The 123,550-nt window shown below is 35.5% G+C and overlaps 1 protein-coding gene across 2 annotated transcripts; it reads left to right on the top strand.

Moving 5' to 3' along the window:
- The first annotated feature begins 36,567 nt into the window (after positions 1-36,567).
- Positions 36,568-116,256, top strand: RNASEH2B (ribonuclease H2 subunit B). 2 transcript variants are annotated; one of them, XM_051987369.1, is made up of 11 exons: positions 36,576-36,810; positions 61,204-61,275; positions 63,640-63,747; positions 67,045-67,121; positions 72,085-72,202; positions 83,394-83,458; positions 86,456-86,561; positions 93,428-93,509; positions 96,130-96,172; positions 102,089-102,169; positions 104,332-104,565. In XM_051987369.1, exons 1-11 carry the CDS (start codon positions 36,747-36,749, stop codon positions 104,437-104,439), a joined length of 924 nt encoding a protein of 307 aa, XP_051843329.1. In that variant the 5' UTR covers positions 36,576-36,746; the 3' UTR covers positions 104,440-104,565. The 2 variants fall into 2 exon arrangements, with proteins under 2 accessions (XP_051843330.1, XP_051843329.1); XM_051987370.1 differs by lacking the exons at positions 102,089-102,169; positions 104,332-104,565 and adding an exon at positions 115,885-116,256 and having other exon boundaries at positions 36,568-36,810.
- Positions 116,257-123,550: the final 7,294 nt, after the last annotated feature.

The raw sequence follows: 123,550 nt of genomic DNA on the forward strand, positions 1-123,550 counted from the left end.
TTCTCTCCTTTCTCCCTCCCACAATGAGAAGGCCTATGTGAAGTTATGCAACACATTTCCATAAAATTCATGTTGCAAAAGAAAATATAGGTCTTCTCCTTCCACCCCACCCTCCAAAAAAAACTTCAAGAAAAAAATTAGAAAGTATGTTTCCGTCTTAATTCAGACACAATCAGTTCTTTGAGTATGAATAGTTTTTTTTTTATCATTAAGTTCTTCAAAGTAATCTCAGATCATTGTATTGCTCAGAATAGCATTCATTCATAGCCAATTATTCCATAAATTTGCTTTTACTATGTACACAATACATTTCACTTTGCTTGAGCTCGTGGAGTATTTTCCAGATTTTTCCAATAGCATCCTGCTCATCATTTCTTATAGAACAATAATATCTCTTCATAATCCCATACCACAATTTATATCCCTATTCCCCAATTGATAGACATCACCTCAATTTCCATTTCTTTGAATTGAGAAAGGGAATTGCTATAAATATTTTATACATGTAAGCTCTTCTTTAAAAAGAAATCTCTTTTCAGATTCATGTTTAGTTATGACATTATTAGGTCAAAGGATATGGATTATTTTATAACCTTTTGTATATAGATCATATATTTGGATCATTTATTGAGTGGGAAATGGTTTCTTTTTTAAAAAAATAAATTTGACTCAGTTAAGAAATGAAACCTTCATTTCTTCAAAAAAATTTTCATAATTACTAGTTCTAACTATATTTCCCTCCTGTTTATTCTATTCTCTCTTTCTTTTCACCCTGTCCCTTCTCAAAAATTTTTTGCTTCTGACAAGCCCCTTTGCCAATGTGCCCTCTCTTCCATTAAACTCCTTCCTTTTTCTTATACCCTTCCCCTCCTATTTCCATGCAGGGTAAAATATATATATATTATTATTATTATACAGATACTCATATTGAGTGTGTATGTCATTCTCTCTTTTTTGTGATAGTATTTTATTTTATTTTTTAATAACTTTTTAGTGACAGAACCCATGCCAGGGTAATTTTTTACAACATTATCCCTTGCACTCACTTCTGTTCTGATTTTTCCCCTCCCTCCCTCCACCCACTCCCCTAGATGGCAAGCAGTCCTATACATGTTAAATAGGTTACAGTATACCCTAGACACAATATATATGTGCAGAACCTAACAGTTCTCTTTTTGCACAGAGAGAATTGGATTCAGAAGGTATAAACAATCTGGGAAGAAAAACAAAAATGCAAACAGTTTACATTCATTTCCCAGTGTTCTTTCTTTGGGTGTAGCTGCTTCTGTCCATCCTTGATCAATTAAAACTGAGTTAGATCTTCTCTTTGTTGAAATCTGCTTCCATCAGAATACATCCTCATACAGTATCGTTGTTGAGGTATATAATGATCTCCTGGTGCTGCTCATTTCACTTAGCATCAGTTCATGTAAGTCTTGCCAATCCTCTCTGTATTTATCCAGTTTCTTTCAGAACAACAATATTCCATAACATTCATATGCCAAAATTTACCCAACCATTCTCCAATTGATGGGCATCCATTCATTTTCCAGCTTCTAGCCACTACAAACAGGGCTGCCACAAACATTTTGGCACATACAGGTCCCTTTCCCTTCTTTAGTATCTCTTTGGAGTATAAGCCCAGTAGAAACACTGCTGGATCAAAGGGTATGCACAGTTTGATAACTTTTTGGGCATAGTTCCAAATTGCTCTCCAGAATGGCTGGATGTGTTCACAATTCCACCAACAATGTATCAGTGTCCCTGTTTTCCCACATCCCCTCCAACATTCCGCATTATCTTTCCCTGTCATTCTAATCAATCTGACAGATTTCTAGTGGTATCTCAGAGTTGTCTTAATTTGCATTTCTCTGATTAATAATGATTTGGAGCATATTTTCATATGGCTAAAAATAGTTTTAATTTCTTCATCTGAGAATTGTCTGTTCATATCCTTTGGATGTCATTCTCTCTTTAAGCCAATTCTGATAAGAGTAAGGTTTACTCACTCCCTTTCCTCCCATTATAGTTTTTTTTCTTACCTCTTTTATGGCAGACAATTTACATCATTCCACTTCTTCCTTTCCCTTTCTCTCATTACAATCCTTTCTCACCCCTTAATTTCATCATTTTAAAAAGATATTATCCTTCATATTCAATTGACACCTGTGCCCTCTGTCAATGTATATTCTTTCTAACTGCCATAATAAAGAGAAAGTTCTTATGAGTTACAAGTATCATCCTCCCATGTAGGAATGTAAACTGATAGACACTTTTAAAGTCCGTTATGATTTCTCCTTTCTGATTACTTCTTTATGCTTCTCCTGAGTCTTGTATTTGAAAATCAGTTTTTTATTCATCACTGGTCTTTCCATCATGAATGCTTGAAAATCCTCTACTTTGCTGAATATTCACCTTTTCCCCTGAAGGATTTTATTCAGTTTTGTTGGATAGGTGATTCTTGGTTGTAACCCTAGCTCCATACCTCTCCAGAATAATATATTTCACATCCTCTGGGCCTTTAATATAGAAACTGCTCTTGTGTTATCCTGAGACTCCACTATACTTGAATTGTTTTTTTCCAGATGCTTGGAATATTTTCTTCTTGACCTGAAAGTTCCAAAATTTGGCTATAATATTCTGGGGAGTTTTCAATTTGGGATCTCCTTCATAAAATGATCATTGCATTCTTTCAAATTTTAATTTGTTCTATGATTCTAGAATATCAGGACAGTTTTCTGTGATAATTTCTTGAAAGATGATGTCTAGGTTCTTTTTTTGATCATGGTTTTCAGATAGACCAATAATTTAAAAATTCTCTCTCTTGTATCTATTTTTCATGTAAGTTGTTTTTCCAGTGAGATTTTTTTTCTATTTTTTTTCCTTTTTAAAATTTTATTATATCTTGATTTCTCATGAAGTTATTATCTTCCATTTGCTCAATTCTAATTTTTAAGAAATTAACTTTCCTCAGTGAGCTTTCTCATTTGACCAGTTTTGCTTTTTAAGTCATTTTTCTTCTCATTAGCTTTTTATATTTCCTTTTGCATCACTCTGATTTCTCTTCCCATTTCTTTCTCTACCTCTCTTACTTGATTTTTTCAAAATTCCCTTTTGAGCTCTTCCATTCCCTAAGACAAATTCTTATTTTTCTTGGAGACTTTAGATATAGGAGCTTTGACTTTGTTATCATTTTCTGAGTGTGTATTTTGATCTTCCTTTACACCATGGTCAGAATCTCTTTCTCTTCTTTATTCATTTTCCCAACCTATTACTTGTCTTTTAACTCTTTGTTAAAGTAGGGCTTTATTTCTAGAGTGAAGGTGTAATATCCCAAGCTTCAGAGGTCTTGTACAGATGTTTCCAGAGATCCTGCTAGGGATCTGTACTGTGAGCCAGCACTCCTGCTATATTTGAATATGGTAAGAGTCCTGCCACAGTGCCAACAAAGAGGCCCCAGCAGTCTCCTCGGACCAGCTGTCTGCTCCTCCCCTCCCAACCACTGCTGCCACTGCTGTGATCCTGAACTGAGGCTGCCCTCCCATCTTCCTGCTGAGTTGTCCTTGGCCTCTGTAGGCTGAATGGTGTGGAGATCGCTGCCATGTCCTACTTTCCTAGGCCCTAGGCTGTGCTGGCTCAGCCTGCACTGAGATTGTGCTCCAGACCCACCGCACGTAACAGACCCAGTTTGCCAATCTTACAATCTGACTTGGCTGGAAAATTATTCCACTCAGTCTTTTTGTGTGTTTGGATGCTCTAAAATTTGTTTAGAGTCATTATTTGGAGGGGTCTAGGGAAGAACTCAAGCAAGTCCTTACCTTCATCTGCCATATTAGCTTTGCCTTCAATTCCTTAATTTGGAAGAAAGGAAGGAAAGAAGGAAGGAAGGAAGAGAGGGAGGGAGGGAGAGAGGGAGGAAGGAAAGGAGGAAGGGAGGAAGGAAAGGAGGGAGGAAAACTTGACAAAATCAAGGATGGTTTTATGAACTAAAGAAATACAATTTAAAGTACATTAGTGATTATAGACCCATATACATATCTAATCACCTCCTCAAAATATTTGTGCATATAATCTTCAAATACTTGGAAATATACCCTTGATCGAAAATATGAAAATAAAACAAACTTTAGCAAATAATATTTTACAGCTTTAATCACACAACTTAACTGAAAGGTTCAGAGAATACTATCTTCTAATGTAATTATTTGTTGATTACAAAATTTATTAGAACTAATAGAGAAAAATATAAACTAGGGTCTTCTCCATCAAAGACTTTCCTATACATATGTAACATTGTACAAGATTTTTTGATAATAATAAAGAGGTGATATAATAGGTAGAGCACTGGACCTAGAGTCAAGAAGAATTGAGTTTAAATCCAGCCCCAGATACTTACTAATTGCATGACCCTGAGCAAATCATTAACCTCTGTTTGTCTCGATTTCTTCAATACTAAAGTGGAGATAATAGCCTTTATTTTCCAGGGTTGTTGTGAAGATCAAATGAGATCATATTTGTAAAGTTCTTGGTACATAGTATTATATAAATTTTAGCTGTTATTATTTTTTTTGTTATTATTGACAGATGCATCAATAGCAGTGTCTTTGATAGCCATCTTATGATTTCATAAAATAAGGATATATATTCATTAATATATGTTCAAACACCATTAGATATTTGCCACTGTTAGGGAAGATATTCAGTAAATGGTCCAAACTGAAGATAGAATTCCTATAGATAAAGAGACTCTCAATGGATAGAGCATCAGCCCTGAAGTCAAGAGGACTTGAGTTCAAATGTGATCTCAGACACTTAACAATTCCTAACTGTGTGACCCTGGGCAAGTCACTTAACCCCAATCGCCTCAGTCAAAAAAGAAGAAGAAGAAGAAGAAGAAGAAGAAGAAGAAGAAGAAGGAGGAGGAGGAGGAGGAAGAAGAAGGAAGAAGAAGAAGGAGGAGGAGGAGGAAGAAGAAGGAAGAAGAAGGAAGAAGAAGAAGAAGAAGAAGGAAGAAGAAGAAGCAGAAGAAGCAGAAGAAGAAGAAGAAGAAGAAGAAGAAGAAGAAGAAGAAGAAGAAGAAGAAGAAGAAGAAGAAGAAGAAGAATCTTTCCAAGGCTACTTTTCCAAAGCGCACAAAAATTTTCGACTGAGACCTTAGAGTCTAGTTAATTACTAATTTCAACTGTGTTGGTAAATGTTTAACAACTGATTGTTCAGAGAGTGGGAGTACACATAACACTAATATTTGCTCCTTCATTTTCTTGTCTAGATAATCAACAAAATAATAAATCAAGCTCTGATTATATAGTTTGTCCATTTCCAAAGTACAAATGCTTATACCAAAATCTTAACAATTGGTTTTCTGAACCAGTCTGAGCTGACTCCAGCACTTTCTTGAATTCTGAGGAGGGTTCTTAGGTAATTCTGTGGGGATTTTCTAACATATAGTTTGTGAGCTCCCACTAGTAGGTACATCAATTAACTCTGACTTATGCTTTTGAAAATTTCAGAGTTTAGGGAAGGGTTATTTTGGGTTTTGTTGGTTTTTTGCTTTTTTTGTATAAAATATTATAGAATCATGAGATAAAGCAAACTTCAAACATTAGAAGGCCTGGGTTCCTCAGAGATGATGGACTTAAGGTACAGAATGAAATATATAAAACATACATTTTGGGACTTATTTACTGTTTGCTTTTCTGGACTGTGTTTATTTTTTATGTATTTTGTTCTGATTTTTTCAATGGAAGGAAAGAAATGGGAAAAGAAAATGGGTAGCCATAGTGTTAAAAAAAAAAAAAAGAAAGAAAGAAGCAGCAGCAAAGAGATCATTAAAGTGTTTAAAGCAGAGAAAGGAACAGAAAACTATGTTACTAAGAAACATTAAAAAAAAAAAAGAAAGAAAGAAACAGATTAGCAGGAGAGCTTTGAAAATAATAGAATTTATTCTATATATAATACATGTTTAAAACTAAGCATCTGAATGAATATAATAAAAATCTTTCATTTTGTATGCAACCATCTTTTTCTATCATAGAAAGAGAGAGAGAGAGAGAGAGAGAGAGAGAGAGAGAGAGAGAGAGAGAGATGTTCCTATTTTAGAGTTTATCAATTGCATAATAATTCTTTAAGCTTTTGTGAACATTATATGGAATTGACTCTGAAGAGAAAATATGGGGAAATGATTTTATCAGAGCATAAAAGAGGAGACCAGAATAGAATAGTTCGATTTGTCTTTTGTTTATTCTTTTTTTTACTTGATGTGAATTCTCCTGTTTATAATGAGCGTTTCATTATTTGTGTTTTTATATCTCAGTAAATAGCATAGTGCGTAGCACTCTGTAGGTACTTGGATTATTAATTTTTAAGCCCTAGTTTCCTAATTTCACAGCTTAGTTGAAATGTATTTACATAAAGCTTTCCTGATCACTGCTCCAGTCTCTCATGTGTCTGCTAAAAACTATTTTAAATTTATTCTTATAACATTCTTATGCTACATATAAGTTATATTGTATTATTTGTTTATTTATATTTAGTTTGGATATAATTGTGTGTATCCATATTGTTTCTGTTGTGAGAACCTAAACCTTTTAAAGTCAGAAACCTTTTCATTTTTGTATTTATATTCCAAACACCTAGAACAGTGTTTGGAACATGTAGGCAAATAAATGTTTATTTATTGATTGATAATCATATATAGTTCACTAAGTATTTCAAATGACTCTAACCTGTGTTCTAAAGTTTACATGGATCAGTTTGAGCCTGGGATCTCTCAAATCTTTTTTATAGTTAATGCTTCCACTTATATGTTTCCCTTGGGACTATCAGAATATATTATAATCTATGTCTCAGTCTGCAAAACTGTTAATAAAAAGAGTCCCAATTCCTAGTCAAGTATTCATCTTAACAATATATATTTGGGATATGAAACATTCTTGATTTTACCCCAAAGAAAATACAAACACATAGAACTCACAGGAGCTTTCAACAGTCAAGACAAAGTTCCTTTTTCTGTAATGAGCCCCACTGGTCCCAGTTCCATCCTGTGATTAAAATACCCTTGAAAGAGAGATAGAAGACTTCAGGTTGCCAATAGGTTACCAATTCTTTTCCCATTAATCCTGTATCATCTCCAGGATGGGGAGAAAAGGTCCAAATTTGCTTCTCAACATTTTCATTCTGACATTTGCAGCTCCTTTTGCTCCACAGGCATCCTTTCCTCTCCAGGAAGAATTCTCCAGGATTTCCTCTTCTCCCTAAAAGAATTAGTCCAAGAATTTTCTCATTACTAAGTCAAGAAGCTGGGTCAGCAACTGAAAGCATTCTGTAACAACAGAAGTCATTCATTCTAACTCTTTTATCTATAAAATCATATGAGGAAACTGAGGCACAAAGAAATTAAGTGATTGGCTCTATGTTATGCTAGTAGTGAAGTATAGAATGGCATTTCAAACCCAGGTCCTCTGTTCCAAATCTACAGCTCTTCCCATTACAACATGACTTTTTAGAAATGTATTTTGGTTGGTGGATGGAGTGTTGTTTTTAAAGACAATTGCACTGCAGACTTGGAGTATAGAAATAACTTTTACTTCATAAGATGGAGGTTGTAGCTATTGCTTTTTGGTGGAGTGTGGATAGGATCTCATAAAGGGAGCCTAAATTTAAATTAGATCTTCCCAGTCTAAGTAAATATGAAAAGGCTGCCAAATCTTCCTGCATTAATCCCAGTGATCTCATATGTTTTCATCAAGAGTATTGAAAAATGTGAGAGACGTAGGGGGAGGGAGGTGTTTGCTTGTTGTTTTTTTTCTTTGCCATTTACAGATAAGGCATACGTGTAAAAGTTAGGGCTTTTTAAAAAAATCTTTCAGGGGCTCTAGAATTTGAAGGAGGAAAAATTTAACACCCTGAAATAGAATGAAGGTCCTTGTAGACGGGCCTGGGTGAATGTGATTCCATATAGTGTATATTTGAATCTCAACAGCTGTAAAAATGAATGTGTTTTAAGCTTTGGGATGAAAGGGATTTGGTTTTGAATGAATCAGGCAAAGGAACAGAGAGAAAAGATGGATTTGCACATACAAAGTGCAAATGAAACCATCACTAACCATGGAAATATGGTAATGAATAAGGTAGTGTTTATCTAGGGAAAACTGTGGGAAGAAAAACCTTGCCATGAGTTAAAAAATAATCTTTCTGAGCTGTTACCTCAGTTAGCCATCAATTTAGGAATTATAAAATGACAGTGTTTTTGATTAAAGGATTATATTAATCTCGTTGCCAGCCATTTTTCTTATTTCATTTGATTAAAGAAATTACAATATTGGTAAAGCGCTTAATAATTTTTTCAATAAGGAACATTTTAAAAAATCATTTTAAAATAAAGAACACTGGATTTTTGAAGTCTCAGATAAAAGTCATTTTATATAATGCTAATCAAATATAACATTGCAAAATAGCAATATCATGAATATCATAATTTAAAATCATTCTATCATGATATCACAGTTAAAATGAAAATCAAGATAAAATAACTTCTAGCACTTTAGCCAACACAAATACATACACACTTTCTACTCCACTAGTGACTTAACTAGTTTCAAAATATTTGTCTAAATTGTTTTGCCATCTAACACTGCCCTGTCCACCCTGACCAAGCCCACATGAAATCAATTGGGCTTTCTATATAGAAAGACTCAGTTCTTCTGTGAAGGGGATGATGATTTGTCTGGTTGATTTTGGCTTTGGTCATTGTATGCTTAGCTGTACTTCACAGTACACTTAACATTCTCTCTGAGAAGCCTTTCTGAAAAGGAAATGAGAGGAAAGGAAGGAAAATGTAAGAGAGGCCAGGAAAAAGGGGGTGGAAGATATCTAATGAGATGTGTTATCTTCTTATTCAAGGAAACATCAAACACAACCTGAGTGCACAAAAGGAAAGTGATCTTGTCCTCTTCTTATATCTGCCCTCCTTAGGGTTACTTTAGATCTGGAAATTAGGGCTATTGTTAATAAAAGCAAATCTGTGACTTTTTACTCAGCTCAGGTAATTTCTAGATGCTTGAAAATAATTTCATATGTACAGCCCAAAGAGCAGAGTCCAATTTCATTCTGACCCCCATCAAAGAGCTACAGTCAGTTCATTAAGGTCTCTGAAAAATATTGTTTGCACTGGCCATTTGACTTTCCGTATTCTGTGAGACTATTAGAATTCCAGTCATGATTCAGATTTTCTCACTTTGCAGTATAAGGGATCCAAATCTCTTGCAAGTGCTGTTTGTGTGAAAAAGAAATGATGTTAGAGAAACAGTGGCTCATAAGAAAAATATGAAAGCGGCAACAAAGAGAGAAAGAAAAAAGGAGAAAAGGAGGAAGAAAAGAAGGGAAGGAAGGAGGGAAAGAAGGAGGAAGGAAGGGGGAGAGACAAAGAAAGGAAGAGGGGAAGGAAGGAAGGAAGGAAGGAAGGAAGGAAGGAAGGAAGGAAGGAAGAAAGAAAGAAAGAAAAAAAGAAAAAAAGAAAGAAAGAGAGAAAGAAAGAAAGAGAGAAAAAAAGAAAGAAAGAAAGAGAGAAAAAAAGAAAGAAAGAAAGAAAGAAAGAAGAAAGAAAGAAAGAAAGAAGAAAGAAAGAAAGAAAGAAAGAAAGAAAGAAAGAAAGAAAGAAAGAAAGAAAGAAAGAAAGAGAGGAAGGAAGGAAGGAAGGAAGAAAGAGAGAGAGAGAGAGAGAAAGGAAGGAAGAAAGAAAAAGAAAGAAAGAAAGGATACAAAAAACAAAAACAATTGATATAAATATAATGCCTTTAAATGTTTGCTTTTATGTGACAGATGTTTTTAACCAAAATTCAATGCTGGCAATCTGAGTATACTTATGATTTTAATTTGTGTTATATTCCCTTTTAGTATTGATGTCTATTTACAACATCTGTGAAGGCTCTATAACCTGAATTTGACAGGGGAAAGTTAACAGACTGCTATTGGAGTCTTTCCATTAAGGCCATGTAACAGACTGTTAACAAAAATCTTAAATAGCTATTCTAATCATCAACAGCAATCTTACACAAATTAAATTAGACCCAAAGGGCCCGATTAACTTTAAAATGCCTTGCAGACGTGTAACATAAATTTAACTTTTTTCCTGTGGAGTAGAAATTGGCTTGTTTGGTGCATGCCAGATTTGCAGTTTGAAAAAAAAAAATCAGCATGCAAGTCAGACTTATAATGACATGTAGGCAAGGTTCCATTTTCCTTATCAGGAAATTCAGGAAACCATACTTATGTGCCTAGAAGTTCAGTTAAGCCACAGACACCCACTTTTATGTGCAAGGTAAATGCAAAAAAAAATAGGTAAAAATTTTCAAAAGATTTTTCATGGAAACACCTGTTCTTGCAATTAGCTCAGAAGTACATATTTATGGGGAAAGGAGATATACATCTATTGGCATTCATGCTGAAATTACACTATCAATCAGAAGTAGGGTCACAACCAAAACTTCAACTATTCAGCCCCATCAATAAAGAAAACAGTTGAGCTCATGGCTTAAAATGAAAATTTCTACTTTAAATCATGGAAGAAAACTCTCATTTCTCTATTTGTACCACAGCCTCAAGGGCATGTCCAGATGGAGTACTTGAATTTCCATTCACTCTAATCATCCTGTGGACCTTCTATTTGGCCCCTCACCTCTTGTTTGAGGTGGGTTTTCATGGATACTGGCTTGTGGCTGTACAAGAAATAAGTTTTTATATGAAACAGTAATAGTAGCTCACATTTGTGGTGTATATTAAGGTTTTTCAAACTTTCTTTAGAATAATAGAAGTTAATAGGTCATTGATTAGTACTAAATTAAAGAGACTATTTCTTTTCTTAATTTTTTTTGTTATACATTTTTTATTAAATTTTTAATACAAATCAGAAAAAAAGGAAAAATCATGAGAGAGGGAAAAAAAGAAAAAAAGAAGTGAACATAGCATGTATTGATTTACATTCAGCATAATTCTCTTTCAGGATGCAGATGGTGTTTTCTATCCAAAGTTTATTAAGATGGCTTTTATTATTAATTATTATTAATAAGATGAAACACTAAAAAGAACCAAGTCTTTCATAGTTGATCATCACATTCTTGCTATTATTGTATATAATGTATTTCTGATTCCGCTTGTTTCGTTCACCATCAGTTCATATAAATCTTTCTAGGCCTTTCTATAATCAGCTTGTTCATCATTTTTTATAAAACAATAATATTACATTATTTTCATATGCCACAACTTATTTAGCCATTCCCCAATTGTTGGACATTTACTCATTTTCCAATTCTTTGCTACCACAAAAAAAAAAAGCAACTACAAATATTTTTCCACATGTGATTCCTTTTCCCTCATTTATGATTTCCTTGGGATACAGACCTAGTAACGGCACTGCTGGGTCAAAGGGTGTGCACAGTTTTATAGCTCTTGAGCATAGTTCCAAATTGTTCTCCAGAATGGCTGGATTATTTTGCAACTCCACCAACAATGCATTAGTGTCCCAGTTTTCCTACATCCTCTCCAACATTTGATATTATCTTTTCCTGTCAATTTTGCCAATCTGAGAAATGTAAGGTTGGTAAAGAACAGATTATTTCTAAAGACATACATAAATTTTCACCCAGAGGATACTTCCCAAGGCCCATATCCTTACAGTTAAAAAGATAATAGTTCTCTTCAATTTTCTTTTAACCCTAAAGCTTTCAAGTCAAGAATTTGTTTTAAAAAAAAAGCCCTAGAGAGGGAAACATACCATGATAAATGATACTGAATTATTTGGTTATTTGTTCTTTTCATTTTTGGTACATCTTAATAATCAGATAGTGACTAACCTAATTTCAAAGATTTTCTTCCCAGCACTTACCATATAGATTTTTTAAATATTATTTTATTTTTTATTTTTATTAAAACTGATGATATGGTATACTTAGAGAACCCCAAAGATTCTACTAATAAGTTACTAGAAATAATCCACAACTTTAGCAAAGTTGCAGGATACAAAATAAATTCACATAAGTCATCAGCATTCTTATATATCACTAACAAAATCCAACAGTCAGAGTTACAAAGAGAAATTCCATTTAAAGTAACTACTGATAGTATAAAATACTTAGGAATCTATCTGCCAAGGGAAAATCAGAAACTTTATGATCAAAACTACAAAACACTTTCCACACAAATTAAGTCTGATCTAAGCAACTGGAAAAATATTAAATGCTCTTGGATTGGGTAAGCAAATATAATAAAGACGACAATACTACCTAAACTAATCTATTTATTTAGCACTATACCAATCAGACTCCCAAAAAACTATTTTAATGACCGAGAAAAAATAACAAAGAAGTTCATATGGAAAAACAAAAAGTCAAGAATTTCAAGGAAATTAATGAAAAAAAAATCAAATGAAAGTGGCCTAGCTGTACCAGATCTAAAATTATATTATAAAGCAGCAGTCACCAAAACCATTTGGTATTGGCTAAGAAACAGATAAGTTGATCAGTGGAATAGCTTAGGTTCAAAGGACAAAACAATCAATAACCTGAATACTCTAGTGTTTGACAAACCCAAAGACCCCAGCTTTTGCTGGGAAAATTGGAAACTAGTCTGGAAGAAACTAGGCATTGACCCACACTTAATACCATACACCAAGATAAGGTCAAAATGGGTTCATGACCTAGGCATAAAGAATGAGATTATAAATAAATTAGAGGAACACAGGATAGTTTATCTCTCAGACTTGTGGAAGAGGAAGGAATTTATGACCAAAGAAGAACTAGAGATCATTATTGATCACAAAATAGAAAATTTTGATTACATCAAATTGAAAAGTTTTTGTACAAACAAAACTAATGCAGACAAAATTAGAAGGGAAGCAATAAACTGGGAAAACATTTTTACAGTCAAAGGTTCTGATTAAGGCTCATTTCCAAAATATATAGAGAATTGATTCTAATTTACAAGAAATCAAGCCATTCTCCAATTGATAAATGGTCAAAGGATATGAACAGATAATTCTCAGATGAAGAAATTGAAACTATTTGTAGCCATATGAAAAAATGCTCCAAGTTGTTATTAATCAGAGAAATGCAAATTAAGACAACTCTGAGATACCACTATACACCTGTCAGGCTGGCTAGAATGACAGGGAAAGATAATGGGGAATGTTGGAGGGGATGTGGGAAAACAGGGACACTGATACATTGTTGGTGGAATTGTGAATAACATCCAACCATTCTGGAGAGCAATTTGGAACTATGCTCAAAAAGTTATCAAACTTACCCTTTGATCCAGCAGTGTTACTACTGGGCTTATACCCCAAAGAGATTTTAAAGAAGGAAAAGGGACCTGTATGTGCCAAAATGTTTGTGGCAGCCCTGTTTGTAGTGGCCAGAAACTGGAAACTGAGTGGATGCCCATCAATTGGAGAATGGCTGAATAAATTGTGGTATATGAACATTATGGAATATTATTGTTCAGTAAGAAATGACCAACAGGATGATTTCAGAAAGGCCTGGAGAGACTTATATGAACTGATGCTGAGTGAAATGAGCAGGATTCTGATGGACCTGGCCATCTTCAGCAATGAGATGAACCAAAACAGTTCCAATGAAGCAGTAATGAACTGAACCAGCTACACCCAGCGAAAGAACTCAGGGAGATGACTAAGAACTATTACATTGAATTCCCAATCCCTATATTTTTGCTTGCCTCCATTTTTGATTTCCTTCACAGGCTAATTGTACAATATTTCAGAGTCCAATTCTTTTTGTACAGCAAAATAATGGTTTGGACATTATTTATTTTGTATTTGATTTATACCTTAACATATTTAACATATATTGGTCATCCTGCCATCTGGGGAGGGGGTAGGGGGAAGGAAGGGAAAAATTGGAATGAAAGGTTTGGTAATTGTCAATGCTGTAAAATTACCCATGCATATAACTTGTAAATAAAAAGCTATTAAAAATTAAAAAAAATTTTAAGCCCTAGAGAGGGAAACATACCATGATAATTCATACTGAATTATTTGTTTATTTGTTCTTTTCATTTTTGGTACACTTTAATAATCAGATAGTGACTAACCTAATTTCAAAGATTTTCTTCCCAGAACTTATCATATGGATTTTTAAAATATTATTTTATTTATTTATTTTTATTAAAGCTTTTCATTTTCAAAACATGGATGCATGGATAATTTATTTTTGACATTCACCCTTGCAAAAACCTTGAGTTCATATGGATTTTTTTTCACATACATAGTGATATATTAGTGTGAAAAACTGGAGGGTAATGGCAAGATCACTGGAATCAGAGGCTGAAGACCTACATTCAAGATTTGACTTTTTATCACTTGCTATTTATATAACCATGGGTAAGTCAATTCACCTCTTGAGTTTTGGCTACCACTCTAAGACTTAGATACTAAGTTTTAAATGGGTTGTTCTGTTCTTGGGAGTAAGAAATTTATACTAACAAAATCTCATTAATCATTTATTTATTTATTAGTTTATTTATCTAAGGCTTTAATGGGAAGGGGGGTGATCAGGCTTATGATTTCATTGGTATAAAGCAGAGTTTTTTAAACCTTTTCGATTAATTTCTTTTGCCAAGAAATTTTTACATAACTCCGGTACATAAGTATATAAAATAGGTGTGCAAATCAAACATTTACTGATAATAAATCATAATTTCACAATCCCACATTCAATTATAAAATCCCATATGGGGTTATGACCCACAGTTTAAGAAGTTTTATCACAACCTACTCATTCCCACCATAATCCATTAACTTGTCATATTCATTACTTCTTTCAATAAAATTCAATTCAACAATCATTTATTAAAACACCAGCTATGTACAAAGTTTCAGGTTAAGTAGCAGGAGAAATGGAGTTTAGACTTTTTAAAAATTTAAATTTTTGCCTTCTTGGATCTTATATATTCCATTAGGATATGACATATATATACTAATAACCATAATGTATATTATGTTTTTAAAAGAAATCTAAATAAAGTACTATGTGAGGTTCAGTAGGAAAAAGCTCAATTCTGACTATAGGACATAGAGACAGTTTCCAGATGGGGTAATATTTGAATTGAGTTTTTAATGATGTTTAGAAATTCAATAGAAGATGGAGGCATTGTTTACATATGAAACATCATGATCAAAAAGATGGAGGTGAGAAAGTATGTGCATATATAAAGAAAATAAAGAGTAATGAAGTTTTGTTGGGAAATAACAGAATAACTGAAGAGAAGGTCCTTAAACAGCAGACCAGTTGTTGTAACTAAGAAGTTTGAACTTTATTTAGTATATAACAGAGATGCATTGAAGAGTTTTAAACAGAAAACTTAAATGACTATATAGATTAGAAAGGAGGAAAACTTGTTAGGAAGATATTGTTATAGTCTAAACTCTATTTGGAATGATATTGCTTTTATTAGTTTGGTGGCAATGGAATCAAAAGACAGATGTGAAAAAAATTGCAAAGTTGAATCACAAAGATTTGGTAACTGAGTACTCTGTCTTGTTTTTTTTACCTTTAATATACTATAAGTCAATATACCATTCCCTATGGTGGCAGGGAGCAGAATGATGTCTTGGAAAGCACAGTAGATTTAGAACCAGAGGATCTGGCTTTGCCATCTGCTGGCTGTACAACCTTGAGAATATTACTTTAATACTCTGGCCCTCAGTTTCTTCATCTGTAAAAGAAAAGGATTGGTCAAAATCATCCTAAACTCCATTCTAAATCCTATGGTTTACATTTGGCTAGATAAAAGCATCAAACTGCACTCATGTAATTATTTCTTGCTCTGAAATTTTTTTATTCTACTAGTTAATTTTTTACAGTAACTGCTCTAATAGTTTTATTTTAATAATGAGATAAAATGAAAAACACATGCCAATCTCTTATTTTAGTTAAAATACTTATAACTGAATCATTGCTATATATACTACCCATGGGTAAATTGCTTTTATTAAATCAAACTAAATGGTCATGGCATACTCCCTCCACCTGGTGGCAGTATATAAAAATTTCAGATTTCATAAATGGAAATAGAATGGAATGGCATTTTCATCATTTTCATTTTAGCCCTTTGGAAAAACTCTCCCAATGCAAGCAATTATAACATTCATAAAAAGTCATTTAGATATTCATTTTTCATTCATATATTCAATACTCTAACATTGTGTCTACTATGTATATCTGTATATATGTCTGCTACTATATCTACTGTGCTAGGTGTTGGGAGAGATAATAAAGTTTAGATAGACTCATTTCCTGCCCTCAAAGACTTTACAATCTAGTTAAAAGATTAATTATGTTTAGAGATTCAGTAGAAGATGGAGGCATTGATGGCATGGGAAACATCATGAGCAAAAGAATGTAGGTGAAAAAGTTTGGGGAATACACAATATTTCCTAAGCACATTAGGTAAATGAAAAACAATGTACTAAGTGATATTTATGGGGGAATGTCATTCATTACTAATAGGAGGAAAAAGAAAGCTTCATGAAAAAAAGCTAACATTTTATTGGGCTTTAAAGGATGACTAAAAAGTCCATTGGCAAAAAAGAAGGGGGGAGGGCATTCCAGATATTAGGAACAATATGAGCAAGTTCATGGAGGAAGGAGAATACAATACACATTTAATGGGACAGACACTAGTCTACTTTAGAAGGAATATAAAGGACATGCCAGATATGATATGAAAAAAAGCCAGACAAGTAGCCTGGTGATTTTACATGCCTTACTAAGGAGTTTCAACTTTTCTGGGTAGGCAGTAGGAAGAATCTTTTCCTAATAGCTAATAGCTAATGACTGTATTGTAGATGTATATATGGATGGAAGACTAATAACTGTCACAACTAGAATAAGACTATTTGAGCACAAAGATAAAGCTAAGGAAAATTCTTTACAGAGAGAGAAACTATTTGATGTATAGAAAGAAAGATCAAAGGAACTCTTTCTGGACAGACTGGAAGGATCAACTTATCTCAAGAAGAAACATTTTAATGAAAATTCTCTATAAGAGACTTTAACTGCCAATCCAAGAGAGATGAATGATACAGCTATGTTTCCAGAACTCAGAAAAAGTTAAATTTAAAGTTACCATGTCACTATTGTTATGGGCCAGAACTCTGGATTTCTTACAAGGTACTAACTAAGTGGATTTGATGAGATAATGGTTATCTAGTTTAGCATGGTTCAGAATGATTGATTTAATCTTACAACAAATAATGGTTTCCTGGTGATATAATGATTGGTTTAAACTCATTGAAGAGCATATAAGGTAGGAGCCTCAGCTAGGTTGATTCAGAGGCAGAGAAGACAAGAGAACTGGAGGTAGGAGCTTAAGTTCTCAGAGGCAGAGAGAGAGAGAGAGAGAGAGAGAGAGAGAGAGAGAGAGAGAGAGAGAGAGAGAGAGAGAGAGCTAGAAAAGACAAGCAGACTCCTTGAGGCTGAAGCACAAATCCTTGGACTTAAAATTCATTCATTCCATCTCACACCACCATTTTCTCCACTGAAACCAAGACTCAGGAAGGCATCTAAGAAAGCTGCCCAGCCCCAGGCAAGGAGACAATAAAGGATTTGGATTTTAACCCCTGGCTACTCTTGTGGTGATTACTGAATAAAAAAGGCTACTCCCAGAGACTCCAAGAAAACCGAACCAGAGAACATTACAACTATGATCTTTCTTACCATTCTAAGTTGCTAATGTATTTCAATGTTTTTGACATATTCAAATATGTTCCTACACTGCTAATAAACTATGGAGCTAATAATATTGATTCCATTTAAGCCTTTAAGATTAGATGAGAGAAAGAAGAAAAAAGAAAAAGAAGAAAGGAGGATAGGGAGGAAGAAGAAGTAGAAGTAGAAGAAGGAGAGAAGGGAAGGGAAAGGGAAGGGAAAGGGAAGGGAAACGGAAAGGAAAAGGAAGGGAAAGGGAAGGGAAACGAAAGGGAAAGGGAAGGGAAAGGGAAGGGAAAGGGAAGGGAAAGGGAAGGGAAAGGGAAGGGAAAGGGAAGGGAAAGGGAAGGGAAAGGGAAGGGAAAGGGAAGGGAAAGGGAAGGGAAAGGGAAGGGAAAGGGAAGGGAAAGGGAAGGGAAAGGGAAAGGAAAGGAAAGGGAAAGGGGAAGGGAAAGGGAAGGGAAAGGGAAGGGAAAGGGAAGGGAAAGGGAAGGGAAAGGGAAAGGGAAAGGGAAGGAAAGGAAGGGAAAGGGAAGGGAAAGGGAAGGAAAGGAAGGAAAGGAAGGGAAAGGGAAGGGAAAGGGAAAGAGAAGGGAAAGGGAAGGGAAAGGGAAGGGAAGGGAAAGGGAAGGGAAGGGAAGGGAAGGGAAGGGAAAGGGAAGGGAAAGGGAAAGGGAAGGGAAAGGGAAAGGGAAGGGAAAGGGAAAGGGAAGGGAAAGGGAAGGGAAAGGGAAAGGAAAGGGAAGGGAAAGGGAAAGGGAAAGGGAAGGGAAAGGGAAGGAAAAGGGAAAGGGAAGGAAAAGGGAAAGGGAAGGAGAAGGAAAAGGGAAAGGGAAGGGAAAGGGAAGGAAAAGGGAAAGGGAAGGAAGGGAAGGGAAAGGGAAAGGGAAGGGAAGGAAGGAAGGAAGAAAGAAAGCAAGAAAGAAAGAAAGAAAAAAGAGAGTATTCCTTTATTTAATAAAGTAGTCTGGGGGCTCAGAGCTAATTGGCTAATAAATGATAAACATATTGTGTTTGTATTAATTTACAAGAAAATATTCAAATATGTCACAATTGCTTACACTCTTAGATGGATGATAAGGAAATTAGCAAGTGCAGTTAAAAGAGAGACCATCCCACTTACACTTACACATGTACATGTCTGGTCATCATCTTTAAACACAGTGGTCATTGTCCTTAAACGCTCTACACAAAAATATACAGTATATCTAAATACCTATTTGAATTTAATGCCCACTATCATTATGAACTCCCTATCAAAAAGTTCCATGATTCACAGCCCCACCCATACTCAGAATTTCTGATCTCTCAATATTATTTAGGACTGTGGACCACTCCACCTTCTTAATCTCTCTTCTCTTGACTCTATTACATTATACTTTCATGGTACTAATCCTACCTTACATTCCATTCCATTCTTTAACTGACATTACAGTCATTCTTTCTGGTCTCCTTTTTCTTTAAACTCTCTTCTTTGTTGATCTAATTCACTTTTATAGCTTAAATTATCAACTCTAGTAAGAAGGTCTCCCAAATACATACATATATATATATATATATATATATATATATATGTGTGTGTGTGTGTGTGTGGTGTGTGTGTGTGTGTGTATAGTTGAAGTATAATACATGTATATATATATATAGACTTACAACAACTTTTTAGAGCTTTACGCATGTTTCCTGCTATCTGCTAAATAGTTCACTTAGATGTTCCTCAAAGACCTTAAACCCATTATGTCTAAAATTGAACTCACCATCTTTGTCTAAACACATCACTACTGTCCCTTCATATGCTCTACTTGTAGCTAGAATCACAAATGCTGGGGTTTTTCAGAGTTAGAAGAGACATCAATAGCCATTTAGTCCAGCCCATGCCCTGCCCGAATTCCCACCATAACTATAGTTGACAAATAATCTTCCAAATTTTATTTAAATTATATATATATATATATATATATATCCTCTTAACTTTTGTTCAAAGTCTTTTTTTTGTGCATTTCCCCATGCCTGGAAATTACTTTCCCCCACACTCCATCTATTGATGTTCATCCTTCCCTTCAAGGAACAAATGATGGTTGCCTTCTCAATGAAGTTTTTCTTGAAATCACTCAAGCATCTTCTTCTCAAACGGAAGTGATCTGTATTTTAAATGTGTCAAAGCACTTTGCCTATATTATTCCTTGGCCCTGATTTCAATTCTCCTTCTATCATAGTTCTTTACATACATTTCTCTCCTGCTTCCTCCCTTGCTAATTAAATATTTTTTTAAGACTTTGTATTTTATTTATCTTTGTATTCCCTTCATAGTAGAGAGAATACCTGCCATGTATTCTAAATACACACTGACCTATATAACCTAGTAGAGAGCTATATCTAAGGGGTAAATTTATGAGGAGTCTGTGGAGCAAGAAAAAACTTCCTGGACCAAGAAGTTTTTTTACATTCTTCCATTGACATCTGAATTCCCTCCATAAATGACTCGCTACTTTTCTTACTTCAATTTTGAGCTCATTTTTTCCCAGGGTTCTTGTGTATACAGAAATAAAGTGCACAACTGATTTTGAGGGGAAATGTTTTGCATGTACTGCTCTTACTATGTCTGCTTAAATACCTTATGGGAAAATTAAGGTTGCTTGGCATTATTATTAATTGTGAATGTTTCAATGTAGTCTTATAAACTACAGTACTAGAAACTCCAGCCTCTCATTAGGTTATCCCTCAAACCTTGTAAGGTGATGTTTAGCCACTGTCTTGGAACACAAAACCAGATTATAGAATGGGAAAATGGCTCTGAGGAAAGGGTACTACACAAGTATTAAATATACAAACAAGAAAGAAACAAGGAAAAAACCAGAAATGAATAAATTAAATAAAACCAAAGTGAAAGGTAATTAAAGCTACATATTTCTTGTTTTATACATGTGAATCCTTAAGATTTTCACAAAATTCCTCTCTTTATCCTTCTTGTTAGACTGAAAATAAGAATCTAAGTTTTTGAAGTAGAAAAGCATAGTGAATTAAACTTCAATTGATAGTGATCTATCCAAATCAATAATGAGTTGACTCAAAGTTGTAGCTCATTTCTGATGAATGTCTGTTTTATATCAAATTCTTCTGATTGCTTTTGAATCAGCTCATTGACTTTTTTTCTTCTTCTAGGGCACATTTCATATGTTGCTTTAAGCTCTAGTTAGAGCTAAGATGTAGAACTCCCTTTGAATTTAGCACTGAAAAGCACTGTGTTCCCATGCGGCTGATTCACACACAGCAATTCCACTAACATCTAAAGATCACTGCAAAGGGGACTCACAGAACATGGGAAGAAAGAGTCCCTGATAAATAAAGCCCTAGTATAGAAACTAAGTAAATGGTCAAAGCACATTCTCTTTGCTCAGCTTGTTCATTTATCTAAAATTAAAAATAAAATATAAAGCAGAGCAGGAAATACTACCAATTGTCAGAAACAGGTACGGCCAAGTACATGGAAATTAAGAGAAAAGTCATAAAAGTACTCAAAAATGATGGGTACTGCTATATTCTTTCCTGGAACAGTGTTGCTTAGCAGATAAAATCCTGGGGATTGAATGAAAGCCAGAACTTGAAATCCTTCCAAGCTCCACCACTGTGGCAAGGGGACACTTTATTTCTCTATTCATTTCTTCAGCTATTTAAAAGAAACATTGCTATTTTCACCTGAAAAAGTTCTTCATGGTTTCTGAGATCCATGGGGAAAATGTACCATGATCCCTTGGAAGCCCTTAGAACATGAAAGGATTATATATTAAGTAGCTCTTATTCATGAAGATTTTGATTATTATTCAGTAGCATTAGGGAAAAAAAAATCCTTCCTGGCAGGGGTGGTAGCAGATTCACAAAAGTGCTTTTTCAATATGTTTTGTTAAGCTCCAGTTTCAGCATGGGTGTCAGAGGGGCTTCATGAGCAAAGCTGGATGAGTATAATTTGACTCATCATCTCTTTGCAACTTCAACACTGGATCAGGTCTCTATGACATTAGAAATAACATCAGAAAAATGCTTTCAGATAAATAATACTTCTCAGGATGTGGGGAGGGAAGGATAAAAAGGGAAAATCAAGCAACCATGAAAACGAAAGTCATTAATAAAAATCTGTTACAAAAACAAATATCATAAGAATATTCCACCTTTCTAGCTTGAAAGACTAGTCTTTAAAAAAACAACAGCAAGGATGCCTTTGTCGTGGTTTATCATATTTCCATATTTCTTTAGCCCCATCCAAGCCTATACATATTATTTGTAACATATTACAAATAGATTTAAGTTCAGAATAAGTGAAAAAGAAATTTTTTCACTTTTTCTTTTGCTTCAAACAAGTGCATCCTTATCCCCAGATAGTAAATATATTCTAAATAAATCGGAACGTAAATTTGACCATGAGTTCCTACTTCAACTTCAGTGTTTTACTACAGGCAGAACTGCTGAACCAATTCCCACTCATATTTTTTAATCTTTCCTTGAACCTAAGCCAGGTTTTAAATAAATAGAAACAGGCTTTGACTATTCCCATCCAAAAGGCAGATGATAAAGAATCTGTTTCAGACTTTAAGTTGGTCACTTTTTAGTCAATTATTGCCAAAGCTGTAGAATAAGTGCTGCTGTCTTTAAGCTTAATGCTACTCTTTCACATTCTAAATCAATTTAAAATCTTTCTCTTAAGCTGTTTGGTTTTTTCCCAACTCTACTAAGAGAGATGCTTCATTGCCAATTCTTCATCTTTGGTATGATGTTCTTGATAAAGTTTAAAAAGAGGGCTCATTCTTGATTTGCCTGGTGGGTTTGATACTTTTTTTTTAGAATGTGCCTCTTGTTTGAACTGAAAATAAAGAAATTGAAGGCATTTTTTATAAAGACATTCTCTTATTATCTATGTTTGAGCTCTTGCAGTTTTTAGCATAGATATTGGTCCTTTGATAAACTGGTCCCTAAAGTCTTAGGGCACGTCACTCTTGGATAATGATGATTTTCCAATTGCATATGAAAACAATGTTAACATAATTTTTTTTTATTTTGAGCTCCAAATACTTTCTCCCTCCCTTCTTCCATACTCTCATTAAAAAGGCAAACAATTTTATATACGTTATACTTTATGGTCATTCAAAACATATTTCCATATTAATCATAATGTAAGAAAAAAAAAGAAAAAGAAAATTTAAACAATGTTTGCTTAGATCTGCATTCCAACTCCATCAGTTCTTTCTCTGGAGGTAGATAGCATTTTTCAGATGACAATGATTTCAAATCTATACTTTAACAACATAATCCTCCTATGATGCTGATCACATATTTAACTAACTCTTTCTACAGAAGACAATAAATCAGCCTCTAATTCAGGAGTTCTTTACTATTTTCCTGTCATGGATACTTTTAAAAATCTGATAATTTCTATAGACTCTTTTTCTAAATGATGTTTTTAAATGTATAAAATAAAATATATTGTACTACAATATAAACCAAAAAAATATTTTTTGAAAAATAATTGATTGAGATGATTAAAAAGTGAACAAAAAAAAGGAAAAATTTATCTGGCCAATTTATCATTTACTACATGGAGATGGGAAAGCAATTGTTTGAGGTTTGGGCTAGGTCACTGAGACATATTCTTATCTGGATATTGCCAAAGGGAAGAGCAGGAAATAATAACAACAAAAAGATGGCATTAAAATGTTTGTGGTAGCCCTGTTTGTAGTGGCTAGAAACTGGAAATTGAATGGATGCCCATCAATTGGAGAATGACTGAATAAATTGTGGTATATGAATGTTATGGAATAGTATTGTTCTGTAAGAAATGACCAGCAGGATGAATACAGAGAGGCTTGGAGAGACTTACATGAACTGATGCTAAGTGAAATGAGCAGAACCAGGAGATCATTATATACTTCAACAATGATATTGTATGAGGATGTATTCTGATGGAAGTGGATTTCTTTGACAAAGAGAGCTAATTCAGTTTCAGTTGATAAATGATGGACAGAAGCAGTTACATCCAAAGAAAGAACACTGGGAAATGAATGTGAACTATTTGCATTTTTGTTTTTCTTCCTGGGTTATTTTTACTTTCTGAATCCAGTTCTCCCTGTGCAACAAGAGAACTGTTCGGTTCTGCAAACATATATTGTGTCTAGGATATACCGCAACATATTTAACATATATAGGACTGCTTGCCATCTAGGGGAGGGGGTGGACGGAGGGAGGGGAAAAATCGGAACAGACGTGATTTCCACTTTAATGTTGTAAAAAAAATTACCCTGGCATGGATTCTGTCAATAAAAAGTTATTATAAAATAAAATTTAAAAAAAAGATGGCATTAAAGCTGTTTCCTAAATAGAAAGTCTGAATTCTCTCAAACCACTTTTTCAGACTTACAAGCACAGGCAGGAGTGGTTAAGTAAGTTAACATCACTTTTGTTTAGTATTTCATACATTGGGATGATTAATATCTGTGTGTGATATGAGTCAGCACTCAAATATAGGTTCTAAAAAAGGGTACCAAGTCACAGAAGTAGCAGAAGCATAACATTTTAGAATCTCCCTCACCTAAATCATTGGAGTAGATTCATTTGATTTTTTTTTTAATTCAGTGATTCAAAATACCCAGGTTGAATGATTTTTTTACCCCAAGACAATTCAGTGAAGAATTATACTTGTTCTCTCTGACCAAAAGAAAAAGCAGAGTTTAGCACCAAATTAGCAAGGAGAATTAAAGTAGAGATAAAGTGTTTGGCAATCAATTGGATAACAGCCAAACAAAAGGTGGCATATGTATTTGTAATGGGCTGAGGCTCAAATTGATGCACTGAGGTCCCAAACACATGAGGCTAAATAGTAATTGGACCATACTCTATTAATATATATGCTTGGAGAAAGAATGGCCCCCGCCCACTCTTTGTGCAAGTCCTGATGTGTTGTATAGGAAATGACGATTTTGGTGGGTGGAGGCAGGGGAGTAGAAAGGGAAGCGGAAAGAGAGACTGTTGGCTGGTGTCTTGACACAGCTGCTCGCATTGCTATCACGACCGTCCTTCACCTCCAATCCCCCTCTGCTAGCTGGCTTCCTGTCTGCCCATATTGCTATTGCAATCTTTCTTCACCTCTTCACTTCAATAAAGATTGAAGATTTTTCCCTTAACCTGAATTCCTGACTCTGGCTGATTTTAAATACAAGGTCATCACATGTATTAATGAAGTATTATCACACAGTAAAAAATAATAATAAATTTTAAGGAGAGAAATACATGAAGAGTTACATAAACTGGTACTGAATGAAATAAACAAAATGGAGAGAACAATAGATATCATGATCATAATAATGTAAATAAAACTAACTAAAGCCATAAAAAATTCAAATTAAATGCAATGACTAACCTTGGTCCCCAAGAATAGACAAGAAACACACTAGATCTAAAGTATGCTATCTAATTCTACTTGAAAGTAAAATTATTTAATTATTGTATAACTTGGAGAAGTTGGGGGGCCTTGATATCAGAAGGACTTGGGTTTATGTTCTAAGTCTATATAAAAGCTGTGGGGCCATGGTTAAGTAATTTAAGACCCCTATTTCCCTATTTCTGTTGAGGTTACTACCATTCTTTCAGACCGCAGGTTTGTAATATCAATCATGCTCTTGATCCTCCCCTTCACCTTTCTCCATCCCAAACTATTATCATATTGTCAAGTGTTGTTGATTCTACCAATCCATCTTCTCTTCACTTACAGGCTCCTACCCTAACTTAGGTCCCCATCATCTCTTCCTTAGACAATTAAAATAGTTTCTTAATTGGTCTTTCTATCTTAAGGAAGGTCCCTCCTTCACTATGAACAAGAGGCCCACCCTTTTTGACACCACTAACCGCCATTGTTGACAGTTATCAGACAATTAGATCCCAAAGATCAGGGAGTAACAACCACCGGCAAACTTTGATTTTGCCTCTAGCACAGGCTTCCCCCTACTTAGCCCCTAGTCATGAACCTGGGAAGCAATCCCCCTGGAAAAAGGGACTGATATTTCCATCAATTGCTGACCAATTGCTCCATATGGGGAGGGAACTCTACTACCAATAGCTCTGTATTAGAAACAGGTGTGAAACTTCCTCTATCAATGCAGATCTGTAACATATTCTGAACTCGGGGTCATTGAAAGTTATCTGGGAGACTGAGAGATTGACCCAGTATCTTCTATGACAAAAGTGGTTCTTGAACGCTCTCTTCCAGACCCCAAGGATTCCCTTCTATTATGCTGTGTCCTTAAAGATTATTAAAAATAGATATTATTGGTGAAAAGCTATCAGGAAAGAATAAATGAAAATCAATGCCTAAGTATGTTTGAAGAAGAATAGCATCAACAGCAAGAAATAAGAATAGAAATTTATATATAAAAGAATCCATGCCTGTTGGGAAATGACCTGTTTAAAATTAGTGGAAAATAAACACACTCATAAGTGCTGCATAGTTGCCAAAGACCACAAAAAGACAAGTGGAAGAGAGTAGGCTTTAAATTACTAAAATCCTGAGAAGTCTGTGCTTTTTACTTAGTCTGGGTCTGTTGTGTCAGCTATGAGTAAATGGGCAAGGTTTTTCACATGACAGTTCTCTTACTGTGGCAAAATTATTTTGGGCAAAACCCATGTATTAAAACCTCTACCTTCTGATGTAAATCTTGGAACTTAAGAGGAACAAAACACTAAAGTGAATACAGAGGAATAAAAACATTAACACCACACCAGTCTGCCCCCATCCCCAGCAACCTTGAGTTTGTCTATTCAGCATAAAGTGGAACAAAATATCTGGCTTATTTGACTAAGGAAACAGCCAATCCAAATAATTTAGGGTAAAGGGAAAATAGAATCATGGCACTTGAGAGCTGAAAGAGTTCTTAGAGATCATTTTGATGTAGTCAAAAGAAAACTGGCTTAGAAAGAACTCAATCCAAATCCAGATTCAGACATTTAGTAGCTAAGTAACTTAAGGGAAGTCACTTGACCTCAGTTTCCTCAAATATAAAATGGGGATAATAATAACTCTGGGGTTTTTATGAGAATCAAATGATTTAATAATTGTCACGGGCCTGGCACAAAGTAGGAGCTATGTAAGGCTATCAGTTATTATTTTTAAAGTACCTTAGCAACATGAATAATTATGATCTAATTCTCATCTTTTCTGTAACATCTGAGCCTTGTTCCTCATTCTGGAATATGTTTTGGCTATTATTCCTCAATAACCTTTTTTCCTTCAATATCCAGTAGAAATGGAATATGGTGACATAATCTCTCATTAGCTGCTATTATAATTTACTGATGTTTAGATTGTTATATCAACTTGTTCAACAAATTCAGGAATTGATAATCTCACTGTGGACTGACCAGGGCAGAGTAATATCCTTTAGAAAGAGCATCCATAATTTGGAGCATATTTATATTAGACTGTAGGTGAAAAGAGAAGTAGTATTAATGATAGACTCCCCTACAGGGTCCTGTTCTTTCCTTCAGGCATGTATAATCTACTCTGCCTGGTTCCAACCCACATGTATGCCTGGGAAGCTTGCCTCTAGAAATTTATAATAACACAACAGAATTCTATTGTCAGAATTTCTAGCCCTATCCAATTATTCTGTGACCATTTTCTGTCCCCCTATCATATGGAAAATAAAGCTTTTTAATTGGCTGCTGAGCAGGAACTGAAAGTACCCCAAAATACTCCCCTGGAGTAACGACCTCTGAATTTTTTATGGAATAATTGAGGTAAGTATTATTATAAGCCTCTGGTTGACAGCAGACAACACCAGTATAGAAGCAGCTGCTATAAGCTATCCTTCCCTCTCTGCCTGAGGCCCATGTGCATCATTGAACAAATACCACAGCTTTTTCTTCAATCACAAGTTGTGTTTCTTCTTTCTGGCTTTTAGGGCTAGAGGTAAGATTCCATCTTATGATTGCAGATGAAATAGATCACAAATTTCTGGAATTCAGAAGGTTAGAACCACCACCAGAGGTCCAGTAGTCAACCCTATAAAGGAAAAAGCCTGGAATACTGACCAACTGAACCCTGAACAACAGTACATCAAGCCAGCAGCAGCTAAATCACCATGTATTACAAGCAAAGGAACAACTTGCTCATCACATGCTGTACTGGAAGTAATGGGGAGGAATGCTTGTAGCAGTCACTTTAAGTTTGAGCCCATTCTCCCAAGGGACCAAAGTGAAAGAGAGAAGAGTCTATGTTCCTTTTTAAAAGAGGAGGGACCCATATGTACAAAAATGTTTGTGGCAGTCTTTTTTGTAGTGATAAAGAACTGGAAACTGAATGGATGCCCATCAGCTGGAGAATGGCTGAATAAATTATTACATATGAATGCATTGAAATATTATTGTTCTATAAGAAATGATCAGGAGGATGACTTCAGAAACTTATGTGAACTGATGCTAAATGATATGAGCAAAACTAGGAGATCATTGCACACAGTAACATCAATATTATACGATGATCAATTCTGGTGAACGTGGCTCTTTCCAACAATGATATGATTCAGAGCAGTTCTAATGATCTTGTGATGGAGAGAGCCATCTACACCCAGAGAGAGGACTGTGAGAACTATTTTATTTTCTTTCTTTTTTGATCTTATCTTTCTTGTGAAACAAGATAATTGTGCAAATATGTTTATATAGATATTGGATTTAACATATATTTTAAGATGTATAACATATATTAGATTACTTGCCATCTAGGGGAGAGGGTTGGGGGAAGAAGGGGAAAATTTGGAACACAAGGCTATGCAAGGATCAATGCTGAAAAATTATCCATGTATATGTTTTGAAAATAAAAAGCTTTAATAAAAAAAGAAGAGGATTATCTGGAGTAGCTGAACAGTCCTGAGCTATCAAGGATAAAATCAAAAGGGAAACTCTGGGATATCTGAAATAAATTTTGCCTTCTCACAATTTTGCTTGACCCCAAAAATAAACATAAAAAATAAATAACAGAGCAGGGATATATTTGAATTTTTGTTTTTGCTGTCTTCTCAGCAAATATTACTTTATAAAAGCTAATTGACGACAATTGCATATTAGTGAAATATCACTTGGTCAAGTGATATTGGATTGTACTGATTGGTATTATACTAATCACTAATCATTGGCATTGAATTTGGGGGAATACACTGAAATGGACGTTCAAAGAGAACCTCACAGAACTTTAGAGTTATTCCTAGAACTGTGAGGGGAAAAGAAGCCTTGCTTGGGGGACTCATCCTGCCTGTGGAGTTGAGGCTAGGAGAATAAATCCCAGAGCATTTAAATGTTCTTTAGATTAAAACAAGCACCCTCTTTATGACCTTTTCCCACTTAGACTCCATTTAATGTGTTTATGCCATTCATACATTTTAAGGTATTATTTTATATTTCCTGTTCTTATATGTGTCATATACCCTTAAAAGACGGAAAGATCTAAGAGGGCAGAGATCTTGCCTTATATAAACTTCATTTTATGAATGTGCAGTGCCCTGCATAATATGCATTTAATAAACATTTGTTGAAAGTAATTAAACACTATTTGTGTCTGACCTATGGCAGAGCATTCCAAGCTTGTACTAGTCCGATCATTACCACTAACATAGTAATGCTATTTTGGTTCTCTTTGAAAACAAGGGCAACAACCAACCAAGTAACCCATCAATTGAGTTCAATTAAAATGACAAATGAACCTTTTCCTATTCTCCTACTCTCCACTTTGTAGATTTTGTTACCTAAGATGCCCCTGAATCTCTAATATTTGTTTGTCTCTCCTGTGAATGTAAAAACAGGTTCTCTTTCTTATTCTGAAAGAAGTACTCACATATGTTTTTAATGACTCGTAAAAGAGAAAAAAAACATTTTCCTAATCTTAGTTCATGTACTTTCTCCTTTGATCACCATTAAGGACAAGGAAAGGTTATTTGATTCTGGCCTGCTTTTATCTCTAGTTCCTGGGTTAGTTCCCTCCCCCCAACTCCCATGCCTGCAGAAAGTGAACATCTACTACTTCATCTACTACACTTAAAAAATTCTCCTAGAAAATTTCTGATTAGGAATACAAAAGTTGCTAGTATTTCCTCACTCCTCAAAAACAAATTGGAGATTCACTTACATGCTTCTTCTTAAACTATTTGTGTGCTTTTTATTCAATTCATTAAACTAGTTAAGAAAAATATATTAACAACATATTCTTTGTTTTAGGCACAAGGGTCAGAAACACTTTTTAAAAATTAATGTATAGTACTATTGTTCTAAATCTGTGCATACTGGGGTTTCAATATATGTACAAATTTAAGATAGAGGCACCTATGTGAAAGATACAATTGAAAGTTATATTGACTCAGTGACCCCATTGTTCCCAGTTCTACTTGTCAGTCCATGAAGGGTTTGGTATTGTTCAGCGTGTAGCTTTGTATAACCTGTACCAAGTCACTCCCTACCAATTTGTACCTAGTAATTGTCACATACCTGCTACCTTGAGAAGGAGCAGAGATGCAATGGCCTATCCCTTTTTGCTGATGTGGACCTATCTGAATTGTCTTTATCTTGTTTCAGAAGTTACCAATAAAAGCTGGTTCAGTCTTGAAACCCTTGAAATCTCTAGACATCCGTCTATCAATGTGATCAATGTGTTGCTATCCATGTACTTTTAATAATTTGTCCTGAGTTTTGTCTCTTTAATCAGAGTGAAAGCCTGAACAAAGAACTTTCTTTTTAACAATGCCAGAGGTCTGGGTCTCTGCCTCCACCACATGGATGGAAGTAGCCTTTTCCATTGGCCATATTGCCAAAATCAGCTGCATTACTGAAACTATTACAATGGGAAAGTCTCACCCTCTTACAAAATGGGAACCATGAACTAATCTAGTTGGAGGGTAATGGGGTTTACCCCCCTCTTAGACTCCATGGCGCTAAGAAACAAGTTTGGGGTTTAATATTATTGTGTTTGTCCTTTTTGGTTCTAGACACAGTAAATAGAGTTCTCAGACCTATAAGATTGAGCCATGAGAATTCTTCCTGGAGGCTATTGCCAGGGTGCTAGAACTTGAGTTCATTAAAGCTTACAATTGGAATTTAGTGAGACTATGCTATATGTAGTTATGGAGTTAAACTGTGAATTGAATCCCTCTCCTCTTCCAGATACTGAAGTGTTTTATTCATATATGAGACAGGAAGCAAATTATTTCCCTATATATTTGTGGGTAGGGATTGCATACTTGTTCTTATTATACTTCTGAAGTATTAATCTGGCCAAATGATTAAATGGAATTGGGTGCAAAGGATTCCTAAGAGATTCACAATTAATGGGAGCTTGAGCTAATGACAGATTTTAGATTCCCCCCACACCCACCCCACCCCACCTCTTTAAGTGGTCACAGAATCCTGAAGAGTTGAAATGAAACATACCTTGATCTTTAGGCAGCAGGGGCCAGGACAGTCTTTGTTACACAAACATTTTGAATTTAGAAAGAAAAATATCCAAACTGACATAGCCATCCCACACTACTGGGCAGCTTTCTCCCATAAGATAATTTGAGATAGCATTTATTGGTTTCCTAAACAAAGAAATGGCATAGAATGTTAATGTATAATTTGGGACTAACATCCTACTCCAGCTAATAGACCAATTATCACTCAAGACTCTACTGAAACTAATCTATTCTTTCTTTGACCCTTGTTCCCCTCTCCCCACTTTGATTGAAAGGGCTTCCACTCTAATCCCTTCTTATTAGAAAATAGAACACCCACTGCTCTAAGGTGGGTTTTAGCACCAGTCAATGGAAACTTCTTAACTAGTACAAAAGATATTTTCTGTTCTAAGTTTGGTTAGCATCCTTATTCCTTTGTCTTCAGGCCTTAATTTTTTTTCTGACCTTCTGCATATTTTCCTAAAGAGAAATGTCTGGAAAATATTTTAGGCTGAAGAAATATCTATTTCTTAATATGTTTAGTTGGATTATAAAGAAAGTACGTAATATGCACCCATAAGCTATTGCTTTTAGCTCTAACTTTTGGGGCCAAGAAGAACAAGTCTAATCCTTCCCCTACTTGACAGCCCTTCAAACTCTTGAGGACAGCTACTATGTCCCCTCCAGGTCTTCTCCTTTCCAGGCTAAACATCCCTACTGCCTTAAATTAATCCTCTGGTGGCATTACCTCAAGGCACTCCACCATCCTGTTTGCCTAAATCTGTCTGTATGCTTTCCAATTCATACAAAGTCCTTCCTAAAGATAGGGAATGGAAGGATCTACTTTTTATTGGGGGGGAAATTAAATCCAACTTTCTTGATTAGTGATTATAATCATTTCTTTGATTAAAATCAGCTCCAGCTGCTTTTTTTTAAACTGATGAATTTTTTTGTGATGATACAGAAATGCACTGGAATGAGGTTTGTTTAAAAAAACAAAACAAACAAACAAACAAACAAAAAAACCCCACCTACATCCAGAGACTTAGCAGAGATCCCTGCTGTTATGACTACTGGCTAGGGTTGCAAAAAAAGCCTACCCTTCAAGACAACAAGAAAATGAAATTTTACAAAGCTTTTTATTACAATAAAGGCAACTGACAGGCAGAGCATCAACTGAAGTCAATTGCTCTCTACTGGACAGGTCTCTTGGGATTCACAATCTTACATTTCTCATGCTCCTTCTGGGTGTTTCCCAGGCTCTCAAAGGACTTGCTTTCAAAGGATCCAGCTCATCTCACTTCTGCTTTTAGTGACAGAAAAGGGGGAAAGTATAAAAACAAATGAATATATGAAACTTGGATTCCCCAGAAATAGTAGATGGAAAAGGATGATGGTAAAAGATTCTAATTTTGATCAAAGATACCTTTTTAACTATTGGATATTGATCTCATTTTCTTTTAAAAAAAAAGTATTTTTAGAGTACTCTTCTGTTACATCATAGTGAGCTCTGGGAATAAGGTATGAGATATAGATACATATATATTTTTTTTTCTATGTCTTTTCCAGACTAAATCCTCCCTTGTGACAAAGAAAAACAATGAAGTCAAACATCCAATTGATTGACCAAATCTGACAATATATACAACATTCTGCTTTAGATCCCCACCTTCTTACTATGAGGAAAGACGTATATTCCTTCATTGGCTTTTTAGGACATTTATTAGTCATACTGTTACTGAGAGTTTGGCTTTCCATCAGTGATCTTTTTATTCACATTGTACTTGAATATATTTTTCTTTTGGTCTTACTTCATTTATAATCCATCAAGCAACTCTCTATTGCCCTTCTGAAAACCCACAACTTGGACTGCTCAGAGACTGGTGTTCCAAGATTTTTATCCATACATCATTGTTCAGAGAACATTTACATAGTGGTTCTGTGCAAGGGGCATTTTGGAATTACTAAATGTACTTTACAACTTCCCAATTACAATTTACTCAAATATCTTCCTCCTGTTTAATTTGGGGTCCAAATTACTTCCCATTGACAGCATATTTGCCTACCCCCAAATATATGTACTGATATTTTACTTCAATGGACTGGCCACCCAACACATTGCATCATTAGGTAACAGACATATTCCATTCAATTAGTTTTTGGTATATAGATGGTTAGTTAGTTGGATCTCTTTTGAATAATCACAGTTTTTATTGGGCATTTCCTATAATGTTCTAGGGCTTAAGTAAGGAGGAGGGCCTCACCATCTAAAGGAATCTCTTTTCAATTTGAATCCTGCATAGGAAACTCTACATGACATACATATACATATAAATATATTATATACATATATATAATATGTATATATCTCTTTGTTATAGGCATCCTTAATATTAGTAATCAGAGGATCATTAGGCAAAATGATAATTGTGATCACATTTATTAAAAAATCTTATAGGCATTCAACATTTGGTTATTTGATTTTTAGGCTCAGTTTTTTGGTTTTTTTTAGTGCTCTGTTAATCTATATTCTCTGCCAATGTGTTCTATTAAGAAATATCTCTCTTCTAAACCTGGAGCATACAATCCCATAAATACACATAGCATCAACAAAAAAGTAGATATACGTAGACAGCACAAATTCCAAAGCACTCACAGAGAAGACAGTCATGGAGGACAACTCTTCTCTAAATCTTCCAAGTCTGGTACCAAGCAAATAGAACAAGAACAAGGACCTTATAGAGCAAGCCTTTGCTGTCAGAATTAGCCTCTCTTCCCCAACCTTTCACCTGGTAAAAGGTCAAATGTTCTTTGTCATTTATCTCCTAGCTTATTGTGACTAACCAATAAATTTCTTAAATTTCCAACTTTGTAGGCCAGGGAATAATTCATGCAATGATCATTTCCCCAATAATTACAAAATAGCTTCAGTGTTCAAGGCTTACTTCTGAATATTTTCTATTTGTCCATATACATGAGGGGGCTGGGAAAAGAGTAAAAACAGTTCTTTGTCCAGGAGTCAAGGTCATATCTCTTTGCATTCTGATGAATTCCTGGTTTTTCTACAGGCAAGTACAGCCATTTAAGGTTTGGATAAGGCTAATGAGATTTCTGCCCGCACTCTTACAAAGGCATGAAGATTCTGAGTAATATCTAAGATATTGGCCTCTTTTACTTCTCAAACTTGAGATATATATATATATAAACCATTTTCCCCTGGGCTACCTTTCCAGTGATAACAGTGTATATAAAGATTATAAATTGAGTTTGGAGGCTCTTGTCCTGTTTTCCAGAGCTCTTCTATCTTTTCATCTTCTGAAACAGATGTTGGCATGAAAATCACAATTATTTTCAGTGGTCTTTTTACTTATGCTCATCATGAGTACTGCACAATGGAATGACTAGGTGCCCAGAGCAACGATAATTCTTTTTGCTTTTGAGTACATGATAAAACCAACTTTACTGATTCTTTTATTTTCCCTTCCAGAGAGGACCAATGTGCCAGTCTTTCATTTAGCAGTTATTTCAAACTGCTTGTTTCACAGTACTGTGAGTTAGGACACTGAGGCTCACAAGTTTAACCGACTTTCCCAAAGTTAAAAAGTTGCCAGCTGGAAAGTGGAGCCTTCTATACAACATACATTCCAATTTCTACATTTCTAGTAGGGTATTTCCTTATCCTTGTCAATTGAAACTTCCCCTTCTATACCCTTCAGGCCTTGAGAAATTATTTTATATTTACCATTTGTGCACATGACTCAGAAACTGTTTTTGTTTTTATCTTTTATTTCTAGCAATGTGTTCTGTACTTAGTAGGTGCTTAATAAATACCTTTTGAACTGAATTAAATTGATTCTAGGAACTTCAGAACTTTTTTTCTGAAGCTAGTGAAAAGTCTTGTAATCTCTGCTCTTAAGGGAAACCTAAGGTCAATTGAGTTCAGGAGTTCTGAGCTTTCAGTAGGGCTAAAAACCCATTACTAAATCCAGTATCAATATAATATGGCCTCCTGACAGAAGGCCATGTGGGTGCCCAAGAAAGAACAAACAACCCTAGGTCAAAAAAACCCAAAGCAGGTGAAAGTTTTCTTTTTTTGGAGTTCAAGTCTCAGAAAAACAAAGCAAAATATTAGTAAGTCTGGTGAAGCCTATGAACCCCTTCTCAGAATATTTGTTAATGGTTAAAATTAAATGTATAGGACTACAAAGAAAATCAGTTATAATAGAAGTCAATATACAGAAATATGATTGCATATATAAGTACACAAATGTATTATATATATGCATACACATATACACAAATATGTAACTTTATATATATATACACATTTTAAAAGTTCACAGGACTCAAGAACTTTTGCTTAAAAAACGTAATGTGTATATATGTAGCATATATGTATATGTGTATACATATACATGTATCTATCTATACATCATATATACACACAAAGTTCATGGATCCCAGGTTAAGAACTCTTGCTTAAGGGTTATAAAACCATTTACATACATACATGTACATGTACATAGATACATGTGTATGTATGCATGCAAGTATAGTTTGTCATTCAGTTGATCAGACTCTTCCTGATCCATTTGGGGGTTTTCTTGGCAAAGACTGAAGTGATTTGCCATTTCCTTTCCCAGTTCCTTTCCCAGAGAAAGGCAATGGGAGATGGAGGGCTTTTTAAATTCAGATCCTTATTCAGTCTCAGTTTGTGAATACTCATTCAGTGATTCAGGCTAGATAAGAATAAATAGTTACGTATATGAGGTCACATTTGAATTCGGATCTTCCTAATTCCAGGCCAGATCCTCTATCTACTGGGTCAGCTAAATGCCCCATATACGTGTATTGTTGATGGTGATGACCACAAACACTTAGGCTCCCAAACAAGAGGTTCGGAAAACCACACTCAGAAACGGAGGACCCCGAAGTTTGCCCGCTTTCTCCAAGTGACCCCGTAACTTGACTTAGCTCCTGGCGGGCGCCAGCTGCTGGGCCCCGGTCTGACTTGCTCGTTCATTGCCACCTTGCTCCCCTCATTAGCAGCTAGGGAGCCTGGAGCTCAGCTAGCGGACCGCAGGCTACAGCGCGGCTTCCGGGCCTGGCGGAGCGCGCTCCCTCCCGGCCCAGAGCTCCAGCTTGGCCTCTACCACCTTTGCCAAAGGGAAGGGGTGTAGCAGCGACTCCTTCCGGCCTTATTGTTTTCCATAGAGCTGCAGCTTTACAACTCTTGTCTTAGCTTGGCGCTCAAAAGAGCTACCATAGTTACAAAATCATGAAAATCACATTCTCCGCCCGATTCGCGCCTAAAACTAGAAGTAACTAAGCCGCCCTCCTCCTCCCGCCCCGCTCCGCCTCCAACTGTGGCCCCGCCCCGAGGGGGGGAACACCGGAATAGCTCCTTTCTCCCGCCATTTTTCGATTGTATTAGGTTTTTTTCCAGGGATCCGCTAACCTAGTCCTGTATCCTGGCCCGGCGGATCAAACCGAAGGCTAATAAGTGCCTGTAGTGTGGGGGAGAGAGCGCTGGGCTGTAAATGAGCTTGAGTCTCTCGGGGAGAAGGTGACTAACATGCTCTCTCACAAGAAGAGGCCGGCAGAAGTTCACTGCGATCAGTGGGTGCTCGTAGCACCAGGTAAAAGACCCGAAAGCAGTTGCTGGCCTCCACCCACTTGGCCGGGTTGGGGAGGAGAGGGAAGGGCGGGCGGGGAAGCGGGAGCACGAGTGCAAGGGTTTGGATTTGGTTGTAACCTTCTCCCTTCCCCCTACCCCCCAAGCCCGGCCCCGGCCCCCGTGCGACTGCGCGAGCTTCTCTGGGCGCGCGCACTGCTGCCGGGCATTCCCTTCCCTGGGATTTGTTTGGAAGTTTCCCGGGAAAAGAGGCGGAGCTTCAGCCCCTGCTGTCTGCACCTTGGGCCCTCGGGAATTCCTTCTCTGCGCATTTCCAAAAGCTCCCCAGTACTGAGGATCCCAAGGTGGAGAGTGAGGCTGGGAAGGAGGGAAATACTTCCCTCAGCACGGGTCAGGTCGCCTCGTCGTCCTGAAAAGATGCAAATTTAATGCCCCTCTGCTGACAATCGTTGCTTTCCTAGGCTTCCCTCTAGAAATGGTTCTGTGCCCGTCAATCAAAAAGCATTTTTGTACTAAAGGCTGTGTTCAGAGCAGTGCTAAGGAGGAGAGATTCCATCTGGTGAGACGAAGTGCCTACCCTCAGACTGCTTTAATTCTGGTAGTTTATTATAATTCAACCCATTTAATAGATGGGCACCATTGCCTTAACACTTTTGCACGAAATCCCACTTTGAAATAGCCATCGCTTTCATTGCCATTTTTGTGCCATGTTTCCCTGTCATTGGTGCAGAAACAAGAAGGCGAATTGCAGTTGGATCCTTCTTGGTTTATATGGGCTATTAGATTGTTATTATTATTAGATTACTAAAACCAGAACTATAACCAAATGGGAGCAAATTCACATTTTGATCCAGTTCGAGCAACGTTTATTGTCTCCTATGTGATCTATGATGATGGCAATAATAGTTGGCATTTGTACATATGTATCCCAAGAGTATTCAAGACATAGCTTACAGGCAAACTAATTCTTAAGACACCCTGTATACTACCTTGAAGCTTATAGTTTCATTTAATTTTTAAATTTAATTTAATCCTATTTAATTTATTCCTATTTCATTTAATCCTAGACACAAGTCCCAGGAGTAAGGACGCATTTTACAGATGCTGAAACTTGAAGCTTAGAGAAGTTAAGCTTCAAGTGATGAAGTAGGCCCCTTTCTTTAAGTAGTACAAAAATGTTTCCTTTGCATTGAATCCCATCTGCACAATCAGACAGATGACAATCAGAGCTGGAAATCACTAGCACCACTTCTCGATTTGCCGATGAGGAAACTGATCCCTAGAAAGGTTTTATTATATTTGTGTGTGTATGTGTATGTATACATATACCTACATACACACATATATCAAAATATTTGTTGGGTGCTGTAGAGATATATTTAGTACTTTTAAAAAACAAAAAGGAAGTGAAAAACTGGACTTCTTGATTTTGATTCCCTTTTTTTTTTATTGGGAGAGGGAGGAGAGAAAAGGGTCTGTTTCCTTTATTAGGCTATAGAAAGGTTTCTAAATAATGGGGGTAAAGTTAGAAACTTTATCTTGTTGCTTTTGTGTTTTAAAATTTTATGTGATAGATTTCATTTGTCTCAGGTTGCACTTCAGGCTTTTTAGAAGTATAGTTGTTGGCTTCAAAATCTCTCTTTTTTTTTCCCTCCCTCCGGTGAACCCCTCTTATTCTGGACTGTTATGAGCTGGCCTGTTAACTTGAATTGGCTTGTTTTGGAGATAAGGAACAAATCCACACTTTAGCTTTGACATAAAGTTCTGTGTTTCTGATGAGGCTAGGATTTGAGTTGTTTAAAATACCTAGTTTTGCAATGTCCTTAGAAATACACTGAGGTGGGCATTCCTTTCAATGTCTGGTCCTTCCAAGGATTGAAGTTGGAAGTTGGAATTCTGCTCCTTGGAGAGAATGAGCAAGTGAAATTGTGATGGGAAGTTTGAAAGTATTGGTTGGAAATCAAAAGTTCTGTTGCTCTTTTATGCGATGGTAATTTTAATGATATAACATTTTATGAGAGTGAAGCACGTTGCTCACTATACGTAGTTTAGAGATTGAGCCTCAGTAAGTACATCCATTTTAGTAGTAAATTTAAGTTGGTGATGAAGTGGTTGGCAAAACCCCAGGAAACTGAAACATTTTATATGGTAGATGGCAAAAAAAGTTTGCACAAAAAGGAACAATCTAACAGTGTTTGTAAGATTATATAGATTAGAGCACTGAGGTGCAAAGGAGACATAATAGAAATTTGTGGATAGTCAAGTATTTCATATAAAATTTAAGAATTTTATTTAGGTCAAGGCCTTGAAGAACTTAAGACTTGAAGATTTCCATCTTTCCTTTTGCTGCAGTCACACCAGTTTTAAAAATTTTAGTATGGGAACTCTAATCTGTGGAGCTGAAAGTACATTTGTTAATTCTCAAATGTGTAACATTTAGGTGAAGACTCAGTTTCAGTTTTTAGTCAAAATATTCCTTTTCTTGAATAGTGAGTAGAGTGAAAAGCCAGAAAAGTCTAGGTTCATGTATCCTCTCTCACAACATCCTGTCCCTGTGAGTGTTCCTGGGTATTAACTTCTAATACTCTAAATCAGCATTATCAAAGGATCCCCGTTGGCCACACTGACTTAGAAAACCACATATTAACATGTATATTCTGTTGTATTTTTATTTTGTTAAAATTTCCCAATTACATTTTGATCTGGCTATGGCCTTACTTGGAGGTGGGAGCTACCTGTTGGATATCATTGACATAAACAATTCTCTAAGTCTCTAAATTGTGGAAAGGATGTCCACCTGCCCTGCTATAGAGATTTTCCCCACCAGGAAGTTCCTAGTAGCAAATCCGGTCCCTATACTGTCATGCTTTCTTTGGGTCCAGGCATCTGATAAAGTAAACAGACAGATACAGATCTAGCACCACCAGAGCTTAATATACTCCTTATAGACAAGGCTTTATCATAGCCCTTTAAAGAGAAAAGAAAAGAAAACAAAATTTCTCTGAAGTCACAATTTGATTTATGTTTTAAAGAGTGTTTCAGTTTGATTTGTATTAACTCTTTTGGAAAACTGTTAAAGGAGCAGATGAGGAAATTTTGTTGCCAGATCAGAGTTCTGTCAATATTTAAGTAAAATTATTTTATTCTGTCTCCCAGCCCAGCTTTTACTGCCATCTACAGGCTTTTGAGACCAGTTTTCAGTTAAAGAGCTAGTGCTTGGGCTAGGACTGAGGTTGAGGATCTGCTAATCAAAATTGGAATTTTACATATCCCCTATGTTTATCCCTTGCTAATGATTGGCCAAAATAGAGCATTATTAATAATAAGTAAATAATAATGCGGCATCTTCTAAGACAAATCCTGGGAAAAGTATGTTAGAGTTTTTCTGTGGATGGATTATGTGATAAATTAGCTGAGGAAAGAAAAAGACACTTTTAGCTAACTAGCTCCAATGAGATTTGTTTTTAAATTGCTGTAAAACTTAATAGAATTACTTTGTTGAATGTAGCAGATTGTACTAATTAATGAAAAATTATATACAAAACATTTATCCTCCAATGAACTAATCAGCCCAGTCCAGTTACTGGGAAATATGGAGACTGAAACTGAAATGTAAATAGAATTAGGAAGAAGCTTATTAGCAGTGCAAATATTTAAATTACTAAAACACAACAAATAGTCATCCATCTCCATCTTTACTTATAATTTCAAAACAAATCAAAGACTGCCACATAATGTTACTCATTTTTTAAAACTTTAAATTTTATAAAGACTCCTTATCTAGAACTCCCTGAAATAAGTAGTGGTCTTATCTCCACCTGACAATGGAAATTAAGGCTAAGTGTCTTACTGTTTGAAAATGTATGCTCCTGGACTTAGATTCTCAGTTTTGTGTCCTTCCACTGTCAGGATGAATTACATTGACAAATACATTTTTTTTAAATTGCATCTCTAGAATTTCTGAATCTGGAGAATCTGAAGATTCTCCAAGGGAATACAAGAGTCTTTTCCTTTCATTCTATTCCCTGATATGCCCACATAAGACCCAGGCAAAGATACATGATACTCAGGCTTTCAGAAATTTGACTTTAAATAATCTATATGGAGAAGGATAGCAGATGAGTTTCCCATTTGAGTATGATCCTGTTTATAGAAAGAAGTAGTAATACTTTTTGCTCTGAATGGCTCTAAATATTTCCTCCAATTGTCCAGGTCCCGCTGGACAATTTCCAGCTACATATGCCTACTAGCAAATGGATCCGTTTCCATAATGGATTGTCATATCTCTGCTAGTAGGAATGTAGCTGTAGTTTTCCATCCTTCTTTGCTATTCTTGCTCCTCTGGAGATAACAGATGTTTGGGTCATGTTTATTATAGCTTCCCCTGGGACCTATCTTCAACTGCTAACAGCTGTAGTTTGTTGGTACAGACCTGAGTATGGAGAGTGAAGCATGAAGCCTCCCTGGGTCATAGGATCATAGACTCATCGTGGTTAAGCTGAGAATTTCTCTCATCTTTAGTAAAGATGTCCCTTTTAGAATCCGTTGAATATTAGGGATGAAAAATCTAGTTCAATCTGCCTTTTAAAAAAACATACCAACCTGTGAAAATCCATCTCAGAAGAGTGGGCTATTTAGAGCAGTACTTAAATTTTGGGAGGCATTGGTGGGTGTAACTATTACAGATGTTGGGTGCACCGCCATAGAAATTCACTCAGGTCAAATGAGCTAAGTAAATCTGTTGGAGTGAATGGATATGTAGTGCATAGCCTTAAAGAAGAATTTTGAAATGAAGTAATTTGACTTTAAGGTTGTGTGTGTGTGTGTTTTACATAAGGTTGTTCTCTTGAGGAGTACTAAAAATTTAAATATATTTTTTCAAAGTGAGATAGTTAACTCTTAAGGGAGGAATATACTCTAGTAAGAATAGCAATGACCTGAGGATACAGATTTTTGTTATTGGTTAGGCCAATAACCAAAAGTACTTGAACAAATGCTTGCTTAATATCTTTATGCCTCAGTTTTTCCATTTGAAAATTGAAATAATAAAAGAACTTCCTGTTTCTCTGGTGTTATGCAAATGACTAGAATAGTAAGTATGAAAGCAATTTGAAACGATTAAAAAAATTCTGTATGTACTTACATATAACTTTATTGTCTCCCCTGTTTGAATGTTAAATTTTTGGCTATAGGATTGTTTCACTCAGTATATTTGTATTCCCATAACCTAGCACAATGACAGGCACGCAGTAGAAATTTAATAAATAATTGTGGCATAGGGGATGGAATGCCAGATGTGGAGATAGGAAGACTTATTTTTCTTGAGTTCAAATTTGGCCTCAGACTTTTTGCAAGCTATTTAATGTGGTTTTCTCAGTTTTCTAATCTGTAAAATGAGGTAAAGAAGGAAATGGCAAATCATATCAATATTTTTGCTGAAAACCCCCCAGAGGGGTCATAAGAGTTGAAATACATTCTAGTTGATAGTCAGTATGGAAGTTAGAAAAAGGTCCAAGGACCTGATTACAGATTTTGAGTTCTGATGCTGACTCTACTATTGAAACTTTATTACTTTAATACTCTGAGCCTGTTTATTCAATTCTAAAAGGTGACCTAGATGATCTCAAAACTCTCTCATCTCTAATGCTATGAATCCATCGATCAAATTTTAGAGAAGCTTATTTTCCTTCTTGACTTTTTTGTGAAAACAGTAATTTTTGTTATTTATGATTATAATGTATATATGCAGCCTTTTGATTAAAAAAAATCTAAAATACCTCCTTTAAAAATTTAATAATAACTTTAGTTTGTTGGATAAGAAGCAATACTATAAATCTACTTAACTTCTCACTGATCCTAAAAAGGACAATAATCTTGCAGTCAAACATTTTGAATCATAAAGTAGATATGAATAGTATTCTTATTCTTTGTAAAAATGTAAACTTTGTATAAAATATGTCTAAGTGATGAAGGCATTCTTTTGCCTTCAAAGAAGAAACAAGATTATTATAATAGGTTTAGGGTTGCAGTATTGTCTGTGGTCATCAAGAGAAAATTCAGTTATTCTTTTCCAGGATTGTTTTTAGATAAATTTTGAATAATTGTGCTAAATTTCTTGGATTTCAGTTTCAGTTAAATTCTATCTAGTATGGTATAAGCAACAATGTGGAAGTCTGATTCTTTAAGTATGGAGCTCACTCAGATTTTCCACATGCAGCTTGATTCTGGCTTTGTTTCTTTATTAGATTTTTAGAGGATTGACCTTCCTCTGATGGCCACTATATCTGGCTGTCTCTATGCTTGACTGTGCTCTGTGGTTGATTGACTAATCATCTGCCAATTGGTGTAATCAGACAGTTTCTGGAACCTGATCTTCTGTCCTGCTAGTCATTATTCAAAAGATACTGGGACATTTATGAGTTAGAACTAATAATTCTCACATTGTTTTTGTTGTTGTTGTTTTCCCCGAGGAAGAAAAGATTATAGGAAAGAAAGATGAACAGTTATTATAAAAGCCTTGATTTTGAGGGGGAGAAAGCTGGAGCTGTATGTGCAATATTTCATCTTTACTCTCTTACCCTAATAAAATTTCACATTTCAGTTTAAAAATTAAATTAAAAACACATTTTAAAAAACTTATTCATTGCTTTCCAGTGCTGAGGCATAAAAAAAACATGATCTCTAGAATTTAATTTTTTTTCTTCATCTTTGGAGAGTCTCTTTACATTTCTTAGAAGTGTCTTTTCTATTTACCTTATCTTCATTCTCTTTGTCACTATATATATATAAGTATTCAGCATATGGATTGCTCCAGTAGCCTGCTAACTAGTCTCTTTGTGTCCATTCTCTGTTACATACAATTTTAGAAATACCACCTTCATTGTGATGCTTTTCTGTTCAAAAATCTCCTTGTTTCCTCTTGGATTCAGTAGAAAGTCCAGTCTCCAAGTCCAGTTTCATTTAAGGTCCTTCATAGTTTGCCCTCACCTTACTTACCTAAGCTAACATATTTTCCAAAAAGAAAATTCTTGATGAAAAACCTTAGATTATGCAGTTTAGTCTTATTGTTCTCAGAACCCACTATGTATAGCTATACATCATTTGTATCCATGTTTATATCTATTTTGTTGTTGTTGAATCATCCAGCTGTGTTGAGCTTTTTATGAATCCATGAACCATAGCATACCAGGCCCTCCTCCACTATCTCATTAAGTCTGTTCAAACTTATTTTCATTGTTTTCATGACACAGTCTATCCATCTCATTCTCTGACATTCCCTTTTCCTTTTGCCTTCATTCTTTATGAGAGTCTTTTCTAATGAGTCCTACCTTCTCATTATATATCCAGAGTATTCAGTATTTGATCTTCCAATGAGTAGTCTGAATTAATTCCTTTAAGTATTGACTGATTTGAAAACCTTACTGTTTAAGAGACTCTCAAAAGTCTTCTCCAGCACCACAATTTGAAAGTGTTGATTCTGTGGCACTCAGCTTTTCTTATAGTCCAACTCTTACTATCATACATTGCTACTGGAAAAACCCATAGCTATGATCATACGAGCCTTTGTGGCCAAGGTACTGTCTCTGCTTTTTAGTATATTGTCTGGCTTTGTCTTACCTTTCCTTTTAGAGAATGTATCTTTTAATTTCATAACTGCTGTCTCCATCTGCAGTGATCTTAGCAGTGAATATAAAAATCTGACACTGCTTTCATTTCTCCTCCCTCTGTCAGGAAGTGATAGGACCAGTTGCCATGGGTTTAGTTTTTGTTTATTTAATGTTAAGCTTCAGGCCAGCTATTAGACTCTTCTCTTTTGTCCTTATCATAGCTTTTAAATTCCTTTTCACTTTTTGCCATCAGAGTGGTATCATTTGCATGTCTGAGATTGTTGCTATTTCTCTAGTCAGTCTTAATTTTAGCTTTTGATTCATCCAGCTTGGCATTTTGCATGATATAGTGTGCATATAAGTTAGGTAAGGTGACAGTGTATAGCCTTTTTGTATTTCTTTTCCAGTCTTAAACCAGTCATTTATTCCATGTTCTTTCTTAATTGTTTCTTCTTGACTTAAATAGTTTCCTCAGGAGATAAATAAGATGATCATCTAGTACTCCTTTCTATTTGAGAACTTGCCGTATTTTGTTGTGATCCACATGGTCAAAGGCTTTAGTGTAGTCAATGAAGCAGTAGTAGATGTTTTTCTGGAACTCTCTAGCATTCTCCATAATCCAGTGAAAGTTGGCAGTTTGGTCTCTAGTTCCTCTACCTCTCTGAAAACCAGCCTAATTCCTTTTTTGTCTCTGTATCCTACCCATTGTTCAAGTTTCAGGTTAGGTCCTATTTATTACCTGCAGTTTCTCCTGACCATACTAGTCCTTATAGCTTTCCTCTGAATTTCTGTCTTACCATACCTTTTGTCACTTAAACATCCATACTGGTGCATACGCAGTGCATATAAAGGGCATATTATGCTTCAAAAATCTGAGATTGCTTTGGTTCTAGTTACTGATGCAAACCATAATCCTTTATGATTTAATACATAATTTTCATGAGTAGTTGTGGTAAGAACAAAACCAGAAAATATTCATCACCTGGAGCTTCAGTTCATCACCTGAACTTGGAGTCAGGAAGACCCAAGTTCAAATCTAGCCATCGACACTAGCTGAGTGAGCTTAGGCAAATTACCTCTTCTGTGGCTGCCTTAGTTTCCCTATCTGGAAAGTGGAGTTAAGAATAGAATCTCCCTCCTGAGATTGTTATAGGAATAAAATAGATAGTATTTACAAAGCCCTTTGAAAACTCTATGAATTCTATTATTATTGGTATTATAATTGCATGAATGTCTTAAATCTTAAGCTAGTTATAATGTAAACAGAGTCTATTACTGGGCTATAGAAATATAGAGTGAGAAAAGGACAGTAAAGTATAAATTGACAAGGAAAAGTAGGAAGGAACCAGTTTGGAAAAATCTAAAAATATTAAACAAGTCAAGCCAGAAAGAATTTATTAAGCACCTACTATGTGCTGTATGTAAGAAAAAAAGCAAAAAATAGATCCTGCTGTCAAGAAGCTCAGTGTGCTGAAGGAGATAACATTCAAACAACTGCATAAAAACAAAAAATTGTCCTTAAAAATATTTCTTAGGGGAGGTGAGATTATAGTTGGGACTTGAAGGGAGGCAGGGAGGAGGAGAAAAAGAATTCCAGGCCTAGGGAATAGCTTGGTGGGGTGTTGCACTAGGAGATAGCTCCTAGCAAGGAGCCCATGGTTACTGAGTCACAGAGAATGTGGAGAGAATTAAGATAAGATTGGAAGAGTAGAAAGGATTTATGGAGAGCCTGAAATGCCCAGGAGAGTTTTATAGTTGGCGGAGGCCATAAGGAGCCATTGGAGTTTACCAAATAGGTGGGCACTGTGAGCAGGGCTGTACTTTGGGGGGGATCCGTATGGGATCTGGGTGGATGGCAAGTTGGAATTAAAAAGTGCTTGAGTCAGGTAGGCTGGTGAAAAGTCTGTGGCAGTAATCCAGACAAGATGATAAGGGCCTCAACTGAGAGTAGCTGAGAACAAGGGACACAGAAAAGACACTGTTGAGTCAGAAATAAAAGGATTCGGTGGCTGACTGGACATTGGTTATAAGTGGGGGAGAGTTTAAGTGACCACAGAGTTGTGAACCTGAGTGAGTAGGATAAAGGTTCTCTTGACAGTAAAAAGGGAGACTAGAAGAAGAGTAGGTTTGGAGGGGAAAGGGAATGGAATTTTTTTTTTTTTTCTGTCTTTGATTTTCTTGAGGTACAAGATTATATTTTCCTTGAAGCTAGGCTCTCCTGACATACTTTTGAGTTTCTTCATCATCCTAGTGGTTTGTTCTCTGTAATCTCTGATGTATAAGTAATCTCTGATGTATAAGTGATTAATTAAATTTGGAACTCATAAAAGGAAAGCAATAGTCCAGATGTGAGCGAACCTATGATTTAAAATCATAGACTTTTAAAAGGAAGAAGAATTTAAAAAGCTTCTTTGGATATTGCCATACTTAGTCATTCATTAGAAATAGATAGAATCATACCTTATTCTTAAAAAGTCTCTTTTTTTAGGTCACTTTTTCTTTTTATTCACTTGATTTCTTTATGTTGCAATTTGTCAGTTCCTTCCTAGAATGTTTGATTTCCTTTTCAAAGGAAAGTGGCAAATAACTTCCTTCAGATTATAATTGTAACTTCTGATGTAATAGTGGTTTTTTAATGTTACTTGGAGATTGTATTCATATGCTACTTTGTTGTTATACATGATTAAAAATCAGAATTTTAAAATTTCTTAAGATTTTAAAAAATTATTATGAGTACTTATTTTTTCATTTGTCTAAATTTATAGTGTATGCCTAATGAACTTTACCTTAGGAGTCTTAAATGATTTTATGAACAAAAGGCATGTGATTTCAGCTGGGGCAAAGGGATCGAAATTTAAAAACATGTTTTTAAATGTATGGCTTGCACAAAACAGTTGCTGATAAATAAGCTGTGCTATGGACTGGCAGATAAAGATTTCCATTTTTTCTTAATAGAGTAGAAAACTTTTGCTTGTTTGATTGAAAAATATTTAGGTTTGCACAGCTCTTTGCAAATCACTATAAAAATATTGATTGATTTATCTTTAAGACATTTTGGCAAAGTTGGACTTTTTTCAACAGACTGGGAAAAAAACAATTAAATTACTTTTGTTGTTTGAAAGTTTTGCAAGGAAATATGTATTATATCTAGGATATACTGCAATATATTTAACATACATAGGACTGCTTGCCATCTGGGGGGGGGGGGTGGAGGGAAGGAGGGGAAAAAAACGAAACATAAGCGAGTGCAAGGGATAATGTTGTAAAAAATTACCCTGGCATGGATTCTGTCAATACAAAGTTATTATTAAATAAAATAAAATTAAAAAAAAAAAGAAAGTTTTGCAAGGGCAGATTTATTTTTATTTTTATTTATTATGCCAAATATGCAGGTCTTTCTCCATTAGCATGCATATATAAGAATGTGTTAGTAGGTATTTATTCTGAAGCTTTGATGACTTGGGATTTCTGGCTTCTATATTCAGATGTTCCATTAAATTTGCTTATTTAACTTGCTTTCTTATTGAGTTTTGGTTCCTGCCCAGGGACTACTTATTGGGTAAAATAATATGGAATGCCTGGGTGAAAGGTGATATATGTGGCAAGAATCCAGTTTTCTGCCCAAACAGGATCTGATGCCTATTTTCTTTCTGGCCATTGTGGCTGACCAAGGTACTGAGAAAATCTAACAGTATCAGGCAAACCAGATTGCAGGATGGCTAAGATTCTAGCCAGCAAAATTTTTTTTCACATGGGGAAACTTTTAAATCATGTTTTATATCTTATACTGAATTGTTCTGGCATTTTTCAGGATGTCTTTAATCTCAGCGTTTTTGAATTTTTTAGTATTTTATTTGTTTATTTGTTTTTAATCTCTTAATTATTTGGTCTACTTGACTATCTCAGTGTTCTTGCAGTCTTTACTGTTCATTATTCTGCCTTTATTTCAGTGTTTATTAGTATTTTACTCTAGCAGTTACAATAATTCAGAGAAAAAGTAAGACATTAAAAAAAAAAAAAGTAAGACATTAGGGTTAGAAAAACCTACAGCAAAAATTAGAATCTTGGGCATTCTATTTCAAAGAAGACATCATTGACCATAGAGAAGGTTCATGGATGAGAAACTAAAATTATTGCAAACACAAGTAAATGCCCATATAAGTATTTTTTAAAACATAAAAATATAGGATTCAATGCTCATATAATGTGAAGATGGAATCATAGTCTTTAAAACCATTAAATAGATGAGATAGGGCATCCCTTGACAAGTGGTAGCTTTAGGAAAATCAGAGATTTTTCTTTTCAGGGACTGATCAGGCTAGAATAAAGGAATAGATACAAAGTAAATTTAGGTAAATTTATACATGATAGCTCCATTACCCATTAACAAAGGGTTATTTGAGGATGATATGAGGGTCTTCCATCTCACAAAGTATCAGGTGATACCAATTGAGAGTATGGGGACTGAATGAACTGTGGGTCTGTCTCAGTATGACACTATGACAATTTAAGCTCTGGAGAGGGGAATATGAATTGACTGTGACTTTGCCTGGTTAAACCTAGAATGAAAATTTTCTCATCAGCCATGATCATATCAGACAGATTGTGAATAGGAGACCAAAGTGCATTTGTATAGATAATTGGTCCTTAGCCTTAATATATTTATTGATTAATTTTGTATAGTTCTTGAAATGAGCCCCAGAGATGTAGATTTCCCCTAAAAGTAATGGCTGTCATCAAATCTTACAAGTATTTATTCAATGCATGCTATATGCCAAGTACTTAATAGTCCTAGATATTTGACTTTTCCAAAGCACTTTTATATAAATTTTTTCATTTGGTCATTTTCACAGTCTTGTGAGGTTAGCTAGCTGAGCATTATATTATTATTCTTATTTTCCAAATGGGTAATTTGAGGCTTAGGGGGATCAAATGACTGACCATAATCACACATTAAAGAATAAGCAGATCACTAACTCAAAGTTCTTGACCTTTAACCTTTTGCTTTTTCTACTACGTCTTTCTCTGCTTTCAAAGATCACAATAGAATATAAGCTTCTTGAGGTTAGCTACTATTTCATTTTTGTTTTTGTATCTTATACCACATTTTCTAGAATGATTAAAGTTCCAAGAAATGGAAAATGCAGGAAAGTGGTTTAACTTCACTGGGCTTTAATTTCCTCATCAATTAAATGAAATTAATAGGTTGCACACTTGGTAATATCTAGGAATCTCCTGTCCAAACTTATACTTCCCAAATGAGTTTAACAGAATCTTCCAGAAGACCAGGTACATCATTTCTGCAGCCATTTAAGTTGTTCTTTATTTCTTTAAGGATCATTTTGTAATTGAATCTATACAAGTCTCTTGGGTGCTTTGATAAATCAGTCTCCAGTCTTTATTCATTTTGTAGCTATTTGGAATAGGATTTCTCTCATTGTTTCTTGTGTTTTGTTATCATTATAAAGAGATGGTGTTTTTTGAGGATTTACTTTGTAGCCTGCACCTTTGCTGATAGTATTGCCTTCATTTGTATCTTTGTTAGTTCCCCAAAATTTTCCAATTAAACCATGATATATTATCAGTAAATAGAGTTACTTACATCTAGGGTTTTTTTTATTTCTTTGTTCCTTTAACTTCTTTCTTTTATCTTATTGTTGTTGTTACCATTTCCAGAATTATATCAAATAATAGTGGGGAGAGTGAGCATCCTTGCTTCAAGCCCATATTTATTGGAAAAGGTTCTAGTGTATCCCCATGGCATATGATGCTTGCTTTAGTTTTTAGATAGATGCTTTTTGTAAATTAAAAAAGTCCCTTTATGTTATCCTATTTAGGCAATAGAACTCAGTAACCCTTTTTGAAAAAATAGAAAAGCATAAATTGCTTAGGAAAAAAAACTTATTTACAAAAATTGCTGGGAAAAACTAGAAAGCCATCTGGCAGAATTTTTTTTTTTAATGCTAAAAAGCATGGAAGACTTGTACTTTGTCAAAGACTTTCTAAATCTATTGAATATCATGTTTTAATTTTTAATATAATTATTGATTGTTTTTCTAATGCTGAAAACCCTTTTGCATCTTAGTACAAATTCTTCATGGTCATAATGAATTATTTTTTGGACCAGTGTCTAGAGTGTGTTTGATAGGATTTCACTTAAAATTTTTGAGTTAATATTCATTAATGGTACTGGACTGTAATTTTCTTTCTGTGTTTTTTCTTTCCCTGGTTTAGGTATTAAAACTATATTTGTCTCAAGGATTTTGGTATGATGCTTGGTTTCTTAATTTTTGAAAATAATTTATGAAGCATATGTACTAATTGTTCTTTTGAAATTTTCTTGTAAATTCCATCAAGACCAGAAATTGTTTTCTTTGGTAATTTTCATGTAAAAAAGCGCTATTTCCTTTTCTAAGATTGGGTTTGGCTATTTCATATTTTTAAAGCTGTTCTTTTTTTTTTTTTTTTTTTTTGAGTTCTCAGTTGTGTTAGCATAAAACAGCATAGCATGTATATTCTTATTATTCTTTTTATTTCTTCAGGTATTGTGATTTTGCCTTGATCACTTGTTATGCTATTCATTTTATTTTTCTACTCTTTTCTCCTTAAATCAGATTAGCTAAGAGTTTGTCAATTTTATTAATCTTTTCAAAGAACCAGCTTTTAGTTTTAAATTTTTTCTATGGGATTTTTTTGTTACCAGTTTATTTCCCCTCAAATTGTTAATATTTCCTTTTTGTGCTCATTTTAGGTTCATTTGTTGCATTTCCAATTTTTTAAAAAGCATTTTCAGGTCATTAATCTTCACTTTTCTATTTTATTAATGTATATTTGTAAAGATGTAATTGTTCAACTGAAGACTGCTTTAATTGTATCCCAGAACTTTTATTGTGTTGTTTCATTGTTATTGTTTTCTTTTATATGCTATTAATCATTTCCATGATTTGTTTTTAGACTCATTATTTAGGATTTTGTTGTTAACTTTCTATTAGGGTTGCAGCTTTTATTTGTGAACAAGTAATTTTTATTGCATTATGGTCTGAAAAGGATGCATTTCTTATCCCTGTCTTTTTACATTTATTTGCAATATCTCTATCTTAATATGTAGTCAATTTTTGTAAAAGTTCTACTAGAACCCTATTCAGACGATGTCCCATTTAAAATCTGTTAATTTTAGTTTTTCCAGCAACTCGTTTAATCCCATATTTTCCTTTTGTTTATATTTCTGTTAAGTTTTTCCAAGACTTGAGAGAAGGATATTAAAGTGTCTTGTCGTTGTTGTGTTATTGGCTATGTCTTCTTCTTTTTTTTTTTTTTAATAACTTTTTATTGACAGAACCCATGCCAGGGTGATTTTTTACAACATTATCCCTTGCATTCACTTCTGTTCCGATTTTTCCCCTCCCTCCCTCCACCCCCTCCCCCAGATGGCAAGCAGTCCTTTACACGTTAAATAGGTTACAGTATCTCCTAGATACAATATATGTGTGCAGAACAGAACAGTTCTCTTGTTGCACAGGGAGAATTGGATTCAGAAGGTACAAATAACCGGAGAAGAAAAACAAAAATGCAAACAGTTTATATTCATTTCCCAGTGTCCTTTCTTTGGGTGTAGCTGCTTCTGTCCATCCTTGATCAATTGAAACTGAGTTAGATCTCTTTGTTGAAGAGATCCACTTGCATCAGAATACATCCTCAAACAGTATCGTTGTTGAGGTATATAATGATCTCCTGGTTCTGCTCATTTCACTTAGCATCAATTCATGTAAGTCTCTCCAGTCCTCTCTGTATTCATCCTGCTAGTCATTTCTTATAGAATAATAATATTCCATAACGTTCATATACCACAATTTACTCAACTATTCTCCAATTGATGGACATCCTTTCATTTTCCAGCTTCTAGCCACTACAAACAGGGCTGCCACAAACATTTTGGCACATACAGGTCCCTTTCCCTTCTTTAGTATCTCTTTGGGGTATAATTGGCTATGTCTTCTTGAAGCTCAAATGTTTCCTTTATGAATTTCAGATACTAAGGCATTTGGATAATATAAGCTTATTACTTACTGGTATTCATTTCTTGTCTGATTCCTTTCAACATAATATAATTTCCTTGTTTATCTCTTTTCATTTTATGAATGTTTGTTTTTACCTTATCATATAGTAGGATTGCAACTCCTTTTTTGATGCATAGTAAATTTTTTTCTATCTTTTCTGTTTTATTTTGTTTATGTCTTTATTTTTTAAACATGTTTCAAACTATGATTTCTCCCCCCTTCCCCACTATAAATACAGTACTATGTTCCTTCAGTTATTTTATCTTTGGCATTTTTAAGGTGTTATTGTTCCCCTGATTCTCTTTCCCTCATCCTTTATCCTTTTTTCTTATTTGTTACCTCTTACCCCTTGAAGTTTGGCTTGTGAGTTCCTTTTTTCTTCCTGTTTTTTAGTATAATTCTTTTCTGTGTTTCTTCTCTTTCTGTGAAGTAGATTTCCCCTTTCTCCTTCTTTTCAGTTAGTCCTATTCATCATTTTAAAAGTTTTTGTTTTTGTACCACTTTCCAAAAAATATTTCTCTCACGCTCTGCCTGAAGTGATGTTAGAGTAATCAGAACTGGCTTCAGTTAGATATTGTTGGGCTTCTTTCCTCAGGTGTAGTGATGTGGAATGCAGCCTCCCCTTCCCAGCACCTTCACCACATCACCTAGCCTCATCATTTCAGAACTCTGTAGCACCTGTGCTATGGGGTTGCAGCCCTCAGCGTGCATTTGCTCTTGCAGGGCTGCAGCTGTTCACTGCATTGCATACTAGGGATGTCTGAAGTGGCCCAGGAAAGAAGGAAAGGGAATGGGGATGTGAAGGTGGGTTTTGTTGTAAGCCTGTCAGATCCTTGAGCCTGCCCTTACAGCTTCTGCCTTAGTATGGTAAGTGGGTAAAGATTGTTAAGAGCTTAAGGTCAGTGAGCATCAGTTTACAGGGTTTTTCTTTTCTTTTTAAACTTCCCTTTGAATTCTGGATTTCCCACAGAGACAGCTCAAGAGCTCAAGCTCTTGCTTTTATTTTGGGCATATAATTTCTCTTTTGAAAGGATCTGGAAAGTCATGAGAATCACAGAAAATGTCTAGTCCTCCATCTTACTGCTCCTGGAACTCAGAAATCTATGGGTAATTTTAATGCATGCCTACATTTTTCCAATATTTGAGTTTCCAAAATACTTTGAGAACTTTTTTCTAGAAGGTTCATTGAAGTGGGAAATGGGGGAGAAGAAATAAACCAGTTATGGAAATAAGTGCCTACTATTTCCTATTGGGAAATAAGTGGTTACTATGTGTTATGCACTTTGCTAAGTGCTTTATATAAATTTCATTTGCTCTTTAGAGCTTCAAAGAGTGGATCAGCTACATTCATGCTCCATGATTTTAAAAATATAATTTATCTTCTGCTGTATTAAATATTATCCATCTCCATTTATTTGTCAGTGCAGCACATCCCTATTGTTGTGGGTGAGATTGGGATACGTTTGATGTCCTCCACATTTGCTAGTGTAGAATATCAATTTTGTTTTCAGTCAAGTGAGTAAGATTTTTGCCTGTCCTTCACCACACACACACACACTCTCTCTCTCTCTCTCTCTCTCTCTCTCTCTCTCTCTCTCTCTCTCTCTCTCTCTCTCTCTCTTGACTTTTACTCTGAACAGCAAAACTTCTAAACTTTGGAGAAGAATTTTTTTTGTTTGTTTCTTTTCTTTTTTTGGTTGTCTTTTGCTGTATGTATTTACCAGTTATATGAGGATGAGTTCTTTCTTTGGAAATTTTTTTTTCTCTCTGAAAATGCTGTGCCTCATATAATCTTTGAAGAATTCAACTCCTTCAAATCCCCAAAGCAAGAAAAGTGACCCAGATGTATTTGATGGCAGCACTGATACTTTGGGAAAGGGGAAAGCATCTAGTCATTACTTAAATTAACATTCCTGCATGTAATATGAGGATTAGGCTGATTTCTCTTGCATGCATTATCTGAGTGTGCCCTCCTGTTTCCATCACGTATCTCAATGATAGGACTGGAGAGAAGCACAGGTCTGAATCTATTTTAATACTAAAGAAGTCTTGAATCAGAATGTAACCCCGATCTGCTTCGATGTGAGTGACTGCAGTAAACATAGTAATGATAATCTTAAAAATAAAGAGGTCACACTTCTTATTTTCATTGGAACTTTCTTAAGGAATCTGAAAATCCTTTGTGTGTTGTTTGAAAAGAAAATGAACTGTTCCAGGGGAGACTGCTTTTTCTTCTCTGGAGTAGTTGGCATGTTTTCTGAGCTAAACTTATATGTGCCAAAAATCAGACAGGGTCATGAGCAATGGCCAAGGCTGCCAAGCCATAAGGATCCTTGGCAGAGGTGGCAGCCAGCATTGGAGAACTCCAGTGACTCTTAACTTTTACATGATATGGAGAAACTTTTGTGTTCCTCAGGAGAGGGCTGAAAGGACCTGCCAAACTGAAGAATCTGAGTTTTCATTAATTGATAAATACGTTCTTATCAAAGTGAACTGAAAAACACCCCCAAACTGCATTTCTTTAAAGAAGAGTTATACTTTAACAAAAAAAAAAAAAAAAAAAAACACCACTTTTGAGAAGAGACCCGAGTTGAGAATTAAACCTATGCTTTCTTTTCTGTACTTCAGTATAAATTATATTTTCCCCTTTTTAAGTTTCAGGACAATGAAGTTTCTTGTCATAGACAATTGGGGGAGAGGGAGCCATAGTGGATGGCTTATTAAGTTAGTCCTCAGGGATAACTGGGTTAAGATCTTACCTCTGATACTTTCTAATTATGACTGTGGACAATCACTTAGCCTCTTCTGTGAAAAGATGGAGATAAACTTATTTAATAAACTCCCTTTGATAGTCTGAGGTCTGTGCCCCCTTTCCCAGAGTATTTTAAAATGCATAATATAAAATAATCAAAAAACATGCATTAAGTGCCTGCTATATGCCAGGAACTTTGCTAAATACTGGATAGCATTACAAAGGAAACAATTATATTGAAATACAGTGATTTATCTAGCTATATGATATTGTATAACATGTGTGTATGCTTGTGTATATATATATGTGTGTATGTATACACACTTCTAATATTTACTATATATACTCTTGTCTGTATACACTTATACACACACACACACAGACATTTGAAAGGTTAACATTTCTGGAAGCTACATGTTAAAAACCCTTGCCATATAGAGATTGTTGCAAGGCTCAAGTGGATTTTATATATGAGTGTGTGTGTATACATATATTTCTTCCCATGCATTTATCTATGTATGTATGTATTTATCTATCCATCTAACTCTTCCTCTGTATACTTTGTAGTCCCTGAAGGCCAGGTCTGGGGTGGGTAGCAGTCCTGAGCCTGGGATATTGACGTTAGGGGAAAGTAGCCAGTAGCCATGTCAGAACAGGTTTTACACTGCAGAGCTTTTGAGCTGTGGTTTTTGGAGTGAAGTGAATGCAGGAAATGAGATTCAGGCTGTATGAAATGGAATTTAACATTTGTTTCTCACTTGACACAGTTGTTATCCTTATTACACACAAATACACATTTTCGTTATAGTTCTCGTGTCAAGAAAAATAGTCATCCGTTTGTCTAGGGTTTTTTGGTTTTGTTTTGTTTTTTGGTTCCAATGTCTTGGTGTTTTGGAAAGGGAGCAGATTGAAGATTGGGCACTGCTGGCAGATGGCTGCTGGAGGCTCATGAGCAGTGAAAGATAAGGGACGTTTACAAGGAGAGCTTTACAGAGAGCTCAGTCAGAGAGGAAGCAGTCCCTTTGCATCTTAGGAAATGGTTATAGTATGAATTAGATGTAGACATCCAGATCCATGGAAGATAGAACTTTGTTGAGAATGTTGGGTCATTAGCTGCTGGTGAGAGATCAGTTTCTCCACTATTAACAAAAAATCTTGAATCTAGCTTCTTGCCCTTTGTAAGAAAAAAACATTTAAAATGGGTTCGTAAACTTTTTGTGTGTGTTCATGGACTCCTTTGGCAGCCTGGTGAAATCTCTGAACTTCTTGGAATAAGGTTTTTAAAGGCACAAAATAAAATACATAGGATTACTAAGGAAACCAATTATCAAAGACTACAATTATTGAAGGATTATTAAATCAAAGGAAATGATTACATAATTGTAACATAAAAATTACAATTATAAAGACTTTTTTTGGAAAGTTTACAAACCTTAGGAACTCTTAAGAAAAGTTAGGATAAAGTTAACCTCTTTCATAATCGCGCAATTATACACCATTTTCCCAGATTTTTTTTTTTTGTTGTTGTTGTTGTTGTTTTGAATTTTTCAGACTACTGGAATTAGGCTTGTTAGCCTTGACTTTTCATTGTTCCAACCATTCTGAAGGACATTTTTCTGGAGTGTGCTTTACAAAATTTTTTGCCTTCTGACAAATGAATTGTCTTCTAAAAGTTCACTCATATTTTTTTTTTTAATTGATGGAATTGTGGGACCATTTCCCTCCTAGAAACAATAATTATTACATTACATTCCTTAAGAACTCACAAAAGTCTTTTTAACTATCAATGTACCCAGAAGATGCCAAGTTCAGTATACTTTCCCCTAAACTATCTCTCAGCCTCTAGATATAATAGTATTATAGGAAAATACATTAACACTTCTAATTCAGGTTAAGAAGAAGTCACTATTCGGGTCTTGCCCCAGCTATGAGTCCCTGGTGTAGAATCTACATTGGAAAGAAAGTTACAACAAGGGTAGGAACTGGATTAAAAAAGGATAAGATCCCGAGGTGTCGGAGGTGTTGGAGGTATTGGAGGTGTTGGAGGTATTGGGGATGTATACGGAGGAAGAAGAAATGTTTCAATTCTTTCTACCACAGTGGGGAGCTGTGGCCGGGGAGCTGTGGCCAGAACGCTGTCTCTTGACAGTTCTAGGCTTAGTGATAGAGTACTCTGGGCACTCCTTGACAAGACCAGGGGGCTCTGTCACAGCTTCCAACCTTATACAAAGGATTTTGGGGTAGGGAAAAAAACTTACATCCATTGATTGTTAAAATTTTTCCTGATTTTTGATAGCCCAAGGGCTATCAAAGTGGACATACCCTTTGATCCAGTAATCTCACTCCTGGGTTTATTATATCCCAAAGAGATCTTAAAGGAGGGAAAAATGTTTGTGGCATCCCTTTGTGTAGTGGCAAAAAACTGAAAACTGAAAGGATGCCCATCAGCTGGAGAATAGCGGAATAAATTATGGTGTATGAATGTTATGGAATATTATTGATCTGTAAGAAATGATCAGCAACATGATTTCAAAGAGGCCTGGAGAGACTTACATGAACTGATGCTGAGTAATATGAGCAGAACCAGGAAATCATTGTACACAGCATTGTACACCAGATCATTGTACACATTTGTGATGATCAGTTATGATGGATTTGGCTCTTCTCAACAGTGAAGTGCTTCAAAGCAATTCTAATAGATTTGGGATAGAAAATTCCAGTCACATTCCAGAGAAAGAACTATGGAGACTGAGTGTGGAGGAAATATAGTATTTTCGGATTTTTGTTTTGTTTTCTTCTTGTAGGCTTTTCCCCACTTTGGTCTGATTTTTCTTGCACAAGATGACAAGTATAGATATGTGTTTAAAAGAATTGCCCATATTTAACCTATATCAGATTGCTTGCTCTCTTGGGGAGGGAAAAGGTAAGATAAGAAGGGAGAAAAATTTAGAACATAAAGTTTTACAAAAATGTATTTAGAAAACTAATTGGAAAAATAAAATACTATTGATTTAAAAAAAAAAAAAAAAACTTTTCCTGCAAAAAAGTAATGATGAGGCTTACTGCAATCATATTTTTTATAGTAGGACTGGTCATGTCAAAATGCAAATCCTGTACTTCTTGGGGGTATTGAGTTCCTTGGTGGGTTTTTTTTTTTTTTTGGATATAGTTTCATCAAGTAATACACTTAGGGATGGATGGATTAATGAATGTATCTGTCTTTTAGCAGGAAATATTGCCAGGATTCTTTTGACAGCTGGTTCATTTTTGCTTTGTTCTCTTTATCTTTTATTATGACATTTGTCTAACCTCCAAGCCCTGTGAAAGAGTTTTTCTCCCTTCCCCCAGCATATTCTGAAAAGATGAGTGGGATCAGGAGTCTTATCAAGTAGTTAAGCACATATTCCAAGTTTAAAAGAGGAATTTAAGATTTTAAAATTTTATGTAGTTTAACTTGTTTTCTCTTATCTTATTTCTGACTTGGACAAAGTTCACATACAGGATGCTGTGGTGATAGTGGAAAAATTAAAGTTATAATAACCACCCTTTTTAGAAGCACAATTGTGTATAGTTTTTTCTAAATGTTTAAAAGTATTTCTATATAGGAAAAGGTGTTTTTCTCAGATATAAAATTAAGTTGCCAAATGGCTATTTTTATTGAAGCTCTTTGTCATATAATACTGTTAAGACACTAATTTCTACTTTAGTGTGACAGTGAGTAAAATTTGTTTATTTCTTAACATTAAAAAGAAAACTCTTTGCCCGGTGTATTTTGTGCTGATTGCAAAATGATCTTTTATTTTTATTTTTATCAAGATCTCTTTTGTGTTGTAATTTTTTTCTTAATTAAATTCAGCAAACATTAAGTGCCCACTGTGTTTAAGGCACTAGATAAGATGATGACTGTACTGAACCACCACCACTACCCTTCCAAAAAAAATGAAACTATTTCATTCCTCAAGGAGCTCATTAACAGTTAAATACTAGGTAATTTGAGGAAGGTTAGAGAACTTTTGTGGCAATAGACTTAGTTTATATCAGTGAAGCTCACAGCACTTTATTCACTGGACACCTGGCAAAGTTAAAACCTCAGTAAATGGGGAGATTTAGGGAACTTTTCCCACAGTTGGTTCTTTGTCCTCATCTGCCTGGCTGAGAGCTTTGGTTTTTACCATCGCTTTGGTTTTATGTCTCTTCTTGTTTTACTTCCCTAATATTCCTGTCTCCAATCTTTTAAATGGATGAACTTTTGTCTAAGCAATAAATTCATTTTTTTGGAAGTAGAAAATTGCTGATAATAAGTTTAAAAATCCTAATTTTGCACACTGCATTCAGGACACCAGCTTTCCTTTTTCTGACTCAAGCCTTATATCAAAAGTTAGATTTAGAGGCAGAAGTGGGGGAGGCCTATGATTTTTAATATGATGATTCTCCTACATAAATTGTGCTTGTAATCATTCCATACTAAAGAGAGGGGAAGGAGGAAAGGAGTGAGAGACAGAGAGAAACAGAGACAAAAAGAGAAAGAGAGGGAGAGGAAGGGGGGGAGAGAGAGAGAGACAGAAACAGAGAGAGGAGAGAGACAGGAGAGAAAAGAGAGACAGGAGAGAAGAGAGAGAGCGCTAGAGCTAGTTTTCTCTTTCCCTGCTTCTATAGCATTCCTGGGGTCAGCTCTGCTTTGAAAAAATTCAAAGATCTTACCTTTAGTTTATAGGGACTTTAACCCTAGAGTTACCAATAAAGATATACCAATTCCATATTTAGGATGATGATTATCAACTGACATTTAAATTACATTTGCAGAGTGCTTTACAGATATCATACCATTTGATCTTAAGAGTAGCTTTGCAAAGGAGGCTCTATCCCTTTTCCCCATTTTATAGATGAAGAAATTGAAACTGAGAGAAGAGATTTGTCCCCAGACAAGTGTAAGGATTCAGATAGTTCTAGGACTCATTCAGTCAAGCAAAAAATTGTTTCTTTATTTGGGGTATCAGAGCCTTGTGCAGATAGCTTTACCATGAGGCACTGAGGCTGGGATTCTGAAGCAGCTTAGTGCATTCTCCATGAATGGAGAATCATAAAGATATTTTAGAGCTGGGAAGGAGGGACCCTAGAGGTCAGTTCCGTGGAAGGCAATCTTCCAAGCTGAATAGTTTTGAAGATCCTAATTGTTGGACCAAGTTGGTGGGTCTTGTTAGTTAGGAAGGTCAATCTGGTTGGGGATTTTGTTTAGAAAATTTCTAAAAGTCACATAATTTTCATAATTACTTTTGCCTAATTTCTGTTGTTTTATGACCAACCAAAAATTAGGCATGAGAATTTAAAATTTTCCAGAAGTAATCATATTGAAGTAGTACCAAAAAAAAGTATTTAGGAGTAGCTTTTTAGAAGGAAGAGATCTGGGTCTTTGTCCTTTGCTACTTTAGCAAAGGATATTTTCTAGGCCATTAGTTCATGTAGAGCAGGGGCCATATCTGATCCATCCAGTAAGATGTAATCCTCTTAAAGATAGCGATTGTTTCATGTTCATTTTTTGTTTACTTATCACCTTGTACATGGTCTGTGCTAAGTAAATGCTTCTTGAATTGAATGGAATCCTTTTAATACCCTTAGTAGCTGGGTATAGCATCAAGGCTTGGAGTCAGGAAGACCTGAGTTCAGATTCAGCCTCAGACATTTATTAGCTATATCAGCCTTGGCAAGTCACTTAACTGTGCTTCAGTTTGTAAAAGTTGTAAAATGAGCTGGAGAAGAAAATCCACCATTTCAGTATCTTTGCTAAGAAAATCCCAAAAGGTGTAGCAAAGAATTGGACACAGCTGAACATGACTAAACAATGACAGCATTACTCCTAACACTAGTGAAATACTTTATACATAGTAATTTGTTGATAGTTGTTACGGAAATTAGGTAAGGTGTATCACATGAGTAGTATAAAATAGTTCTCTTAAGTTTATAAATACATTATTCCTTTTCAGAATCTGTTACTGATCTTCCAGGAAAGACTGAAAATGGACCTGTGTTTACAAGACTGCATAACCCATGTACAGGCAAGTCATCTTGTATGTTGGTATTGGGCTTATTTTCCATGATGTAAATGATTATTTGACTTGTTTTTACTTTCTCCCCCCCCCCCCAAAAAAAAAGATGTAGGTGTTTGTGTACATGTACAACTTCATTTTTTTTTTCATTTCTGAGAGTAACCTTTAAAATTAAGATGGTAACACCAGTGTGAAAGAAACATGCCAGAGATTTTCCTGGTCACGCCAGCTAGTTCACTCAGTGTAAACAATTCTGATTTCTTCTTATAATTTTAATCAGTGAAACTGTTCTTTCATCAGAAATATTGGCAGCACAAAAAAGTAACAAGTTTGACTTCTTTTAAATGCATTAATTTTCTTTGGAATCCTTAGGCCAACTTTTCTTAGGGTAGTATCCAAAGTTAGTCTTCATTCATATTCATCTTGTGCTACAAAAGTAAAATAAACAATCAGAGGGAAAAGAGTTTCACTTGACATGCCAGGTTTTTTAGTATTTTCATTTTTAGTTCTCGTTTTCCTATTTTATTCAGTCCAAAGAATAGTATCTTTTTTCTTGTCAGTAGATGATGATCTACCTTGAATTAAAAACATATTGTAGGGGTAAAGAGAGAAATGTACTCTATTGGAGAAAATTTCATTATAATTGCAAATCCAGTGCACCTCTTATATTATTAGTTTCCTAAATATTCTTACATTTTTACAGACATATTATAATATGTATAGTAAAATTACACCAATTTAATCTTAAGTGATTTATTGGAAAATATGAATAAGAATGGTGTTTTATGAAATTCATTTTCTCTGTTATTTTTCTGTTAAGTTATATAAATTCCTAATAATAACTTTATGGTAAGTTAAAAGCAAAAGATGCTTTCTTCATTTCTTGAAATAGCATTTAGTTGGAAAGGTAGCCAGTAATTCCGTGAAGCAACAAGAAAGGGAAAAATGGTGTCCTTTCCAGGTAAGGGCATGCGCCCTTCACAATTTGGAATCCATAGGTCCTGTTTTTAGAATTGAGTAGGTGATGTGACAGACAAATTTGCCTCTTTTCCTATGGGAGAAATTTTATCATGGGCAATTAAAGTTTGCCCCAAATTCATCAAAGACACAAATCATTGTGTCTGTGAAAATCCAGAGCCTGTATACATACAAAATAGTCTTACCAGTATTGTCACTATATCATTAAAATTTTGGTTTGGTTTGAGATTTACAAGGGTAACAAAAGACAACTTTTCTTGCCCTTATATAGATCTGAAGCAACTCTTTTTTTTCTTTTATTATTATAGCTTTTTATTTACAAGTTATATGCATGAATAATTTTACAGCATTGACAATTGCCAAACCTTTTGTTCCAATTTTTCCCCTCCTTCCTCCTACCCGCCTCCCATAGATGGCAGGTTGATCATACATGTTAAATATGTTAAAGTATAAATTAAATACAATATGAGTATACATGTCCTAACAGTTATTTTGCTGTTAAAAAAACAATCAGACTTTGAAATAGTGTACAATTAGCCTGTGAAAGAAATCAAAAATGCAAGTGGGCAAAAATAGAGGGATTGGGAATTCTATATAGAGTTTCATAGTCATCTCCCAGAGTTCTTTCACTGGGTGTAGTTGGTTCAGTTCATTACTGTTCTATTGGAACTGATTTGGTTCATCTCATTGCTGGAGATGGCCAGGTCCATCAGAATTGATCATCTTATAGTATTGTTGTTGAAATATATAATGATCTCCTGGCCCTGCTCGTTTCACTCAGCATGAAGCAACTCTTAATTAAAGAAAGTTTGTGAATTCACATGTGAAATGTACAGCTTGCTACATAGTGTGTCCATTTTTTCTCCTGTCTTCTTTTACCCTTCTTCTCTTTTTATTAGAAGCTCCCAGTACTAAAATTGGCTGAAATGAAGACTAAACCTGAGTGGTGCCTCAGGAAAAAGATCCCAAGGCATTTGCCTTTTAATGCATAGGTTGGACTCAGAGGGTCTGCACACTTTGTCTATGTTCCAGCCTAGCAGCAAGCTGCATCTGAAACCTGTGACCTGTGCTTCAGCTGTACCTCATCAGTCCCTCCCATTACACTCGTTTAGATTAGAAATGGAATTTCCCTCTTGATCCAATGTAGGTTTGAATCAAAGGCCTTGTGGCAGTTAAGATAAATTAATCACACTTTTCATTTATTGGTTGAAGTTCAGTGGGAATTATAGAGCTGGAAAAACAAGCATCTTCATGATATATAAGTTTTCTTTGTAGTTACAGTTTATACAGAAGATATCTATGTATGTTAATGTACATATTAGGAATTCCTCAGAATCACTGGACAGTCTGACTTTTGTGAAAACTTAAAAATAAAAAACAGATTTCTTTTAACAGGGGAAGCAGCCCTTTACTTGTTCGATACCAATGCGCAGCAGCTGTTTGAAGTAAAAGCTTTCCATGAAGAGTACCATTCTTGGTTTATAGGTCAGACTGTTCAGCATGGTGAGTTACCTGGTGCATGTTTTCCCTTCACTCTGACTAAGAATCTAAGGTTACATTACGTCTTCATTTGAATGTACAGCTGTGGAAGAGTCTGGCCAATGTATACCCTCACTTGTTCACAAATTAGTTTAATTTATTGGAAAAGGAGACAGAATATTGAACATGAACCCTGGGTGAGGGAAAGGGGGCAGATAGGGCATGTGAGGGGAGGAAGGGATAAAACTCACTCTTATTTAGTGTGACTAGTTGGTCTTTTTTAACTTAAACTTTTTTAAAATTTATTTTTAAGTTTTTTCTTTTTATATTTTGAGTTCCAAATTCTTTCCTTTTATTCAATCCACTGGGGAGATAAGCAAAATGATATTAATTATACATGTGAGATTATGCAAAACATTTTCATATTAGCTATATTGCAAAAAAAAAATTAAGAGTGTGAAAATTATACAATGTATATTCAAAGTTCATTAGTTCTCTTTGGAGGTGAATGTAATTTTTTTTTTTTTATCATGAGTCCTTGGAATTGTCATGGATCATTGCATTGATTGATCAGAGTAACTCTTTTACAGCTGGTCATTGTTATGATGTTGTTTACTGAGCTCAATGTTTTCCCAATGTTCACTTCACTTTGCATCTCTGTATATAGGCCTTGCCATGTTTTTTTCTGAAACCAACCCCAACATCATTTCTTATAGCCCAATGACACTCCATCACAATCATGTCATATCTCGTTTAACTATTTCGCCAATTGGTGAACATCCCCGCAATTTCCAATTCTTTGCCATTACAAAGAGTGGTTTATGCATATATAAAATATGTTAAATATTTTTGTACATATAGTTCTTTTCTTTTTTCTTTTTTTGGATCTCAATGGGTTACAAACCTAGTAATTTTGTTCAAAGAGTATGCACAATTTTATAGCCCCTTGGGCATTGTTCTGAGACTGTTCTCTAGAATGGTTGAACCAGTGGACTCTACTAGCAGTTTATCATCAATAGTTATTATTGTTTTCCTTCATCCTTTCCAACATTTGTCATTTCTGATAGATGTGAGGTAGTTCTTCAGAGTTGTTTTAATTTGCATTTCTCTAATCAGTAGTGAATTAAAGCATTTTTTATGCATATAGATAGCTTTGATTACTTCTAAAAATGCTTATTTATATTCTTTGACCAGCTCCCTACTAATTTTTCTCTGCTCACTTATAACCTTCTGTTCTCCTTGTCTACCTGTAGTACTCCTACTTTATTAGTAAAAAAGACTGGGTCTCAGGAGTCATCATCATGATTGGATTGAGAATTAGCAAAGCCTGGCTTCAAATCCCACTTCAGGAATTTACTAGTTTTTCTGGGATCTTGGGCAAATAAGTCATCTTCATCATCCATGAAATGAGTGTCACACTCTGTGGACTTTAAGTTGCTTTTCTGCTCTGTATCTATGATCCTAAGATCTTGACTTCTTTCCACAACAGGGGTTTCTAACTGTTTGTGTGTTTATCATAGACTCCTTTGGCAGAATAATATTATCCTAAAATAATAATATCCCTTTCTCAGGATAATATTTCAAATACATAAAATTGCATAGAATACATAGAATTGCAAAGAAAATCAATTATCTTGAAATAACGATTTTTGGATCCCTAAAATCTATTTATGGACTCCTGGACCCATTGGTTAAAAAGCCTTGTTCTGTAGCTTTTGTCTTTCTTTTCCTTTTTCCTTGTTTTCCTTCTTTTTTTTTCTTTCCCCTGAAGAAATAGCTGTTCTGAGGACTGGCCACCTGGATTTTGTTTTCAAGTTGGAAAACCTGTTCCTAATTTTTTAATATAGTGGATGCCATATGTAAAGTAAACTTAGTGCTTCTGATAAGGTTATTTTTATAAGCTGTTTTTCCAAATTTTTTTTGAATAATCAGACAATGCCAAAGTATGAAATTTTTTCCTTAAGTTTCTTACTTACTGTAAAATGGATACACACACACACACACACACACACACACACACACACACGGTATCTCAGAAGTCTCAGTGCAATTTAAAACTACATTGAGATTTTGGGGGCACCCAATGTATATATATGTATAGGTACATGCATATATGTATATGTTTAGATAAGTTATATAAGTACATGAACTACATATATATAAATGTATGTATATATACACACACATACATAGATACATGTGCATATAAACCTATGTGTACATCTTGGTACATCTATGTGTCTGTGGAGTGTCTACATATATTTTTCTTCTTTTTTTGATTAGAGAGGTTCAAAAACTTTTTTAAAAAAATTATAACTATAGCTTAATAAAATTAATTTCTTTTTTAATCCTATATATTTTATTTTGTGCATTTGAAAACAGTCTGAGGAGGTTTCCATAGGCTATATCTGCCTGCAAAAGGGTCCAGGACACAAGGATAGTTAAGAACTCAGGGTCTTCTGTCCTGACACATTCCCACTATTCTATTGGTACCCACACCTTCTGTTCCCAGAAGGGAACTCAAGGAGATGAGTTCAGTATAGTCATCCCCTTTGCTGTAGCATTTTCGTGAGTTTAGGGTGTTTGGGGGGAGATGCAGAAGTTAGAGGAGAAGTGGCCTTCAGGATTAGATTATTGGAATGGTTTCTACTTTGATTGCCCATCCCAGGAGGGTTCTATCACTAAAAGAGCCTTGACTTACAGAAAATTTCTTTTTGTGCTTGTGCTCTGTCTCATAAGCTACTGTGCTCTGGAAATTTCTCTATCATTTTCTTCCATTGTTTTTTTGCCTTGGCGGGCTTGAGTGAAGGCTGACTTTACTACTTTCTATATAGCACTTAGACAGCCACTAGCTCAGTGTGGACCTGTCAACGAACTTTTATGTTCACACTGTGTGATGCTGCTGTCCTGTAGAACTTTCCTCATCTTCAGAAGTCCAGTCAATCCAGGTTATGGCCTAATAATCTCCTTGCCTCATTCTTTTGATGTTTGTTTGTTTGGTAACAAGAGTTCTGCAATTCTGACCTTTTTTTTTTTGGCCTTACCTTTGTAGAAAGTGATTTTAAAGGCAGTAAATGGAAAATCAACAATAGATTTCAATAGGCTTGGCTTTCTTTCCATATACACAGAATATTTTTTTTGAGGGGGTTGTGCTACATATTTGTTCAGAGACACAGACAGTCATAGATTTATTTATGAACTGTTGCTTAAAATGGAAGCTTTTAAATATACACTTTAATGAACTTATTTTTACCTTGAAGATTAAGATAATAGAACCAGCAATTCAGTGTGTGTAATTTTTCCCCTCTTTTTAATCTGCAGATGGTCGTCTTTTACTTGTAACACCAATGGATCCTTTGTTTATGGTTCTATACTACCTTATAAAGGCTGAGAAAGAGGTATGTTTTTTGGTTTGGACATCAAATGGTTAAGAGAAAAAATATAGTGCTCTTTTATACCCTACCCCTTCTTCTTTGAATTATTCCAAAATGTCGTTTCCAAAAACTTTCATTTTACGACCATAAAAATGTGCAGCATGTGCTCTGGGACAGATTCTTAGCTCAGAGCCTCCAGGGCCTGAGTTTTAATCCAGCTTCAGCCACTAACTTGCTGTGTGACCTCCAACAAGCCACTCTGACCTTTTTGTGTACCCCCACTAGAGTCCTATAAGGACTAAGCAATAATTTTTTTTTTTTTTTTTTTTTTACAAAACACTTGTTAGATTTGAAGAAAAATGATTTAAATATCAAGAAAATAACAACATTCTTGGGGAGAATTCAGCAAGGAAAAGAGAAACTCACTTTCTCACCTGTGCCTTAAACACTCTGGAAGTCTATAAAAGGAATCTTGGAAATTCAGAAGGCATTTATAGAGGTGGGATACCTTAACTCATATTTGTATTCTAAAACCTTTTTGATTGGGGTCACACTGATTTGGCATTTGTAATCATTCAATCAAAGCTGAACTCACGATTTTCTCTTTCATTAAGGAAAGAGGCTTTCCAAAAACAACTAATTATATCATTGAAATTGTAACTTCTCAGGAGGATAAAATGTTTTGGGGTACTTTAGGTATAAGCAGTCTATATATTTGAAAGTGCAGTCTCTAGATACAAATTGAAGCATACTATTTTCACCTTTTTTTGGGGGGGGGGTTGTTTTTTCTTGTGGTTGTTCCCTTCTGATTTTTCCCCCCCTCCAACATACTAATATGGAAATATGTTCAAAATGATTGTATTTCTATATCATATATCAGATTGTTTGCTATCTTGGAGATGGGGGAAAGGAAGGAAGAAAAAAATACTGAAACTCAAAATCTTACAAAAATGAATGTTGAAAATATCTTTATGTGTAATTGGAAAAATAAAATACTATTGAAATTAAAAAAAAAAAAAAAAAAAAAAAGGAAAATAAGCCTTAGCTTGTATTAAAACAGGCTTTTCTCGCTGGAAACTGAGTGGATGCCCATCAATTGGAGAATGGCTGAATAAATTGTGGAATAATATTATGGAATATTATTGTCCGTAAGAAATGACCAGCAGGATGATTTCAGAAAGTCCTGGAGAGACTTACATGAACTGATGCTGAGTGAAATGAGCAGGACCAGGAGATCATTATATACTTCAACAACACTACTATATGATGATCAATTCTGATGGACATGGCCTTCTTCAGCAATGAGATGAACCAAATCAATTCCAATAGAGCAGTAATTAATTGAACCAGCTACACCCAGCGAAAGAACTCTGGGAGATGACTAAGAACCATTACATAGAATTCCCAATCCCTCTATTTTTGCCCACTTGCATTTTTGATTTCTTTCACAGGCTAATTGTACACTATTTCAAAGTCTGATTGTTTTTGTACAGCAAAATAATTGTTTGGACATGTGTACTCATATTGTATTTAACTTATACTTTAGCATATTTAACATGTATGGTCAACCTGCCATCTATGGGAGGCGGGTAGGAGGAAGGAGGGGAAAAATTGGAACAAAAGGTTTGGCAGTTGTCAATGCTGTAAAATTACCCATGCATATAAACTTGTAAATAAAAATAAAATGAGAGGAAAAAAAGAGTTTCTAATAGAAGACACAGTTTCAATAAACTTCTTGTTTTGAATTCCCATGGGGAAAAAAACCAGGCTTTTCTCCTTAGAGCTTCCATTACTTTCTAGGATTTAATTCAGATTTCTGGAGCCACTAATGAAATTTCCTGTCTTTAAAAAAGTGATTTTTATACTAATACAGACTGACTTTTCCCTTGTTTCACATTCTCTATTTAGTCTGAATTAGGAAGGTTTTATTATCTAATAGTCATCCTTTGTCCTGATCTGATAGGTAACAGTAGTTATTAGGATTAGGACAAGCAAGCATTGAGGGGAGGAAGCTGCCTTTCTGCTGTTCAGGAAGCCAGGGCCCTGCTTCTAGGCTGTGTTTAGATAAGAAATGGAAATTTCAGCTGACCATAAGAATATGAATTACGTCTGAAAAATACTAAAGAACTCTGACTTTCATGATCTTTAAAAAGAGGTAGCCAATGGACAATGTTTAGAATACTGAACTTGTAATCAGGAAGACCTAAATTCGAATTCTGCCTCAAACACTTACTAGCTGTGTGATCTTGGAGAAATTATTTATTTTCTCTTTGCTTTAATTTTCTCAACTGTAAAATGGAAATGATAAGAGCATCTACTTTGAAGGGTTATTGTGAAGATCAGTTGAGGTAATATTTGCAAAAAGCAGTTAGAACAATTAGTACCTGCCACATAGTAGGCATTATAGAAATGCTTATTCCTTTTCTCGGCTTTAAACTGTATTCTTCCTATTTTTGCTTGATGAAATGGAAAATACCAAAGGTATACTCATTTTAATCTAGAAACACCCTTGGAAGCCATCTTTATTTGGTAATCCTTTATCAAAAATGTTTGTAGTTAATAGTAAAAAACATTGGTTTCATTTTAAATATAAAAATGATTTTCAAACAATATCTTCAGTTTACAACTTTTTTCCATTTGGTAAGGACAAATGTGATAAGGATCTTTTCTAATGTTAATCTTTAGTCTCCTATTGCAGAAATTATTTTGACATAAGTGAAAATAACTCTTTTCTTCACAGCAGTCCCAAGTGTAGCTAATGTTATATTCAAAACATTAGCAAATTCTCATGTTACAATTTTTTTTTGGGGGGGGGGTGTGTGTAAAAGAAATAAGAGTGAACAAATTAGTTAATTATAGTATTGTATTCCAACCCTGACCTGTGGTAGGCCACATATGTATGCACTGAAGATAACCTTCTAATTGTCTGGTATTCAAAATTATGGCTCATTTTGATAATGGCTAATCATGGGATAGAAATCCAATCACTTTAAGATTTTGACCCTCTGAGAACCAGACTTTCCACTTGAGTGACAAGGACATTGAATCCAAGGTATTTTTAACCTCTGTTCTTCATAGCACAAAATCTGAGAAAATCCCTTATCCTAGTGAATAGTGGGATCAATGAATATTCCTGATTCAACTCCTTGAAGTCTTAATATTTCTGTCCAGCAGAAGAGAATGGAAAACATCATTTTGGAGTTCAAAAGAAATTCTCTAAAACAGACAAGGAGCACTAGAGGGAAAGGGGAATGTGGTAAATAGGAAACCACACTGCTACAAAGCCTGCTGGCTGCCCCAGATCCTCACAAATCCTGTATTGATTTTGGAAAACTTCATGTATCTGGTCATTTTAGTGAAGTGGATAGGCAATAGGGAAATGGAAACCAGTTCAGAAGGGATAATGTGCTTACTGTTTGTGTATCCAACTTCAGTCTGAGTTTTTGGGTGTCTGGATATTAGGACATATAAACAGATCTCTATAGCCTAATTTTTACATGACTGGCCCTAAATATCTCATTTATATAATCCACTTTTAAATATTCAGTTGTTTATTCTTTTTTCAATCATTTCTGACTCCATGACTATTTCGGATTTTCTTGGCAGAGATATTAGAGTGGTTTGCTATTTTGTTCTCTAGCCCATTTTACAGATGAAGATATTGAGGTAAATGGGGTTAAGTGACTTGTCCAGGATCACATAGCTAGTAAGTGTCTGAGATCAGAATTGAACATATTATGAGTTTTCTTGACTCCCTGGCAGTCTGCCCAGAGGTCCTCAAACTATGGCCCGCGGGCCAGATGTGGCAATTTATCCCCCTCACCCAGGGCTATGAAGTTTCTTTATTTAAAGACCCACAAAACAAATTTTTTGTTTTTATTATAATCCAGTCCTCCAACAATCTGAGGGACAGTGAACTGGCCCCCTATTTAAAAAGTTTGAAGACTCCTGCTGTATCCACTGCAGCACCTAACTGCCCCTCTTTTAATTATATTCTTTACTCATAAAACTAAATTTATTTATTTTTTAGTGATAATATTTTCATTTAATACTTTTTTTTAAAAGAAAGGCTAATTTAGTTGTTATCTTAATATATTGCAAATAAAAAAATCTGGGTTTTAGTTTTGACTCTGCTCCTAAGTAATTGTGAGCAAATCGTGTAATTTATTCTGAACCTCAGTTTGTTTTTCCGTAAGATTAGGGATTAGCTCTAAGAATGCATCTCAACTCTTAACTTTGTTTATATCTGAGATTCTGAATGCTCTGTTCAAAGGAATTTTTAAATTCTATCTAACCAAGAGACTTTGTGATCCTGACAGAGACAGCATTCATCTATAAATTTTCCTGCAAGGGAAAGCTTATATTGTAATTGGTATGCAGGTTGTATTGTACAGGTCTGAGGTAGGATGCCCCAAACACTTCATTTATGAGTTCAGGCGGAACTGGAACTGCTTTCCCAGAGGTGAGAAGTCAGGGCTCTATTCTCCTCAGCCACTTTGGGCTTCTGTGGAATGCTGGGAATCAGAATTCAGAGGCCTGCCTCCATCAGATTGTGGGTGTAGAAGGCAGTGGGCAGAAATTCACTAGTGTAAACCAAGATCCTGCCATCTCCACCCCTCTCTGCCTGCTCTTGGTCATCTTTCCACCCCATTGTCAGTGAGTTTCTATGATTTTTGAGCATAGAATAACTTTCTGTAAGTTAATTTGATATCATAGTGTCTTATAAGCAGATAATGTTTAAAATGCTTTATTTATAGTTAGCCTGGATTCAATTTATAGATTCATTATGTGGCACCTCTGGCTCTTTGCCTCCTTGGTTTAAGGTACATAGCCATAAAATAATACAATTTATTATTATTATTATTATTATTATTATTATCCCCTTTCCTCCCCCCCCCCCTTGGAGAGAGAGGGGGGAATGATTGTTGACAGTAATGCATGTTTTCCCCTTGATTTATCTTTTCTTTTTTCTTTTTTTCCCCCCCAGCAAGGGAAGTTTCAGCCACTGGATCAGGTTGTGATAGATGCAGACTTTCCTAGCTGTTCCATGCTGTTGCAGTGTACCAAACTCAAATCATTTCTTCACCATGTGACAGATGAAAAAGGTAGAGTATTTAGGAGAGAGAGTCTCTTCTAGTTAGGTAATAACTTTTGGAATAGCATTTTACTGCCATGACAAAAGCAGAAGTTGTGAACTTGAGTCAAAAAAATCTCCTTATCTAGAGACCCCAAGACTTTCTTTACTTGTTAACTAATTAATACTTAGACTTCTTAGATACTAAGAGATATTTAAGAGTAAATCAGAAATTAAATATCTGAATGTTAACTCCTTAAATGTAGGGTTTTCTTTTGAAACTTTTACAAATACATTTATCATGGACAGAAATTTGGTTGTCCATTGATAATCAGACTGTTCTTGATGAACAATATGACCTTAAGGGAGTTACTGTGGTCTTGCTTTCAAAGGTCTGGAGATCAAAAGACCTAGTTTCTAGTCTGAGCTCTGTCACTAAGTAGCTAAAAAAAAATTTCACTGGGTGGTTTTATTTCTTTGTTTCTCACTTCCTTTTTCTGTAAAATAGAATAATAGCTTCTATTTTGCCTAATTCATAGACAGCACTCAGGATTAAGTGAACTTTCTTGAATATGCATCAGAAAATTCAAAGTGAACACAAATATAAGAAATCATAAAGAGCAGCGTTTAAAAAAAAATCTCTTTGTGTGTTCCTTCATTTGAAGATTGCTTGTTTGTTTGTTTTAACCAAATATGGCTGTTGCCAGAGTTTATCACCATTAAATTCCTTAAATGAACTCTCTTAATCACCCTCCCCACACACAAGCATGTAGCCATTCCTTGTTGTCCATTCCACTTACTTTTTTTTTTTAAATTAAAAACATATACACATGCCTGTTGGTGGTGGTAATGCAGTATTTCTAGAAACCTTTGCTGCACTCCAGACTTTTTAGCTTATTGAATGACACTGAATGCGGCATAACAATTTAGCACTGGGGGCTCAGTGATATACCTGTTTTTCGATGTTTCAGGCTTGTTTTGTTTCTGTGTCATGGTTAATGGAGGTAGGCAGAATGGGAACTAGAGTCTCCTAGAAGCCTGATAACTTATGATTGGCCAGGGTCACAGGGAGTTTGTCCAACTAGGACAATTCTTTTGGGACCAGGCAAGTGTTGGCTCCAGGAACTCTTGGCCGGTAATTGGAAAGAAGAGAACTACACTAATTACACCCTATCTTCAAGGTGCCTACTAAATTCCTTTTTGGCTAAATTTGGAATTCCATCTGTAGATCTGAGGTAGTATGTAGCTCTAAGGCTTTATCAAGGTAATTTCATTAAAAAGACTTTTTTTTTTTTCCCCTTAACCCACATTTGGCAGGAAGAAACAACAGAGTTATTTGTGGCCAAGACATAGGGCTACTCCAAATGACTGTTTTTGAAACCTGAAATAATGAAGAGAAATTACTGGTTGTTTTAATTTTTGAAAAGTTAGCACAAGTTGAAAATGCAGATAATGAATTGCATGAGATTCACAGTTGCTAAGACAGAAATCTGACAAACTTCCCTAGACTTGTTGGAGAAATGAGTATTGGGAAGTTGGGGGTCTTGGGTTCAGATCTTGTCTCTGATCCTTCCCTACATGTAAAGTCTTCAGCCTCCAGCAGAGGTATGGGAGGGGTGCAGTTTTCTTACTTCTCAAATAGATTGGACTAGATGGCCTTTGAGTCCCTTCTAGCTGTGGCCCATGGGAGTCATTGATTACTCAGAGCCCAAACCAAGGAGTTCCCGAGCTGTCCCTTCTCCCTTCCATCCCCCACTCTGCACCCTTGCCGCATCTTCATGAGCCAGGTAGAAACTCACTTTATGTCCTGTATTTCTAACTTACATCCAGCATTGCCTGTGTTTAATCCTTGATTTTGAGAAACCCTATCAGTGCACACAAAGTAGAAGTTCTTAGAGGCCAGTTAGACTCCTAACTGGGTGTTGGGCATGGGTGGCGTGTTTGCTCCACTTGGAAGAATGCTCGTCTCCTTCAGGGTGCTGTGCCTGACAGCAGCCATGTACTCTCCAACCTCCCATAAATAAAAATACCTCTCCCACTTATGTTTCCTGTCCAAAGGCAAATGAGAAGAAGGACTTATATGAAGGTGCTTATGTGTGTCCAGACTATTCCTTCATTTGGGCAAGGGAAAGCTTTCTTTCTTCTCTAAACTTTGTTTTAAGATGTAAAGATTCTGCTCCTTCATAGAATGTCTCTTAACCTTTTTGTGGTGTGTCCTGAACCCCTTTGGCAGTCTGGGAAAGTCTATAGACTCCTCAGAATAATGATTTTTAATATATACAATAAAATAGAGTAGAATTTTTAGAGAAAAACAAGTATATTGAAAAACAACTTTTCTCCTATACCTACCATTATGTATATATGTATATGTGTATGTATGTGTGTGTGTATATATATATATATATATATATATATATATATATATATATATAATATATAATTTTTTAAAAAGCAAATTTAGGTACACTAGATTAAGAATTTCTGCTTTAAAGGAAAACTGTTCACAGAAAGGAAGTACAAAAACCTCTAAAGAACTGTGTGTTATGTATGTTATTGTATAAACTTTAAGTCAAACTACTCTGTTTTGTTTTCATGCAGGAAGGGAAGAAGGGAGGAGACCAAGGGAAGGAGAAAAAGAGATTGGGGGTGGGGGGAGAAAGGAGTTCTAAATATAATTTACAGCAATGTGGAATAATTCACAGCAGTGAAAATAGAATAATGGAGGAAAATAATTTTTTGGCCAAGAATTATCCTGCCGTGATAACAGGATTATAGTGATGTACAGTTCAAATATGTATTCAAACTTTTCAGTTATCTGGGCCCTTGTTCTTAAGGTCACAGATATATGGCCTTCTTATCAGTCTTGTCCTGCTATTTTTTAAAGGGCAGAAATGTGTTGAATTTCACAGTAGCAGAAAGCAAAAATGGTTGGTTTTTTTGGTTTTGTTTTTTGTTTTTTTGCTATGGTTGGTGTTTCTAAGGAATTTTTTTGAAAAAATATAAAATAACAATTCTTTTTCTCCTTTCTTGCCATTGAAACCCAATGAATTTTGCAGTAAGATTTTACAGAGTGAATTCTTTACCTATATCTCCATCATTATAGTCAGTCAATCAATACGTAGTTATTAAGTATTTACTGTGTACCAGGAACTTTGCTGAATGCTGGGGGGAAGGAAGGAAGGCAAAAACACTTCCCTTGCTCTTCAGGAAGTTTACAGGACAGTGAGGAAGACTATGAAGACAATCACGCTCATTTGAAAGATGTTCAGAGTTGATGGTAGTGGGGAAGGCACGATTCCTGGGGGCTCCTCCTGCAGAAGATATGATTTGAACTGAGTTTTGAAGCAGAGCAGGGAAACTAAGAAACTCAGATGAGGAGGAAAAATATTCTGGGTTTGGAGGGAGCTAGCAAGAAGGCATGGATTGGGAATTGGACATACTGGGTAGGCCCTTGTAGGGAAGATGTAGAAAGGCTGGAAAGATGGGAAGGGACTAAGTTTAAAAGGCTTTAAATGGGGGGAAAAAAGGACTTATGTTTGAATCTGGAAGTAAGAGGGAATTCCTGGGGTTTGTAACCAAGGGAGTAAAATGGTGAGAACTGTGCTTTAGGAAAATCATTTTTGCAACTGAGTGAAAGAAGGTTTAGAATTGGGAGAGATGTGAGGCTGGAAGACAAAGGATAGACTTTTATAATCATCCAGGAAATGAGGGATAGGGGTTTGTATACTAGCATGGCGTGTGCTAGTGAAGAGAGGGAGACAGAGAGGAGATCTGTCCTGGAAGTAGACATGATAAGATTGGGCAGCTGACTGGGCCTGGGGAGTGAACAGAGTGACTTGCTCAGAGTTTGTAGGCCTGGGCGAATGGGAGGATGATAGTACCCACAGCAATAATAAGAAAGTTGGGAAGAGGATTGGAGTGAAGATAATCAGTTGTGTTTTAGGTATGGGGAATTTGATATGCCTATCAGACATTTACTTTAAATGTCCAATATAGAGGGAGTTATACTGGAGTGAAGCAGTGAATCTAAGGTGAATATATAGATCGGGGATTTTCTGTATTTACTCTTGAAACCTGATGATAATTACCCTGGTACTGTGGATGTATCTTTGAGTGTTTTAATTTGTTAACATAAATTCAACTATCTAATCTGGATGTATCGCCACTTGAGGGGTGTGTGTGTGTGTGTTTCTCTCTTAGTGGTTGCCATATATCTAGGACATAGTTCTTTAAATCTAGAGGATTATCTCTCAGATAAAATAATGTCCCAAAGAGAATTTTGGCTTCAAATAAATGTTAATAGTTAATTTATAAAGGAGCCATTTCATAATCTCTTTCAGGAACAGCATCTCTAAGAAATTTCCACACTGACATTTAAAACTTTTATTCTTTAGTTATGTTTTGTTATACTTATGAATCTGTGTCCCAAATCTTGTAAGCATAAAAACTTTGGAGTGATCAGAAAGACAATGTTTTTTACAGGGCATTACAATCTCCAACTAGATAAATGAGGCACAGAATAACTCATATCATCTCTGCAGGTGATCGTCTAGACATAATATATAATTATTTCTACTTAATCCCCAAACTAGCTGTTCTGAAATTAACCTCCAAATGTTGTCTCCCAAGGCTGGGACACCAAGGATTTGTATTAAATCTGTTTAGAACTGTGAAAACCTCTTTCTCTGCTTTTTGTATATGATGAAAAAGACAGAGCCACAGTGGTTCAGGCCTGAGTGATGATGGCAATGACCTTACCATCACCTGCTTTATTAGGGAAGGAAATGATGTGTCCTTGTTCACTCGATTTGGGGAAATAGAGAAGGGTTTGCCAAATAAGTTTCACATACGGAAAGATGACAATGGGAAGGATTAATAAAGGGTTATAGCCTTCAGCTCTGGAGTGTGACATTTTGTTTCATATTGCTCAGGCAAAAGCTGTACTGTGATCTTGTCTGATGTGATTAATATGAAGAGCCAAGAAATTTTACCTGATTAAACAAACCAAGTAATGTTGCCAAGCTTTGTATTCCCAGAAGGCAGGGGGGAAAAAGAGACCATATGAGTTTGTGAGTTATGGAAAATGTTGAGAAAATAGATGTTAAAATAAGCTTTAGGCAGTTTGCTCAACAATACATCAGGGAAACTTCCAACTCTACATAACAATTACCCGAATGCTGAACATATTATTTAATTGTAGTCCCGCTTGTATTCCATCTGTATTTCTCAAGCCCAATGTTTCCAGATGTTTTAGACTAGTTTTATAGGCACCAGACATATTAGGGAGAAAAGACTTTTCAATACATACACATATCAAACTCAGTCAATAAACTCACAAATATTAAATGTGCATTGCATTTTAAACAAGAAGATATATATACTATTAATTGTCATCAGGCTAGAGCTCTCACAGTTGTTAGCCTTGTAGGTTTCTAGTATTTATAATTACAAAAATAAGCGTGTGTGTGTGTGTGTGTGTGTGTGTGTGTGTGTGTGTGTGTGTGATTATGTTCTCACACACTTGGGATTTAGATTGCACTTTTACTCATTCCCTCAGTCTTAGTAGTTATGGTGGAGGATTTTCAATATTACTTCAGATGCCCCCTCTATCTCCATCACTTAATAACCTTTACTCCTTTGAAATTCATTTGATCCATATTTACCACCCAGTTGACATTTTGGTAGCTCTTACCCCCCAAACCTGAAGATATTCTCCTTCCTTTAGTGAGTTCATTGCTTTGCTCATGGTCTTTCTTTACACCCAAACCTCTGCCCTTAAGCTTGAGAGCCTCAGCCTACATACCGATATTGTCTCAACACCCTAAATTCCCACTTTCTCAACTTAACACTTAGATTGGAGTTTGGAAATTGGTGTTTTGATTCCAACTTAACTACAAATAAAAGATGAATGTCATGCCCTTGACCTTGACATCACCCACAAATATTCCACTTCTGACACATACACACACACAATGCTCTATCTCTTAACACACAGACACACACAAATGCACACTCTCAAATTCACACATTCTCTCACTTTTTCTCTTTCTTATCCTCCCACCCTCCTTTTCCTTTGCTTTCCTCCTTTCCTCTGTTTCTGCTGGAAATTTTTGCTTTATACTTCACTGAAAAATTTATGGCCTGCCCTCCCCTTACCTTAGATCATTCAGATATCTTCCCTCCCTTTTTCCTCTTTCTTTCTTGTCTCACATGAAGAGGTGACTCACTCTCTCTTATCAAGGAAAAATTCATGTACAAGTAATCCTATTTTATCTCTTCTCTTCAACAGATTGTCCCCTTGATCATTCCTACTTTCTCACTAATCTTCAATTTCTCCTTGTCTATTTGCTTCCCTGCTACCTACAAAGACATTCATCTCTGCCATCCAAAAAATCCTTGTCAGCTTTTGTCCATCTCTGTTTAGCTGTCCTCCTATATTCTCACGTTCATAGCTAAACTTCTACAATCAGAGTTTCCACTTCCCTTCCTCTCACTTTCTTCAAACCTCTGTAGGCTGTCTTCTTATCTCATCATTCTCCTTAAACATTTCTCCCCAAAGTTATCAGTGACCTCCTAACTGACAAATTAAATGTATTTTTCTTACTCTTGATCCTTTTGGAAACTTTCAATAACCCTTTCTCTTGATTGTGAGTTTTTGTGATTTTTTCCCCCCTAGTTCTCCTATCAGTCTTGACTGTTCTTTTTCAGTCTCTTGCTGGACCTTAATGTTGGTCAAGGCTGTTAATCATGTGTATTCCCAAGGCTGTGTACTGGGTCTTCTGTTTTTCCTCCATACCATTTCCTTTGGACTTCCCTTAAAAAGGGATAAAATCCCTTGGATTAAATTATCCACAGATAAAATTATCTCTATGCAGTTGATTCTCAGATCTGTTTATCCAGCCCTAATCTCTATCTTGACCACTTGTTTCATTTCCAATTGCCTATTGGACATCTCGAGTTAGAGATCCTACAGAGGTCTTAAAATGGAATATGTCCAAAGGTGAACCTATTCTCTTCTTTACCCTCTTCTAAACCCTCTTCTCTTTCCAACTTTGTTTTTAGTTCCAAGGCAATCGCCATCTCCCATCATCTCATTTCCCACTAATATTATGACTCTCCCCGGGATTCTTGATTCTTCACTTTCTCTCATTCTCACAGGCAGTCTGTTGCCAAATCTTGTTGGTTCTACCTTTACAACATCTTGTGTTTATCTCCTGTTTCATAATGTGGCTGCTATAGCTCTCATTACCTCCCTCCCAGACTAGATGGCCTTTCCATTGGTCTCCGTGCCTCAGGTGTCTCTCCATTCCAGCCCATCTAACACTCAGCTATCCACCTGACCTTCCTGACATGCAAGTTGGATTGTGTCCTATCCCAGCCACTCCACAAACTCCAGGGGATCCCTGTTGTCTTCAGCATCACACCTAAGCCCCTTTTTGGTTTTTAAGCCCTTTATCTCTCGGTCCCCATCTCTGTATCTCCCCTTTGAATGTGAACTAGTGTCGTGGCCCCTTGCTGCTCTTCACACAATACGCTCCCTCTCAACTCCATGCCTTCTTGCTGACCATCCTTGGAGAATTCTCCCTCATCTTCTTGGCTGCCTTCCAGTCTCAGATCAAATTCTACCTTCTCTAGGAAGCATTTTCCTTTATCCCTGACTGCTACTGACTTACCTCTAAGATTACCTCCAGCTTATCCTTTATGTATCTTGTGCCTACATAATTATTTGTTTTCATGCCATCTCCCATTAGAATGTGACCTTGATGTTGTCTTTTTTTTACCTTTTACTAGCACAGTTCCTGGTATATGGTAGGCATTTAAATGCTTGTTGACTTGTTTGATTTGGCTTGAATTTTATAATTTGAAAAGTGTCTTGTTTGTTTTATTTTCAGAGAAACAACACAGTGAAAAGAATTCTGGTTGTAGAATTGAAGATCTAGATTTGAGTCTTTCTCTGTCCTTCTATAAAACTTCATTCAGGTCATTTACCTTTTTGACTGCAATCTTCTTATCTGTAAAGTTAGCGGGGAGGAGTGTCCTAGGGCTCTCTAAGGTGCTTTTAAGTTTTAGATCTATGAATTCTTCCAGCTCTAAATCCACTCTCCTCAGAAACCCCTAGCGGTTAAGTGAATTCATTATTAATAGAGATTTAATTGGAATTCGTGTCTCTTGTGTCCTAGGCTTGTGTTCTTTTCAGGGTACTTTACTATCCTTATATGTCACTTCAATATTGTGACACATGATTATTTCACTGGGAAATAGAGCTTCATAGTTAAGCTGTTTCTTATCATCTGAAAAACACAAGGCAAGAGATGACCTATATTCACCATCTTAAATTAAAATTTGAGACTAAGAGTAAGAGGTGGATTCTACTTTTTTTTTTTTTCTTTTACACTCTGGATATAGTTAGCCATTCATTCTAGTTTAATTTCATACCATTTGGGATTTTTTTCTGCCCCACTATTTCTTGTGTTTCTTGATCATTCTAAGAACTTGAAATAGTTTTTCTTTAATGTCTTCTGCCTTCTTGTTTTCAAATATTATAGATGTGTTTAACTAAGACAAAGAAAGGTTTATGAAGGAGATGATAATGGCCTTTAAAAGGTGAATGTCCATTATGTAAAAAAATGTCTTCTAGATTTTAAATTCCTTAAGGATCAGGGACCTAGGCTAAGTTTTGTATCTCTCCCAGAATCTGTCATGGTACTTTATTTATAGTAGATATGTAGGGTTTATGACTCCTAGTACAGTGTCAGAGATAGGTAGGATGTGGGGGAGAGGGTGTTATATAGAAGAACTTTCTGATATTTAGGAGATGACCAGAACTGAAATGAGTTTTGAACTGATTAACTACTGAGTTCTTCATTATTAGAGGGATTTAAGTGGAGGATGTATAACTGCTTTCTGGGGCATTTATTGAAGGCATTCCTGCTTAGGAATGGATTGAACTAAATGACCTCTTAGGTCATTTTAAATTTTGTACTTTTTTCACTAAGAGTAACATACCGTCATCTTACCTGAATACAAGAGAGCTAGCTATCCTGAGTAATCAGCATTTAAAGGGTGGTTTAAAGGTTTACCTATATTATCTTATTTGACCTTGAGCTATATTTTCTCTGATACCATTCGGCCTTTGGACTTCTCTCATCAGGACCATCCTAGGTGGATTTAAATGAGAGGTGAAAGTAGGGATACTTAGTAGTGTCAAGAACTTTGACTTTAGCTTTTACCATGATTAAAATAACCAGTTTGTTGTTTTGTTGTTGGGTTTTTTTTTTAAATACTTCTGGGCATCATATAAGATCACGCTATCCCTTTGCATTAAAATTGTTATGAAAAATACCGTGCATGAGCAATTTTGCATATTGGAGAACTAGTAATTTTGTTTTTAAGGCTTATAAAAAAATTTTATGTGATATTATTGGGTCTGACTTTTGTGGCAGTATTTGCAAAAAGGAGCAAAGAAAGAACTCTGGCTTTTTTGGAGTCCAGGACATACATGAGGGTAATCCTACAGAAGTTGTGTGGCAACCTGTATACAGGATACCAACTTTTGGCCAGGATAAATACTTCCAATCTGTACATCCTGTGAAACATAAAGATAATACAAAAAGGACAGGTTGTCCAAAAACTTGGACATATGGAAAATAATTTGTCAGATATTTACCGTAAAAGTAGAACATGTTTTCAATTTTGCTGCAGTTTCTTGTGACTACTTGTCACAATTTAATACCTATAGTAATATTAGCAAGTTGCTAACACATAGTAAAATGGTATGTTTTCTTCATCTCCGACCACCAACAGAACCTTTTTTAAGAGTAAATTCTTGTGGCTCCTTTGAAGTGCTTAGTAGATGACAGGATAGGCAATATCCTTTTACCTCTGAGAAGAAAAAAATAATAATAATAATTTCCCCCCTTCATATTCTGTCCTTATTCTGAAAGATGTCTCCCTAGTGGCTCTACTTTTTTCTAGGTAATTCCCTGAACCAATAGACTAAATTTAGGGGCAGGAGTTCCTATGTTTCTTACAAAATCCCATATTTTCCTTTTTTGTTATTCCAAGGAAGAGACCCGAAACTGGGGAGGAAATGGAGCAGAGCTACTACTTCTTCTTGCCTTATTATTGGTCTTAATTTTGGGAAATTTGCAATAAAAATGGAAAGAAATATACAGCAATGGAGTCCTGGGACCTCCCAGCTTTCTTAGGATGCAAATCATTTAGTATTGGTACAAATGATTTAATGGAAATGCAGTCATGTTTCCCAGTCCAAACAGTTTCCATTCCCACTTTTTCCATGTAGAGGAAGAAAAAAAAAAGTCATTGTACTTAACTCTATAGTTTACCATGGCATTATATATGGTAAGCACCAATCTGGCATTGTAATTTGTAGTGACTGTAAGAATATTCATTTTGGAGGGAAGGAAGCATTGGAGTGGAGCAATTCCATTGCTAGTTGCAAAGAAAATACAAAATCTCTTGAACTGAAGAATGTTGCAGATGAATACATTTGTTTAATGGTATTTAAAAATGCTTAGATGGATTGCGGGCAAGGAAAAATGTGTTTTATGGGAAGTGCAATTTTTATCCCCATATGGGAACAGTGATTGTAATGTAAATCTAATTTTTTGAGATATTTCAGTGATCATACTGGTATTTGAATCTTTTCTTAATATCATATTAATCCTACCAGGTCAGAATGGAGTGATTAACAAACTGTTACGTTTATGTAACTGCCTGCCAATGCTTCCCTAATCTTGGTTCCTGTTAAAATTTACAAAAATCATGCACTATTAAAAGACAGTTCCCAGAATTTCTCAATCAGTTCCTCTGTTTTACAGATTAGGAGACTGAGGCCAAGGATGTTATGACTTGTTCTATAATTTTTGCATGGCTTTTGTCAGTGGCAGATCTAGAATTATAAATAGGGTTTTACTTGTGATGTAAGGGAATGAACTTTTCAAAAACACTGAGGTTATCTTAAACTTTCAAAAAAGAAAAAGTAACTCTAGTTTGATGAATTTTAAAAATGTTTCTATACTTTTTAATTTGTTATTTGTGACTAGGAAAACAAGGAACCTTTTTTTTTTTTCCTCAGCAAAATGTCTCACTTGCATAATTACATAAATTTTGAAAGCTAATATGCATATAAGGTAGTTTTTGTGTTTCTTTAGGTTATATCCTTAGCTCTAATTTTCTTTTTCTTCTTTATTTTAAACCAGAAATTGGAAATAAGAAGTTTTATAAGTACAACAAAGAGAAAACATTGAAGTGGCTGAATAAAAAGGTATAGTTTTTTTTTTTTTTTAAGCATAAAATGCCTCTCTGTTTAAAGTGGGAGTATTAGTGTAACAAGTTATTTGATTTGAAGCAGCTTTCTAAAGTGAGTTGAGCCAGAAAAGCTACATGAGAATTGCCAAGTATGATCCAATTAAAAGCATATTAATAATTATTCATTTCTAGAGTTTTTTAAGAGCACTTTCCCCCAGCAGTAGTATGAATTAGGTAATGGAAATATTATTATTCTCATTTAACTGATGAGAAAATTGAGCCTCAAAGACATTAAAACATTTATTCAAGGTCATATACCTAAGACTAAGGACTAGAATCCTCTCTCCATGTCCAGCACTGAACGAGAATTCCTCTTGCCATCTAAACAAAAGCATACAGATAAATATGACAAGATTACCATGCAGAATGGGGCAGTTTGGTTAAAACTTGGTTAAATTGGGTGAATTTGTTAAAAAAAAAAAAAAAAGCCTTTTTATTGAACTGGAAAAACAGTGAGTTCAAAGACTAAACAAAAAAATCCCACTTATCTCTATGAATTAATAAATATGAAATAAAATGCAATCTTAACCTTTTATTGAATAAAAAAGTCACACTATTTAAAAATTCACTGTTAGCCAACTAATTGATAAACATTAGGCAATAAACATTTACTAAACATCTAATATATTGCAGGCACCATGCTAAATTCAAGGTATTTTTCAATATTTTAATTTTTATGCCATTTAGACAACTTCTTCTGGCCCATTTTGTAGAAAGTTATATGATTTCATAAGATGTCTGAGTCATAATAATCTTGATAAAGGTATACTAGAATTATAGTATATATAAAGATGCAACTGGTTAATGAAAATCAAACTAGTGAACAAGTATTTACAATTAGAATTTAGATTACATTTCTGCTCTCAAAGCTGACTCCTTATTTGTTTTATCTTAAATAGAGTCATTCATATGTTCAAATTTCTCATGAGGGTGCTTTAGTTTCACAGATCTCCCTAGCATTTCCTTAAAAGGATCTGGATTCATTCAATAAAATTTGGTTCTTATACATGTAATCTAGCAAATAAGCAATGTATACATCTTAGATGTAGAAACAAACTCATCTTTCTGGTTGGAAGGGGCACAACATCCTAATAGGTCTTGAAGGAGTAAGAGATGTGGGAGGAATATATTCTAGAAAAGCAAGTTACTCCCTTTAATAGATTAGTTGTAAGATAATATTTGATATAATATAACTAACCTTAAATTGTGGAAACCATTGGTAACTAAATGGAATTGGTTCCAACAGACCCTGCTGCCAATTGGTCTTCAAGCTCTATGTGGGTCAATTTATATTATTTTTGTAGGAGATAACGTAGCTTTCTATTCTATCTGAATTCCTATCAATCAGCACATTCTATACCACTGATCCTAAGAATCTGAGGGTCTTTGTGGAGGTAGACTTGGATCTGCCTTGCCAGAGAGCATCAGATGTTTGACTGTTGTGCTAATGATTAGTGGATTACTAAATAAGCACAAGGTGTGACCCCTGCTGTATGAACCCAGCCATTTAGCACAAAGCTTCTTAAATTGTAGGTCATGACTCCATATAGGGTCACACAACCGAATGCAGGGTTGCAAAATTAAGGTTTTGTTTAATTTTGTTTATATTTATGTTTTATTTGTGCCTATTTTATATATCTATAAAATTTTTCAGGGAAAAGAGCAAGAGGGGAAAAAACTAAGAAGCTTTAATTTAGCAGACATGTCTTATGGAGACAAGGCCTCATAAGGATAATTTTTTCTTTTGTTGGTTTAAACATCATAGGATGTCCTTAACTAACACACTCTTAAGTAAAGCTTGTGGGTCCAGCAGAAAGAGAAGACCTTGTGATCCTAAACCAAGGGTTCTTGACCTGTTTTAAGTAACGCAACCCTTTAGCAATCTAGTAAAGCTTGTGGATTCCTTATCAGAGAGATGTTTTTAAATGTATAAACTGAAATACACAGGAATACAAGAGAACCCAATTATATTGAAATATAGTTATCAGACTATATGGGGAAAAAAGTTGACAGAATCCTGGCTAAGAATCTACATCCTAAATGTTAAGTTAGTATTAGTACATCCCAATTTGCTATAAAAATTTGTCTAAAACGGAACTATTGAAGACTGTCCTTTTATAAGTTCTTTGGAATTAGTAAGAATTTAGTGCAGTTTCCTATGTTTCTACATTTGTATTCATAATTGTGCTTGTGACAGTAGAGTATAAGATGGCTGCCTTATGGCATAAGGCTGCTCCCTTTTGAATCTAGATAATATAAACTGATCTATTGAAATTATAGCTGTCATACCAAAAGCAGAAAATGGTGAAATATTATAAAGTAGGTCACAGATTTTCACTTTTAATTTTGCTATATTATCAAGGCAGTACCTTGTAAGATTTGTGGCATTTCCTCAGCTTTTTATATGTGGAATAGGAGCCGATAGAGATCTTTGAACAGAATTTTAGAGCCTCATTTAATATTCTCTTACTCAGTTCTTGTTAATGTTTTAAGTGAATTTAAATTTTAAATTTTATTTATTCTCTTGATTCTTTGAATAAGCAGAAGTCATACTTATTGCACTTAGGAAAGTTTGTGAGTTACTTAGAGTTTTAAATACATATATATATATATACACACATATATTTATGTGTGTGTGTGTAGAGATATAGATATAGATATATAAATATATATCTATATCTCTACACACACACATATTAAGAATAAGATGAAGTGTTATCATTTCTCTATAATTTCTTCTGAGGCTAGATTCATCTTATATGTATAAGTATTTATAAAACCTAAAATACTTATTCAGCAGTCTCTTAAATGATAACTTGATTGACTTTTCAAAGCCTTATGTTAATCCTTCCTGAGTCTTTATGGTATGGTTTTCCAAATTGAAAAGAGCAAAGTGTTTTTTAATAGGCATTGATTTTCTTCATTCTTCCTCCCCATTTTTATCATTCTGTAGGTGGATCAGACTGTGAGAGCTTTAAAAATTGGCAATGTAAATGTAGGTACCCGAGTACAATCCACCACATTTATCTCAGGTGACCAAGGCTCTGATGTCAAAGAAGGTAAGTTCATAAAATCATAGTTGAGAGTTGGGAGGGACCACAGTTGAATCTATCTCTTTATTTCTCAGATTTGGAAACTGAGATACAGAGAAGTTAAGTGTCTTCCTCAGGGTCATGCAGCTGCTAAATGCCAGAGATGGAACTTGGATCTGAGATATTGAAGCAGCAATTATTTTAGAATAGATGGTTGCATTTAATATGTGTCCAGAAATTTTTAAAGCCTTTGGTTTTTATTTCGTATATTTCTAATTTTGTTAGAATTCTTACAAGGTGCTAAGTTAGTGGAATTGATAAAGACAATGGTTGTTTAGCTGGGTGCTTAACAGTTCTCTAGATTTAGTACTTTATTAGAGTTCCACAAGATTCAAACTTTTAAGAGAGCATATATAAGGAGGAGCCCACTAAAGGACATGCCCACTAAGAGACAAGCCCACTCTCGAAGGCAGAGACAGATTCCATCTTCCACCTTTGTGCTGGCTAGAGATTCGGAGCTAGAGGCTGAAGCTGGCACAGGCAAAGGACTAGCAGCAGGAACCAACGAGAGAGATAGGCCTCTAAGAAAGCTAACCGGGCCCAAGGAAAGAGACAAGACTTAAAAGGAAACAGTAAAGGTTTTGGACTTTAACTCCTGGCTGAATTTGAGGTGATTATTATTCTGAACTGAAACTGGCTGCTGCCAGAAGCCCCCCAAGAAACCTGCTCCCAGAGAAAATTACACTTTAGAGAAGAATATTATATGATTTATTTCTGATATTTATTTCTCTTATGCCAATATGTATCAGAAATTTTTTTTATTCAAGGAACATTTCTGTGGCAGACTTCTTTCATTTCATTCTTTCAATGAAGAGGTCTGACTCAGATTTAAAACTAGTACTTTACAATAAGAAAAACAGGGCACTTTTCAATCTCATGCATGATTATATTATATTCTAATTGAAAAATAAATGTTGAAGACTTAAATCATACCTTCTTAGGATGATATGTTCAATCAGAGAAAAAAAGACATGATAGCTTTCTTTAAATATAGGAAGTTTTAATGTAGAAGAGTCTGCATTGTGACTTCTTTGATCCTCTGTTTTCAATCTGATCTCCAGCTCAGCTAGACTTAATCCTTAATAATAACTGTAGTGTCCATCACACTTCCAACTTCAGACTTAGCTGAAACCTGTCTTTTCACTTCTTTTTATTCTTCTTTTTCTGGGTTCAAACTCTCTCAATCCTTTCTGCAAATGACTCTGCCCAGGTTTATGATTAATAACAATAGAATTATGGAACCCAGAATTCTGTCTGGAGGGAAACTTGGATAACATAAAGTCCTTTTTTTTCTTTTCTTTCTGAGGCATTTGGGGTTGAGTGGCTTGCCCAGAGTCACACAGGTAAGGAAGTGTTGAGTGTCTGAGAACAGATTTGAACTCAGGTCCTATCTATCTATCCACTGTGCTACCTAGCTAGCCCGAACATATAGTTCTTATTTTGTACAAGAGGAGACCAAAGCCTTTAAGTGTGAAGGCTGGACTATATACCTGCCAAACAATATTCTTTCAATTCCTACATTCATTTAAGTTCTACTATCTTAATGTTTTTACTATGTGATCAGTTTCTAAAAATCTCATGAGTAAGTTCAAAGACCATTGTCCCTTAGTATAATTCAGATCTGTGCAGCCTAAGTCATTTTACATAAAAAGGGTAGTTCACAGTATAATAAATGGCATTCCTTGCAAAGTATGCCAGCTGGTACCATGCTAGGAGTAGTGAGGTGCCCTTTTTGCCAAGCACAAGAAGTTTCTGTGATTAGTGGGAAAACAGGATTTTTTCTTGTACTCTGAATTCTGATTTGGAACATATTGTTTTTCCATTTTGACTCAGATTTAGAGCTGGAAGGGACCTTAGTGAAGGTTCCCCTCGTTTTGCAGATGAAGAAACAGAAGCCTAGATTAATTAAATTGCCTGAAGTCTCATAGTGAATATTAGTAGCAAAATTAGGATTTAGGCATCTGAATACAAATCCAGTTCTTTCTGCTATAATCTGCACTAACCCTGTTACTCTCTGGGTTAAACTGACTGGAAAATCCCTTTCCCTAGACATCACTAATCCTAAAAAAACAAGATGATTTCATTTATGATATGGTTTAAAAATCATTTGGGAAGGACAATGGTGTCTATGGGGTTCTTGATACAGATGACAGAGCTTACAAATAAACATCCAACTATAAGTGAACTCTTGAAATGGAACCTCTCAAAGTTGGGGAATGCCTATAGTTCAGAATAGTTTCCCAGGTAACTGAGGAAAGATGAGGACACATTTTACACTCTCCACATGCCTTTAGCTTTTATAATTTGAAAACTCTAGAGAGGACAAAATAATACTATTTATGCTTATTTTGAATGTTTGTTAAAGATTACCTCTGAATTTCATAAAGAGTGAATGACTTTTAATTAGGGAGTTTAAGAAATCTTATCACTCATTTTGAAATGAGGCTATGGAAAATTACTTTTACACTCAGGAATTTTATTTTTTTAAAAAACCAATAACAACAGCCAAGAACCTTTCTTTTTTCCTCTTCTTTTGCTATTTTAAAAAATACTTATTAGGCATCAGTAATCATATGAAAAAAGCATTCTAAGTATAGGAAAGTGGTAATTCACAAAAGAATATGATTTCTTAATGTTTGTATTGTACAGTAAGCTTTCCTTAAAGTGACTACTGTTATCTGTATGAGGAAACAGTCACATTGAATGCTCATAGTCCCTATGGGCAGGGGTATCTTGAGAGTCCTCTCGCTGTTGCCTCTTTTCAGACTGTAACCTCCTTTTGGGGACAAACTGTCTCAGATTTCTTTTAGCATTCCCCAGAGTGCCTTGCACTGGACTCAGGAATTGAGAGGAGTCTGTAAGCTTTCAGCATGGCTGCTGGTGGCAGACAATCATAAGTGACACATCTTCGGTTCCCCAGGTCATTTTGAGTTGTCTGGTCCAACTGTCTCCTACTGATGCTCTGCAGCATCATTTAAAGTTGTGGAACGTAGTAGCAGAGCGGAAAGGGTATCGGATTTAGGAGGGGGAAGATCTGAATGCAAATCCTGCCTCAGATCCCAGGCAAGTCACTTTCCTCTTCAACTTGCTGGACTCTGGGTTGAAGCTCTACATCTGTGATCTCTTATTGAGCAGCCTGCTGTGATGGTCGTTACAGTGTATGTAACAACACCTGTGAGAATAAAAGAGGGAGGGGATGTTGTGGAAGAACTTGATGAGATCTGCCCAGCTAAGTCCCTGTATGTCCTAATATACCCAATGTGGAAGTGGTCACAGGTAGAGTTTGGCAGAAACTCTCAAAAATAACATGTCTGCTTTGAAAAACGGGAAATGATATTAATTCATAATTTCTTAAAAATATTTAATTCATTCAAATGCTTGCTACAATGAGGAAGTTGAAACATCTTTTGAAACTCGAACCCATTGCAAGCAAGATATTTAATGTCTTTGCCAAGTAGAAACGCCTGGTGTCTAACAGAGACAACATTCTGTTGTAGAATAATATCCCTTAGCTTGGATCTTGGTTCTTCCAGGAGGCAGGGTGGGACTAGAGAAGCTCTGGCTCTGAGGCCTGAAGACCTAGGTCAGATCATTCTCTGGATGCTCATTACTTGGGTGTGACCTCCAGCAAATAATGCAATTTTTCTGCCTCTTGGTTTCCTCAATTTAAAATGAAGGGGTTGGATTTAATGGCTTCTGATCTCTTTTCCACCTCCAAGTGTGATGATGCTTTACAGGAAAGAATGACAGGAGGTCTTAGGCAGCAGTGCCTAACAGAACAGAGAAAAGGCCAAATCACCTGTGACAACTTATAGATGACCATAGGAGGAAAACAAACAAATGGGAAGTGGAACTGATCATCCAGTGTGTTTATATGGACCTCTTCACATCATTGCCATAGTGGAACTACATTTGGATGCTATCAATTCAGTATCCAGTGTGTTATATGAAGCAGGGTCAAGTTGGGATGAATATCTTGGTATGGCTATTAAATACTTAAAGAAAAAAAAATGTATCCAACTTAAAAGGTACTTGGATCAATTGTCAGGATCTCTAAAAGAGAGAGATTCTAAAGAGAAAAGAAAATACCACACATTAAAAAGACAAGTGGCCAAGAAAACCTTAACTACCCCTGCTTTCTCATCTCTATAAAACTCTAGGATCCTCTATGCATTGAGAGTATCTTGGAAGAAACACAAAAAAGTAAGCTTTGTGCAAATGATTTCCTCTAATAGACCAAATATTTATAATCATACAGATAAGAAACATAGAAAATGTAAGAACCTACTGTTGTTTATTAATTTTTTAAAAGATTTAAAGAAATTGAAATCTTGAAGACTTCAGATAAGATATCTCCTACATGTACATATTAAAATTATGCAAAACAGTGAGTTTATAATTATAGGCATAAGTTTGCTGATTCACTGAAAATTGTGTCTTGGAGGATATGAGAGTGAGTTTTCATGGATGATGGTTTTACAAATGTTCTTCTTTATAGATGACAAGGTAATTATTGTAAAGTCCCAGAATACTTCAGAAGTCCACAGCAAGGCAACAAAAATAGTTTTAACTATTCACACTAGGAAAACTAAAGTGGATAAAGTTCATGTATCTAGATTATGAATTATAACTAGACAACAGCCTGTTGAATTAGTCTATTGGCATTCTATTTTACATGGATATAGATAAGACAGCAAGCTATATCTATAATATAATTGAAGAAAAGATTGAGATGAATTATCCTTAGAAAAATATTATCATTGATCTTACACAAAACTAAAAAAGCCTCTCTCTTCAACACAATTGTTTCCTAATGGACACTCTATGTCTATAAATTATAGAACATCCTAATCTCAGAAAAATTTAATTTATAACTAATACAGTGAGTAGTGGAACTATAAATAGAAAGGCATATAGACTATAGCATTTTCTGGGGATAACTTGTATTCATAAATATTTTTTAGGACATATATGATAGGACTAGAAAAGGAGGCCTATTAGTCATGTAAGGGGAATTAAAGACGATAGACAATCCCAAGTGCTGTTATATCAGCAGCATTGACATATTAAAAGATTAAGAGGAAAGGCTTCTGACACATTTGGTAGATCCTCAGGGGAAGATTTATGGGGAAAATGTAGACAGAAATCACACATAGGATGAGTTATGAAATGATTATGATTGGCTCAGGTGAAAGGATCACCCCTCCTGAGAAAAATCACAATTCATCAAAATATCATTGTTATCAGTGTTTATTTTTCTATTCATTTTTCTATATTGGTCTGCTGGCTTTTTTTCAGCACTATGACAATGATCTTAACCAGCCATTTCATCTTAAATATGGTTCAAGTCTCACAGCCATAAAGAACATGCCATTGTGCATATTGGATTTGGTCAGATTGATATAAAACCTTACTCATTTCTAAACTGACTCTGAATTACTTTTAAGGCAAAGTTTGACTTAACTATCATATAAGGGGAAAAAACAAACAATAGATAAAAGTTGCTATTATCTTGATTATGACCTGAAGTTCGATAAAAAAAAACTGCTAGAGTCTGTCAACAAGTTAGTAAACATCAGGTGCCAGCCATTATACTAAGTGCCAGGGTTATGGGGAAAAAAAAAAGCAAAACATAGTCTCTGCATCTCATATATTGGATCCACAGTATATGTGGATTAAAAAGTTGGAGCCAGACTTGAACAGGAAGTAGAGAGTGGGCCCAATTGTTTTGGGAAATTATCTTAATAATTTCAGAAACAAAGTCACACCTTTTTTAATACAAATAATCTATTTTGGTACGGTCACTAGTCAAGGAATATGAGCGTTCCTGAAGAATAAAAAAATGAATGGCACTCAGAAGACAATGGAGAAAACTGGTGATTAGGAGGAGGCTGCATTATTTAACAAAGAAGGAACTCAAATAAGAGGGAAAGACCATCAAAGAACTGTAAAAGATGAGCTGCTCAGGTTGGGAGAGCAGAGGCTAATAGTTAAGACCAAGGAGCTGCCCTGTTGCCCTTGTGATCTCAGGAGAAAGTGAGGAAGGAGCTCTAACCTGGACAACTCAGTGGCAAACTTGGGGGGAGATGTGAATAGTAGTCATTCGAGTTGGACAGAAATGGATAGATTGCATTCTGTATTAGAGGGAATATCCACAATGGTGAGATCAAGCAGGATCTTGTTTGTGAGCAGAAGTGGGTTGGAGATAATTCTAAAAGCAGAAGGTCTCAACTTTAAAAATGACTTTGAGCAATTTCTTCCCCCACATGATTAGCCTGCCTTACTAATGATGTTTAGTTATGCCCTAGTATTTTATATGAAATATTGACATTAAGAACAAGACTCTGAAACAGATTCCATGGTCTTATCTAACTGTTTCCAACTAATGCCAGAATCATATTTTAGTCCTAAAGCATTTGCCAAATAACTGTAGGATCCAGATGCTTTAGAACTAATGATTATACATTCTGTTGAGTTAGCTTTTTACTTTAAAAAAAAATACATTTTATGAGTTCTCCAGAAAAGACACATAACTTTAAGTATCCTCTTAAAGCAAATACCTTTTCAAGGACATAGTCTGTAGATTACTTTAGTTCTTTAAAATAATCACCCTAGTTACAGTGGATTTCATTATAAATGTTACGTTGGAAAAGAAATAACCAGAACTATTCAGCTAAGGAAAAAAAAAAACCTATGCATATAAAACTGTGGTTATTCCATACTGTTAAAGTTACCCCTTATAAGGATTTCAATTGTAAAATAATCCTTGGATAATGGATTGGTTTTTTGGGGGGGTTTTAAATAGTTACAGTCTGAATTTTATTTTCTTTCAGAGGATTACATCCGTTATGCTCATGGCCTAATATCGGAATATATACCTAAGGAATTAAGTGAAGACTTGGCTAAATACTTAAAGTAAGTATTATTCATGTTTATTTATGCTAAAGAAGTATACTGAGTCTGTTACCCAAGAAAAAATTCCCTTAATGTCCAAAAGGAATCGATTATCAGATAATAATTTTTTATAATAGTGTTTCAACTTATTCTGTGTCAAATACTATGTGGCTTAGAGACTATTTTTTATGGATTTGGGTAGTTTGACATTCTATACATCAAAACTACTTTATAACAAAGATTGAAATAAAGAGTTCTTGTGATTTGGGAAGGCAGATTTATTGCATTTTGATCCTTTGATCCTCAAATTATTCTATTTCACTTATCCTATAGATTTTCATTGTGATAATTCAGGAAGGGAAAAATCTAGCTATAGATTACTTTTTTAAAAATCAGATTTAAAGATTCCATTATATTTCTTTATGAAATAAAAATCATCTTGTAGTAGAAGAAAATGGTAGGTTTAGAAGGGGAAAAACATGTTCAGAACCCAGCCAGCACTTGGGACAATGAGCAAATCATTCATTAGCTTCCTGAGCTTCACTTACCTCATTTGTAAAATGGTGGTTTCAATACTTGCACTTCCCCATAGGGTTGTGAGAAAAAGGAGTAAAACTTAAAAGTTTTTCATTTATATGTGAACTGTTGCTACAATTATGTTTATCTATGTATGCTGAGCAGCTAGTTGGTTCAATGGATAGATATTGGGCTGAGAATCAGGATGACTCATTTTCCTGAATTAAAATCTGATCTCAGACACTTATTAGCTCAGTTGGTATTGAATCTGAGATCCGGAACTCTTCCGAAGGAAGCTTAGTTGCATCCTAAACCTTTTGCTACCTTGGAAGACTTGGATGGCAGTACAAAAGATATTAAGCAGGCAACCCATTGCATGGGATAGTCATATACAAGGTCTGTGACACATTACAAACTAGTGTTTCTCAAATTTCCTATGCTGGATACTCTAGACCTTTTTTCAGTTACATAAAGTATCAAGTGCATGTTAAATTCATACATTTGTTTGGGACCTTGCCAGTTCTTTTCTTACTGAACTCTATGTAGCTCTATTTCTCAATGAAGAATTCATACTAATTAGAAACGATTTCTTTCTCTATTTGATCCTTTCCCCTCCCTGTTTGTATTTTCTTTCTCCTTCCTTTTCTGAAAAACAAACAAAAAAACAAAATAAATAAGTTTCTCTGTAAAGTCAAAATCAAAAAATAAAATGACTGTTTTTGTCAATGGTTACAAGTTGTTAAGTAGGCAATGAGTTTTTGGAATCTACTGAATGGTCTATATAAATAAAAAGAAATTAAATCTTCAGTGATGTGGAACTTAAACATCAAGGGAATGAGTGTGTGTATATATATGTGTGTGTGTGTGTATATATATATATATATATATTAAAATGTGGAAATTCTAGCTGCGTTAGAATACAAGTGTGGATTAGATGTGGATTAAGCTTGTATTAAAATAATTTTAAGTTTTTTATTTTATTTTTTTTTAAATGTGAATGCATTTAATGCATGTCCAGAATACTATTTAGAGTATGGTTAGTGTACCTAAATTTTTTTTTCCTCTAACTGTAGAAAGATATGGAAGTAAAATAATTGTCCTTTCATTATCATTTGATGTTGCAGATGTTTTTCCTTTCTTTAGATCCTTATTCCAAGGATCTAGATTCAGATCCTTGTTCTGTTATATTACTATTACTAAGATGACCTTGGAAAAAGTGAACTTCAGTTTTGTCATTTGTAGAACAGATTTTATAATATTTGTACTGAGTACCACATTTGAATTTATGAGATGTGTGTAAAGTGCTCAGTAAATTATAAAGCTCTAGAGGAATGTAAGCTCTTATATACTTATTCACTTAATTCAGAAGATTTAAGAGTACAAGTAACTCTGAAGACAATTGAAAGACACACAATGGGTATAAGTAGCCTGCCATATTATCATCAGTGATTATTCATACTCAGGAAGTACCATGAGCAATCATCTATAATATGTTTGACCAGAAAAGGAAATGGTGTGCCATGTAGTAAGGATGGAAGATAAGTTGAGTCACTTGAGTACTGATAGCAAAAACTAGAGGGAAATCTCCAGCATATTGGATGGATTGACCTTGAAGAGCAACTTATACAAGGGGAAGATGGATCAGAATTACTCAGGATGAGAAGGCTTGGGGACCTTGAGATCTCCAGCTGTGGAAGGAGTACCCACAATACCACAGCTGGTACTGGAGTACCAGTAAAATAATGGAAACAACATGAGACAATAGAAAATCTGGCAGGTTTGGAATCACAGGATCTATCTCTTACTTCCTGTGTGACCTTAGATAAATATTTTCATTTTCCTGGGCCTCAGTTCCTTCATTTGTAAAATGAGGGTTTTTGGACAAGATAATTTTACATGATCTCCACTGGCCCTCCATCTATGCTCCTAGTAATAGCTCCTATTTTTGTGGGAACTTACGGATTTACAGATGCATCCTTAGAAGCACTCTCTCTCCTTTGCATGGTTGGTTACTTATTAAGGTCAGTAGAGAGAATCATGAAAATGGAAGCTAAGCCTTGCATTTGTGTAGCCCTTTCATTTGATTGTGGGTAAAAGCCATGACAAAGATTTCTTGTTTTCTTAGGCTTCCAGAACTTTCCACTTCATTGCCCGAGCCTCCATTAAAGGTAAGAAGCTGTGACTAATGCATCTTTGGGGGACTTGGAAAAATATTAAGCTTTTATCACATGAGATTAAACACTGCTTATGTACAATTTTATGCATGCTACACCCACCACACACGGTGTAAGTCTGTATGGGATATGGATTACATTCTGCCTACTGTTTGTAAGAATTTTGAAAATGTCTAGTTTTGGTAAAGAGGAAGCACTTAAGTTACTCCCAAGGTGGTATCTAAAATGTCACTATAGCTAATGTAGCAGGATAACTTTATAAAACTAACCCAGAGGTGAAATTAAGGGGAAGAAAAAAAGAGCCCTTTTGCAAGCTTGCTTAAATGTTCTGCATTATTGGTTACAAGAAATACTCTATCCATATAAGTTGAAATTCATTTGATTTACATCTCATTGACACCAGAACATGGGCAACCAGAATATGGTTTTTCCAACACAAAGAACCATTTGTGCAGGAATAATAACCGCATTTGTCTTTATTTTAAACGATTGGGGAAATTTGTGTAGAATTTTTATCTGTTATTAGGAAAAGTTTTCCTAGTCCAAACAGTCTACAAACCGCCACCCACAGCTGCTGCTCCACAGCCTGGATTATGGCCTGTATCTGCCTCCCAGATCTAGAGGCTCAGGGAATCTAGCCGTAAACAACACCTGATTTTTAAACATGGCCACACACAGGCAACACAAGGGCCTCAGAGAAGTACGCAACTCAGGCGCAGGGAAATAAACACTCCAACCAGCTTGTCGTCGGAACCATTTTCTTGGAGCTTGGCTGTAGCCCCTCCGATAATGAATCTCTTGAGAGGGTAAAGGACATGCCATGGGTGTCAAAAAGCATTTCTTTTACCCTTCCGGATCCAACCCTATACTGCCCATGTTGGAAGTAGCCAATACTTTCATGACTCCAGCTCTTGGGATACAGAGGCTCTGCAAAGAACATTTAATAGCAAGTCTGATTGACACATTTGACCAGTGACAGTAGTAATCTGCCCTTTACAAGTTGTCAAAGTAGTAGTTGGATGTCTTTTAGACATATAAAGAATATACTGAAAGAATAGAATTAGTAGATCTAGGACCATCTAGATTCCCATACCAGGCCAGACTCTGGTTTTCTCCAGTCTGGTATTTTGCTTTTGAGAACAAAGAACAATTAATGTTAACCCTAAAGAGTTACTGGTGGTCCCTGACTTCAGACATCACAGTTTTCGTTACTAACTCATTACAGAGCCTACTTGAATTTATTAAAACCTATTTATCAAAAAATATTTTTTCCTTTTTTAAAAAATTGTTCAAATAAGGAACATTTAAAAATTATTTGCCCTTCCAATTACTCCTCCATTAAGCAAATTAAAAAAAAAAAACCTCCTAAACTACATAACTATATAGTAAGCCTGTATTTGCATGATAATTCTTAATCATATAATCGACCCACCTCCATATGATGAAACCTAATGACCCACCAAACTCATGCCTACCACATAATAAACCCCAGCCCATGACCCCTCACAAGGGCCCTTTCTGCACTCCTTCTCACAGGGGCAAAACATAAGCCATGTCCAAAAATATACATCTCATTCTTTATCTTCGCTTCATGAGCAGCATATTTCACCATTGTCCTTTTGGACTCCTGGTTCAGCATTGCTTTTTCAGACTTCTAAAGTCTTTCAAAGTTGTTTTTGTCTATAGTGTTGTTATCATTATTCTCATCAAGATCTTTCCAGGTTTCTCTGAAGTTGGATATTTCATAATTTTTTATCACGCAATAATGTTCCATTTTATTCATGCCACAATTTGATTAACTATTCCCTAATAGGATATGCTGGCTGTTTATCATTTGTGATCACCACAAAAATAATTGCTTATATATATTTTTGTATATATATTTTCTTTTTTTCTTTCTTTCATTTCTTTTAGATTATTGGTTTGAAATGTATGTACAGTTTGGTAACTTGCTGGACACAGTTCCAAATTACTTTCCAAGACATCTGAACTATGTCACAACTGCACCAATCATTCCCTAGTGTATCTGTTTTCTGAGCCTCTCCCCCACCTTACAATCTTTTTACTCACTTGCCCTCTTTGCCAGTGTGATAAATTTGAGGAGGCACCTCAAAGTGCCTTACTTTGCATTAATATAATTATTAGTGATTTAGAAAATGTTTTTATATGATTGTTAAAAGCTTAGATTTCTTCCTTTGAACATTGCCTGTTTGTATCATACATTTGACATCTTTAATCTTATAACTGAGTCATTTCTTTATGTATCTTGGAAATGAGACCTTTATCACAGAATATAAAAAATTTCACACCTTTATCCAAAAAATGAGTTCAATCTGTTTCACATTTCAGATTTTGAGTTCCACAAATTCACTAATTTCTGTGAAAAACCTACTTTTCATTTGTTCTAAATTACCATTTTCAAGTTATCTTTTCACATTCTCATTTCCAGAATTTATCTGTATAGTCTTAATTTTTTCTTTTAGAAACTTCCATTTTATGCCTTGAGATTTCATTTTCTCACACTGAAGATTACTAATTTTTTATTAATTTATTTGTTTATATTAATTAACTAAAATTAGGACTTTTCACTGCTTTCCACTCCTTCTCTAACCCTGCCAATTCCATGTCTTATGGTTTGTCAACGAAAGCTGAAAAGATATGAAACACATCATTATTTCCTTCAGGGATGGGCAAGTGCTTTCTTTGTGTCTCTAATACTGCACTTAATGCTCTCTGCACCATATCAATCTTTAGGTCTACTATACACTGGATAAAACTTAAAAAAAAAAAATACACTCTAATGACTTTTAGGTAAGCCACAGGTCAAAACTTACAAGTCTATATTTCTCTCAACACAGAAACTTAGGACTATATGCAGATTTTTTACAAATCATTTATAAAAAAGTTAAATCTGATTTCAGCACAAGTCCTAATGGACCCTGCTGTTTACAGTGCTTCATCCAGAGAAGTTCCTGTTTAACCATCCTCCTTATTTCTTCTTGCTGTCTATTTAATAATCTAAGTGATGGTAACTTCCTATTCTTCCATTTCTCCATTGTTCCTAAACTTAGTCTTCATTTTTACTACAACTTTTATTCATCTTCTCCCTGCTTTCCCAGTCCATCATACCTATTATGGCTTTATCCTGCCTCACCTTGATATCTTGATGCAATAGTTAACCATTTCAATCTGTATCCTGTCCTCTGTCCTTATGTCCTTTTCTCTCTTCTTTTAATCACAGGATCCCATTTCAGACCCTAACCTTGTATTCCCTCTTTCACTCTATGACTAAAAATGACCCAGTAGCTTGAATATGTTTCCCTCTTCATCTCCACCCTTTAGCACAGAATCTTCCCTCTGGCCTTAGCTAAAATACCACTTTCTATTTGAAAGCTTTTTCAGTCCCCCAGTTTCTGCTCTTATACAAATTATCTTGTAATTACTTTAAAGTTTATATATTATGTTCCCTAATAGAGTGTAAACTTTCTTAAAGGCAAGAACTGCTATTCATTTTTTTTCTTTTTAATTCCCAGCATTTAGCACAACATCTTGCTTATGGTTAGTCCTTAATAAATGTTTAAGTCAGTATTCGATCCACCATAATAAAAAAAACCCCACATTCCCTATTTCCATGGTGACTTTGTTTTTTATAACTAAAAATCTAAATATATATGTAATAGTAGTGGTTTGTTTAACATATGCACAGACCATGCTAACTGTTGCACCAAGAATAGTGAGAGCCAGGAGCTCACAATGTTTGTTTTTCGTTGTTATAAATAATTATTGCAGTATTTATATGGTGTTGATCCCTGAGCCCATCTAAACAAGTCAGTCATCATCTTATGAAGAAATTCATATTCAAAGCAAATGGTTTTCATTTTGGAAATTCAACCATTCAACTTTTTTATGGGATAAACCCATTAAAAAAAAACTGATATAAGCAGTTGTGATATCATCTAAACTTAAAAATATTTTAACACTTTAACAGGAATATTACTATAAACAACCTCACAGCTTGAAATTTTTTAATCCAGATCTGAAGATGTAGGCCCTATTAATAAACTAGTAAATTAGTCAACTAAAATATACCAGATGGTATTTGGGGGGGGGGTCCCCCAGAAAAGCTCCTTTTCAGAATTTTCTAGACTCCAGAGCTAGTGGTGAATTTAAATTTAAAATGTACCTCCTAAAAGAACCAGGTCTTTGGATTCAAAAATGTTTATGTGTGTCTTTTTTAAGACTGTTGTTTACCTCACCACCAAATAAAACCATTTTTCTCGTTAAAAAAAAAAAAAAAAAAAAAAGTGTTGTTTACATGTTTTCTGACATTTGTTTACCTCTGCATACCAAGAAACAAAATATGCTATTAATATAATTAAAATCTACTAATAATTATTAATATATTATAAAATGTTAATAGTATATTCACATTTTACTGGGAGAAATACTAAGAGAGAAGCATTTTTTAATTCTCTCTGAGTTCTGCATTAAGATATCTGCTTTTATCCATGAGTTACAAAACTTGTAATAAGCCCCATCACTCAAAAACCATTGTATGCAGAAATTGGAGGGTCAGAGATAGGCCATGCTCAGAGAGCAAACTGGAAACAATTCTAGGATCAGCCTCCTTGGGAATGTCCGGCACAGATCTCTCCCCCAGGTGTCTCCATGGAGGTTGTTCCTTTTTGCTTTTGTTTTGGAATCCAGTTTCTAGGAACTCCTACTTCTTGCAAGCTCTGTTCTCTAAGGAATGCACCTTCTGTGTTTAGAGTGCTGCCTCTGTTTGTTTAGCTTTGTGGAAATGTGAGCCCACCCTCTAGCTCTTGACAAGACATCCACTTACATTTGGGCACAAGGTCAATTTTAAAAGTATAAATATTAACCTGTGTAAATACTTGACTGTTGCCAGTGGGGTTTGATGGGAGGATCATAGCACTGATTGTTGAGGAAAGTAAATGGGCTTGTAATTCCAGCTGTGCCAGAGAGGACCCTTGAATAATCACCTAACCTGTCCATGCCTTGATTTCCCTGTTTAAAATGTGAGGTTACTAATATCTGGCCTAACCACCTCATATGGGTCTAATGTGGATAAAGCGGGACAGTGAATATAAAACTGTAATTATGACCAAGTGTGATTCTAAAGAAAAGAGGAGAAGATTCCCTCTTTATATCCCTGCTTTATAGAGGTCAGGGAGAGGGAGGGCTTGTGGTAGGTAACACTGTACGTGTTGTCAGATACAACCAATGTATTGGCCAGTTTTAGGTTGGTGCTTTTGGTCTCTTTTTCATTCATTGTTACAAGGGATGACTTTGGAATAAGGATTTGGAAGTGAATATGACATAAAAACGGCCGACAACAATTGTTTTTGAAGCGAATTTAAAAATCAAGATATATAAAATAAGTTTCGGTTGTATTATTAGTACTCATACAGGTATCAAGGAGAAGCTGGGTGGTCAGTGCAGAGAGTTTTGGGCCTGGAATCAGGAAGACTGTCCTAGAGCTAAATCGGGCTCTTCCTGGCTGTGTGATCCTGAGTAAGTCACCTAATAAGTGAGCTGGAGAAGGAAATAGCAAGCCTCTCCAGCGTCTCTGCCAGGAACATCTCAGTGAGTCACAGAGAGTCGGACCCAAGTGGAGAACGCTCGCCAGCAGAGTGGTCCCGTGAGCAGGGCCCCTCTGTCACCAGAGCCTGGGCCTGGGCTATGCAAGCAGGCGAAAACCTCCTTCTGGGCCCAGCATTTACTTGTGTGACGTGTGGTGGATGGTGCCGCGATTGTCCATCGCCTCCCGTGTGCTGACGCTGGGTCAGGACTGGGCTGAGTGAGGGACAGCCAAGAAGGGGATTGGGGTGACAGCTGGCCGTGAATCACAGTGACATTTGATGCAGCTCCATCGTTCTGACCTTGCAGAAAAGGAAGGCGTCAGACGGCCCCGTAGAAGCTGAGGAAGACTACACTAAGTTTAACAGTATAGACCTGAAGACTAAAAAGGTATGTGATAGAAGCTGAGGAAGACTACACTAAGTTTAACAGTATAGACCTGAAGACTAAAAAGGTATGTGACAGGGCGCCCCTGCTGCTTAGCAGGTGCTGGCTTTCCAGGGAGAGCTTCTCTCCTGTCATGGAGTCTCTGGCCAGGAAGCAAGCCTCTGGTCCTTGTGATACAGAGGAGGGGACTGCCGCTTAGTGAGCCGGAAGGACTAAGTGCAGGCCCAGGGACTGTCCCCACTGCTGTCCCAGGATCAACTTCATTTCATTCTGAGCAGCTTAAGGCACTGGATTTGTTTGTTTTATATGTATTTGTCCATAACCTCACCCTCATGCCCTCACCAATGACAGTCACAGGCCCCTAAACCTTGAAATAAGTGTCAGGTGGTAGTCAGGGGCAAATCCTTCCTGTTCAAACAGAAGGACAGACAATACTACCTTAACCTTCCCCTTTTTTTTGTTCATAGATTCCTTGTTCTAGAACTGTGATGTCAGATAAGAAAACCAGTATTTGGGGGCAGCTAGCTGGTGAAATGAATAGAGCACCAGCCCTCAAATCAAATCTTGAGTTTAAATCCAGCCTTACTTACTAGCTATGTGATCCTGAACAAGTCACTTAATCCAGTTTGCTTCAGTTTCCTAATCTGTAAAATGAGCTAGAAAAGGAAATGGCAGCATACTCCAATATCTGCCAAGAAAACCAGAAATGAGGTCACAAAGAGTCAGACACAACGGGGAAAAATGAATGAACAACAATAAAATTGTTATTTTTGTACATTTCCCAGTTATATTTTAACTTGATTCCTCTGCATTTCTTGAGTTTGATACCTCACTCTAGAAGAGAATTTTGTCCATCTATTCTCTACCTCTAAGAATCATCACAAACAGTGTATTTTAAAGACCCTCAGCTAAGGGTCTGCCCCTCTCAAACATTCTTTAACTCCTAACAGTTGCTAATTTTTTTCCCCTTTCCTCAGACTGAAATTGCTTCAACTTTGTGAAGCACATGGCAAGTAGTCTAAGTCTTATGCTTATTTGAGATATTCAGAATTTCTGTGGTGAGGAAAAATTAGTGCTCTACTCTGCACCTCTTCTATCATACATTGGAGTGGTGGGCAACAAGAAGGCAAAGGAAGTTGGTCTGCTAGGAAAATGCTTGAGGCACACTGAAATGTGTTATTTTTCACTATCCTTTTTGTTGTTATTATTGTTTGTTTTGTTACCTTTTATAGAGGACAAAACAGAAAGGAAGCTTAGAGATCATATATCACATTTTATCAAATAATCACTTTAAAATGCTTCAATTAGAATTTTATTTTTTACATTTTCAGTCATATGGACTGTGTCTTTTTTTGTGGAGCCTCAACATTCTTTTTCCATCTATGTTGAAAGCAAAGCATTGAAATAAACAATTGGCTGCTATTTGCCTCCTGTTGGTTCTGGCTGTAGCATGTAGCAAAAAAAAAAAAAAAAAAAAAAAAACCCTACCAAAAGCCAGACAGCAGGAAAATACAGCAACTTAAATTCAGAATTGTTAGACATTAGCTTTTGAAAATACCATTTACAAAGCACTTCTTTGACAGTTCCCCTCCCCCTGACAAAAATTTTAAGGAAACCATCCTCCTATCCCCGTGATGCTTTGCAAAAAGTGGTCATCTTTTGAATATTATCACCTCCTTTTTAGTTTCCCATAGAGTTTAAGAATAAAATCAAATGGTAAATGAGTGTGAATTATTCATTATCTGTAAGACAAGGCTGTAATTCAGCCCTTTGACAGCACAGAGTGTTGGATCATAGGGAGATTGAGCTGCTGTATGTGTCACTTCTATTGTCTGCATCACTGCCCTTAATGTACCCTCAAGAATGATTCTCCCAAAGTAGCCATTGGCTGCAATCTTCCCTTCTAACAGAAGGAGACGGTTTTGCCTTCTGGCTCTTTTTAGAATGTTCTATGCTTCTTAGGTCTGAGTTCTGAATAGAATTCAAAACTAGATTTTTGTTGAGTAATCACACCCTTATGAAGCATGTAGCCATGAAGGCTATAATTCCCATTAATAGACATTGAGATGTGTGTACCATGCTGTGGTTTTACACATAGAATTTTCAAAGGGTGACTGTCTTACAGCTTTACTGATTCAATTTCTCCCTCTCATTTTTATTAACAGACAAATAGCAAAATGACTGCAGCTCAGAAGGCTCTGGCTAAAGTTGACAAGAGTGGAATGAGAAGTATTTCCACCTTTTTTGGCACAAAAGCTAAAGCAGGAAAATAAAGATATTAAAGCCTTTTTAAAATCTATATGAACTTTTTCTGGTGTTTTATATCTATTCATCTATCTCTCTGTCTACCCTGTCCCCATTCCCCCTTTTCCAATAAAATAAAGTATGCTATCTCAGAAGAGATATTGTAGTGTTATTTAAATTTTTCATTCAACAGAATTATGTCTAGAAGATTTCTGCATTCCAGAGCACAAAAAAAGGGCATATATTTTGGAAACTCTCTGTAACCAGAGGGTCATATTTAACAAAAAAACAAAGCTTTTCAGAAACTTCACAGTCAGTGGTTTATATTTTATACCCCTGCCTCTTTTGAGGAATGGGTAAGGGAGGAGGGTAGGGATGGGTTGATTGGCAAGAAGGAGAAAAATAATCAAGTGAATATAATTAATATACAGCCATACAGTTTCTTCAGTAAACACATACACTATAAACATTTGGATGGATGGATGATTCTCTATGGAACTTTGATGGCTTGTGAGCGTAACAATATGATTTTCATGGTCTTCTTGAGAGAAATTAACCAAATCCCAAAGGTGTTAAATTAACTAGGCATTTATGGCCTCACTGCCCCTTCAGGATGCCACATGGGGAATCTGGGGGCAATCAAGAGTAGGATGCCCTCTTCCTGGCAAGCCTTTTTCCTCCATATGTTTTTAAAGCAGGTCAATTCGCGTTTGGTGAAAAATGGAGCACAAAAAGCTTGGAAACAGATGGTTGCTAAGGCTGAAAACAGAGACCTCTGGTGCGATGATGTGGGAAGTGAGAATAAGACTCAAAAGGAAAACATAAGTTATAAGGTAAAGAATACCGAGAAAGGAAAAATCCAGGGCCACCAAGTTAGAGTATTGGAGCCAGGACCAGGAGGTAAGCTGGATCTCTGCAAGGAGTAGGGGATGGCTCATTAAGGTTCAACTATTTTGGCTTCTGCCTTGCCTGTCATTCTTGTGTTCTGAGAGAGATGAATTTTCAGTCGATATACTGAAGTCTAATCCAAAGGTACTACAAATGCTCATTAAAAAATTTTTAGAACCTCTTCTTCCTGTCTTCTGCACCCCCCCACCACCAAATTTGTATTTAACAGAAAGACCAATGTGATAGAATTTCAGATATTTGAAAAAAATTATCATTCTCTTCTCCTAACCTTGAGTCTTGTTGAAGCTGAAAATCCCCAGTTCCTTCAACTGGTCCTTATATAATAGGAACTCAGTGACTCATTCTCTCCAGCTTAGACTGATCCCTCTTAACGTTTGTGCCTTCCCTCACCAGTAATCTCCAATTTACAGATACTTCTAGGTAGTGACAGTGGATAGAGTGCTGGACTTGGGAGTCAAGAAATCCCAAGTTCAAATCTGACCTTGAACACCTACTTAACTGTGGGACCTTGACCAAGGTACTTAATCTCCTGTCTGCTTCAGTTTTTTTTTTTTTATCTGTAAAATGGGAATCATAATAATACCTGTTGTTATCAGGACAAAATGATAGGATATTTGTAAAGCATGGTGATGGTGTGGCTTGTTCGGGGAACAGTAAGAAGGTTAGTGTTGTTGGATCAAAGAATATGTGACTTTAGAGGATGTAAGATGTAAGAAAACTGGAAAGAAGGAGCAAGAAAGTAGCTTGTGAAGAGCTTTGAAAGACAAAAAGGATTTTATATTTGATCTTGGAGGTGATGGTCAATAATAGCAAACATTTATTAAGCACCATTATTAATTATTAATGTGCCTGTACAGATCTAAGCTCTGGGGATATAAATATGAAAAATAAATAGAGAATCATAGGAGTTTATGGAGTGGGGGACAGAAGTGCATGACATGATTGGATTTGCACTTTAGGAAAATTAGCTTGGCAATTGAATGGAGGATGGACTAGAGTGGGGAGATAATTTAGGTAGAACCCCCAGCAGGTTATTGCAGTAGTCCAGGAATGAGGTGTCAAAAATTTAGGGAGATGGGAGGGAGTGTATCTAAGAGATGTGTCAAAGGTAAAAGTGGTAGGCCTTGATAACAGATTGAATATGGGGGTGGGATAGGAGATAGTGAGGAATTGAGGAGAGCCTGTGACACAGGGAGGATAGTATTCTCGACAGTAGTAATAAAGTTGAGGCAGAGGGAGGGTTTGGGGGAAAAGTTGCATTCATTTTTGACATGTTGAGTTTAAAATGCCCAATTTAAGATATCTGAAAGGTGATTGGAGATTCTAGACTAAAGGTTAGCAGAGAGGATAAGTAGATCTGAAAATCATCACATAGATGATAATTAAATCATAGAAGCTGATGAGATCACCAATTCATATATCTCTGGGACATTCCACTGGAAACTATGGATGACTTCTCCTTTCAGTCCATCCAGTTGTACTATTGTTTGACTCTAATAACTTCATGTTTTTTCTCCACAAGAATTAGTATGAGGTATCTTATTGAATGCTAATGTAGTATGAAAGTAAATTATCTACAATATTCACCTAATTTTCCAGCTTATTAAATGTATCAAAAAAGGAGACTAGCCTGGCTTGCCTTAATTTTATTGACTATGTGCTGGGTTCTTTGGAATTATTGCTTCCTTTCAACTATCTCTTTAATAATGGTCTTTAATTTGCTGACAGAAGTTCAAATAGATGGCCTATGAGTTATAGATGCCATTGTCTTCCTCTTTTAAAAAATTGATTTATCTGTTTCTAGTCATCTGTAATTCTCCTGTTTTTTTTTTTTTTTAATGATGATGACTTGGCAATCATCTGTCCCTTTTTTCCCCCCTCAGTATTCAGGTACATCTTTCACCTTGAGCTGGTGTGGTTTGAAGGCATCAGAGGTAGCACCTTGCTATCTTACTGTCTCCTTTTTTTAGATGGCAAGTCCCATAAACCTCTTTTTGTTTTTCACCTTCAAGGCAAAAGAACAAAAAAAAAGCAGAGAATTGATCATTTTTGCCTTCTCTCAAGTCAGTTACCATTTCCACATGTGTCCCAAGCATCTCTCCTTTTCCTTCTTTGATCCTTCCTTTCCCTGAGAGAGCTTACATAACACAAGAGCTTTTTTTCCCCCTTTACTTTTCCTCCTCAGTTTCAGCTCATTTAGATCTTTGGTTCTCTCAACATTGTTCTTACAGTATATTAGACATGTTTTTGTATTTATACTCAGTAACTTACTCTTGTTTATGTCTTCTATAATTTAAGTTGACAGATAAATTCTTAGTTCATTCACATTGGTCTCTTGAGACAATTTCCATTTTTTTCTCCTTATTGGAATCATTCTTATATGAAGATAGGATGCGGATAAGTGCATGACCTGTGATTTCTTTGGGATGGGGAACTTCGATAAAGACACTTCCTCTGCCAAAGCCAGTAGCTTAGCTGCCCTGCAACTTAAAGAATTAGACAGCTGCTAGGACACTGGAAGTAGAAGTCAATTGCCCAAGAATAGACACTCATAATTCAAATCTGACCTCAATCTCCCTAGCTGTGTGACCCTAGGCAAGTCACTTAAATTCTGTTTACCTTGTTTTCTCATTTGTAAAAAGGGGATAATAATAGCACCCAACTTTGTTAGAATAGTTAAATTGTTGTGAGGATAAAATAAGATGATAACTGTAAATTGCTTAGCATAATACCTGGTACATAGTGATCACTATATAAATGTTGGTTATTATTATTACTATTGCTCAAAGGCAACACTTGAATTCAGGTCTTTATGATTCCAAGACCAGCTATCTCTCTGTCAGTTTTTTTTTTAACCTTTTTTGTGTGTCCTGGACCCCTTTGGCACTCTGAAAAAACATATTATTCTCAGAATATTTTTAAATAATTAAAGGAAATGTGAAGTTTTAGTTAGAGATTAGTGGAAATAAATATGCTATATGTATATATATGTATATATATATAATAAATGTGATTTGTGTGTATGGATGTGTATAGGTATATATATATATGTGTGTGTGTGTGTGTGTATTCTGGACCCCTTTGGCAGTCTGACGAAGCCTAGTATTTGCAGAATAATATTTTTAGATAATTAAAAGAAGTGTGAAATTTTAGTTAGTTTAGTAAATAGAACATCCATAAATAATACGCATACATATATAAACCATACATATAAATATACATGTATGTAGGTATGTATGTATATCCTCCATCCCAGTTCATAGGCCCCCTGAAATCACTTCTTGGACCATATGTTAAGATTTCTTGCAATACACACTATGCTGGGTCTAGGAACATAACAGCTAGAAATTAGCATCAGCAAGAAATAGTTAACAAATCAGCTGTGCCTAAAATTTGGCTTATCCCTCCCAACCATAATTCTCCACTGGCTCTGCTTCTAAATCACATCCCCTCTTCTGCCCTTACCAGTTCTGCATTTCCTCTAGCTCTTTTCATTACATTAATTTTTTCACTCTCTTTTCTTTCCACTACTTTATTCTTTCTTTATCTTCTTTGAATCAGCTTAGCAGGAGCTGGATAGTAAAAATAATTGACTTTTGCTAGATAGTAAAAATAATTATCTTTTTCTTATTTCTAGTCTCAGTGTTTAGCATAGTGCCTAGCACACAGTAGGTGCTTTATAAATGTTTATTGTATTGTAATTAGAGGGTATAGACTTTTCACTCACAGATCCACTATTTAACAATTGAGCAGCTAACAACCAGATTCACCTAATCATTCTCTGCTTACAGGCCTATAAATGGGCATATGTATATGTGTGTATACACACATATATATGTGTTTTATGTTCACATATATGTATACATGTGTGTTTACATACATATTTTTTTTTTTTCAGGGCAGCCCATGTGGGGAAAGAGATTATATAAACTTCACTGATTTCGGGTTCTGTCCATTCTAATTTTTTGCCCCACACACTCTAATCATTTCTTTCCTGCTAACTCTCTAAAAGAGCCAAACTCTGGCAGTACCCTCTTCTCAGGAAGAAGTGTCAGTATCTAAGATAAAAGTCTGCTTCTGTCCCATGCTAGCCTGGCTGTAGGTCACCTGAGTCTTTTCTCACTCCTGCTGGGTTTTTCTGCTTTCATTCCTGCAGATCTCCCAACTGCTTGAATCTTTGACCATCTGCTTTGCCCTCTCCCTCTTATCCAGGATTTGTGCCCCACTTTGTCCTTGCTTTGACTTTTGGTCCAGACTATTTCTCTGGCTTTCTTAGCCCTAATTTCCACCCTTTTTAGTATTGGTATAGGATAGTACAATGGAAAGCACTGGATTTACAGTCAGAAGTCAAATCTTAGATCTAATGATTAATGGTTGACCTTGGATGATCCCTAAGGTCTTGGGACCTCAAATTCTTTATAAAATAAAGGATTTGAATTCAATTAAGATATAGAGAATTAGCGTGGTAGGAGAGCACTGAATTCAAAGTCATAAGATTATAGATTTAAAGCTGGAAGGAACCTCATTGGTCATTGAATTCAGCTCCACATTTTACAGATGAGGAAATTGAGGCTCAAGGAAGTTGCCCAAAGTGTCACATGTAAATTTGTTGCAATACTAGAAATTTAACCCAGGTCCTTTGACACCAAGCCTGAATTTTCCACTCATTTTTGTGCTTGAAACTAACTCTCTCCCTCGCTCCCTCTTTCCTTCCCTCTCTCCTTTTTTCTGTCTGCCTCCCTCCCTGTCTCTCTCCTTCCTTCTATCTGCCTCCCTCCCTGTCTCTGGTTTCCTCCCTTTCCTTTTCCCTCTCCCTCTTCTTCTTCATCTCCTTTCTCTCTCCTCATCTATTCTCATTAGTCCAATGACCATCTCTATATAGATGATTCCCATGGCTAGTATTTTCTCTCCTGAGCTCTAGTCCCACATCTCCAGATGCCTATTGAGCATCCATACCCGGATGACTCTTAGGAACCAAACACAACAATCTAAAACAATTCTTATTTTCCCTCTTAAAACTATCTGTCTTCCAGGCTTTCCTTTTTGTGCTGAGGGTTCTACCATCCTTCTAGTCACCCTTGGAATCATCTTGAGTTATTTTTCTTTCTTTTCAACCCATCCATTGGTTGCTGATTCTACCTCTACAAAATTACTTGCTTTCATCCTTTTCTCTTCACAAATTCTCTTCACAAATTCTTGTTTACTTAGTTCAGTCCCCTCTCATCAAAACTATCACACTTGCCTCCTAATTGGACTCCCAGCTTCTAGTCTTTCTTTCTTCAATCCTTAATCCACGTAGCTGCAAAAATAATTTTCCTGAAGCAAAGATCTAATCATGACATTACCTTGATGAAGAAACTAATGGCTCTCAATAGCCTCTAGGAAAAAACACAGATTCCTTATTTGAACATTTAAGATTGTTCACAGTATGGCGTCAGCCTACCTTAATATGTATTATTACTCCCCTGCATAAACTCTGTGTTATAACCATATTGGCTGAATCTTGTTTCCTGAACTCAACCTTCATTCTTCTCTCTCTATGTCTTCTCACAGACTGTCTACCATGCTTCCAACACCCTACCTCCCACACTTTTGCCATTGAGAATCCCTAATTTTCTTTGAGATTTTGCTGTGGAAAGGCTTTCTTGATCCCTTAGATGTTAGTGCTCAATCCATACTCATATCTGTGTGTTTTGTCCCCTGAGCAATTTCCATATAGTTCTTTGTTTTTACACAGATGGGTGAAGAGTTTCTAAACCTGTGTTTTCCTGTTTTCTCCTTTATGCTCCCAGACTGTTATTAGGATCTTAGAAACAAATCACTTCCAAAATATTTTTTATTGAGAATTCTGGCTTCCCTTATCAAAATTTTGCTTTTTTAAAATCTCAATCACTTTTTGGGGGGATCTAGACCCCTGGAACTCATTCCCCACGGGAAAATTTAAGCTGGACTCAACTTACAGTGCTAGAAAGCTGCCAGAAGCATTGGGAAACCACACAACCACATAGTATAGGCAGAGCTTGAATCCAGATCTCTTTGACTTCCAAGTTGGCCATCTGTCTACTTAGGCTATGTTGTCTGTCAGTCATTCTTAGAGAAATAGAATCAGGTGATGGTGAAATTGTAGATTTAGAGTAAGGATATTTGGTCTAACAATAGTGATAACAATACACATTGATATAGGGCTTTACAAACTCCTTATAACAGTCCTGTGAAATAAGTTGTACAAGCCTTATCTTTTCTGTTTCACAACTGAAGATAAAGGGAAGTGTTATGCAGCTTGGTGAATTTATTGTGTTGTAATGCTCCTGGGCTTACAATTTGGGCTTTGAAAAGTTGGACTTATGAAAAGGAAGATTATAAACTAGTTGAAAAGGTAAGTTGGAACCAGATTGTGAAGGGACTTGTGAAATGTGAATAGAGAATTTTGAGTTGTTTGAGTTCTGAGTTTGAATTTGAGAACAGAGAAGTTCAATACAGAATAAGTTGAATATAGAATAAAATAGAACTGGAGTTGGATGGATTTGGGGGTGACGACAAGAGGGAAGGATTATAAGAGATTCCCAAATGTTCAAAACTGGGAGAATGTGATGGTGCATTCAATAGACATAAGGAAATTAGAAGGAACAGGTTCACTTAAAGATGTATTTGGGAGAGAAGAAGAGTAGAGAGGAGAGAGACAGGGAGAGATATCCCAGGTACTGATACTATTCAGTGATCTGCAGTGAATGGTTGGTTGCAAGTGTTCAGAGAGCCATTCGTGGCTGGAGATAGAGATATGGAAGATCATCTGCTTAAGGAAGATAAATCAATCTTTGGTAGATGAGATTGTTAAGGGAAGAAGTTTAGCAAAAGCAGAAGGCTCAGAGCAGGGCCGTAAGGAATTCCTATATTTAGGAAACCATAAAAGAAGGGAAGGAAATAAATACTTATTTATTTAATAGCTACTATGTGCCAGGTACTGTGTGAAGCATTTTACAAATGCTATCTCATTTGATCCTCACTGTAGTCCTGTGAAGGATATTCTGTTATTATCTCCATCCTACAGTTGAGAGAACTGATGTAGGCAGTTTGAATTACTTAATTGGAGTCTCACAACTAGTCTAAATCCAGATTTGAACTCAGTGCTCTCTCCATCATACCACCTAGCTGCTTAGGTGGCATCCTAATAATGGTTGTCCTGAGAAATAAAGAGAACCAGAACAAATTAGCATGATACATGCCAAGGGAAGACAGAGAATCAAGAACTGAATGGTCTGAATTGTAATAGAAAAGTTCATGGAAATGAAGAACGAGGGAAAGCCGCTGGATCTGGCAGTGAAGCAGTCAGTGATGACTTTGGTCTTCTGAGTAGTGAATAGAGATAGAAGTCAACTTTGTAGGGTGGTAAGATAATAGAAAGAGGGATTAAGGTCTCTCTTTTTTTTTTTTAAAGAAAAGAGCACTGGATGACATTTTTAGGAGGTACATTTTTTTTTTAATTAGGCAGAGAGAAAGGAGCCAGCAAAGAGAAAAGATTGAAGGTAAGAGAATATAAGGAAAGTTAGATGGCACAATGGATAGAGTGCTAAGTCTGGAATCAGGAAGACTCATCTTCCCTAGTTCAAATCCAGCCCCTGACACTAACTGTGTGACCTTAGGCAAGACATATATGCCAAGTTGCTTTAGTTTCCTCGATACAATGACCTGCATGAAATGGCAAACTACTTTAGGATCTTTGCTAAGAAAACCACAAAAGGGATCATGAAGAGACAGATATGACTGAAAATAACTAAACAACAACTAGAACAACTAGAACTAGGTACTTAATAAATGTTTGTTGATTGATTTACTGAATGAGATGATGACGGGGGACTGTGGAAGGAAGGAAGGAATGGAAAGAGGGAGGGAAGAAGGGACAGAGGATGAAGGGAGGGAAGGAGAGAGGGAGGAAAGAAACAAGCACTATTCAAGTGCTTACTATGTGCCAGGCACTGTGTAAAACATTTTACAAATACTGTCATTTGTTATCTACTTGTAATGTCTGGGCTAGCTCTCTGGAGGAGAAGAAAAGAATGCTGGAATAAAACCTCAAGGGATATTTATGGGTAAAGGGCCTGATTTAAAGGAAGGTCCAGTAAAGCAGACAGAGAAGGAGCAGTCAGATAAGTAGGAAGGGAACCAGGAGAAAGTAGTGGCCCAGAACTCTAGCAAGAAGAAGAAAGTGATGAACAGCAGCATCAAAGGCTGCAGAGAGATCAAGGAGAATGAGGATTGGGAAAGGGTCATTGTGGTGGTCCAGAAATCTAGCAAGAAGGAGGAGAAAGTAATGGATAGCATCAGAGACTGCAGAGAGGGCAAGGAGAATGAAGAATGGGAAAGGGCCATTAGATTTTCCAAGCAAGAGAGCAATGGCAGCTTTGGAGAGAGAAGTTTCGGTAGAATGATGAGATCAGAAACCAGATTCAAAGAGCTTCATAATATAGTAAGAGGAAAGAAAATGAAGGCACTTATTGTGGATGGTCTTTTCAAAGAGTTTAGCTTTTAAAGGTGGGAAAGATATAGGATGGTAGTTAGCAAGGGTGGAAGAATCAAATGAGAATATCTTAGGAGAGGCAAAACATGGATGGGCATGCTTGTAGGCAGTAAGAAATGAACCAATAGACAGACAGGGAGACACTGAAAATAAGTAAAAGAAAGTGAAGACAGTGGGTAATCCATTGGAGGAAATGATAGGATGTAATGGAATCATTTGAACAGAAGCAGAGGGTTTAACCTTGGTAAGGAGTAAGGAAACGGGTAGTGGGCAGAAGGCACAAGAGTGGCAGAAGAGGAGAAAGGGAGAAGATGAGGGAATTCATATGAATGACCTCAATTTTTTCTGTGAAAAATGGTGGGAATTGGGAAGCCATAAGAGATTTGAGGAGGGATGAAAAGATTTGGAAAAGCCATTGTAGAGAATGGTGTGGTGAGTTGGTAAGCAGGGTATAGTAGGATTGTCTAGCATCAGTGAGAGCCCAGTTGAAGTTGTGTCACTTAAATTTATAGTAGACCCATTCAGAACACTTGGATGATTTTCTGTACGTTGGTTCAGCAATACATGTATAGGAGTGAAAGGGATGTATAGTGAGAGTGATCCAACATTGAGACTTGACTAAACATATGACTGGTTATATGATAAGGGGGTCTAGGGATTTAAGAGAGTAGGACAGTGTACAAGTGAATTGATTTACCAAAGAGTCAAGAAGGAGAGGAGAGAATGGCTAGTGCCAAGGAGAAGTCCTGGGAGAGAACTGAGGGGAATCAAGGGATCGGAAATCTTGGATGGAAAATATGCCTTTGTAAGAAGGCAGACAATTATCAGAATTCTTAAAGCTGGAGGTGGTGCGTTTATGCATAATGGCAAGATCTTTCTATGTGGCTAAGGTGGGGTGGAGGCATAGCTAGTAGGAAGTGAATAGATTGAGGAATTGGGTGGTTAGGGTATTTGTGGGAGAATCAAAAGGTATGTTGAAGTAATATGAGGGCAGAATTGGGGAGGAGGGAAACATTATGAACCATGTGTGACGAAAGAAAAAGAGTCATCTGGGGTTGTGTTTGGATAGTAGATGTAGAGGACCACAGATACTAGGGAACTCTGAGAAAAGTATACTTGAAGCGAAGATACTTACAGCAGGTTGTTAACTCAGTGTGATTGATGAGATGATGGTTCTCTAGTTCACATGTATTTAGTACTTAATATGGTGATGTAAAAGTTTTCTAGTTCACTTCTTTCTAACTCTTCAGTATTTGGGGAATTATAATAGCCCAACATTTATATGAAACTTCAGAATTTACAAACTGCTTTGCATTTTTTTTTGATCCTTACAATAGCCCTATGGACATACTTGACTACTTCATAGGGTTGTTGGAAGGAAGGAAGGAAAGAAAGAAGGAAGGAAGGAAAGAAGGGAGGGAGGGAGGGAGGAAATGAGGGAGGGAAGAAGGAAGGAAGGAAGGAAGGAAGGAAGGAAGGAAGGAAGGAAGGAAGGAAGGAAGGAAGGAAGGAAGAAGGAAGGAAGGAAGGAAGGAAGGAAGGAAGGAAGGAAGGAAGGAAAAGGGGAAGGAAGGAAAAAGGGAGAGAGGGAGGGAGGAAAAAGGGAGAGAGGGAGGGAGGAAAAAGGGAGAGAGGGAGGAAGGAAGAGAAGAAACCAATCTTTTCTTCACTGCTTACAACTAGGTAGTAGTATCATAGGTGTTGAAAACATATAGAAATGGGCTGCTCAGTGGTGCAGTGGCCAGAGCAATGGCCCTGGAGTCACAAGGACCTGAGTTCAAATGTGGTCTCAGACATTTGACTCTTAGTAGCTGTGTAACCCAACACATACCTCCTCCTTTCTCCCCCCCTGCCCCCTCCCCTCCACATAGAGCAGCCTTCCTTTCAGAGCCACATCCAGGCAGCTGCCCTCAAAGAGGGGCAAACTCTCCTGCACATCCTTGGAAGAAAGCATCATGACTTGTTGAAAAGGAAGCTAAGATTCAGGACCGAGCTTTTGGTGACAAGTCTCTCTTTGAGGTCACAACTCCTGTTTCTTCTTTTTCTCTAGATGGCAGCACCAAGAACACAGAGGAATAAGAAAAGGACTCAATAGGAAACCTGGCTGCATCCTTTGCCAATTCAGCCACGACCTTCTCTTCCACATCTTCTATAAAATGACATATTGAGGGTGAGAAGAAGGAGGAGAGGTGGACTAGATAATTTAAAACTAACAAACTTATCAGACTTCATTTTGGAATGTGATTTTATACTGTGTTCAGCATTTTTTTATTAGAAGAGTCAATCCTACCAATGACTTTTCCCTAAAGCTTTGCTGACATGATTCTCTCCCACATGTTTTCCCTTCATGTACTAACACAGCTCATTACAGAGGTATTCAGGTACTCTAATTAAAAGGGAAAGTAAAAAAGTTGGATTTCCATACCTTCTTTTGTTCTGTTAAAAAATAATTACCAAAAAAACCTACACAGTGCACTCATTACCTCCAAGTTCAAAATGTCAGCCTTGGAAGAAACTCATTGTAAAATTTGAATTGTTTAAATCGCATTTTTTTTGCATTGTTTTCCCTGGGGTTATGTCAACCTCTCCATGATATATGCTTATTTCCAGGTATGTACAGTGCTTCTCTAAGCATTTGATTCCAAGTTAAAAGCTCTGGTGAACTGAGTTTCAACTCATAGTTTAAAAATAACAAACAACAAACCCAAAACCTCCAATACACTCACAAACCAAAAAAAAAAAAAAAAAAAATCAACCCAAAAAATTTGACCCTTTTCTGCCCCATATCAATTTGGCTGTTTCAAATTTATAAAGATACCTAAACATGTGCATTTTATAGTCTCTAAGAGCTATAAACATAGCTTCATTTTTAAGAGATTTGTCCAGTGTGTGTATTTTCCTTGAGGAGGAGGGAGATGGAGAGCAGTGGGAGGAGATGGAGCCAAGGAATAAATTGGCTTGGAATTTCAGTGTATTGGGAATACATCTGAAAGGGAGTGGGTATTCATGCACAAATGTCATGATGTTTTAGTTAACAGTCACTTGACATCTTACAAGAGCAAGAAGATGCTTGAAGTAACTAGGAAATCTAGTACCAGAATTCAGAGGAAAATTGGGGCTGGATATACAGATTCGAAGGAGATAGAGGAAAAATTGTCAGGAGGGACAGAAGACCTCTCCTGTTCAAGAATGATTAGCCGTCTTCTCTTTGGCAGACCTAGGAAATGTGGGTTGAAACTGCAAAGAGGAAAATTTGGGCACAATATCAAGAAAAAAATCTTCCTAATAATTAGGGCTGTCCAAAAGTGAAAGAAGCTGCCTTAAGAGGTGATAGGTTCTCTCTTTGGAGACTTTTAAGTACAAGCTGGATACTATGCATGAGATATAATGGAAATTCCACTTGGGTATGTCTTTGACAAGATGGCTGTTAGATTTCTTTCCATTTCACAAACTCTGACTCCAACAGGGATGCGATGGAAGCAATCTTGGGGTGGAAAATGTCCTTTTTAAAAAAAAGTTGTACTTCTTAAACTGTCCTAGAAATGTAGTTATTCTTCCAGGTAAGTTGAACTTGACTCTGAGAAGTGTGTGGATTTCCACTAATTATGCATTTTCTCTCACTCTCTCCTTTTGTACTTTTTCTTCTATTTACCTCCTTGACCTTAACAGCTAAGTAGAAACTGATAAAAGAAGAGTGTGTTTAATATTTGTGGTCTAGAAATGATATGTTTCTGTTCCCTTAACTTTTAAAAAAAATTTATTAATGTTTTCTTTTTATTTTACAAATATTTACAGATTATTCTCACTTTATGAGAAATCTCTTATAATCACAAGTTAAGGAAAACTAACAATACAGTGACCTCAAAAGAAAGTTATACATCTCTCTCACCTCTCTATTTAATAAAATAACAGATATAGTAAAATAATAAAAACAAATTTTCTCTCTCCTAATCCCTTAAAAATGAGAACAGAAAAATTATTTTTGTAACAAATGTGCAAATCAGGAAAATCGAATTCCATCAATAGCTATAAACAAATTTATATCTCTTCCATTTGTGTGTATGGGTATGTATATGATATTTCTCCTTTTGGATCTCAAGGAAAATTTCTACTATGAAAAATATGTAAATCATTTCTATATCCTATGTAAATTAATATTTCTAAGATAAATACATATACATGCACAAACAAAAGGAGGAGCAAAGAAATAAACAAGAAACAGAAATTTAGAAGCAGAAGTGAAATAGGCTTTCTGAAACCTTTACTTCCATGAGGAACAGAGAAATTAAAGAAGAAATAAACAAATGGTAAGAACAATGAATTAAAAAAAATAAAAGTTTAGAATCGACAGAAACGGGAGAGGACCAGAAAAAGATAAGAGAAAGCAATCTTTTTAGAAAAATTTGAAAAAAGTTGAAAAAGATGTTAAAGGCTGGAGAAAAAGGGAGATTTTTACCTTATTTAACTGAGAGGGGGGAAAAAAGAGGAAGAATTAGGGAACTAGATAACAGGAAGAATGAAAAAGGAAGTAATAAAACTCTAAAATTGTAGAAAGGGGGAGACTGGGTTTCAGGGTGAGAAGAATAGAATCTAGGGGCATAAGTTAAAATAAACTATACAAGGCAGGAGCCAAGTACTATATAGAGAAAGAGGAACATTTCCCTCCCTCCTTCCCCCCGCCCCAGGTTCTTATTCAGAAAATAAGAAACAAAAGGAAAAATATAAAGATAGCTCTTGATTTTAAGTGTGAATAGATTAAACAGTTGAATAAAATGAGAATGGCATGTTGTATGAGAAAATAAAACCTTGTAAGGTGTTGCTTTTTTAAAATGTCTAAAAAATAAAAGCATACAGGCAATAAAAATGAGAGGTTAGAACAAAATTTACCATTTATCAATGGAATAAAAAAAAAGTATGAGTTGCAATGATGCTATCATACAAAAATTAAACATAAAAAGAGATAAGCAAGGAGACTATTATACTGAAACATTGAACAACAAACTAATATCAATATTAAATGTATATATTCTAAGTGCCTTTTCATCTAAATTCATATAGCAAAAACTAATTAATTATATGAAGACATATACAGTAATAAAATAATAGTAGGAGAATTTAATTTCCTTATTCCGGTTTTGGAGAATCCTAACAGGAAGCTAGATGTAGGAAAGGTATATAGCTCAATGGATAGAGTGCTAGGCCGGAGGAAGTCAGGAAAATCTCAGTTCAAATGCAGCCTCAGACACTTATTAGCTATGTGTCTCTTGGCAAGTTATTTAAATTCTGTTTGCCTTACCAGAGAAGAAAATGGCAAATCACTTCAATATCTTTACCAAGAAAACCCCATGGATAGTATTGGTGTGCTATGGTCCACAGGACCACAAAAAGTTGGAGACGACCGACTGAACAGCAATAACTACAGTAAGTTAAACAAAAAATAAACTACAGGATTGAACCAATTGTTGGGAAAATTAAATTATGGAATCTTCAAGTGGGAATTATGAATGAATTTACATATTTCTCTGCACCACATGGAACTTTTACAAAGTTTACAATTTGCAAAAATTGACCATTTATTAATATATGTGTATTTTGCAAAAAAAAACAACAAAAACCCTAAAAATGAACCTTTACAGATCATGATGCAATGAAAAAAATCAAAAAGCACAAACAAAACACTTAGACCCAAAGGGAGACGACAATAAAATAATAAATAAAGAGTAGCACAAAGAATAAATCAATTTAGAATTATATAAAAGAAAATAATGATTAACCAACATCCCAAAATTTGTGGGAACCAGTAAAGCAATTCTCAGGGGAAATTATATTCCTAAAAACAAACATCAACCAAATAGAAAAAGAGAGGATTAGTGAGCTAAAGGTGCATTTTTAAAATAAGAAACCCAATAAATAAACAGATGAAAAATAAGCAGAAAGAGAAAAAAATTAGAGGAAAAAATAGATTAATTGGAATCTAGGAAGACTAGAAATGATCAAGAAAACTAAAAGTCAGGGTTTTTTTAAAAAAGATTAAAAACATTGAAAAAAATAGCCACCCCAATTTTCAAAAATGAGGCAAAAAGTCAAATAAAACAAAATAATAAATAAAGTGAAACCACAATAAAACCAGGAGAAATAGAATCAGAAGCTACCGTACATAATTGTATGCTAGCAAAACTGAAAATACAAAAGAAATAGAGGATTACTTCAAAGATATAAAATACCCCAAATAACAGAAAAAGTAAATTTAAATAATAGTTTCAAAAAGAAAATTGAATTAATTGTAAAAAACTGTCAAAAGAATATTTCTTGTCCTAATGAACTCACTAGAGAATCCCATTAATCTTTTAAAGAACAATCAACTAGTATACAAATTATTCCCAAAAATCGAAAAAGAAACTTTGACACTACTTTTTACAAGGCTAATATCATCCTAATACCTACGTATGTGAAAGATAAAACAAAAATGAAGAATTGTAGATCAATATAAAGAATACTAATTAAAAATATTTAATAAAATCATGTCAATCAGAATATAGTAATTATTCCAAGAAATCATTCACTATGACCAAGTTGGATTTATACCAAAGAATCATGGGTGGTTCAGCATTAGGAAAACATAGATAATCACATCCTAAATCCATGATTATTTCAATAGATGTGAAAAAAGCCTTTAACAAATTTAATACTAATTATGCTTTAAAAACTCTATAAAATAGAGACATAGGACCATTTTTTTATATCATTAAAAAATCTAAAACAAAAGCAAACATCCTATGCAATGTAGTTACACTAGAAGCTTTCCCAAGAAAAATAAGAGTAAAGCAAATATTTCTGCTCTCCACGTTATTACTTAATATAATTCTGGGAAGGTTAGCACTTGCAATAAAATAAGAGAAAGATATTAAAGCATAAATATGTGCAATAAAATATTCCTATTGCTGATTATATGATAATTTAGTTAGAAAATCCCATTGAATTAGCAAAGATATTACCATGGTAGCCATAGCCTTAGACTGTGACCTTGAACTTTGCAGAAAAATATAAACTACAGTAAATAAATGTAAACAGCAAAAGAAGCTCCAACTATCCCATGAGAAAACTGCAAATGACCCCATGTTCATGTGCCTTCTTTGTTCTGTTTCTATATAATATCTGACTCGGCCTAACACAGACACACACACACACACACACACACACACACACACACACACACACCCCAAGCTGTCTTGGGTCTTTCTTCAGTATTTGAGTATTATCTCAGAAGGTCTCAATCCCTACAATTGGCATATCAGGGCAAAATAGATCAGTCCCCTTAAAATTGGTATAACTAACAGGAAATTTGACTTCATTTATAAATTTTGTGTTCTTATAGATACTAACTTAAAAAATTATTAGCTTCAGCAAAATTGCAGGCTACAAAGTAAACTCACAAAAATCAATTGCATTGCTATAAAATAACAAAATCCAAGAAATGATTGCTGAAAGGGAAATTGTGTTTAAAAAACTACAAAATGTACAAAATATTTGGGGAATTGATATACCACTGGACATGGAATTAGGAAGACTCTTCTTCTGTGTAACTCTGAGCAAATCACACCGTATTTGTATCAGTTCCTCATAAATAAAATGAATCGGAGAAGAACATGGCAAACTAGTTCAGTAGTTTTGCCAAGAAAACCCCAAATGGGATCATGAAAAATCAGACACAACTCAAAAACAGCTATTGTTTCAATTACAAGGTGCTCCTTAAATAACAATTTAAACAAACTGAAACAATATTCAATGCTTATAGGTGAGCTTAGACTCAGACAAAATGAAAATACTACAAAAGTTAATTTATAGTTTCAGTTTTATAATAAAGTATCAAAAGCATACTTTATAGAATTTGATGAAAAAATGAAAAAAAATTTTAGTTGGAGAAATAAAAGAGTTATAATACTAAGAGAAAATAATAGGGAAAAGGTAGGAATGAAGAATGATAAAGTCTTCCAGATTGCAAACTATACTATAAAGCTACAGCCCTGCAATCCATTTGGTATTGGTTAAAAAAGAGAGAGAAGTAGATCAATGAAACATACAAGGGAAAACAAGAAATAATAGGATTCAATAATCCACTGTTTGTAAACACCAAAACATAAATTACTTTTGAAAGAACCCCCATTTAATAAAATCTGCTGGGATGACTAGAAAGCAATCTGGCAGAAATTAAGTTTAGATCAACATCTTATGTAAACCACCGTAAATTAAAAATAATAATGTGATCTTAATATTAAATATCATACCATAACATTTTTTAAATAGAAGCAGATCATATATCTTTCACAGATATGGGTATAAGATAGATGTATATTATTAACCAAACAAGATATAGAGGCCATTACAAAAGATAAATTCATAATTTGATTATATAAAATTGAAAAACTTCTGAACAAGAAAATTAATGAATCTGGGTTAAAAAAATGAATGGTTGAATGGGAAAATCTTTGTATCAAATTTCTCGGATGAGAATTTTGTATCCAAAACATACAAACACCACACACATATATCTATATCCATATCTATATCTATACCTATATATATGAATATACATATATAATGTCATCTTATATACAAATATACATATTATCTGTACATGCATGAACACACATGCATACGTAACACCAAAAGCCATTACCTAATAGATATGTGGTAAAATGATATGAACAAACAATTCTCAAAAGAAGAATTACAAGTTATTAACTACCATATGGAAAAAATGCTTCAGATCACTAATAAGAGAAATGCATATCAAAACCACCTTCAGGTTTTGTCTCTTAACAAACTAGCAAAACTACAAAAAATGAAAATAGTCATTGATTAAAGGCTTTGGGGAAGATAAACATATTAGCACATTGTTGGTGGAGGTGTGAATTAGTTCCACCATTCTGGAAAGTACTTTGGAATTATGCAAATAAAATAACTAAAATATCCATACCTTTTGATCCAGAGATTCTGATCCAGAGAGATGCTAACATATCCCCCTATGAAGGTCATTGATAGGAAGAAAGCCCTTACATTCATCAAAATAGACTTCTATATCTACCAAAATACTTATAATAGCATTTTTGTATTATAAATGAATTATAAAGTGAAATAAATAGAATCAATAAAACTATATATGGCTACCACAATGCAGGTGGAAAGAACCACCATCACAAAATATTCAAAAGTAAATGTTGCAAAATTGTAAAGAACAAGCATAACTCCAAAGAGAAATAGGAGGAGAGATTCCCATTCCATTTCTTTGTTGGGGTTGGTAGTGAGAGGGGGCACTGCATGGAATATGGCACAATAAAAAAATGTTTGTATTGATTGGTTTTACTATTTTTTTCCTTTTTCCCCCCCAAATGTTTGATGGGATATTTTTTGGAAGAAATTGTGAGGGTGCAAAAACAAAAGAAAACAATACAATGTATTTTTTAAAATAGATCAAAACTATCATTGCTTTTAGAAAAGGGTACCAATCAACTGCCTTTTGACTCCACTCATCATTCCTATGATGAATAATGAATTTAAAACTAAAGCTAAGAAAAAACGATCAGAATCATAGGAGATCCGGGGGGGGGGGGGGGAACACATGAATGCCAAAGGAAAAGAGATTATTCAGTGAGGGAGGCAGGGGAAAGCTGAAGAGGGTCAGGCAGATGAAGATGGAGAAGAGGCCCCCACTTTTA

This window comes from Antechinus flavipes, chromosome 3 (assembly GCF_016432865.1).
Source record: "Antechinus flavipes isolate AdamAnt ecotype Samford, QLD, Australia chromosome 3, AdamAnt_v2, whole genome shotgun sequence".
Classification (NCBI taxonomy): domain Eukaryota; kingdom Metazoa; phylum Chordata; class Mammalia; order Dasyuromorphia; family Dasyuridae; genus Antechinus; species Antechinus flavipes.

Bases quoted from the DNA above. Each gene is read 5' to 3' on its own strand.
- RNASEH2B (XM_051987369.1), top strand. From the start codon at position 36,747: ATGCTCTCTCACAAGAAGAGGCCGGCAGAAGTTCACTGCGATCAGTGG. The intron at 36,811-61,203 runs GTAAAAGACCCG...ATTCCTTTTCAG, and splicing joins GTGGGTGCTCGTAGCACCAG to AATCTGTTACTGATCTTCCA. The intron at 61,276-63,639 runs GCAAGTCATCTT...TTCTTTTAACAG, and splicing joins ACTGCATAACCCATGTACAG to GGGAAGCAGCCCTTTACTTG.